The 144179-nt window shown below is 41.5% G+C and overlaps 1 protein-coding gene across 2 annotated transcripts; it reads left to right on the forward strand.

Moving 5' to 3' along the window:
* Positions 1-40219: 40219 nt before the first annotated feature.
* Positions 40220-102781, forward strand: LOC148027332 (uncharacterized). Of its 2 annotated transcripts, none has more exons than XM_087691900.1 (7): positions 40220-40534; positions 40662-40860; positions 82539-82701; positions 99583-99665; positions 101055-101141; positions 101240-101371; positions 102088-102781. In XM_087691900.1, exons 1-7 carry the CDS (start codon positions 40335-40337, stop codon positions 102226-102228), a joined length of 1005 nt encoding a protein of 334 aa, XP_087548026.1. In that variant the 5' UTR covers positions 40220-40334; the 3' UTR covers positions 102229-102781. The 2 variants fall into 2 exon arrangements, with proteins under 2 accessions (XP_087548026.1, XP_087548027.1); XM_087691901.1 differs by having other exon boundaries at positions 40225-40534; positions 40662-40803.
* Positions 102782-144179: the final 41398 nt, after the last annotated feature.

Raw genomic sequence — 144179 nt, forward strand, 5'->3', positions numbered from 1 at the left:
AAGTGGAAAATTATGGAGGAGTTACATTCTTCGCCTTTAGCTGGACATTTGGGAGTTTTCAAGACTTATGACAGGATCGGCAAGAGCTTTTATTGGAAAGGATTGTGGAAAGATGTCAAGGACTTCGTTATGAAGTGTATGCCTTGTCAGCAAAATAAGGATAGCACCCATAAGCCAGGAGGTTTGTTACAGCCATTGCCTATTCCTACGGGTAAATGGACTCATATTACTATGGACTTTATCACTGGCTTACCTACTACCAAGAAGGGGTGGAATAGTATTTATGTGGTGGTTGACAGACTCACCAAAGCAGCTCATTTTATCCCAACAAAAATTCAGTTTACTGCTTCTCAAGTGGCCAACCAGTTTATGGAGCATATTTTCAGATTACATGGATTACTGCAGGTGATTGTCCATGATAGGGACTCAAAGTTTATGAGTAACTTTTGGCAAGCGGTATTTACATCTATGGGTACTAAGTTGGCTCCATCTACGGCTTATCATCCCCAAACTGATGGGGACAGACAGAGAGAGTTAATAAATGGTTGGAGACTTATCTTCGCCATTTTTGCTATGATGTCCAAACCTCATGGGATTCTTGGTTACACCTGGCTGAGTTTTCTTATAACAATTCCACTCATGCGAGCATAGGAGTTTCACCCTTTGAGGCTTTGTATGGTTACAAGGTGCCCTTAGCCACAGTCATTTTTAATGAAAAGATCAACCCTCATGGGAAGGAAGAGTTGGAAAGAATGCAAACCCTTGTTCAGCAATGCAAGGTGAATCTAAGGAAGGCTCAAGATCAAATGAAGATGTATGCTGATGAGAAGAGGAGGCCTTTAGAGTTTCAAGAAGGAGAGCTGGTTTTGTTGAAGGTGCCCAAATCCAAGTACTCTACATTGAAAGATGGATCTAGTAATAAGCTTGCCCACAGATTTTATGGCCCTTACAGGATCCTTAAGCGGATTGGAGATTTGGCATACAGACTAGAGCTTCCCTCTTCTACAAAGATTCATAACGTCTTCCATGTTAGTCATCTCAAGCCCTATTATGGTGATCCAGTGGATATAGTTGATGAGCTGCCACCTATTGATGAAGATGGTCTTGTTCAGTACATCCCAGAGGCTGTTATAGGTCAGCACGAAAAGAAGCTTCGATCACGTTCTATTGTGGAGTATTTGATTAAATGGAGAGGTTTACCCTCTGAAGAGGCTTCTTGGAGACCTGATTCAATATTGGATGAGTATCCATACTTGAGGGATACATTGGTGGCTGAAGCCTATTGCTTATGGAGCTAGTATTGATGCAAACTGGTTCAGGACAGCACACTGTTTTAGAATAGTTTTTATCGTACCTCATTTTCAGAATTAAGCTATCTACATGAGCTTAAAGTACTCTTCAAGAGCTTCGTTTTGATATGTGGTACATCTTATTTGGACACTTCTATCAAAAGTTATGGCAGATTTGGTCCAGCAAGGACCGTTTATTCAGCAAGCTGTCTACTTTCTTCTGGAACTATTTGTTGAAGACTCTATGGCTCCATTTGCTTCTGAAGTACTTCAAGTCATGTATATAGTTGGGTCCTCTTTCCGTTCTTCAAATTCAGCCCTTGTAATGATCATTCTTCATTCATTTCCCATTTGTAAAGCTGTAAAACAGAGTAGTACTCTGTTCTATCCATCTCTTCTTTAGCTCTTTTTAGGTTTGTTTTTTAGGACAAAAACTTTTGGGAAGGGATGGATTGTAAGAAGTTGGGAATAGTTAGAATGTTGATAATATGCCATGTCACACAGACATTGGTATATAAGGAGAGAAGTTGTAATTTTTCATATCTTTTTGACATATCAATACAATTATAATCTTTCTCTCCCTTCTTGCTCACAGCTTCTATGGCTTCTTCATCTTTCCTGTCTTTCTCTCTCTAAATCTAGTCTTTCTCTCTCCTCGTCACTCTTATTCTCTCTCTTTCTGCAGTATTTCTCTCTCCTCTGTAGTCTTTCTCTCTCCTATTTCTCTCTCCCTGGTTCTCTCTCTGACAAGATGGCAGGAGTCTGTGGTGAAGGTTATTTTGGATTGGTCCTCTTCTATGATTTGGACTTGGTTATATCTGCTGAATCCATCCAAGAGAGAATACAGCTCATGGCATGCCACTGTGTCCAACAGTTGGTCTGTAAAAGGGATAGGGAAATAATCCTTCTTTGTCTTCGAATTGAGCTTTCGAAAGTCTACACATATTTGAAGTTTCCCATTCTTCTTGGGTACTACCACAATGGGCGAACCCCATTCACTCAGCCACGGGGGATAAATGAACTCTGCTTCAAGAAATTTCAATAATTCATCCTTCACCAGAGCAGAATAATTAGGATTCATACGCCTTTGTCTTTGCCTTACAGGTTTGGCATCAAGCTCTAGGTCAATGTGATGTTGGCATACTGTGGGATCAATCCCCTTTAGGTCTTTATATGACCAAGCAAACACATCTAAGTTCTCCTTTAATAGATCTTGCAGGACCACTAGTTCTTCTTCAAGATTGAGGCCCACTTTCAGGTGACGTTCAGTACCATCAGTATTCAAGAATGGCACTTGTCTTTCACCTTCCACTTCACAGATAAATATCCCACGGATTGCTTCTGGATAGAGGTCTGACTCTTTCAAGAGAGTAGTATTCTCATCTGATGTTCCACTAGAACTAGTGTCCTCCTTTTGAACAGATGACTCATTTGTCTGTTGAGGTTGCTGGAAGGGTATCAAAGCTTTGCTTGCTTCTGTGTGAGTGGTAATTTCTTATGGACTTAGGTATTCATCTTCAGAGGATGCGTCCAGGAATGTCACATAGCACGGACCTCCTAAAGGTCGTGGCTCTAAGGGCTTTGGCTTCTGTTGGCAGGGGGCATCATCATCGTATTTTCTCTGGACTGAACGATCAAGGCGACAGGAGCCACTAGTGAACTTAATTTTTATGCCTTTAATCCATTGCTTATACAGATTCTGCATACTTTGTGGTCCATTGGCCAACCCAAATAGAACCATGGTCGTTCCGTACAACACCCTAAAATCTGAGGTCTCTGAGGTCTCTGTAGGGATATGAACAAGATCATCCACTATTAGAGAAAATCCTTCATCCGCACTCTCATAACCTGCTTCGTTTTCTTTCTCATCATTTTCATTCTCTTCCTCTGGAGGCTCTGTCTCTGCTTCTGTAGAGGCTCTGTAAGAGAAGAATAGATCTTCTGCCTCTGCATCTGCTTCTGCTTCTGACTCTGCTTCTAGCTCTATATCTGTTACTGTCTTTGTATCTGTTAACTGCTCTGTATCTGTTCTGTCTCTACAACTATCATGTAACAGAGAGAACAGTACATCCATACTTCTATTTCACTGTCAGAGGTCTCCCATGGACAAGGATTTTGCTTCCCTTGGCAGTTGGCTTACAGTGCCCCCCACTGTTAGGGACTGTGTCTCTGTTTTCTTAGGAAAGATCTGTTTGACAGCCTCTTCATCTCCTAATGTACCATCTGTTACCTCGTTGGAGGAGTCACTTCAATGGATGTGGATCCATTGCCTTTTTGCGATCCATACAGCTTCAACGCCACTTTGTTGGGTACTCTGTCTAGGGTCACGGTTCCTTTGAACCAGTCCGTCCTGGCTCTTGCTTCAAAAAGCCAAGGTCTTCCCAACAGCAAAGGGTATGAGGTCCCATAAGAATTTGGTTTGACCACCAGATATGTTAGCCAATAGTCTCTTCCTGCAAGGGTTGTTTTTACGTATGGGAGGATGCCCAAAGGTTTAATTCTGCTTTGGTCTGCCAATCTGATAAGCCACTATGTAGGTGGAATTCCTTGCAACCCTAAGTCCTTCATTGTCATATCCATCATCATATTTATTGATGAGCCTCCATTAATCAATGCATCTGAAATAAAGCATCCTTCTATCCATACACTAATCTATGGGGTTCTAGGATCTAGGAAGGCATTAGCCACATCTACTTCCTTTACAGGCTCCGGGGCCTTATTGGTCTTAGTCGCTGTTGATGGAACAATCCTTAATCCACGTCTTCTTGTCAAGATGCTTTTGAATTTCTTTCAGCAATTGGGAGACAGCATCAGCAACTATCGGAATGTTAGGGCTAGTTTAAAAGTGTCTAGGTCTTTGACCAAGTCATAATCTTTGATAGGATCCACAGGCCGGCTGGGGAATGGGGCTACACACATTTTCATCTTTCCTTTTTCTTCTAATAATTGCAGCATCAGCACTTCCTGTGTTTCTGGAAGTGCTTCTGTATCATCTATCTCCTGGACCTCTAGTCCTGTTTTTGGGACTGTCTCTGCAACTCTCTGTGGCACTACAGTGCTCTGTACTGCCATGTTTTGTTCTGTACTACTATGTCCCTCTGTTGACAGGTTGAACTTCACAGTCTTGGCAGGAGAGTTATTTTCGTTCTGAACAACCGGTTTTTTCTTCTTGGTGTACGTGACAGCAGCAACTTCCAACTCTACCAAATTGGAGGCAGGCTCTTGTACCTTTTGTTGGCTATCAGTGCCATTGGCCTTTACAGGGGCTGGACTTGGACAGTCCTTTGCAGTGTGGCCTTCTCCTTTATATCGGCTGCATAAGGGCTTGTAATCCACAGATCGTCTAGGGTTTGGACAATTTGGGGAGATATGACCCTTTTCTCCACACCTATAACATTCCACCTCTGATCTCTGACCACCGCCAGACTATCGTCCTTTGTAACTTTGAGAGGGGAACCTCCTTAGACCAAAATTAGGACCAAATTCTCTAGGATTTGGTCCAATATCCTGTGTTTTCATTTTGGATTTTAGTAAGTTGAATCTTACATTTTCATCATTCTATCTTCATTCATGCATCTCTTTCAGAGAGCAAATATCCTCTGTATGGTTCTTCCGCAAACAGTAGGAACAGAAGGCTCAAGGAATGGTTGGTTTTCGGCGGGTACATTCAATGGCTAAATGTCCGACTTGATGACACTTTCTGTACCATGTATTAGAGCGCATCACATCTCTTCCAACTCCCGCAGGAGTGGATATATTGGCGATATTCACCTTCAATGTCTGTGTAGCTGCTCTGTAATCACATCCAGAAGCTCTTTCTTAATACTTGCAACTGAGTTGGATAAGTAGTCCTTTAGATTTTCACCTCTTGAAGTACTTGTAGTAGGGTTTTGGGAAGCTTCTGTAATTACTGCATACACTGGTTGGGTTGACCTAGAAGGTCCTCTATTCTGGCTCTGATTCAGAGCTCCTGCTGAGACTTGGGGTTGTTGATTTCAGTTGGTAGGGTTCCACTATTGTTGAGTCGCCATTGGAGGAATTGTTTGAGGCCACAGTTGTTGTGGTTGAACCATCATTTGAGGCACTATTGTCTTTGTGGTGGCCACACTGGATTAGGTGCATTATATCGTGACATTGTTTGCATCTGGGGATAGGGGTAGGGAATTGTCCCTAGAACTGCATTAGGTGGGTATACCATTCCTGGAATGGGAGGAGGTAAGACTCCTCTTCCTGGAGTCATTGACAACCTTGCTTCAACTTCGTCATAGAATCTTGCACCTTCCACTGCAACTTGCAGATTGACTGGTCTCTCAATTCCATGAACTTGCGAACTTCTGGTTGTAGGCCTCTGAGAAACACTCCTTTCTAGATACCTTCGTCCAAATGATGGTTAGTCCATCTCTTCAGGATGGATTCCATTCGCGAGATATAAGCTTCTACTCTTTCTCCAAAGGACTGACTTAGGTTCATGAACTTCTCTCACATCTACTCTTCAAAACCTTCATGCCTGAATTTAGTGAGAAAGGCCAACTTCAGGTCGTCCCATGTGCCAAAATTTCCTGATGCTTGTCTCTCATACCACTGAAATGCCACGCCCTTGAAAGTGGCGGGGAATATTGCTAACTAATACTCGGGGGTTCTGGCATTGTTAGCCACGCATGCTACCATGAATTCTGCTACATGAAGATCAGGGTCTTCATTGTACTCTCCTTTAAAAACTGGCAATGGGACTACATTTGCTGGCCTGTCATCAATATTTTCGGGACGAATCTAACTAGGAAGGGGACCTTGAGTCACCATGGGGACTTCTGTAAAGAGTGCTTTTAGAGCATCAAAAGAGGCTTCTGTTGCAAGCTCGTTTTCATCTTTGATTTTTGCCTTCTCTCTTCTCATATACCTCTGGACTCGTTCTAACGCTTACCTCTTGATTGCATCATTCATCAGGGGGTTGGCTCCAACTAGTTGGTTTGTACTCAACAGGATAGCATCAAAGAGGGGCTTCAGTCTCTGGGGGATTATTTGGCCAACATCTCTTCTACTTCCTTCTTTTCAATGTCTCTGAATTCGGCTTTCAAACCACTACATAGGGGGAGATATTCCATTCTGAAAGTATCAAAACTCATTCTTCTTAGGATCATTGTTGTGCCATCATAATAATGCTAGCTTCTGAGGGTTTCAACAATGTATGTTGTGAAAAACACTCTATCTACCAACTTCCAGTGGGTTGCTAATTGAACAAACAGAAGATTGTGAGTGCACCAAGCATCCCACGTATCTTGCTGTTGAGCATCCACGAACAAATTCCAACTCTTTTCCTTCTTGTTTTCGTGAACCTCTACAGACCACGACTCCTAAAGCTTCTTCAAAATCTCCCACTTGATGATGTCTGGAAACTTCTCAATGAATGCCAAATCTTCCATGGATGGTCATTTTCTCTATTTCTGCTCTTCAGTTTGTTCCCAAACAATTTTCCACCAAGATGCAAGTTTTTGCTGCTTCAACAGGAAGAGGAAATAGTCCACCATATAGAGCATGCATCATGATGGTGATATATTTCCGCCATTGTGGGATGAACTTCTTGTGAAAAGTGGCTTTGATAATGAGAATCTCCAACTCTTCAGTGGAAAAAGAAACTTTGCAAATATCCATTGAATTCTTCTCTTCTTGGCAATGCCATTTCCTTCATTTTCAGCCTCTTCTGGTGCTTGTTGATGGCAAGTTTCCCCGACTGCGCACCAAAAACATGGAGCCCCAAGAGGAACACCAAGGCAAAGGGGATCCTATTGCAAGAAAATCTATCTAATAACATCAACAAGCTTTCATTTCATTCTTTTGATGACCAAAACAAAGAAAACAGCAAATCTTCATGTAGCATCATAGTAGATATCTCCCACGGATTTAATAGAATCAACCATAATCTTCAACTTCTTTATAGAATCTATCAATAGAACAATGAATATAAAAGAATACACCATTTTTGAATGGAAATCAATCACATAGTATTCATCTTCCATGTCTTCATAGTTTTCACTCTCAATCTCTCATATACAGTTACACTATTTTGATAGAATTGACTCTCTCTCTCTCTCTCTCTCTCTCTCTCTCTCTCTCTCTCTCTCTCTCTCTCTCTCTCTCTCTCTCTCTCTCTCTCTCTCTCTCTCTCTCTCTCTCTCTCTCTCTCTCTCTCTCTCTCAATAGTATATCATCTCCTCACTACAATACTCTCATAATGACTCTCAATAATTCTTCTTAGGTCGTGGATGCACCTCCCAAGAGGTATGTCTAATGTGAAGAGGTACCAGAGCCACTACAGTGTCTCTTCACAGCTCATTACTGTCACTGTCACTCCAGTCTTCTCTTCAATCTTTAGCAGTTGTTTCTTCCATTTGTTTTAAACACCATATTGGGGAATATGGGAATTTTCCATAAGTTTGGGACACGTGGTCAAATCTTTGGATTTGTCATAATGTGAACATTATAACTCCAAATCGAGTGCTCTATAGCTTAATAGGTTCCATTTTTCAAGTGTTTTCCAATGATAGGTCACATCATACGGCTTTGAGAAACTGATGGGGATGCTATCCGGGTGCCACCTTTTTAGTATTCAAAAAATGGGAATTAGGAGATTCCCAAACTCACTAATATTGCATTTTTAGCTCTTTTGAACTTAGATTCAACCTTTCCAAAAGTTAGAAAACTTTCCCAAAGTCACACATACTTTCTACAGAACACTTACAGAAGGTCTACAGAACAGTACAGTACAGTACCAGAGTAGATACAGAACAGTTACAGAGCAGAGATAGAGGCTCTACAAAAGGTCTACAGAGGGTCACAAAAGGTCATCAAAACCTCATAACTCATACTAAAACCATTCCAAACTATAAAAAAATATTCCAAAATATCTCAACCTTCATCAATCATCAATCCATGCTTCATACAGAAGAAAATCAGAACAAAATAGGAGCTATATAGAAGGTATAAAAAACCAATCAGAACCTCAACAGAACCTATCAGAACATCACAAAGCTTCACATCTCTAGTAATAATCATCATGAACTTCCAAAACATAATCAATATCATCCAAAACACTCTCAAATAATTCCATTAACAACCATACATCACTCTAAATCCATCAAAAATCAATCATTCACACCTCAAAAACAACAAAAATCAGTCAAAAATTCAGTCTTTTTCCACTCTCAACATCACTCATTTTCTCTTTTCTTTTCTCTCTCTTATGCTCTCCTTTCTCTCACCTCTCAGTCCTTTGCATGACAAGTGGTATCAGAGCACATAGACTTTTGATTCATTTGATTTTCCATTTTCAAGCATATTTTCTCTATTTTTCACCACTAAGTCTTAAACAACAGGTACAAGAACCACATGGCAAGCACTTGCAGGCATTCTACTCGAAGTAGAGGCTAATCTTGGGGGGTCTGACAAATATCTTGGAGAGATTTAGCCAAGCCATGGCTAAAATAGTAGGTCGTGGATTAATTTTTACCTATTTTGAAGAGTATTTTGGAGAATTGTAGTTAATTGGGGTTAGAAGAGCTGTAAATCTTGGTTACTTTTCAAAGAGAGGGTTTGCTTTCTGCTTTTTTCAAGCTTTTTTGCAAGTTTCATGGACTTTCCAACAAAATCTCCTCCTACTTCATAAACATGGCATGTTGTTGGCATTTACCACTTGAATCTGCTTCTAATCTTCATTCATTAAATGCAGAATACCATCATTGACCCAAGCTAAGTGGGAGGAAGCCACAAATAGCCTTGAAATTTGCAATGTAATTTTCAAGTTGTTTCGGTCATATACATTGACTCTCATGGTTGTTGTCTTGCTTGAGGTGTTCATATTGATTGTTAGTAAGTAAAGACTGCATGAAATCATCTAGATTGATGACATTCTTCCCTTCTCCAACTTTTGTAAACCCCCTAGCCATGGTAGCCATGAAAGTTGGGCTCGAAGCTTCAATTTCTTTCACATTTCTTAAAGATTCTTTATCATTTTAGCCCTAAGATTTATCATCATTAAGATTCTCTGAAGAAATTGCAAGGATTAGGCAAGATTGGTCAAGATTCAACCTCAAGAGCTTCTATGAAGTCAAGATTTGGGGCAAACAAGTTCAAGGCTTCAATCTCAAGCTATTGAGGCTTCAAGATTACTTTCAAATATTCAAGGAGCAAGGATTGAAGATTATTTCATCAACATTTAGTAATCGGAAGCTTATTCAAGCATCAAGAGAGCATTCAAACCTTCATCATGTAACTCAAAGTGTGCTCTTAACCAATTATTGATCTCTCTCATCTATCCAGAGATTAAATAATTGAGAAATTTCATTAAGCTTCAGCCCTTCAATGATCAAATCAACCGATTTACTCATTTTATTACTCTCTCGAATCAAGAGAAAGAATTAGAAGCCTGGTTTAGCAACATGGCATCGCATTAAACTTCTTGTTTGAGTGAAATGTTGGTTGGAAGATTCCAATTCCATTCTATTACATCACATGGAATGAGCCAAATGGATATTTTCAGTTATGCATATCATGTTGATTGATTAAAATAGCATGTATTTGCCATGTTGAGATTTCCACAAAGGAAAAACATGGATACTGGGGGAGATAGAGAAACAATAGAGAGGTGACCCTCCCCCACTATTAAAGATTCCGAAGGGGTGCAACAAACAACACTGCAGGGTATAAGCAGGTCATTATAAGCACTATCCTTATTATTGGGGCACAAGTATCAGTACTATAAGTGCTCACAAGTCCTATCTAGCTCCCCACATGGTTTGGTAACCTTTAGGTACACCAACTTTGGTTCCATAGGTGGAAAACAAGGCACTTACAAGTTGAGATAGGGTGTAAGATGAGACAATTCAATTATAGAGATTGGATTAGATAATTTTCTATTTTAAGTTTATTATAACATGCTAGTATTAATCTCAAAGAGGGCATTGTTGGATTTTTATTTGAATCAAAAAGATTGGCAATCAAAGTTTCCTAACTCAAGTTATAGGTGATTTATTGACATGGGGTCTTAGAGGAATGCACTATCATGGTAAATCACAAAGGGAAGAATAAGGTTCAGGATAAATATGCCCAACAAATTAGAGATTCTTTGTTGGAAAACACATTCCAAGAGAGCCTTGAAGAGCCTCAATTGCAATAAGAACTTAGTTCTCTTAATTATACCATGTGTGAATACCAAAATAGACATACTCATAGACATGTAGAGCTTTTATCAAGAGTCGAGCAAATTGTATTGTCTAACCATAAAATGAAGTCTTCTATTGAAAAGTTGGTGGATCTCATAACCCAAATGAATGCTTCAATATATAAATTGGTAGAGTCCAATACACAAATTATGGCTCAGTTCTCTCAATGGATGTAAATGGATACCAAGAATGCTAAGAAAAAGCACAATCAAACAATGAGCCATCAATTCCACTTTAGGTACCCAATCTTAATGCTCAAAGTCAGGGTATTATTCAAGGGGTATTTCAAATAGTCAATATGAAGTGTGAGAGGCTTTACAAAGGAACGGTGACTATTTGGATAACATAATTAGTACTAATCCACAAGTTTATGGAATGAATCCTCCAGTTTCTAGGGGTCCTTTATCCTTGGAAAGGTTCCAAACGAATTCTAAGTCACCTTATGGAAGAGCATCATCACATTTTGAAAGTCCAATACCTACAATTATGATTAGCCTATTTTGGGATAGTAACCTTTTCATCAAAGGGATTTGAAGGATAAAATAGTTTTAGCAAAGTACAATGGGCAGTCATCTTCATCATTCAACCTAGAGGAATGGATTTCAAACTTAAATCCCTACTTTGGCATATTCCCTAGGTCGATGACATAAAGATCCACTTTGCTTCGTTACATTTGTGTTTACTGCAGAGCAGAGGAATCGAAAAAAGAGGCATCAAGAGGAAAAGCAAAGAAGGCGAAAATAAGGAAAATTTTTCTCACAAGAGAGTGGACCCAAAAAAAAATCTAAAAGCATAGGAACAACCACCAGGAGTCCAATGCGCAACCATGGAAGCTGCAAAAAAGTCAAAAGTAAGAAGGTGCACTTTTAAATATAAAGGCACAACCAAAATCTTTGTAAAAGAGTGCCTGTGCAATTTGTAACCATGAATGGGGGATAGGACTAAGCTAGGAAGTTAGGGCAAAGGGAAAAATGACCTAGGCCACCATGGCCGGCCATGTAAAAAGGGGATGAACACCCAAGGGAAAGAGGGCATGTATATAAGCCAAAAAGTTTATGGAAACTCTGATTCTTGGTGTATGGAAAAAAGCCCCCCATCTCCTCTCTTTATCTACTTCTCTTCTCTTGTCTCGCACGGCTATGGAGGATGGAGCTTGAAGGAGAGGGATTGAGGTTGCTCGATCTTGCATTAAGGATCATGGAGCTACCAGTGTGCATGGGAGAGGAGGGTACTCGATTAGGCATCAAGGTAAGGTCACTACACCCCATAGGTAGGGAGAGCATGTTGGCTATGTGAGAGGTAGCCATGGCCGCTTGGCTTGAAACGCTTGACCAATAAGAGGTCCGTAGGTCTCAGGGATTGAGCGAGAGATCTCCCTTCATTTTGGTTCCATTGCCACAGCCAACGGATTCGAGTCTTGAGCACATCGTGCTTTGAATCGAGCATGGAAGTAGGGTTTCATCCTTGAACCGGTGCTTGAGGTAAATAGGAGATTTAGGAGCCTCACTCATTGAAGACAAGTAAGTATTTTTGGGTCAGGATGTGTAGATGAGTAGGATAAAGAAGCATGAACATTATCTTGTGATTTTTGCTTGCATTAGGTAGGATAGGATCAAAATAGTGTGAGCACACAGTAGGGTTTTTATTGTTGTATAACAGGCTATAACAGGGAAAAGAAGGGAAAAAATGAAATCTTTGGTTAAATGCTAGTAAGAGGAGCAAGACTAAGGTGAATGCAGACCTGGGCAAGGCAATAAGAGGCCAAGAGTGGCAAGGGAGACCTCATTTTGCATTTGAGAGATTAAGGGGAGGTTGAGAGAGAGAGAGAAAGAGACTTGTTGATCACAATGGAAATCACGCCCTTTGATTCTGATGTTTTCAGCTAATCCAAGTATGTAAGAATCTTCTTTATATGCCATTGATGTGATTTGGAAGTCATGACAGGGGGCCGTGACGAGCACTAGGAGAAATCGGCCAAAAATCATCATGTTGCACCGTCAAGCTTGCAGTCGAGGACCACTGTGTCCTAGTTCGACTCCCAAAATTGGGCAATTGGACCATCCAACTATGATAGTCAGACCATACCCTTTGGTCTGATTGTGTGATCAAATGAACTGTCCAATCAGACACCCACCTATCCAGTCGAACGCGTACAAACCACTCGATAATCGGACCAATCATAAGACTCGAACACCCAACCCTCCAATCGGACACCCATTCAAGTTGGGGGACCAGCAATCGGACCAACTTAGAAATCGAACCAAGTTTTTCGATAAACACTCATTAGAGTCGATGAACCAACCCAGTCACTGACCATCCAACTCTAAGAGTTAGACCCCTAGAATCGAACAGTCCATGTGGTGTGTGAGTTATGGAGTCATGGTTTGCTGAAGCTGATCGAGATTGTGGTTCTTTGGTGATCACCTAGTTTTGATGAATTGCAGTGGACAAATGAAACCTATTATATCAGTTACAAATTTATCATGATTTTATCTTTTAGGATGAATTAATGGATACAATGTGTTTCCCTTCGTTAGAATTGTTTGCTAGATGAAAGTTATTAGTTGGAGTTGAGGATCAAGGACTTGTTTGAACTAGAGTTTATAATTGAATATGGCCATTTTAGAGCTTTTATTCTCTTTTTCCAAGGTCACAAGAATGCTTCCTTAGCTAAGTGTATGAATATGTTGAGTACTAAAATGATTGTGTTTTTAGCTAGTTTTTGTTGGATTTTTGGGTGATTTTTATTTGATTTTATGATTGATTGATTGGTTTTTGGATAGTTTTAAAGTGTGTTGGAATGGATTGAGTAGGTTTGAGAAGCTCATAATGATTTTTAGTTGAGTTATGCTGTGTCAATTAGTTCTGTGGAGTGTCTATTTGATTTTGATGGGTTTATTTTGTCTTTGGATCTATTTTCATTTTATTTTAGAGGTTACGATTGTAGATGAGTGGGTTTAGGAATTATTGAGAGTTTATTGTATGGTTTCTGATGGTTTGAATTGGTTTTGGTTTGAGCTCTATGATTTTTGCGCCTTTTGTATAGACCTTTTGTAGTGTAATGTTGAGCTTTTGTATGGCTTCTAGTGCCTTTTGTATACGTCCATAAGTGTTTTGATGGATAGATATTTAGCTTGGGGATGTTTTCTAATCTTAGAAAGAGAAGAATGGAAGGTCTTGATAGCTCAAAGAAGCAAAAGAAGTTGTTGATGAAGACTTAAACTAAAGATTAAAGTGACAGTGACACTGATGAGCTCTCAAGGAACATTATAGTGGCTTTGGTGCCCCTTCATATAATTAGGCATACCTCTTGGGAGGGGTATCCATGATCAAGAGAGGATTATTTGGGGTCATTCTTTGTTATTGTTATGTACTATTGAGAGAGAGCATATGTGAGAGAGTGTGTGTATGAGAGATAGCCAATTTCTATGAAAAAACATTGTATCTATATGTGAGAGAATGAGAGAAAAACTATGAAGACTATGAAGATGATAAAATATGAATACTATGTGATGAATCCCATTCAAAGTTGATCATTCCTTTGTGTTCTTTTGATTCTTTGATGGTTTCTATGAAGAATATATTGAAGATTTGTTGTGATAAATTCGTGGAAGATTCGTTATGTGATAGTGCATGAAGATTGGTTATTCTTGATTTTTATTTTTTTTGCTTGTGGTTAATTAAAGTATTAAGAACATGCTTGTTGGTGTGACAAGATAGATTTTCTTGTAGTAGTTTCCCTATTTTCTTAGCATTCCTGTTGGAGCTCCATAAGCATACAAAGTGATGCCTATGTACATATAATATTTAATGTCTACATGCTACTCAAAGATGCTATATAGACTTATGGATGATTGCCATCAATGTATATGCTTGGATATGCTCTCATTGAGCCTTAAGCTTTGATATTGAGCTCGAATACTTACATACTTGTAGTCGCTACTTGCTTTCAAGCTTTATCAATTACGAGCTTGGTCACTTATGTTATGCATATCCTCTCAAATGTACATTTGATGCTTATTGGATTACCAAATGTTATGACACTTATGTCCTAAGCTTGCCTTGCTCTTTGCCATTCCAAAGTTCGTTCCAATGGGAGCACTTTGACATTATCATTACAGAGCTTGGTTTATTAGAGATAGTGGGAATCTCTTGTTCATGTATATATACTCAGTTGGTTTATGCATACATTGATGACCACATGCTTATTTAGATTTGATTTATACACCCAATACTTTCTCTTGTCAAACGGATTTGTCAGCTTTGAATGCATGCTTGGTTATATACTTGAGCTTCACTATTCATACCAAGTAATGGACGGCCAACCCCTGCCCAAAGTGTGGGCATGCACTTTTTGAAACTGGGCATGGACATGGGTGTCATACCTTTACACACCAAATGGACACAATTTGTTTAAAAAAATAAAAGAGAATAAAATTATAAATTTTTTAATTGGTTGCAAATGCAAAAAGTGCACCCGTGTCTCCACTTTATAAAGTAGGCAGGGGAGACTCCCCGTCCAAAAGTGGGTGGGGAGTTCACCTATTTAGCAGGTAAACAACAAGTCATGTCCTCTCTAGTGTGTAAAGGATTGTGGACACCCAACCCTTAAATAAGTGTTTTGATTAGTTAAAACTTACAAAGTGGGCGTCCCTTATTTGGTGTGTAACCAACCTGAGTTAGTTGCAGACAAGTCTCTTATGCACAATTGGTGTTAGGACTTGAAATGGGCCCAACAATGGCTCTCACATACTCAAGCTTACTGAATCAGTCCTCACAAGACCAACCCCCACGACTCTACGCCAGTGAGCAACTAGCAATAGACTAGGAACTCTCTTTCTAAACATTGAAACACTACATTGTAGTCCAATCTACTAATTACACACCCCAAACTCCAAGCAGGAGTGCCCAACATGAAGGTCTTTAGTACACCACACAAAAGTAACATAGGATCCTACTTAGCTAATTGTTGCGGCCTCTAGATACAAGTGACCTACCCAATTAGGGATTTGATTTGCCCATCCTAGTCTTTTAGCATAAACATAACACTTACTCTCCACTCATCCTCACTAGAAACCCCTTTAAATCCTCGAGACTAATCAACTTGGATCTTCTCACCCACCTGATCAACATAGGAACCGATTGCTATGCAATGGTACATGAATAAAAATGCTTCAACGCATAGTGTTCATGCGAGTACACAAGCATTTTGAAGAATTAATACCCAAGCTCCTTTATTATTTGTAGACTTGAATTTGTATTGCTACGTCTCAAACTTCAAAATGCTTCATCTCTTGCACCTTGACCGCTTTGCATAAGGGACCACTTTGGAGCCTAAAATCTTCATTTTCGCTCACAAACACCTTGTGGATCTACCTAAAATTGTCAAAAATCCCAAAAAGTATATCTTTAAATCTAGCTCTTAGTTGGCTTATGTGCATATGCTTGTCTTTTACCTAGGATTTCATCTATGTACCTGATGTCTTTGGATCTCTAAGAAGATTCGATACCTTGGTGGTTTATGCTCTGTTAACCCCAACACGAAGAAAGCAAAAGGAAGTGGAAAAGACGCAGGGCAAAGGCGGAAAAAAGGTAGCCCGACTGAAGAAAGAAAATGAGAAAAGGCCAAAAGCGCAAGGGCAACCTTAAAAGTCCAAGGCAAAGGCAAAAGGGGAAAGGCACATTTTAAAATAAAAATGTGCACCCTGAAATCTTGTAAAAGAGCGCCGGGCTCTCACCCGTGCAATTTGTAAATGTAGACGGGCGGTGGAAAGGAAGCTAGGAAGATAGAAGGACAATGGGAAAAAGGGCCTAGGCTACGGCCGGCCATGTAAAAAGGGAAAAAGGGGATGACCGCCCAAAAGGGATTTAGAGTTTTGTATATAAAGTGGAAAAGTGAATGAGAAGCTCATTCTTGTGTGTGGCCAAAAGTAGCTCTCCTCTTCTTCTTCTTCTTCTTCTTCTTGCTTGCTTGAGCTTGTGCTTGAGAGAGGAAGTGTGAGAGTGTGAGGGAGTGAGTGTGTGAGGGTGAGGGACCGAGGAGGAGAAGCTCTCCATCTTCTCCTCTCTTCTTCTCTTCTCTTCTCTTCTCTTGTCTTGCTCGCGGTGATGGAGCTTGGAGCTTGGAGCGGGAGGATCGAGCTTGCTTGAAGCTTGCACTTGGATCGTGGAGCTATCGGAGTGTGCGGGAGAGGAGGTAACTCAAACGGCATGGAGGTAAGCTCACTACACCCATAGATATGGATGGCGCGTCGGCTATGTGAGAGGTAGCCATTCGTGCTCGGCTTGGAACGCTTGAAACAATAAGCGGTCCGAGGGTCTTGGCGGTTGAGTGGAAGCTCCCACATTTTGGTTCCATTGCCGGGACCTACGGATTCAAGCCTTGAGCGCTTGCGTGCTTCGAATCGAGCATCAAAGTAAGGGGTTTCCCCCGAACCGGTGCTTGAGGTAGATAGGTAGGAAGCGAGGGGGTTGAAGATGGTATTCGATCTCCTTGGCAAGTAGGTTTTTTGCTTCCTGAGATTTATGTTGTTGAATGGAGTAGTATATGTATTTATTTTGTGATTTGGATGCATTTAGGGTAGGAAAAAACAAAGAAAAAGAAGAAAAAAACAGGCAAACAGTAGGGTTTTCTGTTGCTGTATAACACGCTAAAATAGGGAAACGGGGGACCAGATTCAAGTTTCTGGGTAGGATAGGGACAGGGAACTAGCTGTGAGATTCTGCAGTGCTCAAAAAGGACCTTAAGAGGCTTGGGAGGCCAGGACAGACCTCATTTCCTTGGTTTGCCTTGTGAGAGAGAGAGAGAGAGAGAGAACTTCTGGTTCACAGGACGAGGAAGCGCTGCCCCGATTTCTAGGCGTCGTGGTGATTTGTGCTGCTCCAGGTGAATCTGGTGTTTTCCAACAAGTGCCCTGATCAAATCTAGAAAGTCTATGGTGATTGTGTGCACCAGACAGTGAGAAGGGGACAAACGCGCGGGAATCGCACCCGCCCGCCGACACACTCGGACCAACTCGCTGTGGTCCGATTCCCAGAATCGGACCACCCGAGTTCGGGAGTCGGACCATCCGATTCCCAGAATCGGACCAGCCCGATCGGACGTGCCACGTGGCACTCGGACCAACCCGTCCGATTTTGAGAATCGGACGCTCGGACCAATCCGTCCGACTTGGACACTCGGACGAGTCCATAATCAGACCACTCACAATCGGACCACCCTGTCCGATCCCATTCCCAGAATCGGACCAGCTCAGAATCGGACCACTTTTTGATCCGACTCTTAGAATCGGACGTGACCAAAATCAGACCACTGGTCCGATCGGACCCACCCAAAATCGGACGTCCGATTCTGATAATCGGACTCCTGAAAATCAAACATCTGAGAATCAGACAGAAAACTATCAAAATCGGACACGTGTCTAGAACACAAATTTTGATACATCTAAATCCCAAGATTGACCCCTAAGGCTACGTAGAGCTGAAGGCACATCGCAGATCCATAACCGGGCTAAAATTTAGAGTATGTAGTTCAAAATTTGGCTATAAACGGTCCTCCAAATTGCATATGGCGTCTACCGTAACGGCCCTGTGGGCCGGGGGGACTACCCTCCCCCCTCGGACCCCCGCAGAGGGGGCTCTGCCCCCTCCGCACCTCCCCCAAGTAGGATGGAGAGAAAACGTGCGCCGCTACAGGCCTTCCAAATTGGACCCTAGTGAAGTAATGGCTCTACACCAGCATGGAGTCTCACTTGCAATAGAGCGACCAAAAGCCCATACCCGAACAAAGAGAAATAGAGACCCTAGAACATCAATGGGCCAATCTAGCCATCAAGGGTAAAAAGGCCACACCATGAGAACACAAAGACATTGTGTTCAAACCGTGTCTAGTCAGAGCAAAATGCAACTTCAGCAAGCTACAAATGCGAAGATGACTAGACATGACACTCTTGACAAGAGATGTACCTTGAATAGCACTGCACTGACGATCCAAGATAGCAGTGGAGAATCCACATCTGGTCGCGCAGTCGAGAACTCAAGGGCATCTGTCAGAAGGCTTAAATTTACAAGCCAGGACCCGGAAGATGAAGACATAGTACCACCTGCTTATCTTAGGGTCAAACTCACCGCAAAAAGAGAGCATACTATTGATGCTCTAATTGATGAAGGAGCAGATTTTAATATCTTGACCTATGAATCATGGACCCAACTAGGCCAACCAGAGCTCACACCGACTAGTGCAACTCTTAGCCCTTATGGGGGATATCCACAAGCACTCATAGGAAAGTGCAAAATCCTTACGACAATTGAAACGGAAAGCTTGCCTATCCTATTTTATGTTCCTCCAAAAAAGTCGCCACCTTTAGCAAGGGTGACCTCATCAAACCTCAAGGGAAAGGCAAGGAAGGTGATGACATAACAGTCACGCCTACAAACGAGGGCAAGGACTTGTTAAAAGAGTTGATACAAGCACAGGTCGAACAACGAGAACCAGTGAGTGAGGCCATACCGGAAACAAGAAGGTCAAGAGACAAGGCCAAGGACAGGGTTTGGACTCACAAATATCGTGGAAGACCACGAAAGAAGCCCAAGCCTTATAGGCGAAGGCATCGATGGAGAGCTAGCACAACGCCGCAATGGATATCCAAAGCGTTGCTTCGTGCTCAAGGGTATTATGCAGGCAACCAATGGATTTGGGTACCAAAACCCCCTGCTAAACCGCCTCTATCAGTTGAAGGCCAGAGTGCCTCAAAAGCATGGCACAGGAGGAAATCTAAGAGAAACTCTAGGTCTCAAGGCAAGAAACCAGACATGAGTGTTCGAAGGAAAGAGCCCCAGCCTAGCATGCTAAATAGACAGATGTCATATGTAGCCATTGAGCAGGCACAAAAATCGTTAGCGCCCAAGGAGCCTTTGATTCCCCAAGGGGAGAACAAGCATCATAGGCACAACATTGCTCAAGGCAAGGCTGATCACTCAACAAAGCAAATGGCACAATCGTCTAGTAACCTCGAGCAAATCATTCAGCGAGTGCCAAGTCCACCCAAGAGTCCTAGATCTCCTACGCCCTCTTCTCCCAAACAGACATAGGAAGCACCACAGCAGTTGTCAAGGGCGACTGCTCAATTCCAATCTCTATCTCCATCTAAGCTTCCAATCGTCAAAGAGGTGGGACATGATACCATCTGTAGCTCTCGACCCAAGGATATGTCTGAGCCACCTAATGCGACTAGATCAGCTCATGTTCGATCTACACAAATGAGTGCTCAAAGGCCAACGAAAGACACAACCACTTCTGATCACCCTAGGGACTTGACACCACAATCCACCAAGGGTAGCCAGCTCAATGAACTAGTTGCTAAAACCTCAGACATATCCGTGTGTTCTGAAAGACCAAAGCAACCGTTGCCATCAACAGTTGCTTGCAACACTCTATCCACTGACAATAGAACTCACATTGATCAATCAAGGGTGGATACAACGTCATCACAACAGGGTGACAAATCTATACCAGTCACATCCGAGAAGAACCATGACGAAATAGCAACAAAACCTCAGAAGAAACGTGAGAACCCCAAGAGCATAAGAAATCCTAGTGTTGACCAATCTTGCTCATCAAGGCCTGAGCCCCCAGCCATGCTAAAGCCTAAGGACACTCTTAGAACTTTGCATGAGATAGCAACCAAGCAAGCCCTCGTTGAACATAGAAGTGTCGCAAAATGCTTAACTGAGTTGGAGGCTAAGCTCAAAGTGGTCGCGCGTATCTACGTCCTTGCGGACATGGGCACGATCCCCAAGGAGCAGCTTGGAGAATACTTGACCTTTCCTCTATCATGGGAAGAACAAGAACATCTTAAAGGGTACTACGACAGGCTCCTGCATGAACATATGCGACTCATCCCTGACGAGGAGGCTGACGAACTGCGCTTAACCGTCACATTCAATGAAGTGCTCTGCCGACCGAATCTTGTAGACATAGAGCTACTAAAGCAACTGTCAGTAGGCCAGAGTCAATTTGAGTAGCGTTGGTGTGAAAGCCGCGTTGTAATGGCCAAACTAGGGGCTCAGATCATGACAGTCTCAGAAGAGCGATTGGCCAAATGGCGGTCTCAAAGAGACCCCACCTACGTGGCACCAACTTCCCTTCGAGTGCTCGCTGACATTCGGGGTACGGACTTAGCTGGGACCAGGCTACAAGGCCCTTTGATTGATAAGGTTCTCACTGAGGAGGAGCTACATATTGCCAGTAGACTCGGTCAAGGTTCCATGCTACTCGACGTGGCAAAATATCTATCAGTATTAAGTCAGCTGCCACGAATACTAGATGCGTGTGCCACACTCCGGTACAACCCCGAGTTCTACACTTGGTTCTTATCCTCGTGATGTGACATGGATTCATATATATGTATATAAATAAACACTGATTCTTGTGTCACCTTGTATAAACAATATCAACACACACAAGCAATGATAGTCAAGAGCAGGGAGAAGAGTCAGGTTTGACAGGCTAAGCTCCTCAGGTCCTCCTCACATCACACTTTTAAAAGTCGGGTGACTAGCCCCACATCCAAGTGAAGCACATGCAACCCATATTGCCGCTATAGGAGGCCTTGACCAACAACTCTGATGGTGTAGACAGGGTGTAGTCCCTTCCTATACACCTTCGTCCCTTTTTGGTCTATCCTTCCGAGGATGTACCTTGTCCCACTCCACGACAACCAGTCCACGCGACTTAGCATAAACTAATATCCGCTAATGACTGGAGGCAACGCGAACATCAGCATGGGGACCATTCCCCTACAACAAACACCGCATGCCTCACCCCTCCCCTTCTTGTCATATGCGCTTCATAAACCACACTAAAATCCCTTCCATGCAAACAATTGTATCCTATATCGAGGCCTAAACCCTTGGATTGCGTCTTGCAGGTTTCCTTTTGTAGCGGAAGGCATGGAGGATCATGGAGATCTAGCATGCAAAGACGCTCTGCGCACAAGGCGGGAGCATGTGGCACGCGCCCCTCCACCGGAGCGCTATGTGCCCACCATCAAGAGGTATGCCAAGAAGCGGGGCCCTAAGCGACATTGCCCAGGGCGAAGGCCGAAGAACCCTCGAGTCAAGAAAGTCGAGACTCGAAACCCGCAACAGGCCGCAGCACTAGTGGTACGCACTCCCAACTCCCGCTCGAGCCCTAGATGCTCAAAGGCAGAAAGGGCAGCCCGGGAAAGAGAAGAATTTAATGAACTATTTAAAGATATTCTGGAGACGGTAGCGGGCTGGGATTACACCATTCATATCCCGGCCGACATGTTCCCTGTTCACCCCCGCGGGAGTCCCACACCAGCAGAGCCCCAATCACCCGGCCATCCAGACTCGCCCCGCCTCGTACAAATCGAGTAGCCCATAATGCATAAGGGGCTTATCAAATGATAACTGGCCAGGACTTTTTGTCTTTAAATGGTTGAGTGTTCTCGACTTGTTAAGTGTTGACATGTTCCTGACTTGTATGAACTTATCATATATGCATTTAATATATGCTACGCCTTTAGCAAAAGAAAAAGCTAATCAAGCGCAGGTGATAAATGTCTAGTCAACACCATAGAATTCAAATAAGTGATGTCTCCTTGCATTGCACTGGTTTATTATAGTTGTGGCATACACAATGCATATGCTCTCATGAAGCGACAAGTGGATTCAGGATAATACAAGACCATGTGCGAAAATGCTCAATGCCCAATCACCGCAACACCCACAACCCCACAGCGAGCCGCGGCAAAGCCACGCTGCCGAAAGCACCCTTGCCAATCGCCCACATTGCATGGCCCACAAAACATTCTTGGACCACGCCCCCTTTTTGGGTCAGGCTCTATAGTTGGCTCACGGCAGTTGTTACCTCAATTGTACCAACATCGCATGTGCCGCAAGGAGGGTTACAATATCTCAAGTGTATCTCCCCCTTTTGCCAACTGCTTCTCTAACAGCGAGGCTAGGGCACCATCATCATTGTACTATTCATTTTCTGAGCCTTCGAAGCTTGACATTTTCCAACCCATTGAAAGGCTGATAGCCTCAACATATTGTAATGGTTGTACTCAGGTAATTTTTTTATAAAAAAAAGAAAGAAAGAAAAGAAAAGAAAAAGAAGTGAATGGAAAAATAAGAAGCACCCACAATCACAACACAGCACCTAGGGGTCCTCAAATTAGGTACGTCTGGTGACCTTGGTCGACTGGCTTCATCCCTAGTCCCCTAGCCTCTTACACTCACCCACAATTATTCAGGGCACATCAAGGGCAGGACATACCTGGGGAGCTTGTCTCGCCTAGGGTTAGACCTGTCACCCTGACCCACTTGCACAATTTTCTTTTGCACTCTGCCTTCGTACCATTGCAATCAGTAGTGATAAGCACAGCACGATTGGCCATGAAAAGTACACCGTACTCATCAAGCAAGTCCAATGGTTTCCAACTACTGAAAGTGCGGTGTCCTTGTATTCCATTATGCTACATCGTGCAGTCACAATGCAAAGGATGTCTCATATGCCTTCACGCGTACTCCTTCTCCCCATGGACAACTTTGCTTCATCCACCAATTGTTATGAGAAACTAGCCCACGATCTTCTAGCTATGTAATATCTAAGTATGCACGAGCATTCACATAATATTTGCACCAAAGTATATCCACAGTTTGGGTCCTCAAGTGCAGGACAATACTCTAGGCTTGCTTAGCGTTCGACCTGTCTCCCAAACTAATCAATATATGTCTTGTGCACAATGAGAAGCCTAGCACTACCCCTTAAGGAGAGATCACAGGTGAGGTTTTCCAATTGCAGGTATACGGTGTTGTTTTCTCTTCATCAACACTCAACTTTGATACGTGTCCCTTATCATCCAACAAGCCCGCAAAGAATCATCATGAGCGCAGCAACCAAAGTGAAGAAAAAGTATATAATCAAAAAGAGCAAGCTAGACTACATCGACATCTGCAATGAATTGAATATCTATGTCAAAAGAAATGCTGAAAACTGCAAGGGCCAAACGATCCTTGACCAAATTTTTTACTAGATCTTTTTTCCAGCCTTGTAATGCCTAGCCCAAAATGTCTTTATCATAAGCTTGTAAACTCCTCATGTAGCCATGTACTTGTTGGGGGTAAAGGCGCCTTCGCCTAGTCGCCCATGTATTACTACACTGATAGTCACCGCCACTGCACATTGCAGGTGGTGGGCGCCTGTCACTGTCACTTTATTCTTTATTCTTTTAGTGACAGTTTGAATAAAGGAAGGCCCGGTCACACATTGTGACCGTTGGAGTTCCCATTTCTTGTCTCTCTCTTTCTTGCTCTTACTCTCCCGCCATAGCTCTCGAATGCAAGCTTCAATCCTTCTCACCTTTCAACTGGTATCAGAGCACGGCTTCCCGACTCTTGAGCTTGGCTCATGGCATTCTCAGCTTCCCATTGACTCCCCACTCGCATTGGGTCTCCTTCCCGACAGCCATAGCTCATTCTCTTGAGCTCCCGTCACTCCCCGGCTTCCCGAGCTTCTTCCGAGCTTCCGGCCTATTGAGGCACCATCAGGGCATTGTCATTGATGTATTGCTTCATTATTTCAAAGATTTATCTCAGTCCATAGGTCTAGGTAAATAGGGTTTTCACAGGTTGTGGGCAACCATAGCTCACACCTCTTGGAACTTTCTTCACCTAGATCTTGCTTCTAACCTATCAAGGCTTGCTGAGGCTTAGTGTAGGCCTTCTTTGGCCCCCATTTGTGCCCCCTTTGGACCCCAGACCCCCCCAGCTAGCTCACTTTTTTTTTTGCGCCTGTTTCAAAATCTGGCCCAAAAATCACTATTTTTGTCATATCTCGGGCATTCAGAACCCGATTCAAGCAAGGTAAGAGTCTAAGTTAGGGTTTTGGCACGCTTCAAATGCGATAGTGATGTTGGATTTGCCAAATTCTTGTGATAGAATATTCTGCAATAGATTTCAGGTCTGAGACAGCATGTATTCGTATGCCTATGGCTTATGTGATACTTCTACTGATGTCTATTGATACCGGATCACTTTTGGATGTTATGCCTCTTATGTAGATGCATTTGGAGCTGATTTAGCTCAGCCATTGACTATTTTGAAAAATCCCAAATCTATCCAAAAGAGGGCAGCCACCTGTTACTTCAATTTTATGCTTATAGATCTTGGCATTTGATGCCCGATTATGCCTGGTTAGTGCCTATACATACGGGAATGTATGCCTATGGTTTACCTATGGGTTTGAGCTTGGATTGAGCACTGATTTGCTCAGTTTACAGAGGTTATATGCTGCTGGAAACTTCAGGGCTGAAGCTATTTATGCTATACAGTTGGGTTATGCCTATTGGTCATGGGGTGTTCCCGGCTACTTGAGACTTTGGGATCTCTTACACTTAAATGTTGCATGGTTCATGCATTGATATCTTGGAGTTGCTTTTGACCTGAGCTTGGGCTTTGCACTCTTGTGAGCATACACCTACTGATGTCAAGTCTTGCCAGTGTTATGTATACTTTGCCCTATTGTCCAGGGGGTATGCCTACTCACTGGTGACGGATGCTTTGGTGACATGTTTGGGTGTTTGCTCAGGGTCTTGATGACTGTTTGGTGCTAATTTATGCCCATTTATGGTTGGTCATGTCTTGGTTGTCATTTCTTAACTTGATACAGTGATTTAGTCAGTAATCGCCTCTCACAGTACCCTGCTGTCATTTATTACAACAAGCATATAAATCCGGATTGACATGGATTTTTCATGCTAAAATATTCTGAAATGATGTACTTTCACTAGTACTTGGTGGGCAACATCTTTGGTTACACTTTTCTTGCCATTTTCTCTCCATTTTGGTGATTTTTTTGTCATTTTCTGTAGTAAACAGCAAGCAGTTTTGAACTGTCTACAGTCTTCCAGCCTGCATTATGGCAAGTTCGTCCAGTGATCATGCTATTTTCAACATCACTAAGCTTGATGGTACGAATTACTCTTATTGGAAGAGCCAGATTTGGCAGGTATTGGTGCAGAAATCACATATCAAACCATTGAGGTTCAGCCGAGCAGCCGCCTGCAACTATGCCAGATGAGGAATGGTTTGAGCTTGATGAGTTATGCAAGTCCACTATTATATTATCTCTCACAGAACATGTTCATTACAATGTATTTGAGGAAGAACAGAGTGCATGGCAGTTGTGGGATAAAATCAAGAATCTCTATGACAAGAAAAGTCTAGTGAGTCAGATGTATTGGCTGAAGTAGCTTATGGATCTGTGCATGAAGGAGAATGTGACTATGTCTGCTCGCTTGAGTCAATTCCATGATATACTCAAGAACTTGACTTCGTAGGACATCACTTTTGCAGAGGATGTCACTCCTCTTTTCTTGCTTGGTACTCTTAATGAGTCATGGAATGTATTCCACACTGCATTATGTGCCTCTACTGCTACCTTGAAATTATCTGATGTTGAGAGTGCTCTTCTGCAGGAAGAGGTTAACCGTAAGAATTTGGATGTCTCTCATGTGTCGCATGCTATGACGGTTAGAGGCAGGAATGATGGATATGGAAAGCATGGCAGTGGTAGTGGTCATGGATAAGATTCTCAAAAATCTCGGTCCAAGTCTCGTGGGAAGTCACGTAGCAAATCCCAAGGCAGGAATGCAAATATTACTTGTCACCATTGTGGGAAAAAGAGCCATGTTAGGCCACAATGCCATGAACTACGCAATGAAAGGCGCAAAGATAAGGGGAAAGACAAAGTGCAGGATAAGTTTTCTAATCGCAACATAGTGACTACAAAATCCAGTGTTAAAATTGAAGAGATCAATGTTATGCAGCCTGAGGATGTTGATGATGATTATATGCTTGCAGCTTCTTCTAGTGCTTCACATATGACAGAGATACACTCTATGTATGCACAGTGTTGGCTCTTGGACTCAGGTGTGTCCTTTCATGTGACACCTTGCCGAGAGTGGTTTCATTCATACCATACGGTTTCAGGTTCTGTGCGCTTGGGTGATGACAGCTCTCTTGATATTGTGGGCATTGGTGATGTTAGGCTGCAGTTTCCTTCTGGCAGCAGTTTTGTTATGCAAGATGTACGTCATGTACCTACTTTGACATGCAATCTCATGTCAGCTAGACAGCTTGATGACGCAGGTTATCATGTATCTTTTGGAGACTCTGCATGGAAGATCACTAGTGGCAGACGTGATTGCCAGAGGTGCCAAGGCTAGCAGCCTCTATCCCTTGATTGTATCCGCTTCTTCCCTTGATCATGTTTTGTCTGTGGATTCTATCCCACATGTATCTCTTTGGCATGCCCGTTTGGGCCATATGTCTTTGAAGGGAATGAAAATGCTTTCTGGTTTGCAGTACTTACCGCCCCTTGATTATGCATGTTTTGATTCATGTGAGCATTGTCTTTATGGCAGGCAGACTAGGTCTACGCATAAGAAGTTCGGTAGGCCACGCATGAGTGAGCCCTTGGCATTGGTACATTCGGATGTCTGTGGGCCCATACCTTGTCAGTATATGGATGGCGCAAAGTATTTTGTTACATTTATAGATGATTTTTCATGGAAAGTTTGGGCTTATCCCATTAAGCTGAAATCCTATGTCTTGGCTTGTTTCAGAGATGGCTTGCATTGGTTGAGAACCAATCTGGGTATAGGCTAAAATGCCTAAGGACAAATAATGGGGGTGAGTATGTCTCACGTACTTTTTAGCAGTTATGTGATGAGAGGGGTATTAAGTGTCAGTTGACCGCCCCCTACACCCCCCTAGAATGATTTGGTTGAGCGGATGAATAGAACCATTCAGAAGCATGTACGTACTATGCTTAGCCACACAGGCCTACAATAGAGCTTTTGGGCTGAGGTAGTTAGTAGAGCTGTGCATGTCATAAACAGATCACCTTCTAGTGGTTTGGATTTCCAGGTTACAGAGAAGGTATGGACTGGAAAACCTCCCTCTTATGCGCATCTCTGTGTCTTTGGATGTTTTTGCCATGTGCCCAGGGACAAGAGAAGTAAGCTGAATCCTAAAAGTGTCAAATGCATTTTCCTTGGTTATGGGGATGCAGGCGAGATGGGTTATCGTCTTTGGGATCCGTAGGCGTGGAAAGTCATCCGCAGTCATGATGTAGTCTTCCATGAAGACAAGATGCATCGGCAACCTGAGAGAGTTGTTGAGATCCACAAGGTCATATTTCAGGAGGAGCCGAGAGCTCTCGCACAGCCAGTTGGACAGCCTACAACTACAGCAGATGCTCATGGTCAGGGTGTTGGACAGGCAGTTGGGTAGGCGCAGCAGAGCCTGTGTCGTGAGACGGTCTACTAGAGACAGATGTTCACCTAATAAATTTCAGCCCTCGATGCATTATGTCTTAGTTACAGATGCAGGAGAGCCTTTCACTTATGATGAGGCTATGCATAGGGGTAACAGTCACTCTTGGGAGAGGCCTATGCAGTCTGAGATAGACTCCTTACATAAGAATGACACTTGGGATTTGGTTTCCTTACCTACAGGCAAGAAGGCTTTGACGTGCAAGTGGGTGTACAAGCTAAAAAGTACCCCTGGACACCCCAAGCCGACATATAAGGCTAGATTGGTAGCAAAGGGTTTTAAGTAAGAGCATGGTGTGAACTTTGATGAGGTCTTTTCTCCTATGGTTAAGATGACCACCCTACGCTTAGTCTTGGCTTTGGTTGCTCAACTTGACTTGGATTTATACCAGATGGATGTCAAGACAACTTTCTTACATGGGGACTTGCATGATGAGATTTATATGAAGCAGCCTAAGGGCTTTGCAGAACCTGGCAGGGAGCACCTAGTGTACAATTGAAGAAAAGTCTTTATGGCTTGAAGCAGGCACCTAGGGAGTGGTATCATAAGTTTGATGCCTTTATGTAGTCACAAGGCTACAGCAGGAGTGTTATGGATCCGTGTCTTTACATGAAGAAAGCCCATGATGGTTCTTTATTGATTTTGGTACTCTATGTGGATGATATGCTGATAGCAAGGAAAGCTCATGATGAGCTAGATGCTCTTAAGGCTCAGCTCAAGAAGAGATTTGAGATGAAAGATCTGGGACAGGCCGCTCACATACTTGGTATGCACATTAGATGCGACAAGCATCAGGGACTCCTCTACTTGTCATAGAGGGAGTACATTCATAAAGTCCTTGAGTGCTTTCGCATGCAGGACATCAAGCCTATTGGTTGTCCATTGCCTTCTTATGTGAAGGTATCACAGGCTGATTGTCCGCAAACAGATGAGCAGAGGGCCGAGATGGCCAAGATTCCCTATGCATCCGCAGTGGCCAATCTTATGTATGCCTTGATAACCACTCGTCCAGATATTGCCTTTGTAGTTGGTGTTGTGGCATGCTATATGGCTACACCTAGCAAGAAGCATTGGGATGCCGTGAAGGGTATCATGAGGTACTTGAAGGGCACTGTAGATATGTGTATATGCTATGGCAGCCAAGATACAGGAGTTGTGGGGTACACTGACTCTGATTATGCAGGACATGTAGATAGTAGGAAGTCCACTTCCGGCTATATATTCACCTATGCTGGAGGTGCTATTTCTTGGATATCCAGGGTGCAGAAATGCACGGCCCTTTCTACTACTATTGCAGCCACTGAGGCTTGCAAGGAGGCCATTTGGTTGGGTCATTTGGTTGCTGACCTTGGTATTGATGCTATCCCTACACTGCATTCAGATTCTATGAGTGCTATTCAGTTAGCCAAGAATTCGGTCTTCCATGCGAAGACGAAACGCATTGAGGTGAGATGTCACTTTATACGTGGGGTCATTGAGGACAAGTCTGTTGGCCTTGTCAAGATCTTGACTGACCAGAATCCTGTAGATCTGCTCACGAAAAGCCTCTCTACAGAGCGCTTTGCCTTCCTCAGGAGGTTGATGGGCGTGGGATGAGATGACGTATTTCATCATCCTATTGTACATGTGTACATGTTATATTGTCTTTTTTTTTCTCTTTTCACTCCTCACTAGGGCAGATTCGCCTTTAAGTGGGAGGTTGTTGGGGGTAAAGGCGCCTCAGCCTAGCCGCCCGTGTATTACTACACTGACAGTCACCGCCACTGCACACTGCAGGTGGCGAGCGCTTGTCACCCTCACTTTATTCTTTATTCTTTTAGTGACAGTTTGAATAAAGGAAGGCCCGGTCACACATTGTGACCGTTGGAGTTCCCATTTCTTGTCTCTCTTTCTTGCTCTTGCTCTCATGCCATAGCTCTCGAGTGCAAGCTTCGATCCTTCTCACCTTTTAGTACTACAGCCTCTGTACACTTTGTGAGGCCCCTGTTACAGCCTCTAGATGTCCATCATGTTTTTGGTATCCACACTTAGCCTTTTCTGTGAGACAGCCTTTGGTGTTTTGCCATGTTTATGGTGTGCCCACACTTTGCAGGTGTTGCGCTCTCACTAAAGCCTCTACACACTTTGTAATTTCTAGTTGTGATTGAGGAGGGGTGTTGAGATATTTGCAATCACACCTATTGTAGCCTCTTTGTATGAGGCGGTTCTGGGCTTAGGACATGTAGGCAGACTAAATCCCATATGCACAGAAAGGGAAAACTACTACCCATTCAACAACTATAAAGCATTGTACTTGACTACCACTTTTCATATGGAATGAATACAATGTCACGATGCTTTGTACTTTCAATTAAGTGTCTTGTCTTTGTTAGTCCTACACAAGATTGTGCTTATGAAACCAAGCTACCATCTTGGAGCCTAGTTCACTTGTGTAACAGTTTGTCTCTACTTGTCTATGTCATCATGAGTTTGGTCTTCATCTTCCATCCACCATAGCATCTGCCATGCTCTAGATCTGCATCTTTCACAATTATAATAGTCCATTCATTCTTCGCTTTGTAGTTATCATGGCATCTACCTCTAGGGATAGTGTCATTTTCAATATAGATAAGTTGGATAGCAACAAATTCAATTATTGGAAGACTTAGATATGGCAAGTTTTGATTCAAAAGAAGCAAATTAGACCATTGAAATGCAAAGGTATAAAGCTTGAAGAGTTTGATGTAGAGGCTTGGGTTAACTTTGATGAGTTATATAAGTCTACTATTATCTTGTCTTTGTCAAAGTAGGTTTACTTTAATGTCATTGAGATAGAGGGTGGTGCTTTAGGAACCATGGGAGAAAACTCATGGCCTCTATGATTAGAAAAGCTCTGCTTCATAGTTGTATTGGCCTAAGAAACTCATGGACCTTTGTATGAAGGAAGACACTACTATGTCAACTCAATTGAAAATGAGTTTCATTCCATTTCTAGCTAGCTTACTTCGTACGGGATTGCCTCTGAATAAAATTTCAAGGCTATATTCTTACTTATCACTCTCCATAAGTCTTGGGATACATTCCACACTGCCATAAGTACTTATGCTTTTGCAAATGGTTTTACACTAAAATATGTAGAGGATTCCTCCGTGGCTATGATGTTGTATTTCATGAGGGTAAGATACATAAGCAACTAGAGCTAGTGATTGAGGTGCATAGGGTGATCTTTCAGGAGGAGCCTCCTGTTTACTGTACAGCCAATCCCAAATATTAGACAACATGCAATTGTTGATTATGTAATGGCCCAAGACCCACCTATTGTACAAAATCGTGATGTTGGATAGAGAGGATAGGATGTACAAGACCCCAAGCTAGTGTTGCGATGCTCTACTAGAGCCTACATCCTCTTGATTGTTATGAACCCTCTATAAATCATGTCATGGTAATAGCTTCTAGTGAGTCCCTTACTTATGAGGAGGTCATGTGTAGGGTGATAATCACTCTTGGGAGAGGGCCATGCACTTTGAGTTTGATTCACCACATATAAGAATGATTACGTGTGGGATTTGGTTCTATTGTCTAATGAAAAACATGCATTAACATGTAAGTAGATGTATGAGTTAAGGGCATCCCTTATTTCCCTAAGCTAGCATACAAGGCCCATTTAGTTGCTAAGGGTTTTCAATAAGAAAAATGAGTTGACTTTGATAATATATTCTCCTCTTGGTCAAGATGGCTACCCTTCACTTGGTTTTGGTCTTGGTGGCAAAGATGTATCTGGACTTATACTAGATGGATATTAAGATGGCTTTCTTACATGGCGGCTTCATGAGGATATTTATATGCAATAGCCTAAAGGCTATGTGGAAAAGGGTAGGGAATACCTGGTGTACAAGTTGAGAAAGAGTCTCTATGGACTTGAGCAAGCACCTAGGGAGTGGTATCATAAGTTTGATGTCTTTATGTACTCATAAGGTTATTCTTGCAGTGATATGGATGTGTGTCTCTACAAGAAGAAGGCCCATGATGGTAGCCTTACCAAATTGGCACAACACATTGATGACATGTTGATTTTTGGGAGTGCTTATAATGAGCTAAATGCTTTGAATACTTAGCTTAAGAAGAGCTTCGAGATGAATGATATGGGGCATGTCTCTCACACACTTGGTATGTACATTACACGCAACTGCTCTAAGGAACTCTTTTACATGCCATAGGAGTACATCTTATCATGTGAAGGTGATTGAGGCTTATTGTCCCTAGTCAAATGATAACCAATAGACCTAACAAAGCCTTTGTAGTGGAAGTTGTTGCCCATTGTATGGTGATACTTGGCAAGAGATACTAGGATGTCATAAAGGGTACTATGACATACCTTAAGGGCACTATAGACTTATGCCTTTGCTATGGTAGCTAGGATACTGGAGTCATGGGTAACACAAACTCTAATTATGCAGGACATGCAAATAGTAAGGAGTCCATCTCTAACTATGCCTTCACCTTTGCTAGAGGTATAGTTTCTTGAATGTCTAGGATACAAAAATGCATTTTCTTATCTTATCTATTATGAAGGCTAAGTACATTATATCCACTAAGGCTTGCAGAGAAGTTGTACGATCATGCCACTTGGTTGGAGATCTTGGTATCACGTATATGACTTTTACATTGCATTTGAGCTCTATGAATGCCATCCAATTGGCACGTAATCTAGTCTTTTATGCAAAGACTAAGCATATTGAAGTTCGTTACTACTTTATCATAAAAGTGGTTGAGAACAAGCAAATAAAGCTTGTCAAGATCTCTATAGATCAAAATCCTACGTATCTGGTCATTAAAAGTCTCCTAGTGGAATATTATGCCTTTCTTAGGAAGATGATGGACATAGAATGAGATGACCTCTATTCCTCATCTTGTTATACTTATATGTAGATTGTGTACTTTATCACTTTCTTCTTGTTTTCTCCACACTCAATCACATTTTCCTTTAAGTGGGAGGTTTTTGGGGGCTAAAGTCCACCTATGCCTAGCCTCCTACATTTATCTTGTACTTACTATCTGCACGCTTATACAATGTAGGTGGTAGCCACCCATCATTGCCACTTTATTCTTTATTCCTTCTATGACAATAGAAAAAGGGAAGGCAAGTCACACATTGTGATGGTTGGAGTTCCCACATACCATCTTGCTCTCTCTTGCTCCAATCTCCACAGCTCTTACTTCTGCTTGTGCTTTCATCTTGCTTAGACCTTCCATCTTTCAAGCTACGTATGCAATTTGCAAGTGGTCATAGTTCTTATTTGAGTAGAGTTATCACTACGAGTGAGATGGATGCAAAAGTATTTGTAAGATTTAGCCTCATGATTAATTTAAAAATCCCATGGCATAATCAAATTTCATAAAGCAGTTAACTTTAAATAAGTATAGACAATTCATAAACCAGAACTATGGCATTTTTAAAAAAACATAACAACCTTGCTTAGTAATGAACAACTAGGCATAGAGAGGGGGGATTCAATCCAAAAATTGACAAGTAATTGGAAGGGTCTCCCAATCCCAATTCCCTACAATAATCCTATGGACCCCCTCCAATTGCTTCAGAGTAGTCTCAATAGTAGCGACATGTCAATGCATCTTCATTACTCCAATTGGGTTATAGGTATTATAATGACCCAGGATGATTGTATGCATACTAGGATGATAATTATAAACTAGAAGCAAAATTGCCATGCCCAACAAATGTGTGTCTTCCCACTCACAAGACTTCCCCTCCCCATAGACATTTCGTGCAACATCCCATTCACAAAACCATTGGCATATTGTGTAGCATGCCACTCAGAAGTCTCCCCTCCCCTTGATTAGCATCATAGATGTTTGGTCCAAAAAAGTGAATCAAAAATTTCACATAATCACAAATAATGGAAAATTTAGAGCAATAAGTGAAGAAAAATGACTTTGCAATCACAAACAAATAATTGAATTCCCAATATATATAGAATCACAAATTCAGTAGAGATATTGAAAGAGATAGTCGAAACATGTGAAGTTCTGATGACAAAAAAAAAGTGGAGCACAAGAGAGGCTATAGTTGTCGATGGCATGAGAGGCAAGAGGGATGATTGAGTTGAGATGTATTGGAACCTTTGCAATCCATAAATTCCTTATATAGCGCTATTGTATGGTTACACATTCATTGAAGGAGAACCAAAGAAAAGGTATCTATATAAACATTCCAAATATATGCTTATGGGATACTTAGGATGTGAACATATTTTTCTAGATTCATAACTGATCTCCAAAATAATCTGAATGCCTATTATTAAATTCTATTATCTTAATGACAATTTTGGGTGGATCAAAACACATGCAAGGAGTTATCTTGAGTGCTACATGGTGTCCATTTCTTTTTTTTTTGAATGCATATTACAAAATGTGGTGTTTTTGACTATTGCAGGATGACTTTTGCAATTCTACCCTTGATGGTTGGTAGATTAGGTCTATCATGATCGATTTGAGTACCTGGATAACCATATTATGAGTTCGAATGAAAAAATTAGGGAGGGTGTTGTCCTCAAGGTTTTGATATAAGGTTTCTTGCTTAAGGCTTCTACTTGCCTACTGTTGTTGGATGCTTTGGACTATCAAAGGAACATTGTTTCTCATTGTACTAATGTAGTAGAATTATTTTAGGTTACATAGAGTGTCCAATCTATCTTCTTGGAAGAGTTTCATTTGAGCAATCAACTTAGATGTAGTGTTTATAACCCGAGGCTGTAATTGCAGTTGTGCAAAGTGTTTCAAGAGCAATACACATAATCTTTTTGGAATCTTTCTATCTTGATTCTTTTCTTGAACCCTTGTGATTTGTAGCTTGACACATACCTCCCTCAACATTTGGCAAAACCAATGTGAAAAGCCACATCCAGAATCGCAAAGATGGAAGATACTATTGGCTTTGCCGTTGAGTTCAGAGTAGCTACTTGAAGATAAAAACAAAGAATAGGTTTTAAAAACTAATTGGTAGGATGCAAAAGAGGATGTTTCTATGCTTGTTAAGATAAAAATATAAAGATCTAGGATGCAAGTTGGATCTGTTACTCCAATGACTCCTATAATGCCTAGCAAGGCAATAAAAGCTATGGAAAAACAACCTATTCCTGTGGGTATACCTATCACGAATGACCGAAGGGATGAATTGATCAATAGCATGTGTGACTTATAGAATAAGATGACAACAATGGAAGAAAATAGTCAGCTTACAAGTTCTATAGGTCTGTCTATTACTCCTAGATATCAAAATTGAGAAGACTTGTATGCCATTGCATGTGGTGTAACAATACATAGCATGAGCATAAGGACTATGATGCCTATAAAGATGCTATGTGGAGAATTTTAATCTTTTGGAAAGATTGGAAGATTTGTGCTAGCAAGATAGGCTTGTCTATTGCCAAAACTTTGATAAGGGTGGTATGAAGAAGATTTTGGAAGAAATGATTGCTGCAAACTCATCTTATGTTGCCATAGATGCAGCATCCTATGGCTTGCTGATCGAAAAGAAGCTTGAAGGTGAAAAGATAGTGCTAGGGACCTTTTCCTTTTAGATTGCAGAAAGGGCAAGGTGCCTTAAACAGATTTGGCCAATGTAGGTAAGACTATTAGAGCATAGTTTGGATGGGATGCCCCTATTGATACCTACTTAATTTATGCCTACTTGGCTAAAACTCAGAATACTAAAGCGATTGTATAGGGAAAGCAGAAAAGAGATGATGGGAATCCTCACATTTCAAATAGAGTAACTAGAGGGGGTGAATAGTCTAAACCACCTTCTAGGTTTGGACCTGAGAAGGTTATGGAATATGTGCATGGAAAATGCAAAAAGCTTGATTCAAAGCCAAAGAAATAGCTAGGATATAAGTTGCTTTTAAATATAAAGTTACCCAAATTTGAAGAGAGTACTGGAAGAGAGAATTCTGAAGAGTAAAGTTGATTTTAGTTTAGGTGAAATTATTGGGATTGTGAAGTGGGAGTTTCATGTCAAAGAGATCATATACATCATAAAGAGGAAGAGGTAGTTTGATGAGCCAACCTAGGCCATGAGAGAGAGAGAGAGAGAGAGAGAGAGAGAGAGAGAGAGAGAGAGAGAGAGAGAGAGAGAGAGAGAGAGAGAGAGAGAGAGAGAGAGAGAGAGAGAGAGAGAGAGAGAGAGGAGCTTGTCGTGCAGGGCATTCAGATTAAGAGTGTATAGCTTGTGCATAACATAAAGGATGATGTATCTAGTATGATACACTACAACCATTATTCTAGGAACCATTGGGGCCGAGTGACTACTGAGACAATGGTCAAGATTGATGAGTTAAAGTTCCCATGCATTGTTTTGATTGATTATGGTTCTGAGATAAATGTCATGATTTGTAGCTTGTATGAGGGTGGTAAATGGCCTATTAAGGTACAACATGGATTGTGGATGGGTGCATCTAATAACACTACTAGGGAGTTATATGCGGCCTGCTCAAACATTAAGGTTTCCACAAGAGACATCCAGGATGATCACCACTTTTTCATACAAGATTCTTGCTCCTATCCTATTATTTTGGGATAGGCCTACATTACTTCTACATAGATAGAACCAAAGTCATGGATGATGGATCTACCTATATACGGGCCAGGAGAGTAAAGATAGAAAATGAGATGTATAGTTTATGACAGTTTTGGTAAACCATTCACGGAATAGGGATACATTGTGAGATTATACTTTGCCTTCAAAAGAGCCAGATTTTCATTGAGCACCATTGTTAGGCGGGACAATGATGGTACATGAAGGGAAAAGCTCTTGCTTTCATGCATTGATGATTTTTATTGTGGATTTGTTGGTACATATCTAGAAGGTTCTATGAGTTATTAGAGAGTTACATGGATGAATAGAGTTACCAGGTGATATGTTTCTAGGAAAGAGAAAGAGTTATTGTGTGATAATGAAAGCATTGCAAGGATGTATGATGGTCTTTCGTGTTCAAATACTGTTGTAGAAATTTCAGCCATGCTGAAATCACAAGAGCATGGTGATTTTAGTTTTGTGCAGGTGCATTTGTTGGATAAGTATCATATTGTTGCTAATTTTATGCAATAAAAGAACTTGTGGATTGAGGAGAGGGATGAAGCCAGAGTTGAGATGAAGCATGAAATAGTGGATAAGAAGGTAAAGTCTGCTACACGTCCATTGCCTCTAAACAGTGATGAGCAAATGAAGAGGGCTACAAGGTAGCCAAACTTGAGGAACCCATAGAATATTGGACACAAGTTTTTAGTAGAGTCTTTAAATGAGTTAAAGATTGGAAATGGGGAGTTTCTTCTATTGTGAGGCATGGTAAGGCCTTTGCTTTCTATCTGCATGGGATCGAATGTGTAGATCAACATATTGTAGTACCCATGGTTATTTTTATGATTCCTTACATTCCTTGGCATCTACACCCTATTCTAGTTCCTAGAGCCCATAAACCCAAGCTTATTGCCCTATTAAATGAAAATATCAAAATAGAGATTCTCAAACCTTCTTTTGCACCTTGTTCGAACTGATGGTTTATAGTACCCAAAATGAATGGCACTCTTAGATTTATCCAAGACATGCTTACGGTGGATAATGTAGCTATAAGGAATGTTGGAGTTTGATGAGGCCTTTGCAAGTAGAGCTATTTACTCTCTAGGTGATCTTTACTGATGGTTTATAGTACCCAAAATGAATGGCACTCTCAGGTTTATCCAAGACATGCATTCGATGAATAAAGTAGCTATAAGGAATGTTGGAGTAGGGCTAGTAGTGGATGAGTTTGATGAGGCCTTTGCAAGTAGAGCTATTTACTCTCTAGGTGATCTTTACTCATGATATGACTAGCTTCAGTTAGCTTTGGAAATCACATATTTGATTACTATGAAGTAAACTTAACACTATTAGGGCAAAAGTTAATGTTTGGAGTGAATGAGATACTCATACTTAGGCATATGTGTGGTTCATATGTAGGAGACTTTCTCTTGCTAAAGTTAATGCTATAGAGAAAAAACACCTCAAGAAGAGATGTGGATTGCCATTGAGAGTAGTTTGTGATAGATCTACTTGAGTACATGTGATGAAGGAATTTCATGAAAGCTTTTGGGTAGGTCATAGAGGAGTGTGGGCAACCTTTGAGAAGATAAATGAATGTGGCTGGTAGAAGGGGAGATATATAGATGTTTCTCAATTTGTTGAGACATGTGAATATTGCCATATGTATTCTTTAGTTAGGCACAACGATGAGTTGTATCCTATTTATCCACTATGTATGCATTACAATTGGGTGGTTGACTCGGTGACCATGCTAGCTAGCCTATGGCAAATGAAGTATATTGTTTGGCAAGAGAAGACTTAACCAATCAAGTGGAAGGTAGATCGTTGAGGACAAAGACCACTAATATTGTATGTAAGTTCCTTATTAAGAAGGTGTTTTGTAGGTATGGGTGCATAGGTAAAGTGACTACTAATAGAGGTGAGCTAGACATTTATGAAGCAAAAGAAATTTTCTCTAGGCTTGGCATCAAGTTAAGGGCACCCTCCTATAATCAAGGCTTTGGCTAAAGCTTACGAATGAAATATCAGAGAGTAGCTATGGTTGTTGCCTTATGCTCTATGGGTAGATCGAACTACACACAATGTGACTACTAGGTATATGTCTATAGAACTTATGTATGGGCAGAAGCCATTGATGCCCACATAAACCAATGTAGTCACTTGTAGTATGCTACCATGGTGGGATGACGTGACTAGAGAAGAGCTTTTAGCTCTAAGAATTCAACAACTTGAGAGAAGATTTGAAGATGTCTAGAGAGTAGTGAAGAGACTCAAATAGGCAAGTTTGTGAAATAAAGAGAGATTTGATAACAAACATAAGTTGAGGCCTAGAGCTATTGAAGAAGGAGATTGGGTTTTAGTATGTGATAGTAACCTTGAGAATCAACATAGCTCTATCGGGAAAATGACAAAGAGATGGTTTGGACCTTATCTTATTAAGCACGCTTATGAAAAATGCACCATATGCTTAAACATGGCTAGATGGGATTGACTTGATGTTACCCATAGCAGGTAAGAGGATCAAATTGTTAAAAAAAGAGGGAAGCAAAAGAATATGCAATGGAAGAGTTAATGGATGATGCACCACAAGATGACATTGTAGAGGAAGAAGAAGAGCTTGTAGAAGGTGAGGAACTTAGAGCAGGAGAAGAAGAGTTTAAATTGATAGTTGAACCTATAGATGATGATGAGTAGTGATGGGACATACCGGAGGATGTGTAGGTTTGGCGAGGGTGGATGTTATGTGGCTACATATTCAATGGGAGACCAAGGAAAAGACATCTATATAAATATCCCATATATATGCTTATGGGATACTTACTTAGGATGTGAAAGAGTTTTTCTAGGTTCAAAAACTGATCAACAAAATAGTTTGAATATCTATTATTACGTTCTATTAACTTAGTGATAAATTTGGATGGATCAAAATACATGCAAGGAGTTATCTTGAGTGCTATAAGGCATCTAGGCTTAAAAAGTAAAGAAAAGCAATGCATTTTACGAAAAGTAGTATTTTTGATTATTTTAGAATGATTTTTGTAATTCTAACCATGATGGTTGGTAGATTAGGTTTGTTTCAGTTGATTTGAGTATCCGAATGACCATATTCAGAGTTTGGATGAAAAGGTTAGGGAGAAAACAAGTTGCAGCAAGTTTGGAATAGGATTGCTATCCTTAGGGTTTTGGTACAAGGTTTCTTGCTTAGGGCTTCTACTTGCCTACTGTTGGCGGATGCTTTGGGCTATCAAAGGGACATTGTTGCTCATTGTACTATTGCCGTAGAATTCTTTTGGGTTGTATAAATTGTCCAAATTATATTCTTGAAAGAGTTTAGTCTGAGCAATTGACTCAGACACGATGTTTGTAACATGAGGGTGTAGCTGTGGTTGTGCAAAGTCTTTCAAGAGGAATACACATAATCTTTTTGGGATCTTTCTATCTTCCATCCATCTTGATTCTTTTCTTGAAACCCCTCTTGTTTGTGGCTTGGCAGATACCCCCATTGACTTTGACACATGGCTCCTATAATGAAAGTGGAAGGTTTCATTTTGAACACACTTCCTCTTTGCATCAGCTACGGTGGACCTGCCACATCATAAAACGGTCTACCGCAGTTTTCAACTTTTTGAGAGAATAGTCCCTCACGAGGGAGGGGTATCATCGTAGACTTGTCCGTCGGCCAAAAGTGTGAAATGGGCCTTGGTCGAGAATCCAACTGCGGGGAAAACGAGTGCTAGCGAAATAGGAAACAACGTTTGAATTACAAGGCATTTATTTACGCATAAAGCAGCGGTATCTTTATCTTGTTTGAGATATGGATAAATCTCCCAGACGAGCGCTTGCATGTTGAGACGAGATTTGGCAAGCGTTAGCTGATCGACGGAGAGGATGGCTGCCTCATCATTATCATCATCATCATCATCATGCGCTGCTTATTCTTATTTTTCTCCAAATGAAACCGTTGCACATTCTCCTGGTCATCGCCACTGTCTGTCTGCTGCTTCTTCCCTCTCTTCGTCGTCATTGGGGAGGTCTCACCCGGTACTCCGGCTCAACAGAAAGAGTGATATACCGCTTCTTCTGTCTCGGTGCGTTGTTTTTCTTCTGTGTTTTTCTTTTCCTCGGTCGATCAACAGTTTTTTTGCACTCTGTCTTGGCACGTACTGGTTCGCAACAATGGTTACACATCCAAAATTTTTGTGATATTTTTCTCAGAGATGGGAGGGCTGCGGTGTGTCCCTCAGCGTTGCCTCTCTCCTTCTCCGAAGAACTCCCCAGCCAGTTCTTATCAGGAGCTGCCCTATTTGGCATTCTCGGCTTTGGTGCACTCCGAGCTTTCGTCTACTTCAGGATACAGGTGTGTGGCTTTGTGTGCTTCTGTCTAGCACATAGGCCGAGGCTGCCATTCAGCATGGTATGTGTATCCTTGCTTAGGGATTATCGACGGGGCATGAATCTACTTCACACCATTAGGCTAGATATGTGTTTGATTCTTAGAAGAACAGCTCCAAACTGAGCCCGCCTTATTTGGTTGCTTAATCAACGTCCTTCGTGCAATACTATTACTGCTCTCACTAGCACGAGGGGCACACGAAGTTGCCTTAGGCATCCGAGGACTTTGACCAACTTGTGTTGTCTCATGCTTGGCGATACTTCTTTCGTTTTTGTGCTCAAAATGGGGTGGAAATTATAGGGCGATGTTTGGAAAAGGTAGGATTTGGCATGGATCAATTTGAGGGAGGACTTCTTTGATTGAAAATGAGAAGGAAGTGTTTACTTGTAAAACACATATGTGAAGAAGATTTTGACAGGTTCACTCTTTTCATTAAATGAGAATATCCTTCTCGCAATTAATATAGAAGCATAATATCCTTTGAATGAGATAGGATTTTGAGTATTAATAATAATCTCACAATTTGTTCCAACTTCCAAGTGACAAGAATCCAATGGATTATGACCATTAATTATTAAGGCTTAAGCCTTTCACTTTTAATGCATTCCCCATTAATGTTAATGGCAATTGGGGTAGCTGGGGGACAAGGGCCAGAGAGAGAGAGGCCCTCCCACTTCACTGTGGGCTAAAACTAAACCTTGTCGTAGATTTTGGAAGATTACTACTTATTTATGACATTAAACATTAGCACCATTTGGAATATGATAGAGAGTTAGAGGAATCTTCCCTCCTTATTATCAATAGCTATATAAAGGACCATTATATATCCATTAATGTTGATGGCAATCGGGGTAGCTGGGGGTCAAGGGCGAGAGAGAGAGAGAGAGAGAGAGAGAGAGAGAGAGAGAGAGAGAGAGAGAGAGAGAGAGAGAGTATATTAATGTCTCTAAAAGGCCAATGTGGCCTATGAGACCAAAGCAATACATACAATGATGGTGTGTTTCTCATCTGGAACGAGAAAAAGATGAAAAACACATGCCTATAAAACAGAAAAAAATGAAATAGTGTCCTATAAAAGGGAAACATGTCAGTGATCTGAAAGTGAGAGTAGAGAAAGGAAAACTCTCCATCAATGATATGTCTGTTCTCTAAGGAGGTGTATATTTGCATGGCTGAGGCGTCTCAACATCTGTCTCCTGTGGCGCTCAATGATGGCTTTAATTTGTCTGTGGTGTGGATGTCTAGGCCTTCGTCCAGGTGGACGTGGGCGCCTAGACCAGCTAAGTGCCACTGCTCTATCCAAAGGGACACCTACAGGAGATGAGGTCTAATGATGATGTACTCCTGTAGGTTGTGTGGCAGTAGTAGTGGTATCTGCCATACTTTGTCGTGTATCAGTGAAAAAATCAGTGACTGCTCTCTGTCTATGTGAGCTGAGCTGTGGGGGCCTCCCACTTCGTAGAATTGTTGCTCTGTGCCTCTGGAGCTCCAAGAGGTAGAATCCCAAGCATCTCTGATCCTCAAACTGCATGATCCGTCTCAGGGGTCCAAAACCCTCTCGAAACAGACAGTGGCATCTACCTCGTATGTCATAATATACAGTGCATCGGCAGATGTAGTGTTCCTCTGTCTCTGGCTCTCTGTCGCATAGTGGGCATATGTGTTCTTCTGTCTATATACCCTCCCATTTGCCTGTCTCAATCCTCAGGTGGTGGGATGAGGTACGGATTTGACCAATAATTGTGCGTAGTCCATGGGGCAGCTGTGTCCATGTAATTGGGTCGGGTGATGAAACCATCCTCAGATACTTGAAGGAAGTGGGTCTGGTAGTGTGCCATCCTCGTGCCATGGGGGGAGGGGGGTTGGATCCAGGTCTTCTCCGTATCTAACTTTAGTAGGTCTGCTCTGATCACATGGTTTAGCTCTCATCGGCTTAGGTCAAGTGTAGGGCAATCCAGGCTATAGTTAAAGGGGGGTAGTCTGTCAATCTGCAGCCCATGTAGACTCATCCATGTACTCATCTGAGCATACCAACAGTGTCTGTCACCATTTGTTGCTAGTTGTCTAGAAGAGGCTAGGGCTAGCCGTGGGTACTATCTTGGGGGAGCTCCCATAGTCTATGTATGAAAGTCACTGCCTAGACCAAGGCCTCAGCCACCATGGGTGATGCTCCCAACTGAGCTCTGATAATCTCGTGTGGAGTTGAGCTCTTCGCTCATATCATACGTGAGATCATCATGACCATTGGTTTTTCCAGATGCTCCCATCCGTCATAGTATTCCTTCTCTGGTCCATCCTGGTCTCCCAAAGGCTATCTCCTCGTGTGAAAGAGACTCGGACCCCAAATAGCTGCCCCATATAAGAGTGTGGGTGTAACCAGGGTGTCAAAAAGCCACAGTTTGGTACGCGGATCATGAAATTGTATGTGAGCACATTGCCTCTCCAATGCACCTAAAGTTGCATATGCTTTTGCCAAACGAGCCTCTGATGTCTCTCTTCAAGAGAACTGTGGTCCCTTCAATGTGACCCCCAAATAGACATACTGCCTAACCATCTCCACTGGCTCTCCATCAAAAGTAAACTGGTGCTCAGCTCTTGTCACCCAAGCAACTGAAGTGTTAAATACCATAACTTTAGTTTTCCCAAGGATCACCTTAAGATCTCTATCTCTGCAAAAAGCTGATAATGCATCCAAGTGTCTATTTAGTCCCTCAAGTGAGTTAGATATAAGTACAATATCATCGGCATAAAGTAATAATGGTATCAGCACTCCAGCTAGGCTGGCTCCGGCCCCACCAGTCCTATCCACATATTCTGAAATTTCATCTATACACAGCCCAAATAGTGTTGGTGAAAGTGGACAGCCTTGTTTCACCCCAATGGTGCTATTGACTGTATCTGAGATGCCCTCAGGTGTTCGTACTCTGCCCGTCACTGTCTCATACAAGGCATAGATACTCCACTGTATCTCTACAGGCACATCAATGTTTTGCATTCCTCTCATGAGTCTAGCACGTGGCACTGTGTCAAAGGCCTTGCGAAAGTCCACAAAACAGCAATAGATCTTTTTCTTGAATGGCTTGCATTCTTCGATGAAGGCCCTCAATGTAAAGATATGGTCTAGAGTTGCATATCCCCTCCTGAAGCCAGCCTGGCCTTTTGATCTCAGGCCATGCATCTTGGCCCATTCACTCAATGCTTGTTCCACGATAGAGCCATATATCTTGGCCAGCATGTGTCCAATCATGATAGTTCGGTAGTTACCAGGTAGTGCGGGGTCTCCACTCTTAAAGAGCGGCACAATAATATGGTCTGACCAATAGGTTGGAAATCCCTCACAAACTACCCTATTAAAGATGTGAGCCAGCGTTGGTGCCAAAGAGAGAGAGAGAGAGAGAGAGAGAGAGAGAGAGAGAGAGAGAGAGAGAGAGAGAGAGATCCTTTGTAACTTGTAGCACTTAGAACCTCTTCACATGATGACGTAGACTGTCGTCATGTATCTTGTAATCAAGTAGTCTTGTATTTTTTTCGTAATTAATATAATTACCTTTTACGAAAAAAAAAAAAGAGAGAGATCCTTTACTCGTCAGATGACCCGGCCCTAAAGGAGTTCTCAGGGACAAAAAAAAGAAGTGGTGGGACAAATTTATCCAGCTCTGGAAGTCTAAGGTTCCGTATCAGGGTAAAGTGTTCATGTGGAGGCTGCTCATTGGGGGTCTTCCAACGGGAGAAGTGCTATGTGCCTGAAAGATCTCTGCAAGGCGGTGTGTTTTATGTACCACATGTGATGAGACATTGCTTCACCTCTTTGTCTCTTGCTCTGTTGCATGATAGATCTGGAATTTCATTTCCCGTGTGTGGTTCTTGGTGACCCAGCACCGCATACCAGTTCCTTCGTGGATTATGGGAAATATGTCCTCTATGCCATCTTTGTCTTCAGATTGTTCCTGCCTATTCCATTTTCTTAGATGGACAGCCCTGTGGCACATATGGTGTACTCGCAATGCCTTTATTTTTGATTCGGCATCGGGCATCCATGGGCATGTGGCCCGTGTGCGTGGATTGGTGTTATGGCAAATCACTTCTATGATGTCAGTTGACTTGGTCCTTCCGGACATTGCTGCTCCCTGGCTGGCGATTGTTCACTCTACTCCAGCTGTTCTTTCTGTCTGATTTATTAGAATTGGTTATGTAATAGGTTGTTCTGAGAGCCTGCTCACATCTTGTAAATTTGTACAGAGACAATGTGAGAGAGAATGAGTATGCTGACCTGATGGTCTGATGTAATAGAATGTAAGAGATACAGAGAGAATGTTGACTTGATGGCCTCATGTAAATATTTACTACTTAATTCAATTATCTTCACGAAAAAAAGAAGAAAAAAAGAGAGAGCTCCTTTATCATCAATAGCTATATAAAGGACCAATATTTATCCATCTTGAATTTCATTATCTATTTCCATGAGTTTATCGTGTCTAATGTGCACCATTATCATGCATAAAGCCAAGGTGCACTTTAAGTTCATGTTGGTGCCACGCCCTCTATTCTTACCCTGAGAATACCAGCCTCTTAAGGCTTCATGTTGGCCTTGGAGAGAGAGAGAGAGAGAGAGAGAGAGAGAGAGAGAGAAAGAGAGAGAGAGAGAGAGAGAGAGAGAGAGAGAGAGAGAGAGAGAGAGAGCGATGGCGGGGAGACAGACGGCGACCCTTCTGCTGCCGCGAACTGCCTCGCCGGTTGCTGCGCGTTGACCTACTGGCTCGTCTCACCTATTCGGCCCGTCGCGGGACCTGCCGCCAGACCTGTACGTCGACCTCGCTTGCTAGCCTGCGCGTTGACCTACTGGGCCGTCTGACCTGTTCGGCCCGTCGCGGGACCTGCCGCCAGACCTGCACGTCGACCTCGCCTGCTAGCCCTGTCCGGCCTTGCCTGCCAGCCCTGTCCACCATCGCCTTGCCAGACCTGTTCGCCCTCGCCTGTCTGATGCAGCCCTCGCCTGTCAGCCGCCGCCATCGCCTCTCAGACGCAGCCCACGCCTGTCAGCCGCCGCGCTCGTCTGTCAGACGCCGCCCTCGCCTGTCAGACGCCGCTCCCGCCAGTTAGTTGCCGTTGTGCTCGCCCCAAACTTGTGCACGGAGACAGAGCAGCCTTGCCTTTACACAAACACTGAGAGAGAGAGAGAGAGTGACGACTGCCCGTGTGCCTGAAGACCCACCCGCTTGTATTCGTCTGTGGCCGCCTGCTCCGCCTGTGCCTGTCTGCTCGCCTGACGCCTGCCGTCTGAAGCCTGTGGTCACAGAGCACAGGCTTAGCCGTAGCCTGCTCCTACTTGCTTCTTCACAGAGAAGACAGCAGTATGGCTGGCCTGGATATGGATTTTCTAGACCGGACGGTGGCAGTCCTTGGCCCTGATTCCGATACAGAGGAGCCCGAGGATATGGTGCCATGCATGGAGGAGATGCCTCCGGGTTCTGAACTGCCGCCTGCGGGCAAACGCTCCAAGCATACTTCTGACGAGCCAATGGGTCCTCAGGAACGTTCCTATGCGCAGGTTGCCTCTGATCCTGTGGATTCGCAGGAGATTGACTGGGAGCATTTGTTGGACTTTGCCAATGCTCTGCTTGGCGATTATGTCCAGCATAATAATGAAACTTTTTCTGACGTGGGAACTGATGATGTGCTGGAAGCCACGGTGGACCCGAAATCAGTCTTGCGGTCCTTTTCGGTGTTTTATGACCGTGCTGTTATACTTTTCTTCACTGGCAGGATCCCAATGCTTTCACATATTCGCCAGTGGATGCACCATTTATTGCAAGGGGAGTGTGTTGAGGAGATCTTCCTTGGACCTCGCGGCTTTTATGAGGTGCTGTTGAAATCGGAAACACATCGAGCTGAGCTCCTGTCCAAGTTGCCATTATTCTTTGATCGCCGCTTGGTCCATGTTGTACCATGGCGCCCTATGGGCGACTTCCAGCGTCTGCTTCAACGAGAATGCCCGGTGTGGGTGGAAGTGGAAAATTGTCCGGCGGTCTATTGGCCATTGTTGAAGGATGCGATGGCAGTTGTGGGAACAGTGCTGGTTCCCCCAAGCCTCAGGGCTATGAATCGAAACCGTTTATGCATGTTATGGGACACGGCCAAGAAAAGGCCTGCGTGGCTTAGCCTCAATTGTTCTGGCATGCATCCTTTGCATTTTCGCTTGAAATGGGGCAACTTTGCAGGACACTGCTTTTCATGTGGTACATTGGGGCATTTTATGGCCGAATGCCCCGAAAGACAACCGTCTTCCGAGGATGCGCATGTTGTGCTGCCCAAGGATGACATGGTGCTTGATGCCCCGACACAGGAGGCCCTTCAGCCATCTAATGTCGTGGATAAATGCAAACAACAGGTCCTGGGTGTGGATTCCCGTAGCACTGATTGGATTGAGGCACGTCAAAAAAAAGGTAAAAAGTTGGATGCAGGCCTGGCGGATCCTGGGCCTAATGCTTCACAGGATTCCGTGCGCACGTATATGCGCAGGAAAGAAATGTTCACTTCACAGCATGCTACGCGTACTATGGCCCCGTCTGCCCCCCGTAATCAGTCTACAAGGAAAGTCTATATAGACGGTCCCAAGGGCCCACCTGCTAAGCTGGCGTTTGATACAAAAGGTAATGTGATTACACCCTGGGATCGGCGTTATCCTCGCCCCACTCCCAAGGCAGTGGATTTTCCTTCTATCTCTAAAGCAGGTCGCCAGAATTCGTTTGCAGTATTGGCTGATTTTCTGGATGAGGGTGTCCTGGATGCTCTCGCGGAAAAGGTGAAATCGAGGCAACAGGCGCCTCGTTCCTGACTTTCTTATTTTGAAGACATATGAAGATAGCCACATGGAATGTGCGAGGCATTTGCTCTCGCCATAAGCAACATGCCATGTGGACTGTCTTGCATGAGAACCAGTGGGATGTATTGTGTGCAGTTGAGCACAAAAGTCACGGTGAAGCAGGAAAAGTTGTGGATTGTCATGGATTCCGTCTGTTTTATGCAGGGGCACATGCTACGCACTATTCGAGCGTGCTGATGATTGTCCATGAGAAATACCAGCCTGTTCTTGTTAAAAATGATGTGCAGGGCCGCTTTCTGGTAATCGAAGTCTTATTTGAAGGAGAGATTTTATGGTTGCTGGGTCTCTATGCTCTGAATGATCCCGCATCCTGACGGGATCTTTGGTCGACTTTGCAGGGCTCGATGTCACTTAGCCGAAGGGGGTTTTTGATAGGAGATTTCAATATGTGTGTTGACTCTTCTCAGTCCACTTCAGGGCATTCGGTAATGGATACGCCGGAAAGCCGGGTGTGGAATTCCTTTGCTTTGCGCGTACTTAAGCAAGATCTTTGGTTGTGGCTTCACCCTTCTTTTTCAAAGTTTACTTTTCATTCCGCACAATATGCAACTACTTGGTCGCGGTTGGACCGAATGTATATCATGCAGGGGGATGATTTTCTTCCCGAGATGCTGGAAATGAAGGTCTTGTAGCAATATGCATTGTCGGACCATTTCCCCCTCCAGCTTGAGATGCGGGCACAACCTATTGCACCTTTTATGCAGTTGCTGGATAGGCTCCCTTTACGTTTCAACTCCTCTTATTTGAAGCATCCCATTTTTCAGGGCTATATGCAGCAATTGATTGAGAGGTTCTTATTGGACTTCGCCTCTGAGGGCTTGGCTTCATTTGCACGGCTGCTCTCTAATGTGCAGCGGGTTGCTCGGCAGTATGGGATCCATCATGCCTCTCTTTGTCGGCGACGTCGACATGCAGCAGAGGGCTTACTGGCTTTGGTCCGTTCGTTGCTCGTGGATACCCCAGTTGATGATTTTCTGCAGTCACTGGAGAGGCGTTTGGCCCATCTTATTCAAGTATTTCAGTTGAAATCTTATCAGCAGGCCAAGCTGCATAACTTGACTGACACATTGCAAGATAGTGCCTGCCAGTCTCATAAGTTCTTTCGCGCCTTGGATGCTTCTCCTGCTCGGGAAAATATGACTAGATTCCAGGATTCGGAAGGTCACATGGTCACTGATCCGCAGACCATTGTTAATATGTGCAGAAATTATTTTATGGAACTTCTTGGTTCTTCTCCCTCGCCTTCTAGCCAGGTTACGCATGCCTGCTCGGTCTTCTATCATCTGGTCCGCCAGCAGGTTCCACTTGATATGCAAGCCACTTTGGAGGCGGATATTTGCGAGGAGGAGGTTATGGATGTTTTGTTGCACCTGCCTAAGGATAAAAGTCCTGGTTGGGATGGTCTCACCAATGAATTCTTTGAGAACTCGGCCACGCAGCTGGTGAAGCGATTGGCGGTCATGTTTCAGCAGGTTTGGGAAACAAGGGTCATGTCTTCCTCATGGAAAGAAGGCCTTATCAAACTGATTCCAAAGGTCCCTTCGCCGTCAATGCTGCAACACTGGAGACCAATTTCTTTGATGGGCTCGATGTATAAAATATTCTCCAAAGTGCTGGCGAATCGGCTTCACAAGCACCTTCCAGCGATTGTGCATCCTCTTCAATATGGTTTCATTAAGGGCCGCAACATTCTGCATAATATCTTAAATGTGCAAATGGCTATTGACTATGCGCGGCACTCCAGTCAGGAAGTGGTATTGATTCAATTGGACTTGGAAAAGGCGTTTGACTATGTGGATTGGTCTTTCATTGCAGATCTCATGTCTGCTATGGGTTTTGGTACTCGGATGTCCCGATTGATCTACACCATTAGTGCTGCGGCTTCTTCAAGAGTTATGCTCAATGGTGGGGTTACAGAGCCATTTGTCCTTGCACGCTCGGTTAGACAGGGTTGCCCTTTGAGTCCTCTCTTCTTTGCCCTGGTGACTCACCCGGTCCTTTCAATGTTATCCTCAATGGTGGCTTCTGCTCAGTTGGCAGGATTGTCTCTTCCTTTGGGGCAGCACTTCATTAGCCAATCTTTGGCTGATGACACCTTTATGATTTTGCGGGCGGACAGGGACAACATTTGAAAGGCATTAGATGTTTGGACACTCTTTGTTCAGGCCTCTGGTCTTCGCATCAATGCCTTTAAATCAGCCATACTCAGTTGCACGGAGCCTGATTTACAGTCATTAGGCTGGCAGGGCCAGGTGGTTTCCCGTGGCTCCATTGTCAGGCATCTTGGATACCCATTGGAGGTGGATGTACGGCCAAAAGACCTACTGGAGTGGATTTCACAAAAACTGGCGGCGAAGTTTATGTATTGGAAGTCGCAAGCGTGGCCATTCCATGTCCGCCTCAAAGTGGCTCAGACAATTATGCTACCAATGCTGACGTATTTCCTGCCATTGTTGCCGTGGACGCCTACTACTTTGAAGGCCCTCACTCATCCCATTCGTTTCATGCTATGGAAGAAGGATTCACTGCAGGCAAGTATTTCGTGGATTTCATGGTCACATACATGTACCCCTAAACGCATGGGTGGTGGAGCTATTTTGGATGCAGAAACTCATATGCTGGCTCTTCGTTGGTCTCTTTTTCGTGCCATATGTGTGGATCATCACCCGTGGACCATCATAGCCCGTTATTTTCTTGAGGACAGCGGGCTACGCCATGGTAATACACGACTTCGGGCCTCCTGGTGGCATGTCCTTAATGCTGACGCTCGATTTTCCAGTCCCTCTTCCTCTCTGTTACTGCACTTGGTCGGCTCTTGGAAAGTGGTGCTCCAAAAGGCCCGTTGGCATCCTGTGGGGGACCGCTTGGAGACTAACTCCTTTCAGCTGGAATTGTTGGCAGTATCGAGATTACTTTCATGGGAAGACAAACATCAGCTCAGACCGAGATTTAATCGCATGGCCCGTTTAGGTGTGACCTCGATTGCGGATGCTACCCTTGCCACTCGCAATGTTCTTGCATCGTTTCGGACTGCTAGGAGACTTTTCAGGATCCCGCGCGGATACCGTGGTTTATGGGAACAGCTTTTGTCGGAGCTTCAGGGTAGGCAACCCTTTCTTGCCCTGGCTGTGGATCGTCCTTGGTAGGACTGGGACCTTGCAGGCCGGTTGAGTCTGGAAAAGGCCTCTACTAATCAGGTGTATCATCTTCTCATTCAAGATCACCAATGGCTGGGTGTGAAAGCTAATACTGTTTGGGGACTGCGGAAATCGCAGTCATGGTGGCAGGCAACGCTGATGGAGGGCTGGCTGAATAAGGCACCTTTCAAATGCAAGGTCTTTCTTTGGCGGGTAATGATTGGTGGTCTTCCTCTTGCCTCGTCCCTTTCCAAGCGTAGAATCTCGAATGGCAATTGTTTCTTCTGTACCACTACTGCGGAATCGGCCCGACATCGTTTTCTTTCTTGCCCGCTCGCCAAGAATATTTGGTCACTCTTGTCGCAAATCTGGCGCGCAGTGGTGGGGTCCTCACTAACTCCTTTCGATTGGGTCTTTGTGCGCCCAAAGTACCCTATACCGCCACAGTTACATATGAAGATCTTATTTCACTTTTTTAGATACTGGGGATGCTGGCACATTTGGACCATGCGCAATGCTTTTCTCTTTGATTCGGCCTCTAATGTACCGAGACATATTGCCAGGCTTAAAGGGCTCTTGCATTGGCAGCTAGATCTCATCCGGCACTCCGACTTGCTCCCTCGGGAGGATTTGGTTCCCTGGCATATGGCAATTGCCTCTGGGTCGTTGCCATGATTGGTGTAACCCTTTTTAGTGCATTAGTACGGGGATTCCCCACATGTTGGCCTAGGGCCCTCGTGTCTCTTGTAATCATGTAATCATGTAATCTTGTGCCTTTTTTTCGTAATTAATACAATTACCTTTTACGAAAAAGAGAGAGAGAGAGAGAGAGAGAGAGAGAGAGTTGGTTCCCTGGAAGACACCAATTTCTGCTGCTTCATTGCCTTGACTTTTGTACTCTTTCAGTCATTTGAGTCCTGATTTTCTGTACTCTTGTAGTCATTTGATATAATATAAATTACTCATTACTAGAGAGCAGCAGCAGCAGCAGAAGCCTTTGATTTTCCTGCCCTGTCTAAGGTTCTTCTATCTATCTGCAGTAGTGACAGGGACAGCTGGGCAATAGGCACAACAGGCAGACTGCACAGCAAAGTAGCAGGCAAACAGGCTCCAGATTAGAACTGCACACTGCCCTGCTCACAGACCTGCATCTGATGTGTTCCCAGCCTGTCTGATGTGACCTGTACTTGCTGCTTGCAATGGCCTGCTGGTGTTTTTGCAGTCCTGTGTGAGCCTTCAAGGCTTCCATGAATTTCAGCTTCAGGCACTGTGTCTTCAGACTTTGTTCAGCATAGACAGAGCAGGCATAGTTACCAGGAACAGGGAATGGGACCCCTCGGAATGGGGGGAACGCCCAAAGTTAGGGAACGGGAATGGAGGGACACACACACACACACACACACACACATATATATATATATATATATATATAGAGAGAGAGAGAGAGAGAGAGAGAGAGAGAGAGAGAGAGAGAGTCAACACTTAAGTCTTAGAATCTAGAGAGAGAGATCATATCAACCATAATTCGTGAAATTAGAGACATAATAATCAAGTTTCAGCAAAAATAAAGATTCAAAACATTGCAATCAACAATGGATTGTCACATTCATGATTCAACATTGTAATCAACAATGTTGCATAGGTCCAACAAGTGTGCAATGAAAGGCACAAAATATGCACTAAACTTTAAAGTCTAAAGATCCAAGTTACAATAGCTCCAATTTCCAAGTCAATACGCTAAAGTTCCAAAAGGCTAGCCGTTAACTGCTTTGATTCATGCAAGATGGCTCCATTGTGCTTGAATGCTCATCTTGTTGAACAACATCCTGCCCATCACCATCACCATCATCATCATCATTGTCATATTTTTCCTAATGTATAAAAGAATCAGCCTTTGCAACTGATGTACGAGCTAGCGAGCGAACATAAACTAGGTCATTCGTCTTCATTGTATCAAGACAATTTCTCTTCTTTGAGTGAATGTGATTGAATGAGCTTCATAGTTGCTCTAAACAAGAAGAGTTAATTGTTTTGCTAAGAATACGAATAGCCAAACTTTGCAACTTTGGAGCTTCTGCCTGATAGTCCTCCCATCAAAAAGTAGCTCCAATATTTGTCTTGTCCTCTAGTGCACCCTTTGTAGTACCAAACATCCCTAATGTTTGTTGATACATAGAGAGCTGATTTTTGATTTTGCGTTGCATTTCACGGCTAGAATAAAGCCTTGCAAGCAATGTGTTTGAAGAGCACCCTGCCACGGCACCATAAGAACTACAAACCGGCCAAGAGAGGCTGCAAATACATTTGCTGGCCACAAAAACCTGCAAGAAACCTTTCTTCCTCACCAAGAACCATTGCTCCAAAACACACAAGTGAATGGCACACAAGAAATTGAGAAATTCTTCCATCCTCACTCTCTTCCTCTTCCTCACTCTCCATGAGATCTTACAAAGGAGCACAAGAGAGGGAAGCAAGAACAAGAAAGATGAGAGTTGTGCCAAAATGAGAGAGGGAGAAATGAACCGTGACAAGAGAAGATAAAGGAAGAGAGAGAGGGTGTAACCACCTCAACCTCCCACCTCCTCAAATCCCACGGATGCAACCACCTCCTTTTCCTTTCTTGAATTATGAAATTCAAATTTGCATACATTGGCTAAGTCTAAGGACCTTTCAATTTTTAGCATGAGACAAAAGGTGTTTGACCTTTCCTTTTCCTTTCAACATTTTTTTAATGTGAGCCTTTTGGACTACACATTTTACATTGCTTCATATAATGATTTTTTCACAAGATGGTACAAAAGCAAAGTGTCAATTTGCAAAGGATGTTTCCATGTTGAGCACATTTTTGTGCCTTTATTTGCACTGATTTCCTGGTTATCAGTGTTCCAAGCCTTGACCACCTCAAGGTCTCTTTCTTGCATCTTTCCTTGAAACTCAGGATCATGCACATATGTTGCAACAACATGCATAGAAAAGTCATACTCATTGCATCTTGCTGATGCATAACTCCTTGATCTACTCATACTTATTTGCATTTGGTTTCAAACTCTCCAACCTCTTAATCATGCAATCCATACCTTCATAGATCTTCCCAATGCACGGATCCATGCCATCTACAAGCCTCAACATGTGCATAATAGGATCAACCATTTGGTTGGTGCGATTCACCTCATCCCAAAAATCTCTATCAAAGACATATACATTACGTAACACAGCAGTAGCAGTGGCAGCCCAGTTCAAATTTCATACTCATTACTAGCAAATAGCTCCCTAATTGCACCTTTGCAATAGTGCAATCGACCAAGCATAAGAAAGTTATATGTAAATCGTGTATCCGAGTATTTGAGAAGTTCTTTGTCACTTCTCTTGTGAAACTCAGCATGCAAGTACTGATGATTACATATAAATATGATAATCTTGTTGCCTTTCGCAACAAGAGATGCAATCCATGGCAAGTCCCTAATATCCTTCAACAAGTTATTCAAGCAATGTGCCATGCATGGACTAAAGGTGATATGTGGATACATTGCTATTAAAATGTTTGTTGCTGCCCTGTTTTTAGATTCACCATCTGCCACAAACCGCATTACATTTTTTGCCTCAACAGCTTGCACTACTCAAATGCCAATACATCTGCACTCTTTCGAGTCTCTGAAGCATCATGACTACCAATGAAGTATACATCCCGCGAGAATATGCGAGAACACCATGTATGGACCTATGGCGTGTGTCACTCCATCCATCTACTATCAATGTCACTCCATTTCTTGCCCATTGATTGCGAATATTTGTTGTTGCAATCTCTATGGCTGCTTTCTCCTTCTGAAGCAATGTAGTCCTCATAGTTTCTTATGAAGGGGGACTTATATGTGGGTTCATACTCTGCAATCTTTATCACCATATTTAAAAAATAAGGTGACCTGGCTGATTTGAATGCAATATGGTCATGGTAAAAAAAACATGCTACTGCTGCATCTGTTTCCTCTTTTTTCTTTGGTTTCCATGAAGTGTGCAATGAACTCTGTCTAACACCACGGCCTACTGCCACTGATGGCCCATGAGAAGGCTGCGTAGCCACTAATCCTGGTGGTCTTCTGCATGAAGCATCATGCCCTGCTGGCCTTGGAGTCCATGTTGTTGGATCTACTGCTATATTTGGCGTCCTCTTGGCATGTGAATTCCCCATAGAAGTGGCTATGCGGTCAAGTAACTCTTGCCTTTTCTCAATTGATACATTGGTGTAAAAACGCACCTCTTTCCCCTCCTCATGTAGAAGATGGGCTTTCACTTTATTAGCCCCACTAGTTCGAGCATAAGAGCAAAGTTTGCATTTCGAAGGGTGAGCCCCTTCACCTCTTAATGACATCCGTGCATCTACCTCATCCCACCATGACCAAGTAGTGCTTTGACTTTGTCCAGTTGTTGACGAAGTACTTGCTGAGGATGATGAAGATCCCATAGATGTCAATGTTGTCATCTATATAGAAGTGACAAATAATCAGTAAACTTCAATGAAATTGCAGAAATTTGCAGTCAAAATTTCAACATCCATGTGTCAAAGTTCAATGAAATTGCAGAAATTTCAGCCAAAATTTCAACATGAGCGTCGAGATTCCTAGGACCTCACCTAATCATGGGCAGGAGTCAAGCTAGGCAGACAGGAGAGGTGGGCCCCATGCAAGGTAGGCGGGAGAGATAGGTGGGAGAGGCAGGCGGGAGTAGGCAGGGCCCAGGCGAGGCAGGTCCCAGGCGAGGCAGGTGTGGCAGGCAGAGCAGGTGGGAGAAGCGAGAGCAGGCGGTCGACACAGGTGGGGCAGGCGGGAGTAGCGGGAGCAGGCGGGCAACATAGGCGACACAGGTGAAGTAGGCGGGAGTAGTCGGAGTAGGCGGGCGACACAGGGAACACAGGCGGGATAGTCGCGTAATGTAGGTGACAAAGGCGAGAGGCACGGGAGAGGTGAGAGGTGTGGGAGAGGCAGGAGAGTTAGTGGGTCAGCGAATCGACCTTTAAAAAAAAATCAGTTGTTGGAATGGCGGTTCCAAACAGGGGACGGGAATGGGAGGGAACGGGCTGGAACGTTCCGCCAACGTTTCTTGGGCTTGGACCTCCCGGAATGCGTTAATCTGTTCCTATGTGCCGGAACGGGCGTTCCCTGTCTCTATGAGAGTAGATAACACCCACATGAGTACCTATTGTTAGATGAAAGGCAAGCTGGGACATTGATATGGATGAGATGCAGGTGTCTAGTGGTATTGATGTAGATTTCCTTGATTAGCATCTTGGATAAGGATGGGCAAATGTTGCAAACTGATTGTCGATGCTCGGGTCTCAGGTGTTTTGGAGATGCCTCAATAGGGTGTATGTGTTCCTCACTCGTAGCAAGATGTGTCCTTTCAGTATATGTGTGCTAACGGTCTCGTGAATGACTATGTGCATGCAAATGAAGATAAAGAGAACTCCTTACCAGATGGTGATCATGTGGTGACTATTTTGAAAACAGATTTAGTATTGCAGCAGATTTTTGCCTTTCATAAGAGGATAGTCATCTTTTATTTCACGGGAAGGATTCCCTTGATAACTCGTATTAGAGCATGGCTGTAGTCAATGCTTTTGCCTTTCATAAGAGACAATCATCTTTTATTTCACGGGAAGGATTCCCTTGATAACTTGTATTAGAGCATGGCTGTAGTCAATGCATCATAATGATGTTAGTGGGCAAGTGCAGGCTCCTTCTAGGCTCCCTCTTGTGGAGGAGATTTACAATGGACAGAAAGGGTTCTTTGAGGTCCTCTTTCAAACTTCAGATGCTTGCGTGTGCATAATGCAGCTTATCCCCTTGTTTTTGGATGGCTAGTTGGTTCTGAATTCCATGATGTTCTTAGGCAAGCATGTCCAATCTAGGTGGAGGTGGTTAATTTTCCTTCGCATCTATGGTGCCTCCTTTCTTTGGTTTTGAGATCTCTTGGTGGTCAGGTTTTGGTAGAGCCTTGCTTGGCTTCTTGCAATAGAAATAGAGCTTATATGCATTGGGATATTGGAAAACCGCCACCCAAAAAAATTCGATTTGAGGCATTGGGATTGCATGTGTTGGTTTTTGAGCTGAAGTGGGGGCCTTTTGCAAGACAGTGATTGAGAGGTTGGAGAGTTTGGAACCAAATGCAGACAGGTATGAGCAGATCAAGGAGTTATGCATCAGCAGATGGAATGAGTATGACTCTCCTATGCATGTTGGAGCATATGTGCTTGATCCTGAGTTTCAAGGAAAGATGCAAGAAAGAGACCTTGAGGTGGTCAAGGCTTGGAACACATTGCTTGCAAGGCTTTATCCTAGCCGTGAAATGCAACGCAAAATTAAAAATCAGCTCTCTGTGTATCAACAAACATTAGGGATGTTTGGTACAGAGGATGCACTAGAGGACATGACAAATATTAGGATTGCTTTATGATGGGAGGACTACGGCGTAGAAGCTCCAGAGTTGCAGAGTTTGGCTATTTGTATTCTTAGCCAAACAATTAGCTCTTCTTGTTTAGAGCAACTATGAAGCTCATGCAATCACATTCACTCAAAGAAGAGAAATCGTCTTGGTACAATAAAGACGAATGACCTAGTTTATGTGAGCTCCAATCTTCTCTTGCTAGCTCGTACATCAGTTGCAAAGGCTGATTCTTTTATACGTTAGGAAAAAGATGATGATGATGATGATGATAGTGATGGTGATGGGCAGGATGTTGTTTGGCATGATGAGCATTCATGCACAGTGGAGCCATCTTCCATGAATTAGAGCACTTAGCGGCTAGCCTTTTGGAACTTTAGAGTATTGACTTGGAAATTGGAGCTGTTGTAACTTGGATCTTTAGACTTTAAAGTTTAGTGCATATTTTGTGTCTTTGCAATGCACACTTGTTGGACTTATGCAACATTGTTGATTACAATGTTGAATCATGAATGTGACAATCCATTGTTGATTACAATGTTTTGAATATTTTTTATTGTTGAAACTTCATTATTATATCTCTAATTTCACGAATTATGTTTGATATGATCTCTCTCTCTAGATTCTAAGACTTAAGTGTTGACTCTATATATATATATATATATATATATATATATATATATATATATATATAGAGAGAGAGAGAGAGAGAGAGAGAGAGAGAGAGAGAGAGAGAGAGAGAATATGTATATATATATGTATATGTGTATGTATATCTATATCTACTATATATATATATATATATATATATATATATATATATATATATATGTATGTATGTATGTATGTATGTATGTATGTATGTATGTATGTACTATATTTTATATTTTATATATATATATATATATATATATATATATATATGTATGTATGTATGTATGTACTATACATATACACACACACACACACATATATATATATATATATATGTATGTATGTATGTATGTATGTATGTATATGTATATGTATGTATGTATGTATGTGCACACACACACACACACACACACACACACACATATATATATATATATATATGGAGAGAGAGAGAGAGAGAGAGAGAGAGAGAGAGAGAGAGAGAGCACTTAAGTCTTAGAATCTAGAGAGAGAGATCATATCAACCGTTCCCATTCCCTAACTTTGGGCGTTTCCCCTGTTCCGGGGGATCTTGTTCCCGTTTCTGTTCCCCGTTCCTAGTAACTATGATTCATGTATTTAAGGCCTTGCTTGCTCAATTGCCTCTATGTTTTAATGAGTCTTTTTTGCTGCATGATCATGACTCCGAGATCTTTCAATCGGAAATAGACATGTTGCCCCCATTTAGTCTTCATCCTTTTGTGCAGGTTTCTTACTCTATTTTGTAGATTTCAGCCATCAGCCACCTACCATTTTGGTAACTATGATTCATGTATTTAAGGCCTTGCTTGCTTAATTGCCTCTATGTTTTAATGAGTCTTTTTTGCTGCATGATCATGACTCTAAGATCTTTCATGTTGCCCCCATTTAGTCTTCATCCTTTTGTGCAGGTTTCTTACTCTACTGTGTAGATTTCAGCCATCAGCCACCTACCATTTGTTGTCCAACCATCACTATCAAGCCCTAGGGGGCCTATTTCCAGCAATCGCCTTTCCGTTTGAAGGTCTCCATCTGTTGCATCATCATAGCACCCAAATAGCTTGTGTTTTCAGCATTTGGTGCCACGCTACTATGTGTCCCCCTAGGTGATTGTTGTAGCACTTGCGTTTTTGCTGTCTAGTAGGCTGCCTACGTCAGCAAACTCCTCTCTGGTTGTCACCTAACAGTTCTTTGCCTGAGATGATTAGTTTTCAGCCTTCTTTGGTGGTACATTGTTGTGTTTACTAGATTTCAGCCTTTGACTATTGTGCTTTGATGACCAGCTTGCTACCCTTCATTATTCAGCACTCTCTTATCTCTGATGTCTTATAACATGTTACCGAATCACAATGTCTAGGCACCTTCTTCTCAGGACCCCATGATGTCTTATTAGGCTTCTCCATCATTGGAAGCCTTGAGGAGGCATTATGGACTCTGCAAGGAAGATGACACCTCACCTTCACCTTCTTTGTTTTCTCCTGTTCTAAATTTCAGTCTCATGTCAAAGGAGTTTCAAGAGTACTTGCGGATCATGTATAGCCGTACTTACACCTCTCCTATTGAAACCAACCTTCCTTCTGTGGATGGGTGGTAAATCCCTGATTACAACTTAATTACAGCAGCAAACAGTTAATGCAAATTTGAAAATACAAATTTACCTACTGATCTTGGACAATGCACATCCGATTGGTCCCAAAATTGGCGCCTCTTTTGGTATTTCTTTAGCTTTATTGAAGAAGAAGTTGATTTACAATGGAATTCTTTCAATCCCTTTTGGTATTCCAACTCCCCTTGTTGTTCAAAGGCCTAGTATTAGGTTCGTACAACCCCTTTGAGTATGAATCAAAACCCTCTTCTATTTCTCCTTTCAGTGTGCAAGATCCTGATGATTTTTTGTATGTAAACTTCAATAGAGAGGGCTCTTGAACTAGATATCCATCATTGGGTATATCTACATCTTCTATTTTATCAGAGCATGTAAGTCACTCTTCTTAGAGAAGAAAGATGAGAAGAAAAAGAGATGCTATTATCTTATAATAATAGGGAGCCAAATAGGCTCAAACATTAGTTGTAACCTTTGTATATTTCATAAAATCTTACTTTCCAACCATATACATCATACACATCAATAACAATGTTTTTACGTAATTAGAACAACTCTACTCATAGATATGAATAATCTTGCACTAAATCAGCCCATAAATACTTGAAAATCCTCACATTGGATAAAAAACAAAGCTCTTTTTCAACTCAATACATCCAATTTTCAACCCAGGGTAGCACTAAACTAATATTCATACAAAAGTGTTCACTGTTTCTCTAGTTTTAGGACAACAAAGCAAGGATTTCCATCTTCTACTCCATGTGTCCCTATCCCTCCTCCATGGGCTTCTCATGCGGTTACCATGTCTATGCCTAGCTAGTGAGCTTCAAGAGTTGTCCATTAAGGAAGGGGATGATCTAAAAGTTAAGTTGGTCAAATATCAGCGGCTACTCGTAGAATTTTCTACTACTAGCTCCTTGAAGTTAGATGACGATAAAATTACATTCTTCTTAAATAAGTTGCCTAACAAATACTTCCATTTTATCCAGCATATCATCTCACTACCTAGATTGCTGAGCTTCTACGAGTTTGCTAGTTCTTGTGTTACGCAAGGCTATACGAGAAAGTCCACAAGAAAGTCTCCACACAACCTTACTCAAAGCTGAGAGAGCTGGTCACCTCTTCTTTGGGAGGGAAAACCAACAATGGCAAGAATTGGTGAGATGCAATTCAAGCCAAACAAGGTGACCTCTCTTCTTTAGACAGAACCAAAGAGACAAAATCTATGTGGCAACAACCCCTGAAAAAAAAAGGATTTTGCACATACTGCTAGAGATCGGGCCATGTGGACGAGGTGTCACGTGTGTCATACCAAGGGTAGGGTCTTCCACCTAGAAAATGGAACCAGTCTATGACTCACATAAAGCAGTAGTTCCTTCAATTAATACTTGGTCTTTTCACATACACATACAAATAGAGACCTCACTCCCTCACTCAACACTAGATTGGCCCCGAAGACTAGTGCCCCTTTCGGTATTTCTTTATCAATTAAAAGATGGAAAGTTACAAAAATGAAATGTTCCAAAGTACAAAACTTGTGAACAGTTGGCTTTCATATTTTCTAAGCAAATTTTAGCTGCATAAGGATAGTACAACATATCCAGAACAACATCCCAACAATAGGAAAACACTTTATGTGACCATAACTAAATAATTTAAGTGTAGAATTGCAATCTGCAGAATTGTGTATTTACTGTTTTTACTGTCCAGCATATCCAGAACAACATCCAAGTAGGAAATCACTTTCTGTGAGCATAACTTAATAATTCAAGTGCAGAATTGCAATCTGCAGAACTTTATATTTACTGTTTTTACCTTTTTCTTGACCTTTTCTCAGCCTTATTCTATTCCAGATCTGTTCCATACTAGTTGGACTACAAACCCTTTGATCTTGGCATCATTCTACCAGTAAAAAAGTCCCACAAACAGCACTAAATCAAAGCTGAAAACCTTGTTCCTGTTTGGCGTGGTCATCACTTTCTTTAGTTCCTGCATTGGAGAAGCAATCAGCTGCTCTTGAATCTGGATAGTGAGGCTCTTGCCTTAGCAGAAGTGCAAAGAAAACACAGAACTGTACATTCGATGGAATCAGCCCATCATGCAGAGCATTTTCTATGAGAATAGAGAGAGAGTTGACCAGAGGGAGCAAGCTCTACCTCTGTACATGAGTCAGAGATGAAGAAGTACTCTCTATAGCTGATGTACTTCCACCAATTTGCCCTCAGCCATTGAAAACTGCACGCTCAGATTTGCCTCTCTTACCTATTACGTTTTTTTTAAATGCTCTCTCTCTTTTGGGAATTTGTGCCCAAATTGTGACACATGGCATATATATAACAATTTTGCTGTTTAAATCTTCCGGTCTGAAATTCTCCATGATCGGTGCAAAATTTGACCTTGGCACAGACTAGAGAATTAATCCTCGTGCAAAAACGAAGATAATGATGCGAACGGATTTTGGGGTCCAAAAATAGTAACTCTCTAAATTTTAGGGATGGTGACCCCTGCATTCCTAAAGTTGTTCTAAGCAACTTTTATCATCGCAACCACATCAAAAAGTGTAATGTGGCTCAGTTACGGTGACTTTTATTCCGTGAGCATTCTCACATGTGCATCTTTTATCTTGGCCAAGCTCATTGTCCTGCACCATCTCTAGTGGCTAAGCACACAATCCCAAACCACTGGCAATCTATTTTTCAGTGCTCATTCAATATGGAACTGGTCCCAAGGCTCAGACAAACCATTAGTTTAATTTGTCCCAATGGCTGCCTCTTTTGGCCATGCAAAGATCTCGGCTTAATCCAATAGAAGTCTGGGGGTAAAAAGCAATATCAACTAAAGAAAAGAAAAATAAAATATTTATATAAGTAAATAAGGAAAGCAACTGCAAAAAGTATCACCACTTGGTGACATATCCCCCTCTTGAAAGAAGCAAGCGACCTCGATTGCATGCCACACATGCTAACGGATGACACAGGACGATAACAAGATTCTCGATGTTATTAGTGCCATTGCATGTATCACTTGCCAATAGATGACATGGGGCGATGGTAGGAGTTTCCCCACTACCATTTATGCCATTGCAAGTTCAAGTCTCACATAGGTGGAGGATCACATCCTGTATCCAACTATGGTTACCAGGAGCCTTTCTAATATACATGTTTCTGGACGCAACACAAGGCGATAGCACGTATTCCCAAACTATTAGTGTCACAACATGTATAATCATTCAACTGAAGTGTAACAAATACAACTTCAAAGCACTAAGATTTCATTCAATTATACACATGTTAATGCTAAGTGTAAAGTTGAAACCATATATGGTGCATTATTCAATGAGATGCAATATTCAACTGTACAATAGAGAATGCACATTGCTTCAAAAAGCATTCTAAGTCACTGTAGGTTCCGGCAAGAAAGCTTCTCGGTAAAGTTGCAATAATTGAGGTGAATCTGCCAATTCAACCTCTTCCATCCATTTGGCATCCATTGGTGAATAGTTCTTGAACTTCACAAAAAAACTTCTTATAACTCTAGCTTTCACTTTCCTATCCTTATATGCCAATATTTGCTCAGGAACTAGAATCTCATCTAATTCCTCTACTTCAGGTTGTTTCTCTTGAACCATATCTTCTGGCACTTCATCAATAAAAGGCCTCAATAGGCTCACATGGAATGCATTATGAATTTTTCAAATCTTTGGTAATTTCAGCCTATATGCCACGTCATTGATATTCTCTGAGACTTGAAAAGGGCCATAGTAACTCATACTTAGCTTTGGAAACAAACGTTCCTTGCCCTTCTGTTTTCTCAAACGTGCCTTTTCAAAATGCAATAAGACCCAATCATCCTTTTTGAACAAGAGTTTTCGACGATGACTATCAACAGTTCTTTTCTGTTTAGCTTGTGACTTTTCTAAGGCATACTTGACCTTTTTATATGCTTCTTCCCAATCTTTTACATAACGATATGCTTCAAACAAGTTATCTTTTGTCTGCAAAATGGAAGGCAATTCCTTTCCACCTTCCATAACCCAAAAGATGCTTTGCTAGTAGATGAGTGTACAATATTATTGTATGCATACTCAACCAATGTCAAGTAGTGTTCCCAAGAAGTCTTATGGTTTGAAACATAACACTTAAGTAGATCTAAAACAATTGAATTTGCTTCTTCAGATTGTCCATCAGTTTGTGGATGGAAAGAATATGAAAATTTCAGCGTAGTGCCCATGTTTTCAAACAATGCTTTCCAAAACAAGCTAGTCATTCTTGGGTCTCTATCACTGACAATTAATCGTGGCATTCCATCGTACTTGAAGATATTATGCATAAATATCTTAACCATGTGTTTTGACTTAACCTTTTTCCTTACAAGAATGAAATGTGCATGTTTGTTGAATTTGCAAATGATAGTCCAAATTCCATCATTCCCCGAAGAAGTTCTTGGAAGATTAAAAATGAAATCCATGGCAATACGTTTCCATGGCCTTTTTGGAATAGGCAATGGTTGCAATAACCCTAGTGCCTTCTCTCTATCAAATTTGACCTTTTGGCATATAAGGCAAGATTTGACATATGCATCAACATTAGATCTCAAGGTTGGCCGATAGAAGAAAGTCTCTACTGCTTTGACTGTAGCATCTATACCACGATGTCCTGCATACGGTGAAGCATGACTTTCTAATAAAACTTTTGGCCTTAGCTGTTTTGTAACGCATAGTCTTCCATGCATCATGATAAAGCCTTCTTTGAACACATAATGATCATGATGTTGGCCATTGATCAAGTGTTCATAGATTTCAGAGAAATCTTCGTCATCAGCATACTGCTCTTTCATATCATCCAATTCATGGTGATAAGAAATTGAAACAGTTGACACCTTGGTTTGTGAGATAAAGTATCTGCAACTACATTACTCTTGCCTTTCACATGCACTATCTGAAAATGAAACATAGATAGGAAATTTACCCAACGCATGTGTTTCTCTGACAATTTAGCCTGTGTGAGAAAGTATCTAAGTGTTTGATGATCCGTTTGTACTACAAAATCAACACCAAGCAAATAGTGCTTCCAACTAGAAAGTGCATGGATCACAACTAATAACTCTTTCTCATAAATTTGGTAAGTCCTTTCAACGACAGAGAGTACTCTACTCTCGTATGCCACAACTCAGCCATTCTGCATTAATACAACACCAATGCTGTTTCCACATGCATCACACTGCACTACGAATAGCTTAGACAGATTTGGCAAAATAAGTACTGGATCTATAGTCATTTTTTCCTTCAAACATCTAAATGCTGATTTCTCTTTGTCAGTCCATTGCCATTTGACATCCTTCTTTTCAAGTGCATATAAAGGAGAAGCAATCTCTGCAAAGTGTCTTACAAATTTGTTGTAGTAAGACCATAGGCTAAGGAAACTGTGGACATCATGAACGGTTTTCAAGTCTGGCCAAGAGACAATTGCTTTTTTCTTTGTAGGATTCATCTTCACACCATCTTTAGAAACTATGTGCCCAAGGAAGTGAATCTCTTCCAAAAAGAATTCACTCTTTTTGCCATTAATGAGCAATCTGTTACGCTTAAGCTCATTAAAGGCTGTAACTAAGTGTTTTCTATGCTCCTCTTCATTCTTTGGAAAGATAATCATATCATCAAAGAATGTGCCAACAAAACTTTGATAAGGGCAAAAAATTCTATCCATCATCCTGTTAAACATGGTAGGAGCATTGGTCAATCCAAACGGCACGACTAAAAATTCATAGAGACCAAATAAATTGACACATGGCATATATGTAACAATTTTCCCGTTTAGACCTTCCAATCTAAAATTCTCCATGATCAGTGTACAATCTGACCTCGCACAGACTAGAGAATTAATCCTTGTGCAAAAACGAAGATAATGACACGAACAGGTTCTGGGGTCCAAAAATAGTAACTCCTTAAATTTTAGGGATGGTAACCCCGGTATTCCTCAAGTTGTTCTGAGCAACTTTTATCATTGCAACCACCTCCAAAAGTGTAATGTGGCTTAGTTACGGTGACTTTTATTCCGTGAGCATTCTCACACGTGCATCTTTTGTCTTGGCCAGGCTCATTGTCTTGCACCATCTCCAGTGGCTAAGCACACAATTCATAGTTACCAGGAATGGGGAATGGGATCCCTTGGAATGGGGGGAATATCCAAAGGTAGGGAACTGAAACGGAGGGAGCGACACACACACACACACATAGAGTTAGCACTTAAGTCTTAGAATCTAGAGAGAGAGATCATATCAACCATAATTCTTGAAATTAGAGACATAATAATCAAGTTTCAACAATAATAAAGATTCAAAATATTGTAATCAGCAATGGATTGTTGCATTCATGATTCAACTTTGTAATCAACAATGTTGCATAAGTCGAACAAGTGTGCATTGCAAGGGCACAAAATATGCACTAAACTTTAAAGTCTTAAGATCCAAGTTACAAGAGCTATAATTTCCAAGTCAATACTCTAAAGTTCCAAAAGGCTAGCTGCTAAATGCTCTGATTCATGGAAGATGGCTCCATTGTGCTTGATTGCTCATCCTATTGAACAACATCCTGCCCATCACCATTATCATCATCATCGTCATCTTTTTCCTAATGTATAAAAGAATCAGCCTTTGCAATTGATGTACGAGCTAGCAAGCGAAGATTGGAGCTCACATAAACTAGGTCATTCCTCTTCATTGTATCAAGACGATTTCTCTTCTTTGAGTGAATGTGATTGAATGAGCTCCATAGTTGCTCTAAACAAGAAGAGCTAATTGTTTGGCTAAGAATATGAATAGCCAAACTCTGCAACTTTGTAGCTTCTACCTCATAGTTCTCCCACCATAAAGCACCTCCAATATTTGTCCTGTCCTCTAGTGCATCCTCTGTACCAAACATCCCTAATGTTTGTCGATACACAGAGAGCTGATTTTTAATTTTGCGTTGCATTTCACGGCTAGGATAAAGCCTTGCAAGCAATGTGTTCCAAGCCTTGACCATCTCAAGGTCTCTTTCTTGCATCTTTCCTTGAAACTCAGGATCAAGCACATATGCTGCAACAACATGCATAGGAGAGTCATACTCATTCCATCTGTTGATGCATAACTCCTTGATCTGCTCATACGTGTTTGTATTTGGTTCCAAACTCTCCAACCTCTCAATCATGCGATCCATACCTTCATAGGTCTTCCCAATATATGGATCCATGCCATCTGCAAGCCTCAACATGTGCATAATAGGATCAACCATTTGGTTGGTAGGATTCACCTCATCCCAAAAATCTCTATGAGAGACATATGCATTACGTAACACAGCAGTAGCAGTGGCAGCCCCAATCCAATTTTCATACTCATCACTAGCAAATAGCTCCCTAATTGCACCTTTGCAATAGTGCAATCGACCAAGCATAAGAATATTATATGCAAATCATGTATCCGAGTATTTGAGAAGTTTTTTGTCACTTCTCTTGCAAAACTCAGCATGCAAGTACTAATGATTACATATAGATGTGATAATCTTGTTGCCTTTCGCAACAAGAGATGCAATCCATGGCAAGTCCCTAATATCCTTCAACAAATTATTCAAGCAATACGCCATGCATGGACTAAAGGTGATATGTGGATACATTGCCATTAAAATGTTTGCTGCTGCCCTGTTTGTAGGTTCACCATCTGCCACAAGCTGCACTACATTTTTTGCCTCAACAGCCTGCATTCCCTTGCACCACTTGGATGCCAATACATCTGCACTCTTTCGAGTCTCTGAAGCATCATGACTACCAATGAAGTATACATCCCCGTGAGAATATGCGAGAACACCATGTATGGACCTATGGCGTGTGTCATTCCATCCATTTGCTATCAATGTCACTCTATTTCTTACCCATTGATTGCGAATATTTGCTATTGCAATCTCTATGGCTGCTTTCTCCTTCTGACGCAATGTAATCCTCATAGTTTCTCATGAAGGGGGCTTATATGTGGGTTCATACTCTGCGATCTTTGTCACCATATTTAAAAAATAAGGTGACGTGGCTGATTTGAATGCAATATGGTCATGGTAAAAAAAGCGTGCCACTGCTGCATCTGTTTCCTCTTTTTTCTTTGGTTCCCATGAAGTGTGCAATGAACTTTGTTTAACACCACGACCTGCATTCATTGATGGCCTACGAGAAGGCTGCGTAGCCACTAATCCTGGCGGTCTTCTGCATGAAGCACCATACCCTGCTGACCTTGGAGTCCATGTTGTTGGATCGACTGCTATATTTGGCGTCCTCTTGGTGTGTGAATTTCCCATGGAAGTGGCTATGCGGTTAAGTAACTCCTGTCTTTTCTCAATTGATACATTGGTGCAAAAACGCACCTCTTTTCCCTCTTCGTGTAGAAGATGGGCTCTCACTTTATTAGCCCCACTAGTGCGAGCATAAGAGCAAAGTTTGCATTTTGAAGGGCGAGCCCCTCCACCTCTCAATGGCACCCGTGCATCTATCTCATCCCATCATGTCTCCCCCTCCCCCTCCCAAAGACCTGTTTGGTGACCGATTAATCAAGTGAATGGCTGTCATAACAGTCTCTGCCCAAAAACCATGGGGTAATGCAGCATGAGACAGCATCGTATGGACCTTATCTTGTATGGTCTGATTCATACGCTCTGCAACTCCATTTTGGGGTGGATTATGAGGGGCAGTGAGCTCCGTGTTTATCCCTTTGCTGTCACAAAATGCCTGAAAGGCCTTGGACACATATTCCCCACCATTGTCAGAGCGAAGACACTTAAGTGTCTTATCTGTTTGATTTTCAACCAATGCCAAGAATTTTTTAAACTTATCAAGCACTTCATCCTTGCTATGAATAGGGTAAACCCATACTTTCCGTGTAGCATCATCGACAAAGGTGACAAAATATTTCTTTCCCTCTAAAGATAATCTTGGCATTTGATATACATCCGAATGTACTAACTCTAGAGGAGAATATTTCAAAGAAATAGATTTTTTATGTGACGTCTATGCATGTTTGCCATAAATGCAATGATCACAATGCTCAAAATCAGCATAACGAAGATAAGGCAAGTAACCCAAATGAGAAAGCACTTTCATTCCTGTTTGACTAGTGTTCCAACCGGCCATGCCACAAAGAAACGCTTGGCTGCTCGGTCACGGCAACAACATGGTCACGCACACTAGATACATTAAGTGGATACAAAGTATCACTCTTGCAACCTCTGGCAATAACCCTAGATCCCTTACAGATCTTCCATTTTCCATCACTAAAGGTGGTATAAGAACCATCATCATCTAGCTGCCCTGTGCTAATCAAGCTCTTCTTGAGCTGAGATACATGCCGTACATGCTGAAGTGTAAAGACAGAGCCATGTTGAAACTGTAACTGCACACTGTCAATACCTGCAATCTCACATGCATAGTTGTCCCCAAGATGGACAACACCATGTCGACCCCTTGTATAGGCAGAAAACCACTCACAATGAGGGGTGACATGAAAGGAAGCACCTGAATCAAGAATCCATGTATGCATGTCATCATCTGTATCTGCAAGTAAAGCACGTGCACCAAAATGTGAAGAGACAAAGAGTACATTACTCCCACTGTCACTGTCATGAGTGACTATATTCACCTCTTCAATTTTTACACTGCTCTTCTTAGGCTGACTGTCCTTCTTCTCTTCCTTGCTATTATCTGTCTTCTTGAATTTTCCTTTCTCTTTCTTCCATTTGTAGCAGTCACGTTTAAAATGACCCTTCTTGCCACAATGATGGCATTCAACATCTTTGCCACGTGATTTACTGCATCCCTTGCCATCATATTTGCCCTTTTGCTGTGATCTTCCCCTAGTATGCAAAGCACTGGAAGACTTACTGGATGCATTGTTCTGCCGATTCATCTCTTCCATAAGTAGAGCACTCTCTACATCAGCATACAAAATGATCACATTAGAATTGCTCATAGCAGTCCTGAATGTATCCCAACTCTTTGGTAGAATGCAAAGCAAGAAAGTAGCCTTAAATTCCTCATCAATCATGAACTTCAAGGCATCCAGCTGGCTGAAAATGGAGTTAAACTCACTCAAGTGAGTAGACATTGCTGTACCTTCTTTCATACGCAAATCCATAAGCTTTTTCAGCCAATACACTTTGCTTGCAGCACTCTTCTGTGCATACAATTCTTCCAGTCTAGTCCATATAGCATATGCAGAATCCAAACCTTCAATGTTGAAGAGCAAGGCATCGGTTTTGATTGGCTTTGCCTGCTTCTTTTGTAACAGGATATTGTAGCACTGTTTTTGCCACACTGCAAAATTATGTGCACCTTCAAGCTTCTTTATGTGCATCAGATTACTGCTATATTGCTGCTAGCCATGATTTTCAGCCCTAATGTGAAAAAAACGAGCAAATGCAGGCCCAAACTGTCACCCAAGTGACCAAGGTACAAACAAGTACCAATCAGCAATAAATGACCACGTAGAAGTACAGATTTCAGATCTGTAATTAAATTTTCAGAAGCACCAAACCATGTGCTACAGCATTATCCAATTGATTACAGCTGTTCCAAGGGCATGTATATCACATTACATGAGAAATCCCAAAATTTCAGCTGCAATTTCTGTTGTACATGTACCCACGGGCATAAAATTTGACACAAATGGTCAAAAGCCCCAAAATTTTGTGCTTAAAGCGTCAAACATGCATCTGCATTTCCTTTGTCATGCATAGGACTGCCCATTTTGCCAAAATAAAGTAATTTCAGCAAGACCCCCAAATTTTACCAAGTGTTGATGTCCAAATTGTGCGGAATTCAACCTGCATGTACATAAAATGACCAAATGTTGCATAAATTTTGCCCAAACTGTAAAAACCCCAAGTTGCACGGGGTCCAATGTGCATCAATGTCGAGAAATTGGGTAAATTTCAGCCCAATTTGCACATGTGCTTTAAAAGCCCCAAATGTCGGGGATAAAATGTTACAAATTCTTACAATTTCTGAGACAGATTTGCTTGTCCTGCATTAAATTTTGTGGGTCAAATGTTGAGAAATTTCACTCAGATGAGCAAAATTTCAACAATTTTGGCAAAATCTCCAATTCAAATGTGCACAATGTTTGCAATTCCGATGCAGATGCCTTAAATTTTCACGAACTGTGCTCAGTTTGGCAAAGCCCCAACTTTCTGGGCCAAAATTGTACAAATTTGATGTTTTGTGCTTGCACACACGAACCTAGGTTAGAGGAAGGAGTTTGAAAAAAGATTTTTTTGAAAAAAAAAGATTTTGGATGACGGGTCCGTTGACCCGTCAGGCCTGTCTCCCGTCCTCTCCATTGCGTGCTCGCCCCTTTGGTCCCGTCACCGTCGCGCACTCACCCCGCTGTCGCTTGGTCGCCGTGCAACGCGTCGATTGCTCCCCCTATCGCCCGTCACGTGGCAGTTACTCTCCACAGCCTATCCGCTCGCCGTCCTGCCACGAGCCTTATCACACAGTTGGAGCCTGGCCTTGTCACACTCTCCACAACCTGTCCGCTTTTTTCAGCTCACGACTGTGATTCTCCTGCTTGCCTTTGAGCTGTCTCTTGCCAGCTCTGGTCTTCTACCTTAGCCTGACGATCGTCTGCAGCATCTTACTCTCTGATACCAGTTTGTAGGAATCGATTAGGCATAAAGATCGAGGCAGACTGTCGTATGCGCAGTGAGAGACAGAGAGAGAGAGAGAGCAAAAAGCCAGCAGTATAAAGCGTGAGCATGTTTTTGGTACAATGACGAGCGTACCACTTTAGGTTTTTAGATAGATATATATATGCAAGTACAATGTGCTAAGGGTGTGTTCACACCCGTGCACATATAAAAGGCACGATGGCCCTTTATTCCCAATAGCAAGAGTCGATCATTAGTGATCGAGACCCTCGGATGACCAGTTTATTTTGGAAGGGGTTATTTGAGAATATGGGTATCACGCTGAAATTCTCATCATCCTTCCATCCACAGATAGATGCTCAGTTTGAGGAAGTCCACAGTGTTAGATTTGTTGAGGTGCTATGTTTCAAACCACAAGACACAGTGGGAGCAGTATTTGCCCTTGGCTGAGTTTGCATACAACAACACAGTGCATAGTTCTACGGGCAAAGATCCATTTGAGGTGGTTGAGGGTGGCAAGAAGGTACCATCCCTTTTGTAAACTAAGGATAAGATCTTTGAGGTTGATTGTTATGTGGAAAACTTGGATGTAGCGACATAGTGAGAGTAGTATTTGCCCTTGGCTGAGTTTGCATACAACAACACAGTGCATAGTTCTACGGGCAAAGATCCATTTGAGGTGGTTTAGGGTGGCAAGAAGATACTACCTATTCTGCAAACTAAGGATAAGATCTTTGAGGTTGATCATTATGTGGAAAACTTGGATGTAGCCTATGCAAAGATGAAACATGCAGTTCAGAGATCGCAAGAATAGCAAAAGAGGACAGTTGATCGCCACAGATGTGCTTCGCAGTTTGTAGAGGGTGATAGTTGAGAAAGATGAAAGGAAGAGAAAGATTGTATCCGAAGTTGAGTACGAGATACTATGGGCCATTCTAGGTGTTGGAGAAGATCAACGATATGGCATACTGGCTGAAATTACCTCCACATTGGCGGATACACAATGCCTTTCATGTGAGTTTGTTGAGGCCTTTTCATGGTGATGTGCTAGAGGATATGTTTGCTGAAATTCAGCATAAAGTTGAGGAGTTGGTTGAGATTTTGGTACCCGAGCAGATTGTGGCATATAAATAAAAAGTCAAAGGTAAAGTTTCCAAGAGATACTTGGTGAAATTTTAGAATTATTCACCAATGAATGCCAAATGGATGGAAGAGGATGACTTAGCAGACCATCCTCAGTTGTTGCAGCTTTACCTAGATGCCTTTTAGTTAGAGCCGACTTTAGTTCGGGCTCTGTCAGTTTCCGTAGAGCAAGGGTTTAGAGTATTGCCTGATGCTCAAGGGGGAGGTAGCACTTCCGCTCTTTCAATTATAGACAACTCTCGTATGTAGTGGATCTCGGATGTATTCAGTATGCATCCAAGGTACTGCGTTGACAGTATGTTTGCCATGAGGTTACTACTTAGTGTAAGATGTATGCAAATGAGTATGAGTTTTACCCGGGCACTGGAACTATACTTTTGCATCAACTTATGATCAATTTAGCTTGAAATTTTCCTCAATTTTGAGACAAATTCTGATAAGTTTCAACTCAGTTTTTGATAAGCTTGAGAATCGTTTATGGTCACTTTTGAGATTAGTTTTGCATCAGTTTTTGCATTGATTGCTAGTCAGTTTTTGCAATGAGTTTGTAACCAGTTTGGGGTCATATTTGCAGGAGCTTGTGATCAGTTCTCAAATCAGCAACAAGTGATTAGTTTATGATCAGATTATGCTCAGTCTTCAATGGTTTACATCTGGTTCCATGGACAACAACATATATTATGATGCCATTGATGTTTTAGCCATGGTTTATGCTTGGCTATGCAATGCTATGGTTTGGTTTTGCTAGATGAGTTGAGCTCATGAGAAATAGATATGTCACATGATAATCTGGTAATATTTTTGAGATTTTTTGTGAGTCTTATGTTATATTATGTTATGATTGGTTGGTAATTTTCAGCATGTGCTCGGCATATGGAATGGTTGAGCAACAATGCGCAATGTTGTGTTAACTATGATGCTTGTGGATATTTCAATCCACTTTTTTGCTTTTGATGCATTTGGCAATGCAATCGAGGACGATTGCAAGGATTTTAAGGGGGAGGCCTGTCATGAGGATATGTATTTTTGAAACCTTACTTAACATATGGATTAATTTTTAATCACATGGTTAAGTAAATGTTACACATGTTATGTGTAACTAAGATTAGAGTAAAGTTACGAGCCCGTCGAGACCCGAGGAAATCACGTGATGTTAGAGGCAAAAGTTGCTATAAGTTATGCCGCACAGATACTTAATGGTATTTGGTGCCAATTGTTGACCTAGGTCATTCATTTGGCCATAAGTGTCAGTTTGTTGGTAACGCTTGAGAAGTGGGGTTTAATGGTACCTAACGTCAATCTGATTGTCAAAGATGGCGCAGAGACACTCGAGAATGGAAGATGCTTAGCCAATTTAATTATTGACGAGTCACATTTTTTTAGGGTACCAAATTAATTATTAGATTAGTTTTCAGTATTTAACGATTGAAAATTAATATTCAATTATGGATAATACTGAAAAAACCATTTGGGAAGGCTGTCACTTGTTAAAAATGCCCATGTAAGACTGAAAAACGTCTTTAGAAACTGGAGAGAGGCATTTTTAGTGTATTTAGCTTGTAAGAGAGAGGAAGGAGATGCTGCTGGTTTGATTTGCAGTCATTGGAGGACCTTGTGAGGCAGCCAAGGGCAGGAGAAGACCAATCAATAGCAGGTGACAGCATCTACAGGGTTATTAAGACAGGGTAGCAGTAATAAATGACTGATTTTCTTTAGTTCTTTGCATTTATAAGCTGTTGAGACTGGGTAGCACTAGTAAATGACAGATTTTCTTTAGTTGTTCGTGAAGAAAGTTTGGATTTTCTCTCTCCTCAGTATTCTCTCTCATCTCCCAGCCTTTCTACAGCCTTGCTCGGAAGATTATAGCATTGAGATCACCAGAGGTTGAGAAATTTCAGATTTCTCTGCTGTAAACCCTGATCTGCAGAGTAAAAATTAGGGTTTACCAGCAGCCTCGGAAAGCATGGCAGAAATTGGAAGCTCCAAGACTTGGATTTAACAGGGCTGAAGTTGTTTTTAGCCTATTCAAGTGGAGAGACCAGCAAATCATTGAATTTGGGGCATTTTCCATCCCTATCAAAGCGGGTGAAGGCCAATTGATTGTCAAGATTGTGGGAGAGAAGGAAGGTGTTTCACTTGTAGCTTTCTTGCTTGCACAATGGGAGAATACACATAAAGGTGGAGGCTGAAAAAATAGTTTTCCTCTTCTTAGTTGTGTAAGCCAAAAAGAACTCAAGTACATAGAAATAGAAGAACCCTATATATGGGTCTCAAACCAAACTCAACTAACTAAGGTGGCATACTAAATGAGCCACGAACTAGAGTAGATAAGAATAGCTGTCATCTAGCTATTATTCATGGGTGGTGTACCAACCGCATTTGCAACTGACAAGTCGGTGACATAAATGCGCAACGGTTACCCTGGCATATCACGAGTGGAGCTCGATATCTCAACACTCCCCCTCGAGCTCAATCCCAATTCCTGCATACCAAGCAGGTCTCTGAACTTGCGCAGCTTCTCTACGCCCAATGCCTTCGTGAATATGTCAGCTACCTGATCCTCTGTGTTGACATAAACTAGATCAATAAGACCTAGTAAAACCCTCTCCCGCACATAGTGATAATGCACCTCAATGTGCTTTGTTCTAGCATGATAGACTGGGTTATTTGCCCAGTGTATACTACTCATATTGTCATAATAAATGACAACTGGCCCATCTGTAGGCTGATGCATATCATAAAGTAGCTTATGCAATCAAGCTACCTCACATGCAGCTATTGCTGCGCCCCTATACTCAACCTCTATGCTCGACAAGGCAATTGTAGATTGTTTCTTGCTGCTCCAAGTGACTGCAGCACTTCCAAAAAAGAACACATATCCACTGGTAGATCGTCTATCAGAAATACTACCAGCCCAATCAGCATCAGTGTATCCATGTAACTATATCTGAACCCCAGTCTCATAAAGTAGTCCATACTGCAATGTGGACTTCACATACCTGAGTATGCGTCTAGCCGCATCCAAATGCGGTTTCCTTGGAACCTGCATAAATTGACTTACCAATCCAACAACATAGCTCAAATCTGGCCTGGTAATAGTCATATAAATCAAACTTCCTACTATGCGTCTGTACATAGTAGGGTCTTCCAGAAGCTCACCTGCATCTGCGCTCAGCTTCACATTCTGCTCCAAAGAAACTGAAATAGGCTTACAGCTTGTCATCCCATATTTGGACAGCATGTCCAATCCATACTGCCTCTGTAAGAGCCATATCCCACTTGGTGATCTAATCACCTCAATGCCTAAGAAATAACGCAGCTCTCCCAAATCCTTCATCTCAAACTTTTGCTTCAATAGCATTTTCACATGAAGGATATCTTCATCACTGTCACCTGTGATAATCAAATCATTAACATAAATGACAAGCAGCATAATACCTTTATCTGTTTTTCTCACATAAAGTGAGAAATCTGCCTTGGAAATTTGAAAGCCAATAGTGACAAGATACTGTCCTATCTTGTCAGACCATGCTCTAGGTGCTTGCTTCAAACCATACAAGGCTTTCTTCAACCTGTAAACAAACTCAGGATGAACAGTATGCACATAACCTGGTGGCTGCTTCATATAGATCTCCTCTTGCAAATCACCATGCAAGAAGGCATTCTTTACATCCATCTGATGTAAAGACCATCCCTTTGATGCAGCCATAGCAATGACTGCTCTTACGGTTGCCATCCTTGCAACCAGACTGAATGTTTCTTTATAATCAATGCCATATGTTTGTGCATATTCCTTGACTACTAATCTTGCCTTGTATCTATTCACAGAACCATCTGTATTGTGTTTCACCTTATAAACCCACTTACAACCAATTGCATTATTATCTTTAGCCAAAGGTACCAATTCCCATGTAGCATTTGCTTCCAAGGCATCCATTTCTTCATCCATGGCTTTCTCCCATTTTTCTTTTCCCATGGCTTGCTCAAAAGAAGTGTTCTTGTATCACTTTGACCATATATGCATAGTGAATGGCTGTAAATCCATCATATTTCAGCCTATCCACAGGATACCTAGCTCTGGTAGACCTGCGCAAAGTAGGTTCACTCCCAGGTGCTCTCAAAACATCCCTGGTCTTCCTTACTCCAGGTGTAACAATAGAAGGAATACCCAACTCATCATCAATGCTTTGTTCTGAGACACTGGATTCACCATCCACATAAGAGTGACCTGCATTCACATCAAATATGGGTTGATCTACCTTCACTTTTCCTTTTCGTGATACCTGCATACCATTATCTGCATTGCTTTGAGGAGATTCTTCTGATCTCAATCTGTCTGTCCATGGCGAAGAATGTGAACCACTGCTAGAGGACGCTCCAGGTCCACCAATATCTTGTGACTGCTATTGTGAATTCTGTACAGCATTACCATTTTATGCATCTACATTATCAATCACATTTACTGGTTTATACCAGCTACTCATCTCATAAAAAACAGCATCTCTGCTCACTGTAAACTTACGAGTAGAAGGGTTATAGCATCTATACCCTTTTTGCTATAGAGAATAACCAATAAAGATGCACTTCTCAGCTTTTGGATCCAACTTGGATCTTAACTTATCTGGCATATGAACATAGGCAATGCAACAAAAAATCTTCAAATGAGAAATATCTGGTTTCCTACCAGTATACCTCTCCTCTGGAGTCATCCCATGTATTGCTGCAATGGGAGTCCTGTTCATTATGTAGACTGCTGTAGCAACTGCTTCAGCCCAGTAAAAATCTGGCAAGTCTTTTTCATTGAGCATGGCACGAGATACCTCTCCAATATGCCTGTTTTTCCTTTCTGCAATTCCATTTTGTTGTGGGGTATGATTGCATGAATATTGCTGCTTTATGCTATGCTCTTGCAAGAACCTTGCAAACTCATTTGAGAGGTATTCTTCCCCTCCATCTGACCTTAGGCATTTTATTTGCAGGCCTGTTTCTTTTTCAACCATAGCTTTAATAGTTTTGAAATACCTAAAAACTTCACTTTTTTTTTTCATAAAATACATCCAAACTTTTCTGCTATAGTCATCAATAAAAGTGACAAAATAACGACAGCCTCCAAGAGATGCAGCTTTAGTAGTCCACACATTAGAGTGGATTAATTCCAATGGCTTCTTACTCTCTTGAACATGTCTAGGAAATGGTTTTTCTGCTTGTTTTTCAAACTGACAGGCTTCACATACCTTATGCATTTCTGCAACCTTGAATTTAGGCAATCCTGCAATAATATTTTGGGCTTGCATTGATTTAAGTTGCTGTACATTAACATGATCAATGCGTTTATGCCAGATATCAATATCTGCAACTACACCGGTCTCATGTGCAAACATTGTTGCACTCAATTCAGGCATGTCTGCATCCAACGTAAACATTCTGCCTTTCTTCTTTCCTTTTGCTATCAAGCGACCTTTATTTTTTATATCCTTAACAAAGCATCCATGAGAATTAAATCTGACCTGCAAGCCCTGCTCAACCATTTGACCAACAGAAACTAGGTTCTTGGTGATATTCGGGACATGAAATACATTCGACAGGTATTTCTTTTTCCCATTCTGCATAGATAAAGGAATTTTTCCAATTTGCACAATAGAATGTGCAGTATCATCACCAGTCTCCACAAATCTTGGTTTTTCCATTTTCCTTACATCCTGCATCCATTCTGCATGACCTGTCAAGTGGTTTGATGCACCTGAGTCAACATACCACACATCATTGCTTTCTTCTGCACTTGTCACAGAATTGGTCATGTGCTGCACCATAAACAAATGCTCATTTCTGTCATCACCTTGTCTACTAGAAGATGCATAATTCCCTTGTTGCAAATTTTCATTCATGTTGTCATTCTGATTTTTATAGCAGTCTTTAGCCATATGATCCATTTTACCACAGTAGTAGCATTCAACATTGCTGTTTGCATTTTGGCCTCTTTGCTATCCACCACGACCTCTTTGGCTCCCCCTGCCTCTAGAGTTACCACGTCCTCCTCCATAGGATTGGTTTTCTTGAGTTAGCTGCATATTTTGATTTCTACCACGGTCTCCAGACCGGCCTCCTCTACCTTTGCCTCTACCTCTTCCAGCATTTGAGTAGAAGACAGCTTCTTTTGAAGTTCCTCCTGAAGAAGATACACCACCATTTCTCTACTCCTCAGAAATTAGAAGAGCAATCAACTCCTCAAAATCAGGAAATCTTTCACGGACGGAAATGGATGTTCGGAATTGTGCATAATCCTTTCCTAGACCATTTAAGGTCACAGAAACTAAATCATCATCTTCCACTGGCGACCCAATGGAAGCAAGTGCATGTGTAATCTTCTTCACCTTCATGTGGTAGTCATTGATGCTCATACTTTCTCTTTGCACATTGTGCAACTCTTGCTTGAGTTGCATTTTCCTGGCTTGTGTATTTGTGCTATACATTTTTGACAAAGTATCCCATGCCTCCTTTGGCGTACTTGCATCTTGAATATGCACAATCATAGAGTCTGAAATGTTGATAGACAGCCAGTACATAACTTTCCTGGCTCTCTCATGCCATACTTTAAATGCCTGCATTTGCTGTTGATTGGGAACATCAGGAAGAACTGGTTCTTCTTCATTTCCTGCAACGAATTCCCAATATCCTTTTCCCATAAGGAAATTCGTCATTCTGAACTTTCATGCTTGGAAGTTGTTCTTGTCAAGCTTTTCAGTGACAATCTGTGAAAGGGAATCAGACGCCATTATAGAACACTGCAAAAAATTCTATCACTACAAAGAACACAGCTTCAGTCTCACAAGGGCAAATCTGCAAAATTGACGAAAGTGGTATTTGACCACACAGTCACTTCCTAGTGATGATTTTGCATCAACAGGCAACAAGGATGATTCTGTAACTCCTAATGTCTCTGCGCACAAGCATACGATGCAATTTCTACAGTAACTTTTCACCGACCTGTAGAATAGTGGTCGCATAGCATAAAACAGGGCCTCTTCGTGAGTGCGTGCAGAAAACTTCCGCCTCCAAAACAGGCCCTGAAATGGCCTCAAATAAAAAAAACAGAGCAACCAAGGAGCTAAAGCCCTCCCCCGCAGCATATACTGCTCTCTTGCTACATCGCGAAGGGCGTCTCAATCTGAGGCAATGCACTCTTGTACTTTCCGGCTGTGCTACCTGCAGAGACTTGCTCCCAAAACAGAAAAATGAAAGCAACACTGGTCCTCTTACCAGAACACTGCGAACTTGGTTTGCTTTCTTGAGCTCCTTACCACGAACAAGGCTTTGATACCATATCAAGATTGTGGGAGAGAAGGAAGGAGTCTCACTTGTAGCTTTCTTGCTTGCACAATGGGGGAATACACACAAAGGTGGAGGCTGAAAAAACAGTTTTCCTCTTCTTAGTTGTGTAAGCAAAAAAGAACTCAAGTACATAGAAATAGAAGAATCTCAAACCAAACTCAACTAACTAAGGTGGCATACTAACTGAGCCACGAACTAGAGTAGATAAGGATAGCTGTCATCTAGCTATTATTCATGGGCGGTGTACCAACCACATTTGCAACTGACAAGTCGGTGACATAAATGCACAACGGTCACCCTGGCATATCACGAGTGGAGCTCGATATCTCAACATTGATTGCCCGAATCAAGGGGCAAATCAGATTGAAGACTTGTTGGTCATTTTGGAAAGCAAGGGGAGTTGGAATACTGAAAGGGATTGGGAGAATCCCATTGTACATCAACTTTTTCTTCAATTAAGTTAAATAAATACTGAAAGGGGCGCTACTTTTGGGGCAACAGGGTGTCCAATGTCCAAGATTACATGGTAAAGTGTGCATTTCAGTTTTGTGAATTTGTTAATTGCTGTAAATAGTGATTGATTAGGTTATTTACCACCCTATTTGAGGAGGAAGGTTGGTTATAATTACCCTCATCCATCTTCACATTTTCAAGCTCTTTCTTCAAGAAAGAGATACGTGTCTTGTTCTTTTCAAGAAACATCTACCCTAAGGTCAGCCATGCTTCTTGTGAAAAAGCTGCAAACCAAATGTGGGGGATAATAGACCACTGAATTGCCAATGCAATCTGTGACAAAGCTTGTGCATCATGTGTGTCCCATGCCTTTTGTGCTGCTAATCTCTTGGGAAGTGGCTGAGCTGGAGCAGAGTGAGTTGCCTATTGTCCACATCCTCTTGGAGGAGGAGTAGCAAGAGCCATAACTCTGGGCCTAACTTCTTCACCATTGACATAATCCCAAAGATACTTTGCAATCAACACATTCTTCATCATAAAGGACCACAAGGAATAGTTGTTGCCATCCAATCTATCCTCCTTAGACACATGTAAATACATCACCTCCCTGATTTGCCATGATAAACGTCATTGATTAGAGAGCAAAAGAGCAATAGCTCAAGCTGGATCAACCTCGAAATCTCAAAAATTCCAGAAATTACAGCAAGTACTTTGCATTAATTAGCAAATTTAATCACTCTATCAAAAAAGTCTGAAATGCACGCTGTCCAAGGAGCAATAAATGCTCAGCAGCACTGAAAATGCAAAAGCCCCAAAATTTCTTGTCCCAAAATGCATGAAATTAGTCTATTTCAGTCTGTTACTGATGTACATTTGCCAATCTCTGAGCCGACATCAAAAGCTCCATTTTTCTGATCCAAAATTCACAAAATCTCGGCAACAATTGTGTCCCAAACATGTGCAGGAACAGAGATTGTCTGCCCGGGAAAAAGCCCCTTCAAGAAGATTAAATCTGAATAAAAAGTAATAAATTCTTCCTACCTCTGATTGTTACTGGCTGAGCAGACCTGTGGCGGACAGACCTGACCTGTGGTGGCAATTCAGGACCAGGCGGCTGGTGGCGGACCTGCTGATGGTGGCTGGCGGAGCAGGCTGAACAGGCGGTGCAGCCGGCGGGCACAGATGCAGGCACAGGCAGTCTGGAGCGGGGCAGCGTCGCAGGTCAGATGGCATGACCACTGTAGTAGGCGGTGGCTCACAGAACTGGCGGGCGCTTGTGGTGCTGGCGTTGCAGATAGAGAACTGGCGCAAGCAGAGGCACTGCCTGCTGGAAGGTCAAAATAGGGACCGGCGCAGCTGAAGACAGACAGGTCAAGTGGTGGTGCTGGCGATGTAGACCAGCAAACTGGGCTGACTGGAGCTTCTTCAGGTGAGTGGAGGCTGGCTGGCATTCTGAGCTGGACTAGCTGGTGGGGCTGAATGTCAAGGAGCTCAGTTGGAGATGGTGGCCACTGGTTGAGCTGAGCTGAGGGCCAGCTCTGATACCAAATGTGAGAAGAAAGGACAGATTGAAGCTGAGCTGAGAATACTATTGACAGTGAAGATAGTGTAAGAGTGTGATAGCATGACACCCAATGCAATAATCTGAAGTGTAAGGTGCAAGTACAAAGTACAAGCCTTAAACCTTAGGGTTGTAAGAGGGTGTTCTTACCCGAAGAGTGTAAAACACGATAAGTGCCCAAACTGTGTAACATAGGCACATAAAATAAAAGAAATAAATTTGGGGGAAAAAACCTCTTGTATGGAGAGTAAAAAGTCCCCCAGTGTCCTACCAAAGATCACCAACACTCCTCTATGAGTGTAAGTGTGAGTCAAACCCAACAAAAGTCTAAGCACATGCATTCTAAATGTAGCTTGTGCATTGGTTTAACCCAAAAGGTAACAATATAAACTTATAATGCCTACTTTAAGTTTGGGAAGCGGACTTTGGACATTGTCTTCCCAGTCTTACTTGGTGATATTCAGATCTGAAATCTATTTAAAAAAAATTACTTAGGTCCATTGAACTGATTAAATAGCTTGTCACTGGAGGGATCGTGCATTTGTTCTTCATGTTTGTCTGCTAAAGTGTGACCAAGGTTTTAGTGGATGCTACGCAGTCCATGGTGGCCTTTTTGGTTACAGCAAGATTGAATACCCCTTTCAAGTTCAGTGCTCATTTGGAAGGGGTTAATTATGTTGGCACTGTTAATCTTACCTCTTGAATGATTTGCAGATAATTTGTAACTTTATGTCTCAACTGTATCATTCAACTGACTGTCTTCTTACTTCCATGCCAGTTTGTTTCTTTTCTTCTAATCCGCTCCTTTGTTTGATAACAAACAGTACATCATTGCGTCGATGCTTGGAAGATATGTTCCTAAAGATGGTAGTCGAGTTTTGGATCTGGATATTCATGAGGGAAGAAACTTATACTATTATCCTGCTGATGTAGAGGAAGTTGTGGCTCTCACTGACAAGAAGAATCTGCAAGTTGTAAAAAACCAAGGTATAATTCATTAACTAAACTCATGAGATACAGATATGTTCAACATAGTTAAGGATATCTATTTTAAATGGTGCAAGATTGGGGCTCTGCTTGTCTTGTGCTTGTAGTAATGTATCTTAACCACCTTTAAGTAACATTCTTTCTCAACATACTCACATATATTCATATATACAAAGCACTTCAATGTTGCTTGTCTTGCGTTTGTAATAATGTATCTTAACCACATTTAAGTAACAATCTTTCTCAACATACTCCCATATATTCATATATACGAAGCACTTCAATGTTGTGCAATTTTTGCAAACTGGGGGATGATACTTTAGTTGAGTGTAGTGAAATAGTTGACCTTTGCTCATTTTTTCCTTAATGAGTTATCAAAACCAATTTTTTAGTTCTTGTGAATTTAGCTAAAGTATTGTTGCTTGACATGGTCAAGCATTTGAAGTCGACCTTCAAGTGCAAGTGTTGACATCTAGGGTGAGTCAGTATTTGTACTTGTTTCCCGTTCTTTTGTTCTTTGTGCTTTCTTTAGTCGTGTTTTTTGCATCTGTTAATTGGTGGTCACATGTCATGATTGTGGCTGTGACCAGACTTCTACAGCAAGCCTTTCCTGCCATGCATGACATGGCCACCTCCCTACCTGGTGCTTGCTGAGCAACTACACAAATCTCCTTGCCACCTGTATTGTTCTTGTGGACCTTAAGTATCGTTGCTTGGCATGGTCAAGCATTTGAAGCTGACCTTGAAGTGCAAGTGCTGCATCTAGTGTGAGTCAGTATTTGTATCTTGTCTCCAGTTCTTCTCTTCTTCTCTTTTCTTCTTTGTGTTTTCTTTACTGGTCGTTTGTGCATCTGGTAAGTGATGGGTACAATTTATGATTGTGGCTGTGAATAGACTTTTACAGCAAGCCTTGCCTGTCATGCATGGTATGTTCACCTTCCTAGCTGGTGTGTGCTCAGCAACATGACCCTTCTTGCCACCTGCATGGCCACCTCTATGGGATATTCTTTGTGGGATCCAATGGTAATTGTGGCTGTGCTGACTAATTATAGTAACTCTCAGCTTCCTTGTTGGTGGTCTTATCCCTTTGTACCTATTTCTACATGTTACATTAGTAAGGTAAATTACGGGAAACAGGCGCGAGGGACGACGGTCCGGGGGCCTTGGTCACCCGAACGGGGTTTAGGGGAGCCTAGAATGAACTAGAGTCCAAGAATAGTAGGTCTCACCAAAGGTTGACGGCTGGCAGTCGGATCATGATGAGAGTTGCCAGCAACTATCTAGGCAAGGTTGGGAGGAGAAACGGGATTCAACTCTTCGTGAGTTTGGTTTAAACCTGGTTCCACGTTTCATTTCTGCTCATCATATCATTGGTATCAGAGCTGTCATTGCGTCCTGCTTTAGCTGCCGGAGCCATCGGGCCCTGCTTTCGTCCGTTTCCCACGAAGGCTTTCTTCGGCATCATATGGGTCAAGCGAGAAGACGGTACCTCCACGTCATACGGGTCTGGTGTGAAGACGGTGCCCCACTCGTCATACGTCATACTGGCCGCATTTTGTCATACACGATTGATTTCGTGAGCGCAGTAATTGGACGGCAGTAAAACCTGTCACCAATCAGGTGAAGCCAGTTGGACCAGTCTCACACGTAGCAGGCATACAGCTGGTTCACGTGACCATTGGGAAGGGGTGTATTTAGTCCCCTCCTTACTAGATGTTTTTGCCAATAAGCTTTATTTCCAGCGTGACCGGCTCAGTTTGGGAAAGACAAATTATTCCTCACTCTTCGGGGTTATTACTAAAAGCCAGCAACAGTTGCCCTATCACTATAACCAGGGAAGTACTTCACTTTGTACGCAAATTTCTTATATTTGCTTTCCAATTCCAGTGTATTAATGGAAGGGAAAGGGAGAGAGGGAGTAATTGAGGGTTCTAGTTCTGGGGACCACCCTATGGTAGATCCCCATGAAACGGAGATACAAGAAGAACAGTGGGAAGAATTTTTTGCCACACGAGAACAATTTGATGATCTAACTGCTCGTGTGCAGGCACAGGGGGTTCAAATGGAAATTTTAACTCAAACACTCACCGAAATAAAATCTCAATTAACTTTATTACTAGAAAGGGATAAAAATAAGATAGAAACCTCGGATATTCCATCTTCATCGAAAGATTTGGATGTGACTATGCGAGATCCTAAGGAACCCCACCACAAGTTGAGGGATAATCCAGTTTTAAAAGATATGAAACCCCCTCAGTTTCACGGGGAGGAAAAGATAGAAATAAAGACACTATCTTTAATTTTCTCCAAAAATGGGAAGATTTGCACAAACTTAAAAATACTCCACCACATCTCCAAGCGCTGGAGGCTAGTTTAACTTTGGGGCCAAAGGCGTATAAATGGTGGCGAACTTTAAAGGAGGCAAATAAAATACCTGAAACTTGGGCTCAATTTGAATCGGTCTTTTTGAAAGAATTCCTTCCTGAAAATGAAATGGAAAGAAATTGGGAAGATTGGGATTATGTCAGACAAAAGGGAAGACCCCTGCTGACATATCTGGAGGAATATCGTGAGATAATCCTCAAATTGGAAGGAATAGATGAATTCCAAAAGACAAGAGGATTCATTAGGGGACTAGATAAGGCCTGCAAAAAGGAAGTGAAAACGAGTTCACCTAAGACGCTTGAAGAGGCAATTAAATTTGCATTAATCAATGAAGATAGTACGCGTCCAGGTATACTCACTAGTCTCACTGATACAGAGCCCAAGACTAAGGAATTGGAAACCTCAAAATTTGTAGGCAAATTTAAAAGAAAAATGCCATTTCTTAAGGGCAAGAAACAACCTTTTGAAAAGAAACAATATGTAAGGCCAAAGTTAAGTCCAAATGACTTTGATAAGGCCAAAAAAGAAAAGCTGTGTTTCAATTGCCTATCCCCTAACCATGCTACCTGGAATTGCCCTCAAAGAAAAAAGGGGGAAGATAAAGGAAAGGATAACGACAAGGGCAAGGGAAAAGAAAAACAAATCCATGTAGTGCAGACTCTAGAATTAAAGGGGCATGAAAAGTATAAATCCTTAGAGATTTTGCACAAGGATGTATAACACAGGTGTTGTATGTCAACTTCTATGTGGCAGCCTACCTTTGGGCCACATGATTTAGTTAGAGTACATGGATTGATAGTTGGAAAGAGGGTTAGAGTCATGATTGATGACTCTGCTACCCACAATTTTATAAATTATGCACTTGTCAAAAAATTGAAACTTCCCCAAACGTAGTTATCATCATAATATACTGGAATTTGAAAGGGATGGTAAGACTTTTGTGATTCAAGGTGAACATGAAGTATCTGATAATCCTTTGTTGTGTTCCACTGAAGTTCAGAAGCTGATAAAGAAGGAAGCTTGTGAGGTATATATGTTATGGTTTCTTCTTGTACAAAACACTTTTACTTTTTGTAATATAAAGCAACAATTTTCTTATGTTTGTGAGTTGAATATAGGTAATGAATTAAGTGGTTTGTTAGATGAATTTAAAGATGTGTTTCCTTCTGATTTACCAAGTGGCCTTCCACCAGATAGGGGTGATATTAATCACCCAATTGACACAGATAGGGATACACACCCTATTTCTAAACCACCTTATAAGTTAAGTGAAACACATCACCAAGAATTTGAAAGACAAATTAAGGATTACCTTGATAAAGGGTTTATACAACCCAGCAATTCACCTTGGGCTTCGCCAATTTTATTGGTAAAGAAAAAAGATGGTTCTATGCGACTTTGTGTTGATTATAGAGCACTTAATAAAATAATGGTAAATAATAAATTTCCTATGCCCAGAATGGAAGATATTTTTGATCAATTACAAGGGGCAAAATTCTTCACAAATATAGACTTACGATCAGGCTATCACCAAGTAATAATTAAGGCACAGGATGTTCCTAAGACAACATTTCGTACTAGATACAGACATTATGATTTTTTGGTGATGCCTTTTGGCCTCACTAATGCACCGGCTATCTTTATGAAGCTGATGAATAGTGTGTTACGGCCCTATCTAGGACACTTTGTAGTAGTCTTCTTGGATGATATCTTGATCTTTAGTAGGTCAAAAGAAGAACATTTGGAACACTTACGATTGGTATTCCAGTTGTTAAGAGCACATTTCCTTTATGCGAAGAAAACTAAATGTGAATTCTTCGCACAAGAGGTCAAATATTTGGGGCATATTATCTTGAAGGAGGGAATCAAGATGGATCCAGAAAAAGTACGGGAAATTATTGAATGGCCATCTCCAAGGAACCTAGAAGAGCTGTAGATCTTCCTAGGATTATCTGGATTTTATCGAAGATTCATTCGAGATTATGCCAGAATAGCTGTTCCAATGACAGACCAACTTAAAGGGAAAGGGAAGAGTTTTAATTGGGGAACAGACCAAAATGAAAGTTTTCAAAAACTTAAGGTAGCTATTGCTACAGCTCCAGTACTATTAATTGTGGATCCCAATAAACCATTTGTGGTTAAAACTGATACCAGTGATAAGGCGATAGGTGCGGTCTTATTACAAGAAGGTCGACAAGTTGCTTTTGAAAGCAAAAAATTAGACCGTGCAAAACAGAATTATTCTGTTTATGAGAGGGAGCTGTATGCAATAGTACATGCAATGAAGAAATGGAGGCACTATCTATACGGTGCCAAACTTTTGATCCTATCGGATCATGAAAGCATTAAGTGGCTTAATGATCAACCCGATCTACAAGGGCGTAAAGCCAGATGGGCCGAACTCCTCCAAGAGTTCGACTATGAGATAAGGTATCGAAAAGAAAGTATAATATAGTGGCTGATGCACTCAACAGAATGCCCATCATAAATGAATTGAGTTTTACTCAGTTCACTTCCGATTTGCTTGAATCCTCAAAAGGGAAATGCCAGGCTGATCCGGCTTATTCCAACATATGGGAAGCAATAGAAATTGGGGATCCAAATGGAAGGGCCTCCACTGAGGAAGGAATATCTGAGGATGTTCAACAAGGAAATGGAGCATTAGGGGTTGCTCAAATGGGATTCAAGTGGAAGAATTTTACCATTGATAATGGTTATTTACTCTACAAGGGTAGGGTATGTGTCCCAAAAGATGAAGAAATAAGGTGCCTGATACTCTTTAAGTGTCATGATACTCCTAGCGCGGGACATCCAAGAGTTAATAAGACTTATAGTCTTATTAAAAGGCAGTTCTATTGGCCTAGAATGAATAAGGACGTCCTTGACTATGTGGTCAAATGTAATAAATGCCAGGTTAATAAAGCTGAAAGATTGAAAATGGGAGGACTTCTCCATCCATTAGAGATTCCTTCGGGAAAATGGGAGAGTATCTCCATGGACTTTATTGTCGCATTACCTAGAACACAGAGGGGGCACGACTCTATGTGGGTGATTGTGGATAGGTTAACCAAAATGGCTAGGTTTATTCCAACTTCAATTGATGTTAAAACACCAGAATTGGCTAGATTGTTCGTAGAGAACATATATCAATTGTATGGCCTTCCGGCAAATATAGTTTCTGATCGGGATAGAAAATTTGATAGTCAATTTTGGCGTGCTGTATTTAGGAAGTTGGATACTAAACTTAGCATGAGTACAGCGGACCACCCGCAAACAGATGGGCAAACTGAAAGGGTTAACAAAATCCTTGAAGATATGCTCAGGGCATATGCAAGTAAAAGGCAAACTAATTGGGAAGAGTATCTACCGATAGCAGAGTTTGCATATAATAGTGCCAAGCACTCTTCCACTGGATATAGTCCATTTATGTTAATATATGGGTTTCAGCCCAAAGCTCCTCATGCATTAGAACTGCATAAGGAAAAGGTTTAGGCAGCCAAGGATTTTTTGGAGGATATGAATAATATGTTAAAATTTGCTCAAGAAAATATTAAGAAAGCTCAAAATCGAGCTAGAGCTTATGGAGATCCTCACCGAAGAGACATCTCCTTTGAAGAAGGAGAATTGGTCTATCTTAAGGTGCCTGAAACAAACTAAAACCATGAAAACTGGACGATGTCCAAAGCTTTCACCCAGGTATTGTGGTCCTTTCACAATACTTGAAAATGTGGGAGAACATGCTTACAAGCTCCAACTACGTGTTAGTAGTAAAATACATCCAGTTTTTCATGTAAGTAAGCTAAGGAAGAAGCTGGGTGATTTGGATAATTTAATCTTAAATGATAACATTGAGGAGCTATTAGATGACCAATCTAATCCACATGAACCAGAAAGAATATTAAATGTTCGTAGCAGACGAACAAGGAATACTATTTATCAAGAATGTTTGGTCAAATGGAAAGATTGTTCAGAAGAAAGCTCAACATGGGAGTGAGTAAGTACCCTAAGGAAAAGGTTTCCCAATTTATAGTTAGACCTTCCAAGTATCGTTTTCGAGGACAAAACCGATTCTTAAGGGGAAGGAAATGTTACATTAGTAAGGCAAATTATGGGAAACAGGTGCGAGGGACGACCATCCGGGGGCCTTGGGCACCCGAACGGGGTTTAGGGGAGCCTAGAATGAACTAGAGTCCAAGAATAGTAGGACTCACCAAAGGTTGACGGCTGGCAGTCGGATCACGATGAGAGTTGTCAGCAACAGTCTAGGCAAGGTTGGGAGGAGAAACGGGATTCGACTCTTCGTGAGTTTGGTTTTAACCTGGTTCCACGTTTCATTTCTGCTCATCGTATCACTACACCTACCTGACTGTTCGATATGATGGACAGCTTGTTCCATGTGAACACATCCAAGTTTTCTTTTTGTGTTCATGTGTTTATGTTGTTGCACTTGAGTACCTTCTATAGTTAATGTGTGAATAATTTTTTCTAAACTTTCTAGATCATTCTAGAACTTTCTAGATTCTTTCAATAAGTTGTAGATTTTTCTAGATCCTTTCAAAAATTTGTAGGTGAATCTTGGGCAAATATCTAGTGTTTGCTGAAGTACTTGTCGAGCTCAGTGGCGTGCGAGGATCAAGTCATGCAGTGCTTGCTGTTAGCACACACAGAGAGAGAGAGAGAGAGAGAGAGAGAGAGAGAGAGAGAGAGAGAGAGAGAGAGAGAGAGAGAGAGAGAGAGAGAGAGAGAGAGTGAGTGAGTGCAGAGTAGAGAGTGAGAGTGAGCACGACTTGTGGGTACAGTGACGAGTGTACCTCTTTAGGTTTTTAGATATATATATATATATATATATATATATATATATATATATATATATATATGAAAGTACAAGTGTGCTAAGGGTGTGTTCACATCTGTGCACATGTAAAAGGCACGATGGCCCTTTATTCCCAATAACCTCCCCCCTAAAGGCAATGTGCCTTAAGAGGAGAAAAGAATCAGCTAAGTCTAAGTATGTACAAAGCTGAAATACATATATCTATTCAACTCCCATCATCTGTCGACAGTGAGTAAACCACTCTGCTGGAAGACCTTTCGTGAGAAGGTTTGCAGGATTATCATCTGTATGCACTTAGACAAGCTCAATGCTCTTGCTGTCAAGTACATCTCTAATGAAGTGATACTTTACCTGTATGTGCTTCATCTTTGCATGATAGACAGGATTCCGTGCTAGCATGATAGCACTCTGACCATCACAATGGAGAATAGGTAACTCTGTAATGCCAAGCTCTCCTACCAGACGTGAAAGCCATAAAGCCTCTTTGCATGGCAGCCACATCCTTTGCCTTTGTAGTAGACAATGCAACACACTTTTGTAGTCTGGAGATTCAAGAGATTGCTCCTCATGTGAAGGTAAACACATATCCAGAAGTGGACTTTTTGCAATCCGCATGACCAGCATAATCTGCATCCGTAAAGCCAAAGAAAGATGCCTTTTGCTTTCCAAAGCAGGTGCATAAATCCTTTGCTTCTTTGAGGTATCTCATAATACCTTTCACTGCTTCCCAATGCTTTTTACCAGGGTTTGCTATGTATTTGCTAACCACTCCCATTGCAAAGGCAATGTCAAGACGTGTAGCAACCATAGCATATATCAAATTGCCAACATCTGAAGCATATGGTGTCTTGGGCATTTCAGCCTTCTCATCATCAGATGTAGGGCTGTCCTCTGCACTGAGTTTCACACATGGAGGCAATGGAACCCCAATTGTTTCCCCCCCTCCATATTGAAACACTGCAAAACTTTGGAGATATACTCCTACTGAGATAGATAGAGTAATCCTTTTGACCTATCTCTGAGTATTGGCATGCCAAGAATGTGATTTGCATCACCAAGATCCTTCATGTCAAAGCTGCCATGACGAGTTTGCTTCAGTGAGTCCAAGGCATGAGTATTCTTGCCAGTTATCAGCATGTCATCAACGTACAAAACCAAGATAATTAGGTTGCTATCTGCGGCCTTCTTGGTGTACAAGCAATGATCCACTTGACTTCTATGAAAACCTTGAGATTGCATAAATGTATCAAACTTATGATACCATTCTCTTGGTGCTTGTTTCAGCCCATACAAACTCCTTTTGAGTTTACATACCATCTTTTCTTTTCCTTTTTCCACAAACCCTTTAGGGTGTTGCATATATATGTCTTCATGCAGATCACCATGTAAGAACGCAGTCTTTACATCCATCTGTATGAGCTTCATATCTTCAGTTGCAGCCAAGCCCAAAATGGTTCTCAATGTAGTCATCTTGACTACAGGAGAGAATATCTCATCAAAGTCAACTCCATGTTCCTGCTTGTATCCCTTTGCAACCAATCTTGCTTTGTACTCTAGTGAGGAACCAGAAGTGACCTTCATCTTGTAAACCCATTTACATGGAAGAGTTTTCTACCCTTTAGGCAACTGCACCAAGTCCAAATTGCCATTTTTCTCAAGAGATTCCATCTCTGACAACATGGCTTTATACCATTTCTTGTTGTCTTGTCTGTCCATTGCTTCCTTGAAGCAAGACGGTTTATCACAGTCTGTCAACATGACATAATTTGCCACATTGTTTCTACCAGAAATGAATCTATTAGGTTATCTAGTAGCCCTAGACGATCTCCTAACCCAATGATCATTGTTTGCTAGCTGTTGAGCATTTTCAACTTGCTATCTTGGTATTTCAGCCTACAAATCAGCATTAACAACTTGTTGTCCTGGCTGTTCCTGCACATGTAGTGGCTCATTATCATGGGCAATAGCTGGCTATTCATTTCAACATTATTTTCTGCATTTGCAGGTTCATTTATAGCAAGTATTTGCTGCTGTACAACGGTTACATTTTGCTGTCCAAAAGGTATGTCTTCCCGGAATACAACCCTACGGACCTCCTCAGTCTTTTCAGGCTGTTTATGCATGCGATCTTCCTGGAAGATAAGATCATTGCTGCGTGCTACTTTCCTTTTCTTGGGATCCCATAATTTATATCCCATTTCACCCTCATCACCATATCCTAGAAAAAAGCATTTACAGGACGTTGGCTCAAGTTTGCTGCGTTTTTCTTTACGAATGTGCACAAATGCTTAACAGCCAAACACTTTCAAGTGTGCATACGAAGGTAGCTTGCTCGACCATGCTTGTTGGGGAATCTACCCTCCCCTCCCTCCCAAAGACCTGTTTGGTGACCAATTAATCAAGTGTACGGCTGTCATAACAGCCTCTGCCCAAAAACCATGGGGTAATGCAGCATGAGATAGCATCGTACGGACCTTATCCTATATGGTCCGATTCATACGCTCTGCAACTCCATTTTGGGGTGGATTACGAGGGACAGTGAGCTCCCTCTTTATCCCTTTGCTATCACAAAATGCATGAAAGGCCTTGGAGACATATTCCCCACCATTGTTAGAGCGAAGGCACTTAAGTGTCTTATCAGTTCGATTTTCAACCAATGCCAGGAATTTTTTAAACTTGTCAAGCACTTCGTCCTTGCTACGAATAGGATAAACCCATACCTTCCGTGTAGCTTCATCGACAAAGGTGACAGGAATTTTTTAAACTTGTCAAGCACTTCATCCTTGCTACGAATAGGATAAACCCATACCTTCCGTGTAGCTTCATCGACAAAGGTGATAAAATATTTTTTCCCCCCTAAAGATAACCTTGGCATCTAACATACATCGAAATGTACTAACTCTAGAGGAGAAGATTTCAGCGAAAGAGATTTCTTATGAGACGTTTGTGCATGTTTAGCATAAACACAATGATCACAATTCTCAAAATCAGCGTAATGAAGGCAAGGCAAGTGACCCTAACGAGAAAGCACTTTCATTCCAGTTTGACTCATGTGTCCCAACCGGCCATGCTACAAAGAAACACTTAGCTGCTCGGTCATGGCAGCAACATGATCACTTATACTAGATACATGGAGAGGATACAAGGTATCACTTTTACAACCTCTAGCAATCACTTTAGATCCCTTATAGATCTTCCATTTCCCATCACCAAAGGTGGTATGAAATCCATCGTCATCTATCTGCCCTGTGCTAATCAAGCTCTACTTAAGCTGAGGTACATGACGTACATGCTGAAGTGTGAAGACAGAGCCATGCTGAAACTACAACTGCACATTGCCAGTACTTGCAATGTCGCATGCATAGTTGTCCCCAAGATGGACAATACCATGTCGACCCCCTGTATAGTCATAGAACCACTCACGATGAGGGGTGACATGAAAGGAAGCACCTGAATCGAGAATCCAAGTATGCATGTTATTATCTGTATCTGCAAGTAAAGCATGTGCACTAAAGTGTGAAGAGACCAAGACTACGTCATTCCCACTGTCACTGTCATGAGTGACTACATTCATCTCTTCAATTTTGACACTGCTCTTCTTAGGCTGACTCTCTTTCTTCTCTTCCTTGCTATCATCAGTCTTCTTGCCCTTTCCTTTCTCTTTCTTCCATTTGTAGTAGTCACATTTAAAGTAACCCTTCTTGCCACAATGATGGCATTCAACATCCTTGCCACGTGATTTACTACGTTCCTTGCTATCAGATTTACCTTTTTGCTGTGATCTTTCCCTAGTATGCAAAGCACTAGAAGACTTACTGGATGCATTGTTCTGCTGATTCATTTCTTCCATGAGTAGAGCACTCTCTACATTAGCATACAAAAGGATCGCATTAGAATTGCTCATAGTAGTCTTGAAGGTATCCCAACACTCTGGCAGAGTGCAAAGTAAGAACATAGCGTTAAATTCTTCATCAATCAAGAACTTCAAGGCAACTAGCTGGCTGAAAATGGAGTTAAACTCACTCAAGTGAGTAGACATTGCTGTACCCCCTTTCATATGCAAATTCATAAGCTTTTTCAGCCAATACACTTTGCTTGCGATACTCTTCTGTGCATACAGTTCTTCCAGTCGAGTCCAAATAGCATATGTAGAATCCAATCCTTCAATGTTAAACATCAAGGCATCAGAAATCGATAGCTCGATGGTTGAGCGTTCAACCTCATTTAGCTCATCCCAATCTTCATGTTCCATATTTGTAGGCTTTGCCCCTTTGGTCTTAATCGGCTTTGCTTGCTTCTTTTGCAATAGGATATTGTAGCACTGTTTTGCCAGACTGCAAAATTATGTGCTCCTTCAAGCTTCTTAATGTGCATGAGATTACTGCTATCACTGCTGCCAGCCAATGATTTAAGACCCAAATGTGACGTGAAAATTCAGCAAATGCAGGTTCAAGCTGTCAAACAAGTGGCCAAGGTACAAAAAGGTACCAACCAGCAATAAATGACCACGTAGAAGCATAAATTTCAGATCTGTAAGTAAAGCATGTGCTACAGCACTCCACAACTGATTATAGTTGTTCAAAGGGCAAATATATCGCATTACATGAGAAGTCCCAAATTTTAGCTGCAATTTCTGTTGTACATGTACCCACATGCACAAAATTTGACACACATGGTCAAAAGCCCCAAAATTTTTGTACTCAAAGCATCAACCATACATCGGCACTGTCTCTGACATGCATAGAACATGCCAATTTTACCAAAATAGAGCAATTTCAGCAAAACCCCAAAATTGCACGGGGTCCAATGCGCGTCAATGTCGAGAAATTGGGTAAATTTCAGCCCAATTTTTGCATGTACATGAAAAGCCCCAAATCGGGGGTAGAATGTCACAAATCCTCACAATTTCTGAGACAAATGGTCTTGCTCCGCATCACAATTTTCAATTTTGGGAAAAGCCCCAAAATTTCGGACCAAGATTGCACAAATCTGGACTTTGTGCTAATGTGCGCGAACACTCGGTAGTGGAAGAGGAAAAATTGCAAGTATTTGGCAAAAATGATGTAAAGGGAGTTCGTCCGTTGGACTCGACGCGTCGACTTGTCAGCGTGTCGTCAGCCCGCAGTCCTATCGCCCACCACACACGCCTGTCAATCGCATGGCTCCTACCTGTCAACGCCCCACTGGTCGTCACCACGCTCATCTTGCCGTGCAATCGCCCGTGAAGCCGTTAGCTCGACTGCTTGCTAGTGCCGCTGGTCCTCTACACGATTGTTATCACCACATCACCATCTCGTCACGTGCCCTATAGCCAGTCAAATGTTGTTCTCCACGTGGCCTTCGTCTAGTTGACCACTGTCTGCTGATGCCTGCTTGCGCTTCTCCTGCACCCATGGACTGCTACTCGTCGAGTCCACCTGGGACTCCTGCAACACCTGTCGTCTGCTTCGTCTTGAGAAGCGTGCACTCCTTGCTGCTCTGATACCAATTTGTTGAGCTTAGTGGCACGCGAGGATAGTGCTTGCTGTTAGCAGAGAGACAGAGAGAGTGCAGAGTAGAGAGTGAGAGTGAGCATGAGTTGTGGATACAATGACGAGTGTACCTCTTTAGGTTTTTAGATAGATATATATATATGAAAGTACAAGTGTGCTAAGGGTGTGTTCACACCCGTGCACATGTAAAAGGCATGATGGTCCTTCATTGCCAACAGTACTTGTAATGCCTTTGTATCTTACTACACATCAATACAATGCCTTTACACTTTCTATACCCCCTCCCCCCTGGAAGAAGTATAAATTAATGAATCAAAATATTTATGGCCTTTGACCACAACCAAGCAGACTCAAAGACAAATGGAAAACAACACAAGGAGCCAAAGGCTACAAAACACATCACTATAGCAATAGAAGGGGATTACGAAAGAGATACAAGCGAGCTGATGCAAATGATATCCATCCACGGAATAGCCACCTCATTGCTCAATGAGGATCATACCAACAAAAAGTGTGGGACTAACTTGCTACAATACACTTCTCGAACGCGATCCGCATGGCCTTGGATACTTGAGGCCAATTAAAAAATAAATGTGTTGCATGTCACAACACAATAGAAAGAGAATATGTATCCTTTTTAATAAATTTGCCTAGTGAATTATTTATTATATTTCCTTTGTAATTTAAAGATATCAAGAAAAGCTCATTAGAGCTGGCCACTAAAGAGTGGTTATAGGTTATGGTAGACCCATGCGGTGGGTTAGAAGAAAGATAGCACACACTTCCATCTATGTGAACTAATTGGGCACTTGTGACTAGAACTCAAGCATATTAGACTCACACACAAAAAAAAAAAAGCCTTGGAATGTGGTCTAAATCTACGAGAATAGACAATTACTATCAGCAAGATGGCATGATTATCAAAAATTTGTACATGATTATCAAAAATTTGTACAATGTCCACATATAGGTTGAAACTTGAATGTTTAGAATGCACATACCTTTATATAGGAAACTCGAGCGAGGATTCTAGCACTATTTTTATAATGTACTTAGAAAGAGCCTTCATATGATATCCATGATTAGGGGGAGTTCCTAATTTAGGGGAGCCCTAAATTGTAGGAGGTCCCTAAATTTTTGGAGCCTCGAATTGGCTTAAAGGTGCAAGTTTAAAAAAATAGGGATAGCATTCTTAAAATAGTTAAGTTTTGTGTTGTAGTAGTGCTTAAATTTGGTTGTCTCTGTTCTTGATAGTTCTTGGCCTAAAAAAGGCAATAGACAAGAGACAAGTATTGGAACACTTGTCACCACACAAGCTTCCAAGTGTCCCACTGCTTATTACACCTCATGACATATAAATGATGGCAACAAGAGTGCTCTCCACCGACAAAAAGTAAAGGTTGGGGTTGTGATCTGATCTCTTGAAACCATGCGGAAGGAAGTAGTTAATCTGCTGAAGGAGTAGGCTTCATGTATTGATATCCTGACATCTTCAATCACTGAAAATGCTATGAAGGGCCTATTGGGATGTCAGGGAAGCAGCCTCCACATGAAGAAGATATGATCAGACCTGAAAAGGGACAGCACCAGGGAAAACAACAAACAAAAAAATGCAACAGCCTCCACATGAAAAAGATATGATCAGACCTGAAAAGGGACAGCAGCAGGGAAGACAACGAATTAAAAAATGGAATAGCAAAAAAGCAGACTTGGCAATGATACCTTGTCAATGCGCATGCAGAAGCAGAACACGTATGAGAGAGGGAATGAGGGCAGGGAAAGATGATAATGCAACTTGGATATGCTGACCCCCTTGCATGTGTGTCGAAAGTTACAAGGCAATAAGGGCACTGGACAGGACAGCAGTATGAAGGAAAGTGCTAGCGACAGAAACAAGAGAAAAAAACTGCTGACAAAAAAGATGGAACATTGAGGAAAAATAGCTAGCAATCCAACTAAAAAGAGAAGGAAAATGTAGGACAGGTCCAACCACAAATGCAGGTCGGACTAGTGCAGGATATCTGGATAACTACAATAAGTGCCTCGTGGATACGCACACAATATAGTTGGACACCTCCATTTTGTGAGGGACAACTGGTGCTAGGCCTGGCTGGTAATTGCCCCCATCTGACTCAGACTAAGGTCTCGACCTGACCACCATATGTAGCAATTTTGTGCAAAATCCAATCACCAACATGGAAGGCAGTCAAAAGGGTGTTTTGGTCTACAATCAGGCTGGCGGTTATTCTCTATATTTGTGTCAAACTCGACCTGACCATCGCATGTAGCACATTTATGCAAAATCCAGTCACCAACATAGAAGGTAGTCAAAATGGTGTTTTGGTATCTGGAGGGGATGGTTAATTACAGGTTTTTCTATGTGCAAGATAGCCCATGTGAGTCATAGGTACAATAGTGATAGATGACGGAGAGTCAGAAAACTCAAAACGATGAAAGCACGAGTATCCTTCACCTCCCAACCACGCCTAGATATGTGCTGGCCCTCTATACGGATTCCTTTGCCAGCCGTCAACTTCCTGAAGTCCTACTATTCCTGGACTCCCTTACTCTCTAGGCTCCCCTTAACCCCGTTCGGGCGCCCAAGAGCCCGGACGGTCATTCTCGTGCATGTTCCCCTAGATTTACCTTAATGTGACATTAAATGTCACATTCCATATTTATGACCTTAATGTGACATTAAATATCACTTTTAATGTCACATTAATGTCACAAATAGTGACTTGGATTGGGTAGATGTCATTGGCACACAACAGTCCATAAGTGGGGCTTCAAAATGGACTTTTCATCGGACCCTTCTGCATTCGTAGTTTAGCAAAAAGCAACCTATAACTGCCACATCCACTTGAGGTGGAATACCGTTCTATCTTTAGGTACAGTCGAGGTGGTTTGTCTTTGCCAACTGCTATAGTAGGGCCATAGCTATTGGCAAAAATCCAGTCCTCCATTCTTGCACTGCATATTGAGATTCATTGCCATAATGTTTGAGAAATGATCCAAGCTAAGGAGGTACATCTTGAATATTTCTCTACATTAGACAATTTTTGCATATAGATTTACAAAGGCTCTTTCTAGAAAAATGTTTCAATGCCTCCAGGCTGTACTTCAGTCTTCCACACACAATCATGTGACACCTCAGGGGGAAAATATTCAGATGACATGTCACATATAACCCCAAGGGAGGAATGTTGGAAATGATGGATGTGGTGCTCCATGTGAATACACATCTAGATATTTAGGAACAAAAATTCCTTCCGTGCTCACATGTTTGTGTCATTGCACATGAACATGACCATGCTTAATGTGTTGGGTTCTAGATGTTTCTAGCACTTTCTATATTCTTTTCAAAACTCTTTTTGAGGATTGTCAGCATACCAAGATTGTCTTGGACAACATCCAGAAGAATATATATGTTGATCCAATATTTCCTTTATAGAATCTTGATGTTTCTGTGCTCTTTGATTAATGCTTTTAGGGCTGAAGTGAGCTTTCAAGCAGTTTACCTGCTTGGCATGATCCTAGGGCATCTTTGTCACTAGAGGGTGGGCGTAATTTTCTAATAGCATAAGTATGCACAGATGTTTCTATTTGCAGTGAGGAGACCCAAGATGGAGCTGGGAGGGCTGAAGCTACTTGAGAAAGTCGTGATATCACAGCATGGTGACAAAGATAGCCACGAACAACCTTTGAAGTTTAATACAGAAGTGCTGTAAATTATATGCCATATTACAGACATGACAAGTGGAATTATTGGGAAGGTTGAAATGTCAGAACAATGCATTGATCTTGTAGATGCATTTCTTTTGTACTGCCATGCCAGTTTTAGTGAAAACGTTTGGAAATTTCAAGGATATCTATGGTTTAGTGGTGAGCTGAGTTGGTTAACTACTTCCAATATCTTACATGTTGAATCTACCCTTTCAGCGGTGTTTTTCTGCAAACACATACACAGTTCAGGTCATGAGAACTTTTTCTAGTGTCAGTACTAAAGCATTGATGCTGGTAGGCACAGAATGGTTTAAAAAATGAATTAGTATAAAAACTCTTTAACAGCCTCTCCCTTGTGTTTTTTGCACTGCAAGGTTTTTTGCTTTGTTTTTCAACTGGTCTATATGATATAGATGAAGTAACTAAGTGCCTTGTTCCTTTCAGCTATTCGTGCAGGAGTTCCAGTGATTGTCAAAGTGAAAGAGACAAATTCTTTGCGCATGCCTTCAAACAGCATAGATGCTGTGGTATGCTTTGAAGACAAGCCTCTTTCCTTTTTTCCAAAAATTTGGAGACATTTTGAGTAGAGAGACCAGGATTATGATGTTGAGTAATTTTGTTACACCTTTGGAGATTTCCTTGGTAAGAGTTTTGGTTGCTATACCTGACGTAAAGGCTATTGACTTTCAAAATAAGATGATACTTTTCCTGCCATTCAGTCAACCTCCCCTAATTATATGCTTTGTTCTTGGTCGAGCTAATCTTTATCATGTGAATTGTTGGGGGTACCATCTTGTAAAGTTTTTGTTATGGATGGAATTTCGGCAATCAAGAACTTGAATCAAGCTTTCAGAAAGTTCCATGAAGGTCACATTTGGAAGTCTTTGAAATCCCAGAAAGGCAATCCAAAGGTTGCAGCTTACCTGTGTACAAAGTGTTGAAGTATTTACTCATGTGTTATATTTTCAATCTTGGATTATGAAGACTAGATTGCTTTGGACACATCCATTGAGTGATGGATTTCATTTTCAGGTAAAGGGAGATAAGTGGACCATTTTAACAATTGGACCTGACATAAGAAGACAACATCAACGTTTCAGCATGATACTAGAAGACCATACTCCCGATTGATACTATGCGATTAATCCCAAACAGCCTAGGAATCAGGGATTTTTGTTGGCTATCTGTAACTCTTATTGTACACTATTGCAAGTCACGGGGCAAGTTTGTTCATACAAAAGGATTCCAATTTGCTTATTTTGCTGTTATGCTGGGACTGAACACTAGCAGTTGGTGTAGACAAAGGAGACATAATTGCTAACAAGCTGGTCTAATTGACAGCTTGCTGCAGACTTTAGGTTTCTAGGACCTCTATGCTTGTCAACTTGCCTAATTAAAGGTGCAAAAAGTTTAGAGTAGTCATTCATGAATTATATGCTGCTAACTTTATAGTATCATTTATGAGAAGATCAGGAGCAGGTCCACCACAGGGACTTTTAGAATTTGGTGGAGACAAAAACGTTGCAGGTGTTTCATGTCTCAGGGTCTCCTAAGTGCACTTCACAGATATTTGAACTTGTATGGTCAGCAAGTTCATGCTTCAGAAGAGACAATATTACAAGAGGTCTGATTTTCGCATGGAAAATTCACATACCTAAAAAAGAATTGCTCATGAAGCAAGAACGAGCACATGCTGCTTAGAGCAGATGTGCAAGTGGTAGACACCTAGAAACAAACCTAGCTACTGTTTTTTAAAATTTACATGAAAGCAGTGCAGTGCTTAGCACAACAAGTCTCAAAGTTATGACCGGTTTGTCTTCTGTTAGGGTTAGTGGTTTCTTTACATATTTTAAATGTATGCATGTACATGCTGTCTTAGCACTATCGAGTGTAGTGATAATGTTCAATATATGTAGGTATCTGTTTACTCCTTGTCCTTTGCAAAGGATGAAGATGCGAGACTGTTCCTTTGCGAGGCTATTCGGCTTCTGAAACCTGGCAAGGTGATTTTGTTGAACAATTGTTGACCTAGTTGACAAAAGCTTTACTGGTCTTACTGGTCATTTTCTATCTAACATCTAGGCAGCACTTGTTTTTGCAGCCTTTGATTTTTGTGGAGAACATCACAGCAGGTTCCCAGTTTGTTCGTACGTGGCAGGTGCTAGTTGAAAACATCCAGAAGCTGTTTGGGATTGAGATTCCCTCTTCAAAAGACATTCAGAAACTGTTGGAGGTATAATGTCCTGCAAGTGTTGGTCGTTTTAACCTCTTCCTTCAGAGTTTGAATGGGATCATCTGGAATTTGCACGAGAGGACAAAAGAGAGACCCTCTTCCTTTGCAAGGTTAATGTGGGCCTCCTGTTTGGATACCAGGCTAGGCCACCCATTTCCATCCTGTGTTTCCATAGTGGTGCATGACTAGGATGAGCTCACACATTGGCACACAACTAGTTTTTCTGGTAGACATACAGAGAGTCTAGTTACCACTTGCTGCCACTCATAGCCTATTTACATATGTCCATTTGCTGGCTGCCATGTCAATAGTGCAGATCATGACTTTGTTGAATGGCTGCAACTATATGACCTTAGAAACTTGAAAACCATCAGGTTGTAGAAGGGGTCCATTAAAGTTATACGAATTCCTTGACTAGGGACGAACATCTTTCATGAATGGGATTAAAAGCATGGAGGAGGATACAATGTTGCATTAGTTCAAAGAATATGGTTCTTTTGCATGGGTTCCAGGTGGAGAGCTGGGAGGACCTTGCAAACAATAGTTAATACTGTTAATCAGCTTTCCTTCTCCATTCTTAAGCAATGTGACTAGACCACGGTTATTTTTGCCTGGTAATCTTTCATTGATATGTCCTTGTCTTTGCTCACAAACTGCTGCAAAAGAGGTGGCTCTTTGATTGTCTGATTTCCTCTTTTGTGGTATATTATGTGAAGGATGTCAAAGGCTTGGAGAAGCTAGAATGTGAAACAGTGTATGAGTTCCAGGATCCACATGTTGTAGGAGTAGCTATGAAGCAAGAAGCAGCAAGTGAAAGTATGACCAAGCGAAAGCGGAGTGCAAAATCCACAAGGTAAATTTCTCTTACTCAATGGCATATGGTATGAAGGTGGTCAAAGGCTTGGAGAAGCTAGAACAGTGTTGGAGTTCCCAAATCCACATGCTGTAGGAGTAGCAATGAAGCAAAAAGAAGCAAGTGAAAGTACAACCAAGGGAAAGCAGAAAGCAAAATCAAACGAGGCAGAATTACGGTGTTGCATTGTGATTCAAGATGGTAACGAGCCATGGGACTGCAAAAAGTATGCAGATCTAGCAAACATATTCCTTTGGAGCAATGGTGTTGCAGTGCAATTCAAGATGGCAACGAGTCATGGTACTGCAAAAAGAATTCAGATTTAACAGATATGTTGCATTGGAGCAACAGTGATTGGTACTACACTTTTCTAGGGAGAGAATTGCATTAATTAGGATAGATATGAAAATTAATTTTAGTTTAGAATTTAGGAATTCATCTTTAGCTCTTAAAAGGTTAAGGCATCCTTGAGTGTAAATAGGCCCTAAAAGTGTGTAGAAAAACTAGTCCATGCATCCCTATTGTTTGTGTGTATTGCACACAATTAATTTTAGTTACGTTAGTTTTATGTATTGTGGTTATTTCTCGTGTGCTTCCATCTTGCACATGCTATTTGTAGCCTTGTGTTCTCGTTTGTTTGTCTAGAGTCTTATAGGAATTTGTGATGCAATTTTTGAGCCATGTTTCTAATAGTGGGACTAGAGCTTAGGCGTTGCCTTGGTTGTCGATTTTCATGACAATATAAATTTCAATCGTAAACAATTTATTGTATCCAAGGTATGATTCATTTCTACATTGTGTATGGTTTTTTGGATATGGTAGAAGAATTTGACAACTTTGGAAAAGGGAGAAGATCAATAATTAAGTTGAAAAGCTATAATTTTATTTTGGATTAGAATAGGCAGTACATGTTGGAGATGGCAATGGCAGCCTTGAAGGTTGAGCAAATAAATATTTGTATCATTTTCAAGTCCTAGGCCTTAATGCGATTGGGCCTTTGAGAGACTTAAGACATAAGTGTCTTGAGGCTTTGTCCAACTAGAAGCTCCAACTCTCTAGTTATGCATTTGATTTGATTCTCAATAGGATGGGAGTGATATTTGTCTAAAGTAGGCTCCTCAACTTAATTCTTACTTCACCTAGTTTTTATGATTGTAGTATGCTTTCTTTTCTATTATCTTTGGATTTGTTAAAGGGAAAGGAAAAGAAAAAGGACTCTTGCAATCTTGTGCAATTTAAAGCTTATACTAGGAGAGTTCTTATTATTATTTCTAAAATTGAACTTTTACATTGCAGCATATCTATGCCTTTCTAACAAGAGGTTATATAGAACATTTTCCAAGCTTTTAAAAAAAAAACTTAAAGGGGGTTTTAGCAAGCTTACTTTGGATTGAAATGGTTGGAAAAGTGGTTGTAATTTCCATCCTTGATCGAAAAAAAATCCCCCCTCTTCTCTTTATTTGCTAAGCGTTCCACTCATTCATTTATAATTTCAATCCTTGATGGAAAAAAAACCCCACCTCTTTTCTCTATTTGCTAAGCATTCCACTCATTCTATGTAGTCGTTGAGATAATTGCAGTTGAATGTGCCCACTAATTTAGTTTTGTTAATCATGTCTACCCGAAGGAACAAAAAAAGAGTTTGTTTAGTCGGTGGTCATAGTTTTTAGTTTTGTTTACAATCAAACATAGATATTTACAATAGAGTAAGGTATGCGAGATACACCATATATTCATGTCGAAGGAGTATTGATTAATCTAAACTAGTGTTATCTTCTTTTGAATTTTTCTTATTTTTCTATTTGTCCATTTATAAATATATAAAGTATAGCTTTGGTTGTACAATAATAGTACTATGTTTGCATGTATTATCTTTTGCCTTATTTTAATCTAGTCAAATATTTTGTAATGTGTCAGTGATTCTCTCTTTATTATCCCAATTTCATTATTTTGACTACCTCAGTCAGGATACGCTTTGTATTTCATTTTATGACATACAGTTGATATGTCCATGTTTTGGTTTTGCCTTTGTAAATCAATTGTTTGTTTCTTTCCTTTTTTAAGAACTAACAAGAATTTGGCTTTGGATCAATTCGATGTAGCCTATAGGCTCTAATATTTGTTCTAAATATCTTAGGTCTATTTTATGTGAATAGATAGTGTTGAGCATGTATTTTCTAGCCATGGAAGACTATGCATACTTAAATATACCTATTTGCATGCTCCCTAGTCCATATCCTTCAAATGTGTCTATACAATGTCTTACCACTTGTAGCTAGCCCTTGTTAAGTCTATCTTGATTATTATATTTTCATATTTATAAGATGCACAGTGGAGACGTTAGACGAAGGAATTAAATAGGTGTAGATGAATTGTTCATAATTGATAGGTGCTACAGTCACAAGAGAACTTGAATGATCATAATGAAGTGATATGAGAATGGAAAGTACTTGCATGTTACCCAAGTCATGAGAGAGTAGCAAAGGGAGTGTGATTAGCCTACAAATATCTCAAAGCACATAAGAGAACAATTGCTCGACATCATCCAAAGTGCTACAATATGAACCATCCCTAATCATATGTGCCCCCTAAACCGTATAGCGAATGGATGTTGTACAATGTAGAGGCCCATAAACAACAAGATGAACATGTGGAAGGAAGCTTTGGGCAACTATTAATAAGTGCAACAAGTGAACATGGGGCAACAAAACGTCAAATGCATCACAACTAGGGCAACATGTAGTATGGGATGGGAATGAATGGTCGGTGGGAGGTTGCTTTGTAGAGGGAACCCTTGGGTAAGAGGACATACGTGTGCCAAAGGGGCTCTAGCTTAGAAATGCCTCAGGCTCCTAGGCACTGCCCAAATCCTTGCGCGACTTACGATGGAATTCCTAAGGGCCCAATTCCTAGTTAGGAGGGGAATCGTGGTAGAAATAAAACCTTTGGATGTAAAGTAGTCAGGTTCTATTGGTATAATAAAATATGAGTCTTACTTGACTGTTGCTCTAGGATTGGCTAAAGTTTGATTGTCAACTCGTGCTTTAAAGCTTTCATTTCTATCTACACATGTTGATTAGCAATTGAGGACACTTCTTATACCCACCCCGGGGGTATGTTACTAGGAGGCATTTATTTAGCCTAAGAGGCATATGCTTGTGAGAGGGGTATTATTTACTCTAGGAGAAGCGAATGCCCATGAAAGGCATATTTATTGCCAAGGGCTGTTATTAGTCAAGGCATTAAAGGAGTGTTCCTCATCTGTTTATTTGGATCTTTTGGATGATGTGTAGTGCACGTATGTGTGCATTCCTAAAGAGCTTTATTGACATCTCAATTGTTTATAGACATGTCCAAGAGTGAGATAATACAATTATTCAAAAAAGTTAGCACCTAGCTATTTTATGCTTTACAACTCTTATAAAGTTACTTTGTTTAGAATTTAATTTATTACCTTGTTTCTTGAACAAATGTATGTGTATGTGCGTGCACATGTGCGGTTTTGATACTTATTACCAATGGATTGATGATTTGAATGCAAGTTAAGAAAAAGTTCTAACTTTAGCAAATGAGATCATTTGCTTTTCTATTTTTGAGGCATGTTGTGAGATAGCATTATTTTAGAATATTTTTCTAGTGAGAGAGTTGCATTGATTAGAAAACATATAGAAATTAAATGTAGTTTGGAATTTAGAAACTAATCTTTAGGATTTCAAAGGTTAAGCATCCTAGAGTGTAAATAGACCCAAAGTGTGTGCAAAGTGAGCATAACCCTATTTGTGGTGTATAAAGTAGTCCAGGCATCCTTGTTCTTAGCAAGTGACCTTATTTCTTCTATATAATCATACTCAAGTAAAGGGGAAGCTCTTCCCTTCTTGTGGCTTCTCTACTTTGTATCCCCCTCCTCATAATACAAAGATGTATTGCTTTGGAGAGCTTTGCGCAGGGAGACCTAGATAATTTGCAGAAGGGATGTTGATGGAAAGGCCATTGCCCAGCTCATCAAACCAGTTAATACCAAGCCAGATACCACCACGAAATCTCGTCGATTCCAATCAGCTCCTCATGAGGATAGGCCAGGGTTAGTGGGCGGATCTGTTTACTAAGGCAAACAACAAACAGGGCCTGAGGGACGGATAGGCCTCCTAACACCAAAGGGAAAGGAGCACGACAGCAGCAGCGGCATTAAGAAACCCCTCATCTAAGTTCAGAATCTCGCAGCAAGGAAATGGGTTACAAACATCCTTGAAAATGGCAGAGATTTTCGCCGCACAGATGATCATGTGCCACAGGGTTCCTTGCCCAATATGGCCGCTAGATACACACACCAACTCCAATCCCGTGGCCATCAACCATGCTTTGCCGCCAGCTTGATTCTCCCCAAAGACGATAAGCTCTCCTCCTTGTGTTTTGCCTCAATGGGTGCATTGACGAACATGGGCGTAGCGATTATCACCCACGATGCCTTTCAATTGGACTCGACCTGCATTGACACGCTCCTCAAGAAGAAGCACTCTGTATTTGCGAGTAGATTCTGCAAGTCCTGCTCTTCATTGAGGGGCACACAGCAGCGAATCATGCACGCATTGCTAGAGAGGCGCTAAAATAGAAACACAAGACTGGTACTATACAGTTGGTAAAAATACACGAGCGTAAACTTAGACAAGAGGGTATGGGTGTGCCCTCCATCACTGCGAGAGAGAGAGAGAGAGAGAGGTAGATGTGTGTTTTGTACCATATGATGATGAGACTCCTCGTTTCTTTGCTTCTTGCCTAGTCGCTCGACAGGTCTGAGTACGGACTTCCATTACATGTCAACGTACCATCTTTCTTCCTTGGTTCTCGGCAAGGCAAGCTACTATCTACAACCACTCCACAACTAAAGCATCCTTAGTCTCTTTCATTTCCGTTTTTTGGACCTTAAGGTATCCATGGTCATCGAGGGCTCTCTTTAAGGATTTTTGTCGTGGCAAGTTAGTTGCATGGTTTCTCTTGGAATCCTCCAATAGGTGGCTACCTCATCGATGGATGTCATCCATGCCACCCTAGTCATGCATGCTTCACGATTCCCTTTCCTATCATTGTAGCCCTAAAATCGTAGAAACTTTTTGATCTCACATTTGCACATTTGATTATTAAATTAACCAAATGCTAAGCAAAGCATTCACATTTCACATCCCCCCCGCGACAAACGACCACTCTATGAACTAAGTACATTGTTAGCGACTCTCATTTGTGATTGATTACAAAGTGATTGTCAGAGAGGGGCATGATACTATTGTTATGATCCTTCGAAAGTTTTTGGATCCCTAGATATATATATGGTGTCATTTACTTTTACTCACGGAATCTGTTTAATATAGTTTGAGAAAGTTATGGGTTCCATGCTCTTTAGTAAATCATCTTATGGTTCATAACCATTATATATAGAAAGAGTGTTGTTAGATTCATGGCCCATTAAGCCCAATATACTATTAGAAGAAGATCATAGAAGGGGTTAATGTGCCCTCCTCGAGTGCACCTCAAAGAATGTAAGTGTAGCATATGCGATCAATAGAATGGTTGTTTTACTTGATAAAACCTTTAGTAAATTTACAAGATTAATTTGTTATTGTGATTTTAAAAAAAACCCATAAGTTTTCTGATTTGTTGCCTTGTAATATTATTAGTAAAATGCATTTTGAAATATCATTCAAATGCACATGATGCGAATGGTTTTGCAGATGTTAGCTGAAATTCAACTTTTGTGGATCAAGATGTGAGTATCTCACCCTTCCAAACCCTTATGTAGCCCTTAATAGCCTTGCAATAAGAGATCGTGGTTACTAATTGTGCAAGAAATTGTGAGGTTCAACGTTATACAAACATGTATTTCCAATTATCTCATTAATGGTAAGCTTTTGTAAAATTTTCCACACAATACTTCTTTCATCATTTTGATGGCTACAGTCAATGTCTAGCTTTGGTGTAAAAATGTAGTTTGATTTTTTCAAATTGTTACTTCTATGTTTAGTTGCAACTTTCAACAGATGCACTTAATGAACAATGGACATCAAAGTTGGCATCGTGGATGAAATGAATTTGATACATTATAATGATAATTCTCTCCTCTTTTACAAGTCTCAAGATGGATGTGGACAAAGATTTGGTACCCTTGGCATCTACAGAATGGAGAATTAGTCATGACCAGCAAGGGCTTGTATACAAACTCAAAAAGTCATCTGGCTACACCCAACCCACCTTCCAACTACTACCCATTAGTACCATCGGACTGCCAATCGGCTAGGAGGGGGGTAATGTTAACCTCAGCATGAGAAAAAGCGGAAAAAGTGGAAATGTGGAAGTTCGAAGTTGAGGTGGCCCAGAAGGAAATCAGATATGGAAGAGCCCAAAAGTGTAGGCATGGCAACAAGAAGTCCAAGGCACATCCATCGGAGCCCAACAAGTGCTAAAGAAGAAAAGGCGCACCTTTGAATGTAAAGACATAGTCAAATTCCTTGTAAAAGAGTGCCACGTTCCCTCTCTTGTGCAACTGGTAAGGGTAGACGAGTGATAGAAAGGAAGCTATGAAGATAGGAGGACAATAGGAAAGAGGGCCTAGGCCAGGCAACCATGTAAAATAGGGGATGACTGCCCAAAAGGGGTAAGGGTTTTGTATGTAAACTCAAAAAGTGAATTAGAAGCTTATTCTTTGGTGTGTGGCTAAAGTGGACTCTTCTTCTTCCTTTCTTCTCTCCTTCTTGCTTGCTTGTGTGTGGAGTGAGAGTGTGAGGGTGAGGGATCTTGGAGAAGAAGCTTCAATCATCTCCTCTCTTCTTCTTCTTCTTCTTCTCTTCTCCTCACTTCTCGTCTTGTGTGTGGCATGTTGGACGGAGCTCGGAGGTAAACAAATATCTCAAGACATGCTTAAGTTTTCCAAGTAATTTCCAAAGTTCCCTTTGGGAATAAAAATGTCTAAGATGTCATTCCAAATGACAAGTCATTCTCAAGACTCAAGAAGTTAAGCAAGATAATTGAGATTCGGACGACCAGTACTATCATTCTTAGTAATCAACAATGAATAAATAGAGAGATTTTTTTCCATAATAATAGTAATTGGTGCTCCTTACTCGATTACTTCCTAGCAAACCCAGAAATTCAATGATTTTTTACATTAATTTAACAAAATTTTAATACTCTGATGGTTTTGAACAAAAGTGAGAATACAACAAGTAATCAAGTGAGGAGGGAAGAGAATCTTTGAAGAATAAATTATTATCTATAAAATAAAGCTTTTGAATTTCTATAAAACATTATCTTTGAAGAGGAACTGTAAACCAAAGATTTTGAGTTTCTTAAATCAATTTATTGATTTTAACACAATATTTTCTTCAAATGGGAGAATCCCAATCGAAGAAAATTTAGTAATTATTGAACTTTACTTATCTTTGATAATTATATACACACTTATTCTAAGAGACGAGAATCGACTACCATTGGCACTGCCAAAACAAAATCTATTTGTACAGGCTAATTCTTCTAAACTTTGAAGTTACTATTGTTGCAATGCCAAATCATGAGTTTATACATAAATTGGCTATTGAAATATTATTGTCTAGTTACAGTGGATCTCTATTTCTAATGGCTTCTAACATTGTTCTTAGCCAAGTACCTTAGTTTCTTGTTTTCTAAACCCAACCTCTTAGTGGTTGGCATTATCACTCATATTGTTTGCACTTTGATTTCTATATTGTAAAGCTTAAAGCTTTCACATATCATATTAATGATGTATATCTCATAAAACGATTATAACTAGAGAAACTTCATATGGATTGCTTGGATCAATTATAGAAAGTCATTTTAGACTCAAAATAGTTAAGTTATTATTTTATTGCATCTCGAGGGATTTGCTAGATATAAATCCTCTGTATTATGTGTATTCAAGGCCTGTTTAAAAATACCCTTATGTGTGAATGTACCTAGAATAAAACACATCCCTTTTCTATTTAATTTGTAAATAACCTCTTTATATGGTATCCTCTTGTATGTGAAAAAAATGTGTTAAAATGCTATTTAATTGATCCCTTCTTTTGAATCCATGTGATACATTTATATATTTAGGAGTGACCTCCTCGAGTACTGCATAGAGATAGGGTGTGTTGAATGCTTACCTTTTTGAAAAACTTTGATGGCCCTACGAATTTAAATATTGTTTGAAGCACATTCTCTTTCACAATGGGATTGGTGCCTTTGCTAAGGATGAACCCACAAGGTTTTAGAATTGTAGTGATTCATTGTTTCTTGGGATTGGCTTTGGAGTCCTCTTGCGTGCACCACTTTGGAGGAGCTAGAATTCTAACGTTGTGTTAGATACAAATTAAGAGATTCTCTTAGGTAGACAATTTCTATAGGGCATATGCCTTCCGAAAGGTTATGGAGGCATGCAAAGTGAAAGGCTAGACAAAATCAGTGTTTTAGTGCAAAGGCAAACGGAAGCTTGACTGCAAGAGCTACTAGTCAAGTAGGCATGAAAGTCGCTCTTAGTGATCTGACAATGCCAAGTGAAGGGTCGTCGCTTTGTTACCAAAACATACTTTGGTGAGATTGCTTCTATCAAGAAGAGGGCTGAGAGGTAAGAGAAAGGAGATCAGAAGAGAGAGAAAAAAGGAGAGAGAATGAGTGACGAGGAGAGAGAAAGACTAGAAAGACAAGAAAGAAGAGACAAAAGCCATGAAAGCTATGAACAAAAAGGTGAGATGAGAGACAATGATTGTGTTATTGTAAAAACATATAAAAATTTAGATGTCTTACACCTTTTATACCTATGTTAGTGTGACAAGGTATTATAAAAAATCTCTCACTAAAACATATGCTTTCCTAGCTTCTTACAATCCATCCCTTCCCAAAGGTTTGTTCCCACAAAAGCAAACTTACAAGCGCTGAGAAGCATAGATGACTGAAAATAAATCTTATCTTTTTCATTTTTTTATAAAACGAAAATAAATCTTATCTTCATCCAAATAAATCTTGTAGGGTCCATAAAACCTGTGAGCAAGTTTATTACCAGATTCATTCTTTAAAGTAGAGTAATGAGACTTGGGTATTCTCAGCAAAACTAACTCTCTTTCTTGGAACTCTAAAGGTTGCCTCTTCTCATTAACATACATCTTTATTTGATATTGGGTCTTTCTAAGATTCATCTTACACCGTTGAAGAAGAGTTTGTATTCTTTCTAGTTCTTCTTTTCCATGAGGGTTGATATTCTCATTGGAAATGACTATGGATAAGGACACCTTATAAGCATACACAACCTCAAAGGGTGAAACTCCAATGCTAGCATAAGTGGAGTTATTATAAGCAAACTCAACCAAATTTAATCATGAATCCCATGCATGCTACACATCATGACAAAAATGACGAAGGTAAGTCTCCAACCACTTATTAATCCTTTCCGCCTATCCATCGATTTGTGCATGATAGGTTGTAGAAGGAGCCAACTTAGTATCCATGGAACTAAATACTGATTGCAAAAAGTTTCTCATGACCTTGGTATCCCTATCATGCACAATCACTTGCGGTAATCCATTCAGTCTAAAGATTTACTCCATGAATTGGCTAGCCACCTATGAAGTAGTAAACTATGTCTTGGTGGAAATAAAAAAAGCTACCTTGTTCCCAACAAACCACCTGGCTTATAATAGGTCTTAAACACTCCAAAATGTCTAACTATAGTCGAAGAATGCAACTCTTCTATAATTTTCAACCTGGAAGAAGAAGTAGAAAGAATAATAATCCTATCATTAAGACAAATTAGGCCCTTTTAAAGCTGATAATGTGAGTTTTTCTCCATAAAACCTTGATGTAATTTTTGAAATACATGGTTGAGATCATCATCCAAAAGGTAGACCTCCTATAATTGCTCAATCCAATTACTATGTAGCTCAGTCATAAGCTGAAACCTTACATATCCACATCCTAGACAGAAAAGCAACTACCACATTTTTCTTGCCTATTATATGAGTAATGTCAAAATAATAATTTTGTAATGTAGCTATCTATCTACATTGCTTAAGAGTGAGATTTGATTGAGCAAGAAAGTACTTTAGAACCTTGTGATCACTCTACACTCTGAATTAGTTGCCATACAAATAATGGTATCACTTCTTTATCACATGAAGAATAGCTAATATTTCTTGGTCATAGACATTCATAGCCATATTTTTATTTGTAAGCTTGCGGCTCTCAAAGGTAATAACTCCATGCTCTTGTAGCAATACAACCCCTATGCCACGACCATTAGCATCATACTGTATGGTAAACTCTCTAGAGAAATTTGGGCATACTAAAATAGGAGCATAAGTAAGAAGTTCCTTTGACTAGTTGAAGCTGCAATTTGCAAGTGCATCCCAAAAAAAGGCTTCCTTCTTCAATCTATTAGTTAAAGGAGCTACTACAGTTGGATGATGCTTAATAAACTTGCAATAGAATGATGATACACCAAGAAATCCTCTAAGTAAAGTAGTAGTGGTGGGTGTTGGCCAACCTTTGATACATTGCACCTTTTTAGAATCAGTATGTATCCCTCTCACTAACAATATGACCAAAGTACTCCATCTCTATCTACATAAAAGAATAATTCTTATCCTTAGTAAAGAGTTTATGATGCCTCAATACAACAAAAACCCTCCTCATATGTAATAAATGATCCTATAGTGTCTTGTTGTAAATCAGTATGTCATCAAGAAAACAAGGACAAATTGAAATAGGAAATACTGTAAAATCTTATCCATTGGACTCTGAAAGGTAGTTGGAGCATTGGTAAGCCCAAATGACATTATCAAGGAATGGTATAACACATGATCAGTCCTAAAGACTATTTTAGCTTCATTATCCTCTAGCATATGGATCTAATGATGTGGGAGCTTTCGCTCAACCACCAAGACCCACGGACCGCTTATTGTTTCAAGTGTTCCAAGCCGAGCACTAATGGCTACCTCTCACATATTCGACGCGCCATCCATATCTACGGGTGTAGTGAGCTTACCTCCATGCCGATTGAGTTACCTCCTCTCCTGCGCACTCCGGTAGCTTCACGATCCAAGTGCAAGCTTCAAGCAAGCTCCATCCTCAAGCTCCATGCTCCAAGCTCCATTGCCGCGAGCAAGAGAAGAGAAGAGAAGAGAAGAGAAGAAGAGAGGAGAAGATGGAGAGCTTCTCCTCCTCGGTCCCTCACCCTCACACACTCACTCCCTCACACTCTCACACTCCCTCTCTCAAGCACAAGCTCAAGCAAGCAAGATCAAAAAGAAGAAGAAGAAGAGGAGAGCCACTTTTGGCCACACACAAGAATGAGCTTCTCATTCACTTTTCAACTTTATATACAAAACCCTAAATCCCTTTTGGGCGGTCATCCCCTTATCCCCTTTTTTACATGGCCGACTGTGGCCTAGGCCCTTTTTCCCATTGCCCTTCTATCTTCCTAGCTTCCTTCCTACCACCCATCTACCTTTATAAATTGCACGAGTTAGAGCTCGGCGCTCTTTAAATTAAACCATGATGCGCTTGCGCTCTTTTACAAAAGTATTGATTCACCCTTTTTCTTGTGTGCCCTTTTCCTTTATTCAGGACTTTTCTGCATTTCTTGTGCTTCCATATTTTTCTTGGCGCACCTTCGTCTTCCGTTTCAATTTTGCCTTGGCCTTTGTCTTCTGCTTTAGCTTTTTCAGATTTTTCACCTTGTTCGTCTAACGGTTAACAAATGATATCTTAATCAAGTCAATTTTGGTAAAGAACCTAGCCCCCTTGAGCTTATCAAGAAAATCATCTATTCTAGAAATCAGATACATATTCTTCACTATGATCTTGTTTAGATCCCTATAATCAATACACATCTTGAAGGATCCATCTTTCTTCTTTATTAACAAGATTGGAAAAGTATACGGTGAAGAACTAGGCTGAATGAACCCATCTTTAGAAGCTCCTCGATTTTCTTGGCCACTTTTTCACACACACATTTAGACAAATGTAGGGTGGCTTATTGTGACTGGTGCTTTGAATGTGGCTCCAAATCTATACGGTGATCTATTGCTCTCTTGGGAGGTAATGAAGTAGGTACTTCAAAAAAATTCTTGTACTTCTGAAGTAGAGCTTTCAAAGCCAAATGCTCAATTGAATTTGTGGACTAATCTTCAACCTCTTTATTTAGGTGTAAAATAAAAATATGAGAGTACTTCTTATACTCTTTCTTGAGTTGCTTTAAATTATAAGCTAAAAATTAGATTTATTAGTAGGGATTTCTTGTAGATGGCTAGGCTACCCATTAATGAAAAAATCCATGTACAGCTACGAGAAATCCATAGCAATCTTTCCTAAGGTCATCAGCCAATTAGACCCAAGTATAACATCTATGGGTCTCATTTCCAAAGTAATCAGGTTCATCTTTGCTTCATAACTTTTAGCCAATTGTATGGGAACCTATAAACACATTTGAGTGCTGATCTCCTCTTCACCATTAGCTACTTGAACTCTTATTGACTATTGTGAATTAATGGGAAATAATGCAACCTATCCATGAGTGACTTATTCACAAACTATGCGTACTACCACAATATATTGGGATAAACACATCCTTCCCATGAATGGTACCCTTCTCATAAAAAAAGTATTGGACTCTTAGAACTTGTCCAAGCATCCACTGAGATGGAGTAGCAGCAAGTGTCTCATCATCGATTCCTCCTCGATGAAAAGGAATAATACCACCACGGTCAAAAGGAAAAGTGTCAACAAGATCATAGAATTATTCTTGCCTAACAAGCCCTTCAATATTCTCATTTTTAGTAGTAGCCATAAGTGCATTTGTCTCATCATTATAATTTTTTGAATCTTTAAAAACTAGCCTGCTATGGACCTTGGCTTTTGCATTGTTATAAGTGTACTTTGTTGCATGGTCAATTGTATACTTCTCACCACATTTAAAACACAAGGCTTGTTCCTTTCTTTCTTTGTATAGGTCTATAGGGATAGACTTCGGAGTACCATTGGTTGAAATATTTCTAAACTTATTATCCCCTTATTTATAATCCACTCTTCAAATATTTGCCATCTTGAAATTTCCTTGAGGCCTTGAAGCATTAAATGATGGATAAGTTGACACTCTACAATCCCCACTTGATCCATGATTAATATCATAAACATTGCCAACGTACCCATGATTTAAAATAGTCATTGGCTATCCAAAAGTAGGTTGAAATGTAGATTCTCTTTTATAATTCCATAACTTTCCTCAAGCTTAGTGGCCTTAAAGAAGGTAGTGGGATTTTAGGCCACAATATCAGTCAACAATGAAGGTTCTAGTCCATATATATACTTGTGGAGTTTAGGTTCATCACTTATACTCTCTTACATACATATTGAGGTTGAGAAATTGGTTTGTATACTCTCGCATACTTAGGCCTCTTTGTTCTAATCCGTATCATCTTCATGCCAATTTTTTCTTTTTCAAGAAGAAAACAAATACCTCGGTCATAAGTGTCTTAAATGCATCCCAATTCTCCACTAGTATGTTTTTCTTCTTAATGTACCTTCACCAAGTATGAGCAAACTCTTCCAAATTGAAGGGGGCTCTCTTGCTCAACCCTTGAGACCTACAAACTGCTTATTGGTTAAGTGTTTTAAGCCAAGTGCTTATGGCTACCTCTCACATAGCTGATGTGCTCTCCCTACCTATGCGGTGTAGTGAGCTTACCTTGATGCCCGATTGAGTACCCTCCTCTCTCCTGCACACTAGTAGCTCCAAAATCCTCAATGCAAGCTCGAGAAACCGCAATCCCTCTCCGTAAAGCTCCATTCTCCATAGCCGCGCGAGACAAGATAAAAGAAGAGAAGAGAATAAGATGAAGAGAGGAGATGGGGAGCTTCTTCTCCTCGATCCCTCACTCTCACACACTCACTCCCTTACTCTCTCACACTCCCTGACTCCCTCACTCAAGCACAAACAAGAAGGCAAGAAGAAGAGAAGAAGAATAATAATCTTTTTTCCACACACCAAGAATTAGAGTTTCCATTAACTTTTTGGCTTATATACATGCCCTCTTTCCCTTGGACAGTCATCCCCTTTTTAGGTCATTTTTTCCTTTGCCCTAACTTCCTAGCTTAGTCCTACCGCTCGTTCATGGTTACAAATTGCACAGGAGGGATCCTGACGCTCTTTTACAAAGATTTTGATTGCGCCTTTATATTTAAAGGTGCGCCTTCTTATTTTTGGCTTTTTGGGAGCTTCCATGGTTGCACCTTGGACTTATGGTGGTTGTTCCCATACTTTTAGATTTTTTCTGGGCCCACTCTCTTGTGAGGAGTCTTTTAGATTTTTTCCGGGCCCACTCTCTTGTGAGGAGTCTTTTTCTTTTTTCCACCCTATGCTTTTCCTCTTGATGCCTCTTTTTTCACTTCCTCTGCTCTGCAGTAAACATTACCCCCTCCTAGCCGAGTGCCAGCCCCATGGCACTACTGGGTGGTGAGTTGGATGGTGGTAATGGGGTAGCGGGGTGGCTTTTTGAGTTTGTATACAAGCCCTGGTTGAGGATGTGTTGGAGGGATTTATGCTTGGAATTAAAGATGGTGTTGGAGTGAGTCCCTTCGAGGAGTTGGTTGTGGGGGAGGTCTGCCTTTAAAATTGAAAATGGTGTTGGGGCAAATCCCCGTCTTAAGGTTGGCCAGGGGTTTGAAATTGAAAATGGTGTTGCGCGGATCCTTCTTAGAGAAGCCAAAGATGGTGGACCTGCCTCGAGGTTGAGGATGCCATTGGACATGTTTCCTTCGTTGTGCCCTCTCCTTGATGCAACACGATCTTAACCTGCAAGACAAAGTTGTGCACTTCCTAAGGGGTGTGTTTGCCTTATCGTGTAGTGCATGGTGCACATGATTGTGGAACTTGCAGATGGATTTACAAGCCCTTAGTGGTGTCCCAGACTTGAGGAACCAATTTATGCATCATTGTATGTGTAATGCATCACCTAGGGAGATAGGTCTGGGAGAATATCCTGCCCTTGATGTGCCCTAAGCATGTGCAGTGGGGGATGGGGCTAGGTATAAAACCCTAGGTGCAATGATTGTGGTATTCAAGATGTCTTTGGAGGATCCAATGTTTCCACTTTTTCTTTCTTTGTCTTTTTTTTTTTGGATTAGATGATTACAGTAGGCATTCGAACACAGGGGTGTGCTCAAGCTGTGCCCTGATCTTCCTCGGACGATTCGCGAGGTAGTCTTAGGGACTTAGTCAAAAAGGCGCGGCTTTGCAAGTATTCCTTGATACTAGCCTTTGCATTAAGAGGTGTGGTTGACAAGAAAGGATGATTGCACCTCGTAAAGCGGTTATCGCTCATGTCCTCAAGGATCTTTATACAAAAAGAGGGAAGAAAGATCGCCCTCATCATGAGCCTAGCCATAGCACAACTATCTATTCCTAAGTTAATGTAAAAGAAAAAAGGGGGAAGGTTGGCTTCCTTAGCTACTGGCTTTTGCTTAAGCAAAAACCTAATGGTCCTAAGGTAATTACAAGTAGTTATGAAGGCTGGGTCTAGGCATGAAGAGAAATCCTCGAGGAAGTGATTGATGGATAGGCACAAGTCCCATGCTTTAAAGGTCATGCATTCCTCGAGAGTTGCTACATTGACATTGTAGGTCTTCAGGAAGTCGTATCTGCCATGCACCCCCCTATCGTAATCCACTCCATGTTTGCGAAGGTAGGGCATGTAGTTAGGATCATTCCTTTCTTCTGGTAGCGTATCGTAGAAGGCCATCCATGCATAAAGAATGCAGGCAACCTTATAACAAGAAAATGATGACTTTTAAGGGGTACCTTCATTTAATGGTTTTGTATTTACATGAAATAGAAATTGTAGCAACAACATTGTGGGAGATTTGGTGATGATGCTTGTTACTATAGAAAACCTCATTGGCATGTGCATTGTCATAAAACTCGACAAGGGAAATGGGGCGTGTTTAATGAAATAGGAAGGCCCAACTAGCTTGCAAGAGAAAGAGATGATTGTGCAAGAGTAGATCGGTGAATGCTTAGAGAAGGACCATGTGTGGGGTATGCAACAAGATTAAGGGAATGGATAAATTGAAGCAACAAACAGAGCTGGCTGCATGATAGAGTAAGACATCTCCCTTCTTCATCAAGGAATTGGTGTCCCGAATCCTCTTTTGCCACTCTTTGACTGCGCCTCGTAACCTCAGACGGTTTTGGAAACCTGATAGAGCTTATTCTGCTAGTAGCCTGTGGGTTTCACCTCCATTGTGTGATTACGATGCTCTGCTCCTCGACCCATCAGTTCACCAAAGTATTTCCCAAACGAATGATCCTTTCCACTACCTCTAGGTATAAGACTCAATCTAAGACTCGTGGGTAGAAGAAGAAGAACTCGAAGGGTTGGGATTGAAGCTACTGCTGTTGTTAGATAGTTAGCTCCTATGGCCAGTTGATGGAGTGGTGATCCTCGCATAGTGGCATGGGCTCGTCAAGAAGCTACTGTGACTGTGCTCGCGCTCTTTGCTGGGCGTGCTCCACGAGTTGCCATATTTTTCTTCTTGCAACAATAATGTGCTTGAGAACTTGGGCACCCTTTGGCTCTTCTAGGGGTAGATCAGGCAAGGGCGGACTGGGCTCTCTGGTTTGCGTTTCTCCTCCAAATTCTTGCTCCAAAGTTTGGACCTTCCTTGGTGTCTTGTTTTATCATGGGTTGGACTGGGGGTGGATGGGGCTGCTCTTGTTCTTTGAATCCAAGTTCCCTAAGCTCATCAGTGGAGAGATCGGCTTGTCATAAGTAGCTGCATTGCTGCTCTTGGTTTATGCCTGTGCTGCTCAGGAGTGTGCGTTCTTGCAAGCCATACCTTAAGGCTTTGGTCATCAACTCTGGCTTTGCTTTCATTCTCTCCATCGAATCCTCGCCTTCAACTTGTGTGACATGAAGCACTGTGCTAAAAAAGGCTTGCCTCTGTGTGTTAAAGCACGCTTCAGTGGCCTCAGCTCTGGATTCTACGAGCACCCTCTTGCACTCCGCCCATTGCCAGCAGGCGCTCTATCAATCCTCACACTCTTTCAAAATTGTGCCTCTCCCATTGGTGTGCCTTCTCTTCTAGATCTTCCTTACCCCTTTCCATCTCTTGAGACAACATCATTACACCACCTAATACTGCTCATTCCACACTTCTAGCATTTGGGTATTCTCTTTATCCTGACGGTTCAGCTACTCTTCGGATATTCTTCTACCTTGATTAGCCATCGAGAACTGCTGGTGGGCTTCTGCGAGCCTTTCTAATGGATCTTCATTGACTTGTGCTTGGATTTGCAGTTTTGCTCGGTGCAACCTTCTTTTGGTCATGGCCATGGACATTAGTCCCTCCACTTCCTACTGGGCATTTTGCAGGTCGTCCTGCACGCTCTTGGTGGCTTCTTCTATGGCCTCTTCCTTCTCCTTCGACATTACTTCTATCTCTCTCTCTAGCCTTCCTTGCTTCTCCTTTCCTTGCTAACCACAACTTGAATACCATGGCATCCTCTTGTTGTTGGCATTGTTCTTTTGGTGCATGTTCCCCTTCCCACTGGCTCTCCTATAGTTTTGCATTCATCTCTTCCACCCGTTCCATTCATTGTTGGAGCTCAACGTATTGTTGGATGAGCAACTTGTGGCCCCGCTGCTCCGCCACTAGGCCTTGGGCTCCATTCTCTAGTCTTTGCCTCAAGCGATCTTCATTCTCTTGTGCCTCCTTTTCTTTGGCACCGAGCTGTTCTTTCCGGTTTCAAATTTCTTTATGATGTTCCGCATATTTTCGTGTTATCTCTAGCCTTAGTGCCATAGAAACTTCTCTTCCAGCCTCTGGTTCTGCAACTGCGACCTTCTTCTCTTCCTTAGCCTTCTCTAGCTAGGCTAGGAGTTCAGCTAGATGGGCATCATAGTCTACAGCCATGGGCATTGTTGGTGGTGATGTGGTGGTGGATGCTTTCAACCTTGGCCACTTTGGGTCTTGCTTTGATGTGGTGTTTGTTGCAGTCAGCCTTTTGGATCCTGCCCCTGGAACCATCTCTTGTACTTTCATGACCAGGAACTGAATCATGGACATGAGCTAAGTGGTGTCCATGGTAGGCGCTAGCTCCTATGTTGTGGCGGTGGTGGTTCGAGGTGCGAAAGTCAAAGGGAGGGGATGTAGTGGGGCCTTGCCCTTTCTTGCAACAATAGGAGCCACTCCCGTGCTGCCATTGGGCTCGCCTTTCTGTCATGGGCTTATCGGGTTTATCTCTTTAGCACTATGGGTCTCCTTGATAGACCTATGCATGGCCTCCGCCATGTCTTTATCCTCCTTTCTCCTTAGCTCCTTAGCCTCTTCTTCTGCTCTTCTTCTTCTCTCCTCCTCAGCTCTCCGTGATTCTTCTCTCACTTTCTTCATTTCTTCCTCCTCTTTTCTCCTTCATTCTTCTTTCATCCTTTTGGATTGTTTTTGGGCTCTTTTCAGCTTCGCCCGTTCTTCCTTCATCATTTCCTTTCTCCTTTGTTGCTGGGGCTTTGTGGTCTTCTTCTTCTCTTGTGCCCTGGCCTCCTTGTAGGTAGTCTACACTTCATGCTCTCCCCAGTCACTAATGGTTCTCTTGTTGGATTACTCCACATTAGGGCACGATGGCTACTGGGGTGTCTCTCCTACCTCCTCTTCAACTCCTTCTGCCTCCTTTATGGCTTCTTGGATAATAGCTGTTAAGACTCCACCAAAACTGATCGTGGATGCCTTAGAAGCATGCTTCTTTTGTGTTGATCTGGCTGTTGAGGCTGGGATTCCCCTCTTGATGGTGCTACACTTGTGGCTAGGACGTTGACTGAGTACTTGATTGGTTTTCAGGACAAACCCATTCCAATCCACTTCTTCAGGGGACCCTATGGTTATGCTCTCCAGTAGTGGCATGCCAATTCTATTCATCAATGTGTTGTACCTCTGTCCTGAGAAGACGGCATGGGCCATCTTTGCTTGTATCCTTACTTCTGGGTTTGGGATGTTTGCTAGATTTATCCCATCCATTGTGTGCACATCATGCTTGTTCACTCCCAACATGGCATATACATCTTTCCGAGGGCATTTTTCTTTCTTCGGGGCCAAACCTAGGGCCTTCTCTACCATTGTAGCACTTAGAGGTACCTCCACTTGGCACTCTTCTTTTCCTGTCTTGACTGTTATTGTGCCGCAGTTCCTTGCATCATCAAAGCTTCTCAGGAACTCTGCGCACATGCTATAGTCAATTGCTTGCCCTATATTCTCCACGTACTTTTGGAGGGCACACTTGTCCATCAGCTGCTTTACAGCCGGCTCCTCCTTCGTGTAGGTTCAGTGTGTGTTTGAAGGTGAAATGAGTAAAGCCCCTTGTCTCGACACTCAAGATGTACCTAGTCTGCTCTTCTTCTGTGAAAGGGAGCTTGCCACCTTTATCTTGCCCTGCCATTGTGGGTACATGTCATTCATCATAATCCAACTTTGGTATTCCTTAGATGACTTTTTGATAAGTAGGAAATTTATTTTGCTTTCATGAAGAGAATGAAAAAGCTGAATTAAAGACATGAAATTTTCAAACAACAACCTATTCATTCCAAAACATTTTTGACATTTTCTTTCTAACCCCTTTTTCTTTCTCTATTCTTTCTTGATTTTAACTTTGATTAAGGCTTTTTGTTTCCTTCTTGCCTATGTTTTCTTAATCACCTTATTAATCAACTTACCCCCTTCCCCCTTGGGAAATGATGAGAATCCTTGCTAGGATTGGGCATGGGAGAGGTAAGGCATTTGAGCATAGTATGGTGCTATCTACTTTGGCATAAGCCAATCATAGAGAATTAGGGTTGTATTCCAAGTGGGCATGACAATCAAGATTACGAGGGCTAACACATACTTGGGTAATGTAAGTTAGGACATCGGTTAGAAAATCACCCAAGTTAATGTGGCTAGCCACATGTAGCTCCTCTTCCGTAAGGATGCAATAAATGTAAGGGTGGGCCAAGACCTGGTCTTCGAGGTGTTTGTTTCGAGTGATGGCCAAGACCTTGAAAGAGATTGGTCCTACATCACTGCTTAGCATTAGTCATTACTTGGCAAGCCCGTTTCTCCCATTGGAGACATAGGTTACACCATTTTTGTAAGAACAATGAGTCAGAGTCAGTGAGGCAAGTGAGTTCCTCAAGCTCAATGGGTGACGCAAGTCTTTGGGGCTTGCGATATGATGTTACTGGCCATGTGATGAGCGTGTGCTCTTTTTATATTTCACCATTATTGATAAACTCCTTTGTGACCTTGGAAAATCTTACGGTCATGAAGTCGTATTCTTCCCAGGTGTATGATAAAGAACGAACATCAGAGACAAGGGGTTTATCAAGCAAGCCGAGGTCAAGTCTTTCATAGCTCCTAGTAAACATGGTGAAAGTATTGTCCAAGAGCTTGATGCAAGTCATCAAGTCATCTCCCATATTCCCAGCAAGGTTCTTGGTGACCAATATAGGAAAGAATGTCACTTGTTAGGAAGGCCTAAGACCTGTGGGTGGTTGCAGTGGAATTGGACTAGATAGTGATAGTTCTAGGGGTAGTAGACTAGACAGTGGTGTTTCTAAGTGGATCTCTGCAATTTGATCCATGTGTCTAGTGCTGCTTTGGGGTACTAAGGGTGGCTCCAATGGCATAGATGGTGTGTTGCCCTCCTCTTGTGTAGCCACTGGGGTGCCAAGCTCTCTAGACTTAGATGATTCCAGGGTATCAAGCGGCTATTTTGGTCGATATATTCATTGGGGTTTGATGACCGCAACCGTCGTGGGTTCTATAGGCTTTGCAGCTCGAGTTCCTTGGGTGTTCAATGCCTTAACAGGAGTGGGGATTGCTGGAGATGGGGTGGCAAGCGATGGCCATGGTTGGGCTATGCTTCTAGGATTTCCCTTCTTGGGTGGGTACCCATATCTAGGTGTTGCCTTCGTAGTATCCTTGGGCTTGCAAACAGATCTTTGGGGATCCATTGTGGCTTGATTGTGCGCCAATATCAATAGCATCGGGTGTCTCTTAGGTTTCGAATGATAGTTATTAGCCTTGCAGGGTTGTGTTTGCTTACTATGAGTAGGTCATTTTTGGTGCCTTGGCACCCATTTAAGCTTGGGCTTTGTGGCTTTGGTGATGGCCTTAGTTGGGGGTGGTTTTGTAGTCTGGGTGGGTTGTGATGACTCATAACCCCCCTCCCTAGGCTTGGTCCTAGGTAGCTCTATCGGTGGCATGGCAGGCTTGGGTGGAGCCTTGCTGCCCTTACTAAGAGCTGTCACGATTTGAACGTTGCCAATGGCAAGGTGAATACATTGCAAACCATAATGTACATTGCAAACCGTAATGTACGTTGCAATGTGCTTACTTCTTGAAAGTGCGACCTAACAATGATTCTTGACCTGCATCCTTCGTATTTGGCAATACATAGAAGATGATTGGTAGGCTCTCACACTCGATAGAGACTGCGATCTTGCACTTCCCTAGGAGTGCATATGACTTGGCTGAGTTTATCATTAGTGGGTTGCAATTGTGGTTGACCAATGAGGGTCCAATGAGCGTGAGTCAAGACATTGAAGTTAACTCCCTTGTCAATCAACAATCAAATGTGTGTGTGCACCGGGTAGTGGTCGTGATGTGTAGGTATGTTGGTGCTACTACCTCCTCATCCTCGTCCTATAGTTCGGTGATGGTGGCTACACGGACATTGACAAGGGCTTCTAGCATAGGGGGCTCATGCAGTGGATGTGTGGGAGGGTAGTACTTCATGCGATTGCCATTAAAGAAGCCTATGCCCTCACCTTCAAGGGTTTCAAGTTCTACATTGCCCGTCCTACTAATGGTGTGCACTCAAAAAGGTCCTAATCCTCGAAATTTCATTTTCTTCTTATGGCCCTTTACCGAGTAGAGGAAAACAAGGTCTCCTTGCTCAAAGTCACGTTGTTTGACATGCTTGTCGAACCACATCTTTCGTCATGCTTTCTCACAAATTAGGGCATGGGTGGCTAGGAGCCGGGTCTCAGTGAGTCGTTCCAATTCCATGAGATGGTCGTCCACGCTTCCTTCCCTTTCCCATCTCTCCCTATACTGCTATCCCCAAGCTAGGGGCAAAGAATTCTAATGGTAAGATGGCCTCAATCCCATAGGTCAGCCTAAAGGGCATCTATCCCATAGTCATTTTATAGGCTGTCCGATAGGCCCATAATGCTGCCATAAGTTTGATGTCCCAGTCACTTCGCGAGGTAGAAACGAACTTCGTAAAGACATTGACTAGGATCTTGTTTGTGGATTTTGCTTGGCCATTAGCTTGAGGGTAGTAGGGTGAGGATTTCCTATGGATGATTAAGAAGGTTGAGAGCAGGTGGGTAATCACCTCATGGATGAAGTGAGTGCCTTGGTTGCTTACTAACTCGATAGGGCAACCAAATCATGAGATAACCTGCTCCTATAAGAACTTCGTTGTGATCATAGAGTTGTTCTTCCTGGTGGCTTGTGCCTTGGCCCATTTCGTAAGGTAGTCAATTGCTACGATGATGTATCTAGCTTGTGATTATTGTGTTGCGGGACTGATGGGTCCAATGAAGTCGATTTCCCATTTCTCAAAGGGTTGTTATGCAATGACAAGGGTCAACTCTATCTTATCCTTTTGTGTAAGAACTTTGGTCCTTTGGCACTCATCCCAATGCTTTATGAACTTAGCATCAATGCAGAATAGGGTGGGCCACCACAACTGAGATTGTAGCACCTTGTGGGCTATCATAACCTTGCTGAAGTGCTCTCCAGCAATCCCACCATGCGCTTCGCTCAACACGTCATGCATCTTGTGCTCGCACACACATTGCCATAGCAACACGTCTTGCCCTAACCTATAAAGTTGACAGGCTATCAATTGGTAAGGTTGGATTTTCAAAATAAGTCTTCTAAGCTTGGCCTTCTTGATAAGTCTCTCGGGTAGACTGTGCTCTAGCACTTGGACTATGTCATCTGCCTAGTACGGAAGCTCTAAACAAGTCTTTCTCACTAGACAAGCTGAAAAGATGAGCGCCCAAAAAATTGTCAGCTATGCCTTGTCCAATGGTTTCTCCTGTGGGTATTTGGGACATGTGATCAGCCATGTAGTGCTGCTTGCCCTTGCATACCACCACAGAGAAATCAAATTCTAGAAGAAGAAACCATCTAGCAATACGTCCCGTAGTGCATGGTTTATTCACAAGATACAACAAGGCTTGATGGTCTACAAAAAAGGTGAAAGGCGTGGCTAGGAGGTAGTGTCGAAACTTCTTTATAGCGAATACCATGGCCAACCCCTCCCTTTCTGTGGTGGAGTAATTCATCTCAGTGTCAGTGAGCTTCCTACTAGTGAAACTCATGGGATAATCTAGGTTATGTTCACCAAGCTGGCATAAGATAGCCCCAATAGCAAATTTAGATGCGTCTATATGCATGTGAAACGTGATGCTCCAGTTTGGGGCTCGTAAGATTGGTGCAGTTGTAAGGGCCTTCTTCAATTCCTCATATGCTCGTTGGCACTCATAAGTCTACTCAAATAGGATCAACAGCTTATACAATGCCCTTGCAATCAATGCTAATTCAACACAAAGTGCCGATAGTATCCCATGTGGCCTAAGAAGCACTGAACTCCCTTATTAATCCTTGGGTAGCGGCAAGTCGACAATGACCTTGACTTTCCTTGCTAGGATTAAGAGTTTTTTGTCAACCCGAGTTTTGGGAAAGATGCTCTAGGGGCAACACTAATACAAAAGGATGCTAAAACTAGCCTAATGAGACCGGTTTACTTTTCTAGCAGAGTAATGATAGCATCAGAACGAGGGTACAAGATGGTCGAGGTGATGGTTTTGTCTCTAATGTTTGCTGTAAGAAAGTTTCGTCCTTATTTTCTTCCTAGGCCGTTCACAGTGATCACGACAGAAGAGCATTTTCCCTATGCCTTACAGCACATGGATGTTTCAGCCAGAATCGCTAAGTGGGTGATACAACTCCAAGAGTTTGACTACACCTTCAAGGTGGAGGATTCTACTCGAGCTTGCCTAGCTGATTTGTTGACCCATAGATGCCATCAAAAGAAGGAAAAAGAGAAGGGAAAGGTAAAAGAGGAGACACCTCCTTTTGAGGAGCCGCCACGGGTGGAGAATGCCCATGCCCTCTACTTCGATGGGGCCTACAAGCGTATTAAAGAAAGAGCGGCAGCAGGAATAGTGGTGTTCAATCCCGAAGGTGACAAACTTTATGGAGAAGGTATCAGCTTGGAGGATGTCCATTCTAACAATGAGGTAGAAAATCAAGCCTTGCTTTTAGGTTTGAGGTGGTGTTTCTCACATGGTATCACTCGACTTAATGTTTTTGGGAATTCTATGCTAATTGTTAAGCAAATGAAAGGAATTTGGGCTTGTAAAAATGATAACTTAGCAGTGAAAATGAGAGAAGCTAAAACTCTCATGAGAAAGCTACAAAAAGCCCAAATCTATTTTGTGCCAAGGTGCAAAAATGGCGATGCAGATGCTATTGAAAGAGGTAATGGTGGGCATACGCACATGAGTGATGTAGTCTTTTATGTCCTCCTTGTCCTTTTGATTGATGTTCATCAGTCGGACTATGAGGTAATTAGAGTACCCTGCCTCTGAGAATATTTTGATAAAAAGGTCCTTTAGGCAAGAAAAATTTGCTCGCTTAGCTGCATCTAAACTGGTGTACTATGTCCTACCTTTATCGCGTAAGTAGAGCCCAAAATCCTTGGAGTGTTATACAAGGTCCATGAGACCGTTGGCCTTGCAAACTTGCTTGAACTACTCCACGAAGTTGTATGCGTCGCTACTAGGCTAGTACTTGTCCAATTGCTTAGCTAGTGCAGGGATTTTTGATTGGCTCTTCACTCCCCGAGTAATTCCTAGGTCCGAGAGTAGTGAGGTCGCTAGCGCTATTGCACTCTATTGTTTTGCCTATGAGCCGATTGGTTACAAGCTTGCTCAGTGTAAGGTCTGCCTCTAGTGCACTCTCTCTGTCTCTCTCTCTCTCTCTCCATTTTTGGTCCTGCTTTGCTTCTACTGTTTAAGGCTAGTACGCATTGAGCTTCATGCACATCTATGTCCTGCTGCAGCTTCCTAGCTCTTTGCTTGCAGTTGTAGGAAGTTATGCCTTGCAGTGCTTTCCTAACTGCTTTCCTCTCTTCCTCTAGGCTTGCCACTACCTCCTCTATTGCCCTATTGTGGATTATTGTCTTGGTTAGCAGGTCGTACTCCTAGACCATGTCCTGAACCATGACTGGGAATTCACCCAAGTCTAGCTACCTCCTGGGTTTGTGTTCACTCCTGACATCGTCTCTGGCTCCCGCTCCACAAGGTTATCGATCAGTCCGAGTAGCTCCGATAGCACCTTGCCCTCAATCTTGTTGTCTTGTTGGTCCCCCTGTCATCTTCGAGGGTCCTATCAATGGGGCTTTGAGGCACCTGACTATGTTTTGGGATCTCCTCCTATTGGTGGGTTCCTTCGAGTTATTACATTTGAGAATGTTGTTATTGAAAACAATCCTCAACTTATGTATACTCATTGTTGGTGCTTTTTGTGCACGGTGCAAAATCAGGCTTTCCGTTCTTTTGGTACACTTGTGTGAAAGAAATCATTATGGGGTGCGCAAGCAAAACAAAAGAATCATACAAGTTTGTCTACCCCCTTGGCTTGTCTATTGCCTAGTATGGCTCTAAGCGCGGTCTCTGGTTGCTCCTAAGGATTGTCCGGGGTCTATGCTACTCCCTCTATGCTCTATCAAGGCTGATTACCATATATAGGTTGATTTTTGGCCTGAAGTCAAGTTGGTCTCTTAGCTAGGCTACTAGAGGTTGCTTCTAGATTGTACAGTTGCGGGTTTCTCTGGTTTTTAGCTTTGGAAAGCTAGGTTGGGCATTTAAGGATTTTTAGAATGTGTCCCAATCGGTCCTAACATGGGGAGGTGGTCCTATTCCTAGTTTTTTGTCTTCTGCCCAATTGGTCTAAGTACAAGATATTTGCTCGGAAGACATAAAGTATGGAAATACAATATGTTCAATTGATGGGGATCAATATCTACATTAGCATTAAGGCATAATTTAAGTACTAGCTTTTGACCATTATGAGAATGATGATGTATATAAGCTAAGTACCAAGCAAAATGAGTAGCCAATCTAACTAAATGATTAGTAGATTGATGATATATTTGGGCAAACTGCAAATAACTTTGATAAGCTTGTATAGGAGTCTTCCATTCCCTTCAAATGACATGCCAATTAATTTAGGGATCCATCAATGAATTTGTTTGACTCCATCCTCTATGTTTAAGGTATCTACAAATCAAAACCTGAGTGGCTATTAATCAATTGTGGTGGATCAAAAATTAAGATTTGGAAGAAGGAAGAGGAACAAGCAGTAAAGTATGAAGTGATGGATATGCAAAATTATAAAAAGAAGAAATGCTTAAAGATGGAGATTCAGGCAATTTAACAAAATTTGATAAGAAAGGAGTTAAGAAGTATGCTAGAAAAGTAGAAAAGAGTGTAGTTGATGGCAGAGGATAAGGAGGAGAATGTGAGAAAACACGATCTACAATGAATGAGCAATGAGTAAAAATAGGAATTTGAGGATTCAATTGAGGTTGAAAAAGAAGAGGAGGAATGATATGTAGAGTTGATTAAAGTATGGATAAATAAGAATTAAATCTATAGGCCATCTATTGATAATAAATAAGTGAAGATACTGATAGATCTAAAATATATCAACCATTGTAAGCTTCAAAGAAGGATGTGTCAAAAGGAGAATATGTAGAAATATTTGCTAAAAGATCCTCCCTCAGTTGATTAGAACTTTGTAGACGTGCAAAGGCTTTTAATTGTTAAGAATTCAAGGCAACATAATCTATCATCGAATGCTAAAAATTTTGGGACGTCAGCCACTTTGGATGAATAATCTTGAAAAATCTCATCTATCCTTATCTCTAGATGTCAAACATAAAGGACACCTTACAAAATAATATCCCCTATATATCAAGACAAATCCTCATTCTCTGAAATCACAAGATCACCTTAAGTATACATATAAGCCATCAACATGGTGTCATGTGTAACAGAGGCTTCAAAGTCCATTCTAATCACTTTCACAAGGAGATTAGAGGACCAAGTACCACTCCATCCATCCTCTGGGGAAGGACACAAATCCACAGTGAACAACTTCATATAAAAGGCCAATTTTTTTTGTTGATAATGCATAAAAAAGGAGTGATCTGGTGGGATGTCCATAAATTACTCAAAACATGTCCACAAAAGGTCCATTCTAGATTGTAGCCTCTCCACCTTAGCTTGAAATAGTGGACATAACATCACACTACGCTGAAGAGAAACCAAGTTCGTATTTGGCAAAGAAGGAAATGGGGGTATATTAGGACTTGGTGGAACATAGTGTAATTGAGTCAATTGTTTTTTCAACTCCTTGGTCTGAGTAGTCTAACTATCAATTGTGAAGTTTGCTAACTATAACTCTACTATCTATGCAATAATTAAAGCTTGGAACTCCTAGTTTCCATTAGAAATATGATTTCTTTCCTTAGTAATAGTAGCTTCTCGAGTTTTTACTTTAGCTAATTGGGGTTGTAAAGAGGATATCTTCGCTTTCTGAACTTCTAACAATTTACTCTGTTGCTCCATTTGTTTGAATAGAGCAGAAAAGGTTTCTTTAGTAGAGGCAAGCTCTATAGTGGCCTTGCATAACTTCTCCTTGGATAGTTGCATCTCCTCATTAAAAAATAATATAACTGCTGAATACAAGGAGTAATTGATATCTCAATGGAGCTTTGAATATCCTTACACAAGAAAGGAATGGCTTCTTCCGCTACTACTAGGCGGTGTAGAGAAAGACCTAATATTTCTATATTACAATCTTAGTGTGCCCTAAATAAATTTATAGATGTAAGGCATACAGGAAGAGCACTTCTTCCTGATATAATAGGGATTGACACGAGAGGAACTAGAACTGGCATAGTTTCAACCACATGCTTTAAGTGCTTTCTTTGAATCACCAGAGAAGGAGGGGAGTCATTATCTTTAGGGATGGGTTTAGGATGATCTGAAGGAGGAGAAACCACTGTAAGGTTTTTAGAAGGTGGTGGAATTTCCTTAGCAAGGGCAGAGTATGCTAGAAAAGCATACAAATACGACACATAGGTGACATTAGTCACACTATCCCTATGGACCTTGATAAATTGTTGGTCCATTTTTGTACAAATATGCAAACTCCAATAAATGACCACTCCTTTAAGAACCATTATGGAGGTAGTGAACAACTCCTTAGATAGGTAATTGGATGGAGCCTTGGTAGGTATGAACTTGCCCTGGAGAAATTAATACAATAGCATTCAAAATGGATTAGAGACCATTGCTATTGAGATATCTGAGGTGGTAAGAACTTTCTTAGGATCCAAGATGTACAAGTTTGTTTTTGCAACACCTTGATAATGCCCTCATTAGCTAAGAGTTGACGAGTTGTTGGAAAGACCTCTCCATGGTAAGGAAGAGGCAAAGCCTTTCCCAAACCACTATGGTGTCATTGTAATAGTAGTATCTTGGACATAATCATCCTACTTGCTATAAGAGGATAAGAACTCATCACAAAGAGAAAGATCATTTGGAATCAGTGACAATGAAAGAGCCACAAATTGGAAAGTCTGGCCTTAATAATAAGGTATGATTTCAACAATGGAGAATAATCTTGACAAACCAGAGGAACATATTAAATGGGTTGAGGTCCCATTTAGATGATAACAAGATACACAGTACACCACATTGACAAAAAGAATGCTTGTAAAATAGTAGAACAGAAATAGATAAGAGATCAAGCTCATAATTTATGATGATCTAGCCACACATGTGAATGAAAGCCATTTTTGTACAAAACTTTCGTCCACATGTGTGGCTAGATCATATCAAAATTTATGTAGGATATGGTTTGTTTGGGGTGGTCAGTGGTTCAGTGTACATTGAAAACCAAACAAACCATAACTCACGGACACTACTAAACCAAGACTGAAAAATCATGTTGATAGTGAGATGGACTAGGATACTACATCACTCATACTCCCACGTAGCGCATTCATTGAATTAGTAATTAGTGAGAAGTGAGTAGATTCATCTTTTATTTATGGTGGATTTTACAAAATTTACCAATGGGTGAAAGTTTTATTAAGTGATAAACCTTGGAAAAGAAAACAATGATTCCTTAATTACCCATTACAACCTTTATTAAATTGATTGGTGCATTAAAAGCGTAATCCATGACTGCGATCTTGACTTGTAGGGTCTCTTAATTTAAAATTCATTGATAAAAAATTAATGTGTATGTAGTGCTTTTTGGCTAGTACGCACATGAGTGATGATTAATTTCTTTTATTACAAATTACGATGTGTGTATTTGGCGCATGAAGCGTATACAATGTGAACAATGTGTTTATTTAGTTTTATTTTAATAGTGTGTTGGGCGTGATGCATGTGAAAAATGTGATTAACGGGGTTCATTCTAGAAATTAAATGTGGTTTGTTGTGTACGAAAAAAAAAACAAAAAAATTGATACATGCAGGATATATGTATTCACCCTAATTTGAATGCATGCACTAAAAAGGAATGGTCACGTCTACAAAAGAAACCAAAATGCAATCCAGCTAGTCAGAAAGTCGACATCATGAGGGCAATGACAAAAACATGGCATGTATATATGTGTGTGTATATATATATGTAATTTATTTTTGTATTTTTATGAGTTTTTATAATTTTATTCTTTTTTGGGATTAAAATGAACCAAATTAGAAATAGAAATAGTAATAAAGAGTGTAAAAGTTTGAATGGGATATTTGGGGATTTTTTCTACATTTTTTTCATATTTTTTGATCATTTTAATCTTTTTTTTTTTCAAATTTCAAATGAGATTTGCTATAAAAAAATATGTGGCTATTTTTTAGATTTTTAAAAAAAATTAGGTAATTTTTAAATGATATTTGATTTTTATATATTTTAATTTATATTTTGTGGTGATTTTTTATTTATTTTTGTGTTTAAAGATTTTTAGCAATTTTAAATGAGTGAAAAGACGGGTATCATGATTTACCACACTGCGCATGAACAGTGATAATAATGAGCCCCATGGCACGTACAAAACTCCACGCGTGTCCTTGTGCACAGTGGCAAAGAACCACAGACACCCACACACAAATCACGAACTTGCAAAAATTGAAGCAGATGTCTGTGCAGGATCATCAATCGAAAAGATGAAGTCAGAAGGAGAAGAGAGTATGGGAGCAGTGTTGCTGATGGCAAAAACTTGTGTTCTTTTAATGGTGGTGGTTTTAGTGTGGGAATAGGAGCTAGAGAAGGGAAACTAGGGCAAGGGGAGGGGAATTTGGCGGGGGAGCATGGGAGTGGGGTATATGGGGGGTGGTGGGGAAAATCGGGTGGGTTGGGAATGGAGTTTAGGGGGCCTTGTGTTACGGACCTTCACGGGACTTCAAGTCATAAGTTGTCATGAGGCACAAAAAGGCATAGTGGAATGGCACATAAGATATATAAAAAAGGAATCTTTGTATTCAAGATATCGAAAGATATGAGGGAAATCTTAGGACTACACCCTCGTGACGTCGCATATATGAGGGTTCACTACTCAGTATAGGGAATCACACATACAGTGAAAACCAAGCTGAGCTTAGAGTCACTACTACTCTCTACATAGGTGTTTCTAGTTCCAATGCCATGGTATAGCTACTCAGCCTAAACCCTTACGCATTGGGGGGGGGGCAGTTGAAGGGTGGAAGAGGAGGAGGAGGTGGTGGGAAGGAGAAGGGGGAAGACGAGGTGAGAGTGATTTTTAGAGCCCGTTTTAAAGCGAAAAAGTGACACGGGAGGCATAAGAGACCAATTTTTCATGCAAAATGAAATGAGTGTGGATAAATGAGCTGGAGTTTTCCTAGATTGAGTTTGATGCCAAGAACCCAACACAAGTCTTGGTTCATTCATTGGAGTCTGTTTGACCCCCCATTTAATTCTTGCAAGGTTTCGCATTATAAAATAGCTATGTGATCTAGGAGCCGAAAAGTGCGTTGTTAACCACAGCACAAGAAAAAGTGAAAAAAGTGGAAAAGTGCAAGTCGGGACCTAAAAGAGGCAGCCCAGAAGGAAATCAAACATAACAGAAGAAGCATGAAGGAAAATGATCGAAAGCACAAGGACAGCCTCAAAAGTTAAGACAAGGACAAAAGCACATTTTTAAATGCGAGGCGCCCCTCAAACTTTTTGTAAAAGAGCGCCAGGCTCCCTCCTGTGTAAATTGTAAATGTAGATGGGCGATAGGAAAGAAGCTAGGAAGATAGGAGGACAATGGGAAAAAGGACCCAAGCTAAAGCCATGTAAAAAAGGGGATAAGGGGATGACCGCCCAAAACAGATATAGGGTTTTGTATATAAAGTTGAAAAGTGAATGATGAGCTCATTCTTTGGTGTGTGGCAAAGTGGACTCATATTCTTCTCTTCTTCTCTCCTTCTCTCCTTCTTGCTTGCTTGTGTGTGCTTAAGAGAGGGAGTGTGAGAGTGTGAGGGAGTGAGTGTGTGAGGGTGAGGGATTAAGAAGAAGAAGCTCTCCATCATCTCCTCTCTTCTTCTCTTCTCTTATCTCACACATGGCTATGGAGGATGGAGCTTGAAGGTGGAGGCTTGAGATTGCTTAAGCTCGCATCACGAATCGTGGAGCTACCGGTGTGCTTGAGGGAGAAGGAAACTCGTTTGGGCATCAAGGTAAGCTCACTACACCCCGACAAGATCAAAGGTGCGTCAACTAGGTGAGAGATAGCCATAAGTGTTCTCTTGAAATGCTTGACCAAATAAGCAGTCTGTGGGTCTTGGCAGTTGAGCATGAGCTCACCTCTACATTTTGGTTTCATTCTGTTGGGACCAACAGATTCAAGCTTGAGTACTTGCGCACCTCAAATTGAGGGACAAAGTAAGGGTTTCATCCCCGAACCGGAGCTTGAGATAGGTAGGAGGTTTTGGGTTTTTAATTTCTGCAACAAGTAAGTATTTTGGTTTTTTGATGATTAGGCAAGTAGGAGGAATCATTTTAGTTTTTTAATTTTATTTTTGTTGCATTTAGAGTAGGTTAGGACCAAGAAATCGAAAGAAAAAACTTTAGGGTTTCTACTGTTAAACAGGCCCAAACAAGGCACAAATAGGGAGAAAAATGGGAAAAAAGAGTGCTTGGAGGTGTTAGAATCACATAGGGAATGATCGTGTAGATTAAGGCTGAGTCCAGCAAGGGAGGGAGACCGCATTTTCAGGTTTTGTAGTAGAGAGAGAGAGAGAGAGAGAGAGAGAGAGAGAGAGAGAGAGAGAGAGAGAGAGAGAGAGAGAGAGAGAGAGAGAGAGAGAGAGAGAGAGAGAGAGAGAGAGAGAGAGAGAGATGTGAAATACGCGTATGCGGGATCTGGAGCGTGGCAGATGTGGAAGTTATGGAGGTTGAAAGAGGAAAAAGAAACTCATGAAGACATTGACCTTGACTAGGACAAATTGTTACACAAGTGATCCAAGATTGAGACTTGGACTCATAAACACAATCTTGTGTATTGACAGTGACATGACACTTTATTGGAAAGAAAAAAGTACTATCATTGCATTAGAAAAAGAGTGCAAGTACAATGCTTTATAGGATTTGAGTGGTGGTACTTTCTCCTACTGTGCATATGGGATTCTGGTCCTATGCCCTCATTGCTCCTCACAAAGGGATTGAAGTAGGTGTGATTGCAAATATCTCAATACCCCTCCTCAATCACAACCAAAAGTACAAAGTGTGTAGAGGCTTTAGTGAAAGGAACACTTGCAAAGTGTGGGCACACCATAAACATGGCAAAACACCAGATGCTGTCGCAGAAAAGGCTAAGTGTGGGTACCATAAACATGATGGACATCTAGAGGCTGTAGTAGGGGCCTCATAAAGTGTACAGAGGCTGTAATACAAGGATAAGTGAGGAGTTTACAAGTTTATATCTGAGGCATTAGGGCTAGGAAATACACAGCTAAAAAAGTCTGTCTGGATAGAAGGACTGATGAGGTTTGTCCTTCTCCTGGTGGTCTTCTTCTTCTTCTTCCTTTTCTCTGTTTTCTTCTTCTTCTTTGATTGCAACTAGATAGGCCTTTTGGGAACTCTTTCTGGCGTGGTAGAACTTCTCAGTGTGTTCGGTCCTTCTGTAGAAATAACAGAAGAGCTGATCCTTCTTGCCTTTGTACCTATTGCCAACATATAATGCATGCTCATCTCTAGAGATACTTGATTCTTCCTTAGTTTTTAGCTTATTTTCCTCTAACAGTGATGCCTGGATATCAACAAGTTCAGGGTTTGGCATATTAATTAGAGTTGTTGATACATTATTATATTCAAGAGGCAAACTCTTAAGTAGAACACCGATGCAAACATCTTCTTCCATTTTAATGTTGATTCCTGCAAGTTGGTTCAGAAGTCCTTCCATGTAATTTAGATGTGTGGCAAATGATGTGCTGGACTTCATTTCAAGCCTGGAAAACTCAATCAAGAGACCATACTTTGATGATTTAGACTGTGCTCTGAACAAAGTGTCAAGTCTCTTCCATGTATCCTGTGAAGTCTCACAGTTATCCACATGGTGGATATAGTTGTCGTCTAGCTCCAGTTTGATAATGGCCTGAGCCTTATTATCATTCTTTTGCCAAGTGATAGCAAGATTCGCATCATAAGGCTTCTTTTCTTTTCCAGCTTTTCTTTTCCAGTGGTAATGGCCTAGAGGCCCTTCTTCATCAGGATCAGTTTGATACGGGTTTGCCAGGTATGAAACCCAACTCCTTTGAAATGGGCAGTTGGAGAATCTTTGCCCATGTTTGACTTAAGGGACTAGCAGCAAATCAACTTCAAACTTATCATATTTAAGCAACAGAAGAGTTGGTTGAGATGTGTCAAGAGACACAAGTGTTTAGATCACTAAAAATGAGTGTCAATAGACACTATGTTTCTTCCTTGAGTCTTTCAAACTTGTAAAAATCCTTCAAGTTCTTTTAGATCCATATCTTCCCCTTCTTGATTTGATGCTAGGACCTTTATTTCTGAGTGGCAGTGGGTCGTTCCAGTGTGACAGAAGAGAGAAAATGATGATATTTTTGAGCTTGATGAAGTTTGGCTATGGCTGCCTGCCAAAACAAGGACCAATGACTAGTAAATGAGCTCCCACGAGCTCCACAGCTCGAATATGCTCAAACCCCTTGAGATAGAGGACCCTCACTAATGGATCTAACTCCCCCTAAGAGGGTTTGTACTCGTTTTACCCGAGTTGAGAGATCCAAGCCTTCAAATTGGTCACTGTCAAAACTGCACCCAGATTTGGGAAAATGAAAATGCTGGGCATGGTGTGCATCAATTTCCTTGATTTTTGTGCCAACAAGTTATGCCTTGACTTGAAGAACAACTTTCGAGAAGAAAACTCGAAGAAATATGGCTTGGTTGATGAGATATGGCTGCTCCAACAGAGGTAGGTAGGTGTTGTCCACACACATAGTTATGGCAACAACTCTGAAAAGAGGCAATGGTGAAGCTATAATTGCCCAATCTTAATGATTGAGGTGCCAAGAGGAGATTTGGAAGTAGAGAAACACTTGTCCAGAAGGAAATTCAAAGAGATTTGGCCTGTGGAGAGAGATATGAAAGCTTCAAGCTGACAGGGTGCTACTGGCTATGGCTACCATGGAAGATTCATTGAAGGTAGGAATACAAATGAAGTTGGAGATAGGGTCCAGTACTCAAATTGAGTTGAGAAAAGATGGAAAGGATGTGAGAGGAGTGAAAGGAGAGTTGGGCCATGCTCAGTTGAGCTTTGATACCATGTGAAATATGCGGGATCTAGAGCATGGTAGATGCAGAAGCTATGGAGGTTGAAAGAGGAAAAAGAAACTCATGAAGACATTGACCTTGACTAGGACAAATTGTTACACAAGTGAATTAGGTTCCAAGATTGAGACTTGGACTCATAAACACAATCTTGTATATTGACAGTGACATGACACTTTACTGGAAAGAAAAGAGTACTATCATTGCATTAGAAAAAGAGTGCAAGTACAATGCTTTATAGGATTTGGGTGGTGGTACTTTCTCCTACTGTGCATATGGGATTCTGATCCTGAGCCCTCACTGCTCCTCACAAAGGGAATGAAGTAGGTGTGATTGCAAATATCTCAACAGAGAGAGAGAGAGAGAGATTGAAAATTGGACTCTCAGACCACCCTGTTCGATTTTGGAAATTGGATATACTCAAATTGGACCAACTTGACCTATCTGATGATCGGACACACCCTTTTTGATTCCTAGAATCGGACATCCCATAATCAGACCACTCGAAGTTGGACATCCCATAATCAGACCACTAGAAATTGAACATCTAAAAAATCGGACACTGTAGAATTGAACTCGATTTTGACACATCAAAATTGACAAATTTGGCATGTTTGGTACGACAAAGAGTACAACTTGCAATAGGAGAATTCACCGCAAGCCTTACAGGAAAATCTAACCCTAGAAACTATAACCGAACGGCCAAGCACAGTGCTAACAATCACATCGCCATATTCGACACACTTAGAGCCGTAAGGATAATCAACAGACCCAATTTGACCTTGAGCAACGACCTTGAGCAAGCTGAAAAACATAGCACATATCCTAGAGACCAGTGGAAGCGGCTAGGAATTGAGCCTAGAGCCCCTTAGGCCGAGTACATATATGAGAGTGCGAAAGCTACAATTGTCACTCTGTATTCGCAGTCACATGGTTTTCCAACACTTGAAGTACACTTAAGAAAAGTTGAAAGCTTGATTTTGCACAATGCACAGAATAGAACACACACACACACACACACACACACACACACACACACACACACACACACACACACACACACACACACAGAGTGAGTCTAAGTTGAGGATTGTTTGTAAATAATAAGGAACTCACTCAGACCTAACCATCAGAACAAACCCACTAGTAGGAGAGGACCTTGAAACGTAGTTGGGTGACCAAGAACCCCAAGCGTAGGATCGACACCATTGGAGAAGTGGATATGCCCGACTTAATCAATCTCATCAACAACCTAGTGGAGCACGAGACCGCGAACATGGCAAAGTCAAGCACTAATAATGGACGTGACGAAGAGCTTGACCTAGGTGGTTCTCCAACAGAAATCGAGTGATGGCTGTCGCCAATTATGATCTACAAACTCGGACAGACCACCACAGTAGGACATCCGAGGATATCATGGCGGACCTCAAAGAGGAGAGGGGACTAGAGAGGGAAGCTTTGCAGGGCATAGTGGCCTATAATTAGGAATAGCAAGCTAGAAGCTTGCGACAAAATATAGAAATGCACGAGATTCAACGAGTGCTAGCCTTAGCAAGTAGAAATAGGACAAGCCCTGACACAAAGAGGGAAAGAGCACGACCTCATGTTGAGCGAGCTTCTTACTAAGCGACTGCTAGAAAACTCATTAGTAGAGCAGAGTGCCGCTATAATGGCAACCTCGTTGATTGCATGTTTAAAAGTCAACCAAGGCTCTAAGAGACAATAATCAAGAATCCATGTTGTGGCTAAGCAATTAAACAAGTACTAGCCAAATAATGACCCATATAGCTTCGTAGAGCAATTCGAGCAAGTCAGCAAGGCCAACGGCCTCACAGATCTTACTCTATGCTCACAAGCTTTCGATCTATGCTTAGGAGATAAGGGTAGGACCTAGTACACGAGTCTAGACGCTGCTGAGTGAACTAACTTAAAGAAAGTCAAGAGTCTCTTCATCAAGAGATTCTTTGAGCCTAGGTACTCTGATAACCTTCTAGTGCAATTGATGAATGTCAAGTTGAAGGATAAGGAGGACATTATAGACTATGTCATCTACATGCAGAGTCTCTTCAAAAGAATCTCCATTGGTGAGCTACCCACCAAAAGAGCGGTCTCCACAATCTTCATCAATGGGATACGAAGTGAAGAAATTGCTGCATGGACCAAGCAACTTAGATACAGCCTCAATTGGAAAGAAGAGTCGTAGAGGTGAAGGAGAAAGAAAGCTGAAGCTAAGGTCATGCTAAAAACCGAGAGTGTCATAATGCTGCTTGCCGAAAAAAAGGTGACGAACACAGAAGCAGAAATGTTAGCTCCAAAGATGACCGAGAAGGGGAGTGCAAAGGTCGAGGAGTACCCCAACCCAAACCACCAATTCAAGGCCATTAAAAAGGTCAAGGAGTGGGTAAAAGAAGCCTAAGAGAACTTGAAGGATGCTGAGTCCATATTGGAAGTTGAGATCGATGATCCTTTAAGCATAAGCATGCTAGCCTCGCCTCCACGACCAAAGTCGAGGGATGTGGCCATACCACAAGTAGTGCCGCTTAAACATAGCCTACACACTACGAGCTAGCAAACTAGTCGGAGCCATTGGCCAAGAAACACAAAGTTGGGAGAGAGGCAAGTAGCTAATGACCTCCTCACCACACTGGTAACCACCCTGGTGACTCTAAGCCTAGGAGATCTGCTTAGACAGCATTCAACACTATGGCAAGAACTAAAGTAGTGGGTTGAAGGACCAATAGAGTAAGGGGCAGCTGATCTACATGATCATGATGCGGTAACTTAGATACCTAGTTTGATGCTGCACTTGGTGCCCAAGTCCTTGCACATTAATGCTTTTTGGAAAGGCACCAAAATGTCAAGATTGTGGGAGAGAAGGAAGGAGTCTCGCTTGAAGCTTTCTTGCTTGCACAATGGGGAAAGACACACAAGGGTGGAGGCTGAAAATAGTTTTTCTCTTCTTAGTTGTGTAAGCCAAAAGAACTCTCGTACAAAGAAATAGAAGAACCCTATATATGGGTCTCAAACCAAACTCAACTAACTAAGGTGGCATACTAACTGAGCCACGAACTAGAGTAGATAAGGATAGCTATCATGTAGCTATTATTCATGGGCGGTGTACCAACCGCGTCTGCAACTGACACGTCGGTGACATAAATACACAACGGTCACCCTGGCGTATCACGAGTGGAGCTCGATATCTCAACACTCCCCCTCGAGCTCAATCCCAATTCCTGCACACCAAGCAGGTCTCTGAACTTGCGCAGCTTCTCTGCGCCCAATGCCTTCGTGAATATGTCAGCTACCTGATCCTCTGTGCTGACATAAACTAGATCAATAAGACCTAGTAAAACCCTCTCTCGCACATAGTGATAATGCACCTCAATGTGCTTTGTTCTAGCATGATAGACTGGGTTATTTGCCAAGTGTATACTGCTCATGTTGTCACAATAAATGACAACTGGCCCATCTGTAGACTGATGCATATCATAAAGTAGCTTATGCAACCAAGCTACCTCACATGCAGCCATTGCTGCACCCCTGTACTCAGCCTCTGTGCTCGATAAGGCAACTGTAGGCTGTTTCTTGCTGCTCCAAGTGACTGCAGCACTCCCAAAAGAGAACACATATCCACTGGTAGATCGTCTATCAGAAATACTACCAGCCCAATCAGCATCAGTGTATCCATGCAACTGTATCTGAACCCCAGTCTCATAAAATAGTCCATAGTGCAATGTGGACTTCACATACCTGAGTATGCGTCTAGCCGCATCCAAATGTGGTTTCCTTGGAGCCTGCATAAACTGACTTACCAATCCAACAACATAGCTCAAATCTGGCCTGGTAATAGTCATATAAATCAAACTTCCTACTATGCGTCTGTACATAGTAGGGTCTTCTAGAAGCTCACCTGCATCTGTGCTCAGCTTCACATTCTGCTCCAAAGGAACTGAAATAGGCTTACAGCCTGTCATCCCATATTTGGACAGCATGTCCAATCCATATTGCCTCTGCAAGAGCTGTATCCCACTTGGTGATCTAATCACCTCAATGCCCAAGAAATAACGCAGCTCTCCCAAATCCTTCATCTCAAACTTCTGCTTCAATAGCATTTTCACATGAAGGATATCTTCATCACTGTCACCTGTCATAATCAAATCATCAATATAAATGACAAGTAGCATAATACCTTTCTCTGTTTTTCTCACATAAAGTGAGAAATCTGCCTTGGAAATCTGAAAGCCAATAGTGACAAGATACTGTCCTATCTTGTCAGACCATGCTCTAGGTGCTTGCTTCAAGCCATACAAGGCTTTCTTTAACCTGCAAACAAACTCAGGATGAACAGCATACACATAACCTGGTGGCTGCTCCATATAGACCTCTTCTTGCAAATCACCATGCAAGAAGGCATTCTTTACATCCATCTGATGTAAAGACCATCCCTTTGATGCAGCCATAGCAATGACTGCTCTTACAGTTGCCATCCTTGCAACTGGACTGAATGTTTCTTCATAGTCAATGCCATATGTTTGTGCATACCCCTTGACTACTAATCTTGCCTTGTATCTGTTCACAGAACCATCTGCATTGTGCTTCACCTTATAAACCCACTTACAGCCAATTGCATTTTTACCTTTAGGCAAAGGTACCAATTCCCATGTAGTATTTGCTTCCAAGGCATCCATTTCTTCATCCATGGCTTTCTCCCATTTTTCTTTTCCCATGGCTTGCTCAAAAGAAGTGGGTTCTGGTTCCTGTATCACTTTGACCATATATGCATAGTGAATGGCTGTAAATCCATCATATTTCAGCCTATCCACAGGATACCTAACTCTGGCAGACCTGCGCAAAGTGGGTTCACTCCCAGGTGCTCTCAAAACATCCCTGGTCTTCCTTACTCCAGGTGTAACAATAGAAGGAATACCCAACTCATCATCAATGCTCTGTTCTGAGCCACTGGATTCACCATCCACATAAGAGTGACCTGCATTCACATCAACCATGGGCTGATCAACCTTCTCTTTTCCTTTTCGTGATACCTGCATACCACTATCTGCATTGCTTTGAGAAGATTCTCCTGATCTCAATCTGCCTGTCCATGGCGAAGAATGTGAACCATTGCTAGAGGACGCTCGAGGTCCACTAATATTTTGTGACTGCTGCTGTGAATTCTGTGCAGCATTACCATTTTGTGCATCTACATCATCAATCACATTTACTGGTTTATACCAGCTACTCATCTCATCAAAAACAACATCTCTGCTCACTGTAAACTTACGAGTAGAAGGGTTATAGCATCTATACCCTTTTTGCTGCAGAGAGTAACCAATAAAGATGCACTTTTCAGCTTTTGGATCCAACTTGGATCTCAACTCATCTGGCACATGTACATAGGCAATGCAACCAAAAATTTTCAAATGAGAAATATCTGGTTTCCTACCAGTATACCTCTCCTCTGGAGTCATTCCATGTATTGCTGCAGTGGGAGTCCTGTTCATTATGTAGACTGTTGTAGCAACTGCTTCAGCCCAATAAAAATCTGGCAAGTCTTTTTCATTGAGCATGGCACGAGATACCTCTCCAATATGCCTGTTTTTCCTTTCCGCAATTCCATTTTGTTGTGGGGTATAACTGCATGAATATTGCTGCTTTATGCCATGCTCCTGCAAGAACTTTGCAAACTCATTTGAGAGGTACTCTCCCCCTCCATCTGACCTTAGGCATTTTATTTGCAGACCTGTTTCTTTTTCAGCCATAGCTTTAAGGGTTTTGAAATGCCCAAAAACTTCACTTTTCTTTTTCATAAAATACACCCAAACTTTTCTGCTATAGTCATCAATAAAAGTGACAAAATAATGACAGCCTCCAAGAGATGCAGCTTTAGTAGTCCACACATCAGAGTGGATTAATTCCAATGGCTTCTCACTCTCTTGAACATGTCTAGGAAATGGTTTCCTTGCCTGTTTTCCAAACTGACAGGCTTCACATACCTTATGCATTTCTGCAACCTTGAATTTTGGCAATCCTGCAACAATATTTTGGGCCTGCATTGATTTAAGTCGCTGTACATTAACATGACCAATGTGTTTATGCCAGATATCAATATCTGCAACTACACCGGTCCCATGTGCAAACATTGCTGCACTCAATTCAGACATGTCTGCATCCAATGTAAACATTCTGCCCTTCTTCTTTCCTTTTGCTATCAAGCGACCTTTATTTTTCATATCCTCAACAAAGCATCCATGAGGATTAAATCTGACCTGCAAGCCCTGTTTAACCATTTGACCAATAGAAACCAGATTCTTGGTGATATTCGGGACATGAAATACATCAGACAGGTATTTCTTTTTCCCATCCTGCATAGACAAGGGAATTTTTCCAATCTGCACAATAGGATGTGCAGTATCATCACCAGTCTCCACAAATCCTAGTTTTTCCATTTTCCTTGCATCCTCCATCCATTCTGCATGACCTGTCATGTGGTTTGATGCACCTGAGTCAACATACCATACATCATTGCTTTCTTCTGCACTTGTCACAGAATTGTTCATGTGCTGCACCATGAACAAATGCTCATTTCTGTCATCACCCTGTCTGCTAGAAGATGCATAATTCCCTTGTTGCAGTTTTCCATTCATGATGTCATTCTGCTTTTTATAGCAGTCTTTAGCCATATGACCCATTTTACCATAGTAGTAGCATTCAACATTACTGTTTGCATTTTGACCTCTTTGCCATCCACCACGACCTCTTTGGCTCCCCCTGCCTCTAGAGTTACCACGTCCTCCTCCATAGGACTGGTTTTCTTGAGTTTGCTGCATATTTTGATTTCTACCACGGCCTCCAAATCGGCCTCCTCTACCTCTGCCTCTACCTCTTCCAGCATTTGAGTAGAAGACAGCTTCTTTTGAAGTTCCTCCTGAAGAAGATGCACCACCATTTCTCTGTTCCTCAGAAATTAGAAGAGCAATCAACTCCTCAAAATCAGGAAATCTT

This window comes from Lygodium microphyllum, chromosome 13 (genome assembly GCF_053477565.2).
Source record: "Lygodium microphyllum isolate KBCC chromosome 13, Lygodium_microphyllum_v1.1.10, whole genome shotgun sequence".
Lineage (NCBI taxonomy): Eukaryota > Viridiplantae > Streptophyta > Polypodiopsida > Schizaeales > Lygodiaceae > Lygodium > Lygodium microphyllum.

What these genes read in the sequence shown, in the direction of transcription:
- LOC148027332 (XM_087691900.1), top strand. Translation starts at nt 40,335, where the DNA reads ATGGCTGCCTCATCATTATCATCATCATCATCATCATGCGCTGCTTAT. An exon ending in CGAGGCTGCCATTCAGCATG is followed by an intron (nt 40,861 to 82,538) that starts GTATGTGTATCC and finishes GATAACAAACAG; the next exon opens with TACATCATTGCGTCGATGCT. An exon ending in ACATTCAGAAACTGTTGGAG is followed by an intron (nt 101,372 to 102,087) that starts GTATAATGTCCT and finishes TATTATGTGAAG; the next exon opens with GATGTCAAAGGCTTGGAGAA.